Source organism: Kogia breviceps, chromosome 12 (assembly GCF_026419965.1).
Source record: "Kogia breviceps isolate mKogBre1 chromosome 12, mKogBre1 haplotype 1, whole genome shotgun sequence".
Taxonomy (NCBI): Eukaryota; Metazoa; Chordata; class Mammalia; order Artiodactyla; family Physeteridae; genus Kogia; species Kogia breviceps.
Window position 1 is genome coordinate 82,805,266 of NC_081321.1, and position 144,179 is coordinate 82,949,444.

At 38.9% G+C, this 144,179-nt stretch overlaps 2 protein-coding genes across 4 annotated transcripts; both read left to right on the forward strand.

Annotated features, from left to right (window-relative positions):
* The first annotated feature begins 31,695 nt into the window (after positions 1-31,695).
* NR1H4 (nuclear receptor subfamily 1 group H member 4) lies at positions 31,696-107,185 on the forward strand. 2 transcript variants are annotated; one of them, XM_059081969.2, is made up of 11 exons: positions 31,696-32,265; positions 48,106-48,246; positions 48,904-49,038; positions 64,110-64,475; positions 85,250-85,390; positions 87,544-87,677; positions 89,177-89,275; positions 89,601-89,700; positions 94,671-94,817; positions 102,636-102,749; positions 104,497-107,178. In XM_059081969.2, exons 3-11 carry the CDS (start codon positions 48,960-48,962, stop codon positions 104,733-104,735), a joined length of 1,419 nt encoding a protein of 472 aa, XP_058937952.1. In that variant the 5' UTR covers positions 31,696-32,265; positions 48,106-48,246; positions 48,904-48,959; the 3' UTR covers positions 104,736-107,178. The 2 variants fall into 2 exon arrangements, with proteins under 2 accessions (XP_058937952.1, XP_066864423.1); XM_067008322.1 differs by having other exon boundaries at positions 31,861-32,265; positions 85,250-85,402; positions 104,497-107,185.
* Positions 107,186-110,612: 3,427 nt separating this feature from the next.
* GAS2L3 (growth arrest specific 2 like 3) lies at positions 110,613-142,118 on the forward strand. 2 transcript variants are annotated; one of them, XM_059081944.2, is made up of 9 exons: positions 110,613-111,099; positions 122,102-122,149; positions 127,318-127,486; positions 128,641-128,756; positions 131,047-131,188; positions 135,317-135,380; positions 136,082-136,220; positions 138,329-138,436; positions 139,966-142,118. In XM_059081944.2, exons 2-9 carry the CDS (start codon positions 122,126-122,128, stop codon positions 141,295-141,297), a joined length of 2,094 nt encoding a protein of 697 aa, XP_058937927.1. In that variant the 5' UTR covers positions 110,613-111,099; positions 122,102-122,125; the 3' UTR covers positions 141,298-142,118. The 2 variants fall into 2 exon arrangements, with proteins under 2 accessions (XP_058937927.1, XP_058937928.1); XM_059081945.2 differs by lacking the exon at positions 110,613-111,099 and adding an exon at positions 121,172-121,246 and having other exon boundaries at positions 139,966-141,518.
* The last annotated feature ends 2,061 nt before the right edge of the window (positions 142,119-144,179 follow it).

Here is a 144,179-nt window from a genome sequence, read left to right on the forward strand (position 1 = left end):
GGATTTTAGAGAAAAAAGGTCAAGATGGATCTAGGATCATAGGCTTGAACAATAGGAAACTTAGAGTTAGTAAAAGTAACTCATGTTTAATGCAGGATATCTGGGAAATATCTAAAATATAAATAAGAAAATAATTATCCACAGTTTCTATTACCTAAAGATAATCATTTTTATCTTTAATATTTCCCTGTATTTCCATCTAGTCATTTTTTTCTTCCTTGTTCTAGGCTTTTTTTCTATGAGTGTATATATGTACATACATACAAATAATATAAATACACATATAGAGCAATGTATATGTATACACACACACATATATTGCTTTAACTGTACAGGATACATATTCTGCTTTTTAAAAAAGCCTAACGTAATGACAATACCTCTGAGTTATTGATACCCAGCATTTCTCTGTTAGCAAGCAGCATAATACCACCAAACTTCCTTGTAGCATTATTTTTCTAATATTCTGAGTATTTCCCCATGTCATTAAATGGTTTGGGAAGGCATTTTTAATAGATGCATAATGTACCACAGTATAGCTGCAGCATAATGTCTTTAGTTATTGCTCTATTGTGTATATCATTTCTATTTTCATGCTATGAAAAATAATGCTGCAGTCTTTGTACGTAAATATTTGTGTGTGACTGATGATTTCCTCAAGAGAAATCACTAAACATGAAATCAGCAGGTCAGTATTTTTCAAAGGTTAAAAAAAAAGACTTCTTGATTATTGATCATTTCTCAGCATTATACCTAACACATTATGATGATAAGCTGAGAGTTCAAGGTCCCCAACGGTGAGTCGCTTAAACACTCACTTATTCAGTTTCTCACCAGGCTTTTAAATCCTGTGCCTGCTTCTCTTCTAACTTTGATTAAACTGAAAAGGCTAACTATAATTAATCTGTGTTAATGAGCATGAAGAGCATTTGAAAGTCATGTAGAAACTGATGATTATGAAATCTTTTCATCCACCTCCGTGCCCTTTATTTCGTAGGAGAAGAATTGCCTTTTCCACCAGCCCTATGTCCGTCTCTTTCCTTCTCTGCCCCCAGTTTGGCAGGGCATGGTCCTGCACCCAATAGTAGGTGTTTCTAAAACTAAGAGCCAAATCTAAAAATAATGAACGTTTCCTTAAACTTACAGTTTCTCCAGATGCTAACTAAGGATGTCACTTAGGATGATTACAAATAACTGAAGCCCAGCAAAGCTGTTGGAGGGCTCCAGGCATTCAGGCACAGAAAGGCATGAGGACAAAGTTAGGCCTCTGGCTAAAAGGCAGCCTTAGGCTTGAACAGTAAATCCTTGCTGTATGGTTTGGATTCTGATTTGGCTTCACACGGGTGCAGCAAGTGTGGCTATATTATTCACCTGTAATACAGATTCACTTGTTACTATTGTATTCCATTTTGGGTCCCCCCCCCACCAGACCACTGCCCCCCTGCTCTCATTCATACACTCATCTTATGATGAGTTGATGTTAACTGATTATTTTTGTCATATGAAACATTACCATGATTCTAAGAGTCAAGGCTGTCCAAAAGGGATGTCTTAAGATTCAAGGCTGTCCAAAGGAAGTATTACTACCTACCTCATCCCTACTTCCCCAAACCCCTTCCCCCATTCTTTCCACCTTATCCCATCCACTCCCCACAGGTAACAATCTCATTAGTTCCTGGTTTATCTTTCCTGTATTTCTTTTGCAGAGAGGCATGTATGTTTTTTCATACACTTCTTTCTTACAGGAAAGGTAACACACTATATACAATCTTTTGTACTTGGCTTCTTTGTCATTTAGCAGTATATCCCGGAGACTACTCATAGTAGTATCAACTCATAGAAACCTTCCCCTTCTTTTTTATAGCAGCATAGCCTTTCGTTGTGTGAATGTGTCATAGTTCATCCAACTAGTTACCTATATTTGAGCATTTAGGTTGTTCAGTATTTTGCGATTGTAAACAACGATGCAATGGATAACCAAGTGAGTATATGTATATATATATTTTTTATTGTTGAAGGTGTATCTTCAAGGCAGATTTCTAGAATTGGGATTGTTGGTTCAAAAGATAAGCATAGGGCTTCCCTGGTGGCGCAGTGGTTGAGAGTCCGCCTGCCGATGCAGGAGACACGGGTTCGTGCCCTGGTCCGGGAGGATCCCACATGCCGCGGAGCAACTAAGCCCGTGAGCCATGGCCGCTAGGCCTGCGCGTCCGGAGCCTGTGCTCCGCAACGGGAGAGGCCACAACAGTGAGAGGCCCGCGTACCGCAAAAAAAAAAAAAAAAAAGATAAGCACATATGCAGTTACTGTAATGTGTTGCCATGTTTTCTTCGTGAAGAATTTTACCATTTGTATTCCCACCAGCGGGTATGAGAGTGCCTGTTTTTCAACAGTCTTCTTAACAGAAAATGTGGTCATAATTTTTAATTTTTATCAATCTGATAGCTGAGGAATAGTACCTCCCCAAACTCTGACTTCTGTCTCCCCAACTGAGCCAGATTGCCAAGTGAGCTCTGTTTGGCTATATCCTCCCTGCACTGTGGCCTGGAAACTGCCTCCCTGAAGAAGTTTGGCCAATCCTAAGGCTCACCTCATTTCTTTCACTTTTCTCAGGGATGATAGTCCTGAATTCTATTATCCGTGTCTAAAAAAAAAAAAAACCTTTGTTTCATATATTTTGTCTAGTTTTCTAGTTGTTTAGGGCAAGAGCATATATTCAGTCTCTGTTACTCCATCCGTGGTGGTAGCGGAAGTTGATCCAATATTCATATGATAAGATTTCCAGACACAGAGGGGAAATTACCAAAGATTATCAAAGCAATTGGAAAAAAACCTCTAGAACTGAATAAACACTTTGTCTTACACTGAAAGGGCCCGGAGAATTACAAGCAGAATGAATGCAACCAAATCCACTCTGAAAATTCTTAACTCTAAAAGAATAAAGAAGAAAATGGAAAACTTCTACAAAGGGAGAAAAGAGAAAGGGAAGCTCTCTCTACAAAAGAAAAAGAAGCTGAGTAGTAACAGACTTCTCATTGGCAGAATGCTGAAAGACAACTGACCAAATTTTCAGAGACCTGAAAGAATTTGATTTTGAATCTAAAATTCTATAACCAGGCAAATTTGAATATGAGTGATAGTAAAATTTTTTTATTTTATTTTATTTTATTTTTTGGTGGTACGCAGGCCTCTCACTGCTGTGGCCTCTCCTGTTGCGGAGCACAGGCTCCGGACGTGCAGGCTCAGCGGCCATGGCTCACGGGCCCAGCCGCTCCGTGGCATGTGGGATCTTCCCGGACCAGGGCACGAACCCGTGTCCCCTGCATCGGCAGGCGGACTCTCAACCACTGCGCCACCAGGGAAGCCCGATAGTAAAATTTTAAGAGAATACTGTGAACAGCTTAATAGGAACAAATTTGAAAATAAAGTTGAAATGGATGATTTTCTTGGAAAATATAGATTAACAGAATTGATTCAAGAAGATATAGAAAAATCAAACAGACCGATATTCATAGAAGAAATTGAAAATTAACTTCAATATATACCTCTTAAAAGGCACCAGGCTCAGAAGTTCCTATAGGAAAGTTTTATTGAACTTCAAACTACAGATGGAAAAACTATGAAAAGCTTTCTAATTCATTCAAAGAGACTACCAGACGCAAAGCCAGACAAGCATAGCGGACCAATGAAGGTCCAGCCAGAGACAGAAACCTTGCCAATTGTTGAAAATGATGGAAGGAATTGGTAAGTAGATGTACAGTTGTTACCCAGGTAACCAAAAGGATAGAAAGAGAAGTCTAAGGTATCAGAATTGCAGCAGCTGCAGAAAGCAGTTTACACACTAGGGTGTGAAGGAATAAAGAAAGGAAGTTGAACGTATTAAAATATAGAAGTATAGAGAAGGGTCCCCATGAACGGAAACTCGGACCTCTGAAGAGAGACTGCTGCCACACCTGTGCTGGTATATCTGAGTGGTGGGGATGGAGGGGCGTGGTGGATACTGAGGCTGGTTCTGCAAGTGTTAGAAAAACAACAAACTGGATTCAGCTGTTGGTATGGGAAGAAACTGCCCTGGCTGGGTGAAGAAGTGTTGCCAGGATACTGCACACAGGAAAAGGAAGCAGACAGGAAATCACAGCCAGCTGTCGGGAAGGAGCAAGTCCCTTCTTCCTCTCCTAGCCTTTGTTAGTCAGAGACTAAGAAGAAACCAGTTGGCAAAGCAGAAATGTGGTTTGTGGGGTTCCAGCCCCAGCATCACAAATCAAAGTATAGAAGAGTGGGCTTGGAGCTGAGGATGCTGAGAGAGCTGAGAGAGCAGACACACAAAAGAAAATTACACCCACCCCATTTATAAATGCACACAAAAAACCCTTAACTAAAACATCAGCATATTAAATCTAGCAATGTAGAAAAAAGTATATATCACAACAAAGTAGGGTTTATCCCAGGAATACAAGGATGCTTCGACATTCAGAAAGCTATTTATTAGCAGATGGAAGTCGATAGAACCTGAAAAAGCATTTGATGAAAGTCAATGCCTGTTCCTGATAAAATCTCTTAGCAAAACTAGAGTTAGAAAAAAATTATTATATGTAATGGTGATACATCAGAAGAATTCTTATCAAAGTCAGAAAAAAGACAAGGAGGCATATTATCACTGCTTCATTTCAACATTAAACTGGAGGGCTTAAAAAATACAATTAAATGAGAAAAAGAAGAAGGTCTAAATATCTGAGTGGAAGAGATGAAATTGTCATTTTTAGTAAAAAGCTGATGTACTATTTTTAAAAATCCAAGAAAAACAATGGAAAAGCTAGTAAGACTGATATAAAAATTCAGAAGGTCACATACATGAACATACAAAAAGCTAGAAGCCATGTCTTTCCTGTGTATCAGTGCTGACCAATTAGAAAATATAAAACTCCTGTTTATCTTACAATAAAACTATAAAATGTGTATCAAAAAAACTAACAAGATTTGTACAGAGCAATAAAAACTATAAAATATATATGAATGAACTTAACAAGAAATGTACAGAAAGCTCTATTAGAGGACACAAAAGAAGGTCTGAAAAAATAGATCTGGGTGGGAAGGCTGAATTTCATAATAATATTAATTTAACTAAATCCCAATAACAATTACAGCTGGATGTTTTTAAAAGGAAAACTGATTTTAAAGTTCATCTGATTGAAAAAATTGGGCCAGAATAAAAAAGTTTTTAAGAAAGAAGAGTAACGAGGTTCTCACTTCACCACACATCTAAACATACTATAAGGCAATTTAATTAAAATAATGTGACACTTATGTGGAAATAGATTATTTGATCAATGAAACAGAAGACAACATTTGGAAAGAGAGGAATACATTTATGGAATTTAATCTATCTAATGAAATCTATCATTTCAATAGTGTTAGAAAAGAAAGATTATTGAATATTGATTTGGATAAAAATAAGAAGTTTAGATCATAATTTAACACCAGTCTCAGATTAATGGGATATGTTTAACGAAGAAATTATTAGGAAAAAATACATGACAACATATTTAAATCTTGAAAATTAGAACAGCTTTCCTAAGCAAAACATAAACACAGGAGCCATAAGGAGAAAGAATGGGTAGACTTGACTGCAGAAAAATGGAAATTATTCTACCCAAAAAAGACACTATATTTAAGTTAAGAAATGTATGACTGCTTAGGAGAATGTTTTTGCAACGTAGTTAACAGATATTTAGCCTCAATAACCTTTTCTAGTATTAAAAGCAATCTATAAATGTACTGATTTAGAACTTTTAGTTATTTTTCAAAAATGTACTTATAAGCCAGGCACTGTGCTAGCTCTTTGCAGACGTGATTTAGTCCTCAGGACAAGAGGACTAATTGGAGTTGGTATTATTGTCCGCATCTGGCAGAGAGAAAACTGAGATTCGGAAAGTATAAGCAACTTGCTTAATTTCTCACAGTTTCTAAACGGTGGAGCCAAAATTTCCTACCAATTCTGTTTGACTTCAGAGCTCTTTCCCATGACCTTTTCTTTTCCTAGTGCTAACTTAGTTTACCTTTAACATTTCTAAAATTGCACTATTATCTCATATGAAGTATTCTCTGACCTCATCTTTTATGCTAGGGTCCTGCAGAGTATTAGCCCCTTAAATCGCCCATAGCACAATGAAAGAATAAATGGATTAGATGGATAGTGGAAAGTCAGAGAGTCTACAAATATTTATTCTAAGAGAAGGGAGAGGGATAACCTTATCATCTCCATTCACAATTAAAAACTTGGCAAAAACAAGAGCTAGTAGGGAAATTTGAATTTGGCCCGTTCTCTGATTTGTTGTGTGGTGTTGTCAAAATTATTCATTAGCCTAGCTTCACGCTGACAGGCGATAATTTCTGCAGGGCCAAGTGAATTTCATGACCCAAATGCATAGGAAACTCTCAAGCATGGAATCTGAAGAAGCTCACTTTATCTTTCAGTGAATGACTCCAAACAAATTCTTGATTGGGATAATGTGGTAAAAGAAAGAATGAAGTTCCCAGAATTTGAAAAAAAAAAAACTTTATTTAGATAAAAACCCACAGCTCCCATTTTCTACCTTATCTTTGGCCAACTATTTGAACAGAGTTGCAATAAAGGAGCTACACTGACAGTTTTCAGTTACATTTCTTTTCATCTCTTTCCTTGTGGTGCTGCTAGATTATGACTACTGTTACCTTTGTTATATGGGACTATTAACATTTCCTGGACTAATCTTTCTCACACCCCTTGGCAGTTTCCCTTCTTCTCTGTCTGTCCTTTTAACATTGGTGTTTTTTAGACCTTTACCCAAGGCCTTTTCTGCTGGTCTCATCCACCCTATAGCTCCAGTTACCAGGATGTGCAGGTGATATCTGTATTATTTAGGGAGATTTTGGTGGCAAATATCAGAGGACCCAATAATGACCTAATGATGATATTAAGTACCTCACAGAAGTGAAATCCGGAGATAGTGTGTTCCACGGTTGGTTCAGGGGTTCAGAGATGTCATCAGGTACCAAGGTTCTTTACACCTTTCAGCTCTGGCATTCACAGAGCCATGTCACCAGTTTCTAGATGGCAGCTGAAGCTCCAAACCTCAGGTTCTCATATAACACATTTAAAGTGGAAGGAAGGGGGTTTTGAAGGCAGAAGAGAGCTTTCTTCTCATGTTGCTCTCTGCTTTATCAGGGAGGAAAATTTTTCCTCGGAGTTCCTCAGTGGATTTCACTTGCTTTAGAAATGAGTCACATATCATACCAGTGACAAAGAGAAATGGAGTTACCAGGGTTGACTTAACAAATTTTTGTTCATTCTTTTGTGAACAGGGTGCATCACTGCCTGAATAAAATTGGAGTTCTGTTAGCAAGGAGGAGGCGAGGGTATGGTTGGTGGACGGTTAAGAAATAATGTCAAGCATAGCACCCCAAAATCAATGTCTTCAACCCAGATGTTCTATATGAAGTTTAGCCCCATTTATGCAAATGCATGCAAAACATCTCAGACTTCTCAGATTCCATAAACTTATCATTTTCCCTGACAGTCCTCTGCCTAAACCCTGATATCCTGTCCTATTGCATGCACAGACCTCCTCCTGCTTTAATGAAATGAATGGCATTGCCGTTCATTCAATTGTCCAGAACAGAAACTTAGGTGTAATCCTTAACATCTCTTATCCCTTAACCTTCATATTTGAGTCAATCACAGATTCCTATGCAATGTATCTTCTAAATATGGCTCAGATCTTGTATTTCTCTTTATCTTCCTTTCCATGGAAGCAAGCAAAACCACCAAATGATTGATCTGCCAACAAACCAACTCATTATACAATAGTTACAAAATTTACAAATTGTGTTTTTAGCATTTTAATAGACCTGTTTACCAGTTTTAATAAAAATTTTGAATTTTAGTTACTGACGGATAGCACATTTAAAAAAAATTTTTAAGTAAACTCTGTTAGTGTAGGATCCCTAGAAAAGAGAGTATGAAGCAAAATTTAGATACCAATGCTTATTGGAGAAGAGGATGCAATCCTGAGGACACAGGAGGGAGGGAAAAGAAGGAATAAGGTAGAAGGAATAAGGAATAAGGTAGAGAAGGAGGGAAAACAATATAAGTTGGTATATTGGCAAGCTTAGGCACACCTTCTAAAGAAAACACTGCTAGCTAAGGTGGGACATCTCCTGAGTGGTCACGTGGCTTCACTACGTTTTAGAACTGTCCACTCTGGAAGAAGAATAAGGACATGATATTTATCTGCAGTCTCGTTTCCATCGTCTGGCTCATTGGTGAAAACCCGCCTACAAGGCATTGAGTCTCCCTCACTTGCCTCTTTATTACCCAGTCCTTTTAGGCAACCACTGCCTGGGAAAACCAGAGTCTCCATGGAGGTCAGTCGGGTTTGGCCTTACACCAGACTTGCTGCCGCTCCTGTGCAGCTGGCGCAGAGGAGTCCATGCCTCAGCCCGGCCCTCGTCCCTGGGGAGGCTGAGAAAATTGGAGATGTTAGGATATGAGGTGATGGTGGCAACAGCCGAGAAGCGAGCCATCTCTGAGAACAGCCTGGGAAGAAGGGCGAGTGGCCAGGGCTGAAGAGTACATGAGGATGAGCAGATCTGGCATGGCGCATGAGCTAGACATCACATGCTGCATGAGAAATGGCTGAACGGATCCTAAAACTATTTAAAAAGTGACAAAAAGGGAAATAAGTACATATGACGGAATTCTTTCAGCTACGCTTGATATTTTTCTGGATGCTTTTAGATGTCATTTCCACCTTTTCAAAGTATGATCATGTTTTTGTCACTTACCCATTAAATGTCAGAAGTCCATAATTTGGTATTCTCAGATTACCAAATTTAAGTTTATATTTATTTTTCCATGGATTAAAGACCCGTATTTGAAAAGCAAAACTTCAAAGTTATTGGAATAAGATATTAAAGAATATTTTTATGATTTCAGACAGGAAAGGATTTCTTAATCAGAAGACAAAAGCACAATTCATAGAGAAAAAGAACTGACATTAAGATGTTTAAATTCTGTGTATCAAAATTAAAAGGTAGCCCATAAACTGGGAGAAGATATTTCCAATGCATATAACCAGAAAGGGTTAAGATCCCAAATATGTAAAGAATAGTTACAAATCAGCAAAAAATCGAGACAACCAATGCTAAAATGGACAAAGAATATAAAGAGACAAGTTACAGAACTGGAAAACTGAATGGCAAATAAACCTAACCAGCAATCAGAGAAATGCAAAAAAGTGAGTTACCATCGCACACTCATCATATTGGCAAAAAGTTAAAAAAATCTGACTATATCATATACTAGTGAAGATACAGGGAAATAAGTAAAAATTGATAGAACAAGTTTGTAGAGCAATTCAGCAGTCTATTAAAGTTGAAACAATGCAACACTACAATTTTATTTCTAGGTACCTATCCTAGAAAACATTTGAACCTGTGTGCCTGGAGTTAGATATAAGAATGCTCATTGCAGCGCTGATTGAAATAGTGAAAAATTTAAAACAACCTTCATGTCCGTCTATGGGAGAATGAAGACATTGTAGAATAATTATAAGATAGAATTAAAACAGATGAATTAGAGCCTAGTGTTGAATGAAAAAGCAAGTTGCAGAATGATGTGCATAAAATTTATTTCAAGTCTGAAAGCACACGGAAGAGTACAGTGTACCATTTGCGATTTGGTATATTATAAAAATGTAAGAATACGCGTAGGAATGATACCACACAAAGCTCATTATAGTGGCAAACTTCAGAGAAGAAGGAAGGAGAATGGGATTGGGGGTTGACAGGGCCTTCAACTACATGTAAGGTTTTATTTCTTTCAAATAAAAAAATGAACCAAATGTGACAAAATCTAAAGATCTCTTGACTTTGATTCATTAGTGATTTCTAGGGGTTTTAAAAAAGATATTCTGTTTTTCTGTATGGTTGAAGACTTCATGATAAAAACATTTATAAAAGATAAAAATCTAAAAGATTAAAATTGTAGGCTTATGAAATTTAAACAGAAAATTTTAATTTAAGTGTAAACTAAATTTATATTCAGAAGCATTCATTGGAAATGGTTGGAAAAAATCTTACCCCATATAAAATGCTAACATTTTTATTTATAACCCCAAACAATAGAGATCCATCAACTTGATAAGAGTCTGCAGAATGATTCTACATGAAAAAGGAAAACAAAAAAGCAATAGAAAGGAAATGAGCAGGGCTTACTCTAATGGATAATCTGATTAGAATGCCTGTCACAGTGTTTATTGATGCTGCTGATGTTTGCCAATATCTGTGTAAAGACGAGTATTAGGCAGGATACAGTTTTAGTGGTTGACACAAAGAACCAACATAAAAGTAGCTTAAACAAGGGAAGAGTCTGTTTCTCTCTCATAAATAGTCTGGGTGTAAGTAGTTCAGGACTGAAACAGTAGCACGACAGTGTCAGGGATTTGGACCCCTTCTATCTTTTTTTTTTTTTTTTTTTTTTTCAGTACGCGGGCCTCTCACTGCTGTGGCCTCTCCCGTTGCGGAGCACAGGCTCCGGACGCTCAGGCTCAGCGGCCATGGCTCACGGGCCCAGCCGCTCCGCGGCATGTGGGATCTTCCCGGACTGGGGCATGAACCCGCATCCCCTGCATCGGCAGGCGGACTCTCAACCACTGCGCCACCAGGGAAGCCCCCTTCTATCTTTTTTTAAAATTTTATTTTATTTTTTAATAAATCACAAATACAGAGTCAAAGGGACATTCCATTATATTATTTATTTATTTATTTATTTTTTGGCTGCGTTGGGTCTTCATTGGTGTGCGGGCTTTCTCTAGTTGCGGCGAGAGGGGGCTATTCTTCTTTGCGGTGTGTGGGCCTCTCATTGTGGTGGCTTCTCTTATTTCGGAGCACGGACTCTAGGCACGCAGGCTTCAGTAGTTGTGGTTCACGAGCTCTAGATCACAGGCTCAGTAGTTGTGGCGCACAGGCCTAGTTGCTCCACGACATGTGGGATATTCCTAGGCCAGGGCTCGAACCTGTGTTCCCTGCACTGGCAGGCGGATTCCTAACCACTGCACCACCAGGGAAGCCCATACCCCTTCTATCTTGTTGCTCTGTCATTCTCAACACAGAGCCTCCTCTTATGGTCCAAGATGGCTGCTCCAACTTTCACCATCAGGCCCACATTTCTCCAATAGGAAGAAGGTACAAAGAAAGTGGAGGGCATGCTCCTTCCTTGTAAGGACATGACTAATAAGTTACTCCATCAGTTCTGCTCTTATTCCATGGCTACACCTGGCAGCAAGGGAGGCTGAGAAAGATAGTCTTTTTCTGGGTGTCGTGTACACAGCTAAAATCAGGCGTTCCCATTCGTAGCACATAAAGGGAGAATGGATAGTAGGAAATAATCAGGAATCTCAGATGAAGTGGCAAAAATCATTCCTTAACAGCTGGTACAAAATTCTTCTTAGGGTGGGAAATGCCTTGTTTAGGGAAATATCTTTGAGTTGTTTGGGTGTGAAAATATATGCAGGGCAGAGACTAGAAAGAGAAGATAGAATAAAAGGAGCTTGGCTGTTTCTCTGCATAGGTAAATTTGGATTTTTTTTCCTACAAAGAGAAGAGAGGGTGGGGTACCAAGTTACTTGACAGAAGTCTGGACTTCCCAGACTTTCATCAAGTCTGCCACTTAAAGAAAGGCTCTGTGAAGTTGGGTTTTATATATGGGTATGTGTGGAAATCCAGGAAGGAGCTGAGTTTCTGTATGAGCAAGTATCATGCATGACAGGGGGACCACTTGAGAAAGTAAACAGCTCACGAATAGAAGTATTTGGAATCACCCCTCAGCTTTCCATTGGCTTGTTGTCCTTGAACCCAGTTTTGGAAGAGTTATTTCCCAAGAGCCTTCTAGGTTTTCATAGTGAATGAAGCCCTGGCAGTTCTCTTTCATGTCTCCAGATATGCCCGAGTTCTAGGAAGAGCACAGCATAGGCTCCAACTGCAGGCTTTGCTAATCTCAGTCTAATCTTGGCGGAGTCCATTCACCCCCTGCCCAAACTTCTCCTATCACTGAGAGACAACGTGCAACATCAAGACTCCACATCAGAACTCTGTATGAACTCATTAAGATTTTTTTTTTTAATTTCAACATATCCCCATTATTATTATTTTTTAACATCTTTATTGCAGTATAATTGCTTTACAATGGTGTGTTAGTTTCTGCTTTATAACAAAGTGAATCAGCTATACATATACATATATCCCCATATCTCCTCCCTCTTGTGTCTCCCTCCCACCCTCCCTATCCCACCCCTCTAGGTGGTCACAAAGCACCGAGCTGATCTCCCTGCGCTATGCGACTGCTTCCCACTAGCTATCTATTTTACATTTTGAACTCATTGTTTGCGAATTTTGGTGAACATAGTCACAAAGAAGTCCAAGCTCTTAAGTGCTGGCCATGACTTTGAAAGTTCTCTAAAAATTGACTCTGCTATTTTAAAAAGTCAATATTTTGTGGTATAAAGTTAAAACTTGTATTTAAATTGTTATTATTTAAAAAGTTATTTGTATTCTAAGACTCAGCTAAATGATATTCATTCATTCATTCATTCATTCACCATGACAGGTGTTGTGGAAGATAACACAATGTATTAAATATGGTCCGTGTCCTCATGTAGCCTTTCATGAATTGATTGATTCATCAAATATTTATGGAGCATCTGCTATATGCCTGCCACTGGGTAAAAAGTCCAGTGGGGAATGAGATATTCGGCCAGCCCTCAAAGAGTTTCCTATGAGTGAGGCAGACAAGGAAATAAATAATTACATGATGGTGGGATGTATGCTATCAAAGAGGAAAGCTTAAGGTGCTGTGCTTGTCAATAGCAAATATACAACTTTTAAAGCCAGTCATTTGTGGGATCTTTAAGACGAAAAAAACCTGCAGATTGGGAGAGCCTTCCCAGTTTTCAAAGCATCTGTGATTTCTCTGATATTGTTTACAGAACAGAGCCTGAGAAAATGTTTCCTGCTAACAAGCCAGAATTTAGTTTATAATTAGACAAGAGGGCTCAACAACCAGGGGTGATGGAACATTGCCGAGAAACTTGGAGAGGACCAAGGGAAACAGCTTAAAATTATTTTAAATTTTGAGGTTTTAAAAATGTCCATTTATTTTCCATGGAAATCAAGGTCAACCCACCTCAGAGTGGAATTATTAAGGGTGGAATTATTTGTTGTATCCATCTACCTGCTTTAATCACAAGTAGTGATTATTAAACACTTACTATGTGCCAGGCAGTGCTGGATGCTTTATATACATGATCTAATTTTTTTTCTAAGGAGGATAGAGGGAAAGACGATGCAAGTGTGAGCTTCAAGATTTTGCCTGAATCAGTCTCTGAGTAACCATCTCATCAAAAGGATTTGTGGTAACTTAAACGTATTGATTCGTAGCCCCCCTGAAAAATAGCACTAACTGGCATCATTTCCATTATGTAATTAAGAATGCATTTGAACCAAACCTTCTTGCTGACCATCTATCTATGCAGAATGGAAACAACAGATATCTGTGGGAGAGAAATTGGCTGTATAAGTATTTTTAAATCTAATCTGGGCTTTGTGAACTGTGGTCAAACAATTTATTAAAGAAACTGTTTTACCTTGCTGTTCTTTCTTGTCAACCAAAAAATGGGAAAAATGGTAGAAGAAATAGAAAGTAGCTTCTGGACTTAGAAGGGGATGAGAAAAAATATTTGTAGCTTTATTAAGGCTATTGGAGCTATTTCCTCTGCCACATTGTGTATTTTTTTGTAAATTCCCTCATCTTGCTCTCTTAGCTCATGAAACACAGTTATACTGCTGTCCTTGAGTCAACCTTTCTTGAGAAATCCTTCTGTTATTTATTTTAAATTTATTTCAACTAAAACCAAAAAAAAAAAAAAAAAACCAAACCACAATTCACCCATTTCTCCTACTCCCCACCCTCTGCCTCTGGCAAATACCAACATGTTCTATGTGTCTATGAACTTGTGCCCTCCCCAAGGTGTGTGTGTGTGTGTGTGTGTGTGTGTGTGTGTGTGTGTAATTTTTATTGAGTTATGTTTGATTTACAATATTTACAATATTATATTGGTTTCACAACATAGTGATTCAAAAATTTTATAGATTATACTCCTCTGAATGTTACTATAAAATATTTGCTATATCCTCTGTACTATACAATATATCTTTGTATTTTATTTATTTTACAGACAGTAGTTTGTACCTCCTAATGCCCTACTCCTATCTTGTCCCTCCCCACTTCCCTCTCCCCATTGGTAGCCACTAGTATGTACTCTATCTCTGTTTCATTTTTGTTACAGTCACTAGTTTGTTTTATTTTTAGATTCCACATATAAGTGAGAACATATACTTTCTCTTTCTGACTTACTACCCTCAGCCTAATACCCTCCATCCATGTTGTCACAAATGGCAAAATTTCATTCTTTTTTATGGCAGAGTAATATTCCATTGTATATGTATACTACATATTCTTAATCCATTCATCCATTGATAAACATTTAGGTTGCCTCCATATCTTGGCTGTTGTAAAAAAATGCTGCTATGAACATTGGGGTGCATATATCTTTTTGAATTAGTATCTTCATTTTCTTCAGACATATACCTATGAGTGGAAGTGCTAGATCATATAATATTTTATTTTTAGTTTTTTTGAAGAACCTCCATACTATTTTCCACAGTGGTTAAACCCATTTACATTCCCACCAACAGTGTGTGTGTTCCCTTTTCTCCACATCCTTGCCAACACTTGTTATTTCCAGTCTTTTTGATAATAGCTATTCTAACATGTGTAAGGTAATATCTCATTGTGGTTTTCATTTGCCTTTTCCTGATGATTAATGATGTAGAGCATCTTTTTTATGTACCTGTTGGTCATCTGTATGTCTTCTTTGGAAAAATGTCTATTCAGATCTCCTATTTATTTTTTAATCAAATTATAGTTGATATAGTTGCACTTATTTATTTTTGCTTTTATTGCTTTTGCGTTTCATGTCAGATTCAAAAAATCATAGCCAAGACCTATGTCAAGGAGCTTACCACCTATGTTTTCTTCTAGGACTTTTATAGTTTCAGGTTTTACACTCAAGTCTTTAATCCATTTTGAGTTAATTTTTGTGTGTGCTTTAAGAAAGTAGTCCAGTTTTGTTCTTTTGCATGTGGCTGTCCAATTTTCCCAACACCATTTATTGAAGAGACTGTCCTTTCCCCATTGTGTATTCTTGGCTCCTTTGTCAATATATTATTTGACCATATATGCATGGGTTTATTTCTGGGCTCTTTTTTCTGTTATATTGATGTATGTGTCTGTTTTAATGCTGACATCACACTGTTTTAATTATTATAGCTTTGTAATATGGTTTGAAGTCAGGGAGTGTAATGCCTCCAGTTTTGTTCTTCTTTCTCAAGATTGCTTTGGCTATTCAGGATGTTTTGGTTTCATACAAATTTTAGGACTGTTTGTTCTATTTCTGTGAAAAATTCCATTGGAATTTTGATATGGATTTCATTGAATTTGTATGTTGCTTTGGGTAAATGTACATTTTAACAATATTAATCTTCTAATCCATTAGTAAAGAGTATCCTTCCATTTATTTGTGTCTTCTTCAATTTCTTTCATTAACATCTTGTAGTTTTCAATATACAGGTCTTTTACCTCCTTGGTTAAATCTATTACTAGGTATTTTATTCTTTTTGATGCAATTATAAATGAGATTGTTTTCTTAGCTTCTCTTTCTGATAGTTCATTATTAGTGTATAGAAACATAACAGATTTTTGTATATCGATTTCGTATCCTGCGACTTTACTGAATTCATTTATTAGTTCTAACAATTTCCTGATGGATTTTTGGGGTTTTCTATATATAATATCATGTCATCTGCAAATAATGACAGTTTTACCTCTTCCTTTCCTATTTTGATGCCTTTTATTTATTTTTTTTCTTGCCTAATTGCTCTGGTTAGGACTTCCAATACTATGTTAAATAAAAGTGGCAAGAGTGGGCATCCTTGACTTGTTTCTGATCAAGCTTTCAGCTTTCCATTGATGAGTATTATGTTAGCTTTATGTTTGTCATATATGGCCTTTACTATGTTGGATATGTTCCCTCTATGTTCACTCTGTTGAGAGTTTTCTTAGATTATAAATGAATATTGAGTTTTGTCAAATGCTTTTTCTGCATGTATTGAGATGATCATATGATTTTTATTCTTCATTTTGTTAATGTGGTGTATCTTATTTAATATTTATGAACATATTGTGTGGGAATTCTTAGGTCCCATTTTACAAATGGATAAACTGAGGCTCAAAGTATAAATTGTCTCCATTTACACTGTGAGTGGGTAAAGCTGAGATTTAAACCCAGAATCTGTGAGATTCCAAGCCCTGTTATCTTAGTCCCTAAGATGCAGTGTCTCCCAGATGCTATCAGTTTTTACAATAAAACATTTTTGTTGTCTCCCATTTATATTTTATACTCTCCTACTTTTGAAAAACATATAATAAAAAATATAGCAATAAACATATAATAGAAAAGCAGTTATAATAAACATAAAAATGAAATCAAAAGCCCTTTGAGTCAGGGACAATATCACACTCAAATAATCACACTAAAGTAATCATTTTCCATAAATGTTTGTTGAATAAGCAAATAAATGAATTAAATAAAATCAGAGATTTTAAGCTTAGAAATTCCTAGAAGCTAGAGCACAGCACAAGGAGAAACATGATGAGTTATATGTCTAATATAAGAAAGCATATGACCTTAGTGAAACAAGTTATTGTGTGGATATTAATAACAGGGTGACATAAATGATGATATTGTTTACTGCAGTATTTCAGAGGAAACAGAAATGATCTATCTATTAAAGTTATTTTTCTAATGGTCATTAAAAAAATTGGTACAGCCACTATGGAGAACAGTATGGAGATTCCTTAAAAAACTACAAATAGAACTGCCATATGACCCCGCAATCCCACTACTGGGCATATACCCTAAGAAAACCATAATTCAAAAAGAGTCATGTACCACAATGTTCATTGCAGCTCTATTTACGATAGCCAGGACATGGAAGCAACCTAAGTGTCCATCAACAGATGAATGGATAAAGAAGATGTGGCACATATATACAATGGAATATTACTCAGCCATAAAAAGAAACGAAATTGAACTATTTGTAGTGAGGTGGATGGACCTAGAGTCTGTCATACAGAGTGAAATTAGTTAGAGAGAGTAAAAGAAATACTGTATGCTAATACATATATATGGAAACTTAAAAAAAAAGGGTTCTGATGAACCTAGGGGCAGGACTGAATAAAGACACAGGCGTAGAGAATGGGCTTGAGGATACGGGAAGGGGGAAGGGTAAGCTGGGATGAAGTGAGAGTAGCATTGACATACATACACTACTAAATGTAAAATAGATAGCTAGTGGGAAGCAGCTGCATGGCGCGGGGAGATCAGCTCAGTGCTTTGTGACCACCTAGAGGGGTGGGTTAAGGAGGGTGAGAAGGAGACGCAAGGAGGAGATATGGGGATATATGTAGGCATATAGCTTATTCACTTTGTTATATAGCAGAAAGTAACACAACACTGTAAAGCAATTGTACTCCAATAAAGATGTTAAAAAAAACAAACCTAGTGAGTAACGATCTAGCTTTCTCTTTAAAATAATACTGGACCTTGTTCTGATGATAATCTGATCTCTTTGCTAAGCATAGGAGCAGAAAGGGATAATGCTTTGAAAATGGGCTTTGTTGAACAACAAAGCATTCACTGTTTTCAGCTTCATCTGTGATACCTGATCCCCAAATCTGATACGGACACACTCCCTTTGCCTGGAGACAGGAAAGAGGGGGCTGGGCTGACAACATCTTAAGTCTAAAGTAATTCATCATTCTGCAGTGAGATGTGTCTCCTCAAAGTGTCACCTTGTCTTACATCGTCCCAATATAATAGATGATAATGAATCATTGTAGTAGGAGTATGAGTTTATTTGTGAAACGTCAGCTCCAGAGATCAGTATAGCGCGTCTGCTCATCTTGTGCATGTTGCCCCAGTCCTGCTTTTAAGACACCAACCTGGGGCTTCCCTGGTGGCGCAGTGGTTGAGAATCCGCCTGCAGATGTAGGGGACACGGGTTCATGCCCCGGTCCGGGAAGATCCCACATGCCGCGGAGCGGCTGGGCCCGTGAGCCATGGCCGCTGAGCCTGCGCGTCCGGAGCCTGTGCTCCGCAAAGGGAGAGGCCACAACAGTGAGAGGCCCGCGTACCGCAAAAAAAAAAAAAAAAAAGACACCAACCTGAGGGCTTATATCCAAGTGGTAGAGTCTGATTAGTTGGGCTGGACCAGGGGAGAAATTTGCCAGACATGTTAAAAGCAACGGTCTCAAAAGCTATAGGCTGCATGGTCCAGGAAGAAAGATTTCAGCCACACCTGTAGACGTACCACAGAGGTTTCATATCCCGAAATGAGTAGGTTTAAATCTCAGGCCAGAAACTCAAGTGTGTGAAAAATAGGTCTGTTTTCCATTCTTCCCAATTGCCAAGAAGTTAAATTTTGGTCATTATTGGGACTCTACCCCAGTGTTGTGTCAAGATCTCACACGTAGTCAAAGCTTCACCAACCATGGAACATCACCCGCAGTGTTCACCGTTGCGCTGCCCTTGTTCCAGCCTGCGGGGGAGCCTACAGCTCAGTTGCTTCTGTGCCATATTCAGGGTACCTGAATCTTTGGCAAGGTTTGCACTGCTGGGCCCAGAGCCCAAACTTTCTAGAAACCCCTTGAAGCTATACCTCAGAAGTCCTCCCCACTACCCAAGACCAAGTGGGGCATGAGTTCTCACTGAACTTCTCCCACTTTCCAGTCTTGGGAATAGCTTTCCTCGCAAGCACTAAGCACTAGAAGAACCCATAGGCAGAATAGCAGCCAATCAGGGCACTAGCAGTGCAGGGGTGCACCTCCACACACACACACACACACACACACACACACACACAGAGACACACAGAAACCTTGAAAAGAATTGATATTATTAAAAATCATTAATCATGCAGGAGACACGGGTTCGTGCCCTGGTCCGGGAAGATCCCACATGCCGCGGAGCAACTAAGCCCGTGAGCCATGGCCGCTGAGCCTGTGCGTCCGGAGCCTGTGCTCCGCAACGGGAGAGGCCACAACAGTGAGAGGCCCGCGTACCGCAAAAAAAAAAAAAAAAAAAAAAAAAAAAAAAAAAAAAAAAAAATCATTAATCAAAAGGAAAAATCCAAATTTAATTGGATTTCTTTGTTTTTGATGTTATAGAACAGTATTATTTCTATTTTGTATTATTTTCAGAGGATGGTGGTATTGGCACCATGTTCCTCTCAGTGCACGTCTCTAAAAGTCTTAATCTTATCTAGAAGGCGCTTCTCTTCTTTCTCCATTCTCAGATTACCTTTAAAATCCCCTTGAAGAGGGCTATCCTCCAGCAGCTTCTGCTTTCTTCTCAGTTGGATGACGTGTGTGCAGCAAAGAAAGGAAACACACAAGATCTACCTGATGCTTAGAGCGGTGGCCTTTTCGGAGGGAAACTGGAAAGCAGGTGGACAACACATGCAAATCATCATTCCATTAATATCCTGTTGCCCTGGTCATGGTTAGAAGTGATAAACATGACAGGAGTCAAATTTGAAAACCATTTGTATTTAGTTCATTCGGGACCAAGGGAAGGAATTATAACTGCCAGGTTAAAGGGGGCCTGTGGGATACATGTTTATGGGCAAAATGCCCAACTATTTTTTCTGCCAGTTTATTTCAAACAACAGTGATATTTCTTTCATTTGCCTTAATTATATAAAGAGCTCTGTCACATTAACTTTTCAACAGCTAAGATGTATTCCTTTAAGAAACAAAATATTTAGTTAATTTTTGTCTTTTTGCCACTTGGACCAGGTTTTTTTTTTTTCCTATAGATATATTCTGTTCTACCCTGCCTTTTTTTTTTTTTTTTTTTTTTTTTTTTGTGGTACGCGGGCCTCTCACTGTTGTGGCCTCTCCCATTGCGGAGCGCAGGCTCCGGATGCGCAGGCTCAGCGGCCATGGCTCACGGGCCCAGCCGCTCCGCGGCATGTGGGATCTTCCCGGACCAGGGCACGAACCCGTGTCTCCTGCATCGGCAGGCGGATTCTCAACCACTGCGCCACCAGGGAAGCCCGACCCTGCCTTCTAAATGGAGAATGCAAGACATAATTTACCTCTCTTTGCAGCTCTTGAACACAATTTCTTACCTGGGCTGTAATACTAATGTACTTTTCTCGTATTTTAAGGAGTGCTTTGCCTCTTGCATTGCTTCTGCCTTTTACTTTGCTCTTACGTTCTTTACTGGTTTGCTGGTGAGCAGATGCTCTTAGTGGGAAAGCCAAGTGACCACGACTGGTGAGGATACCTACCTAATAATAGCGAATAAAGTGAGGATACCTACCTAATAATAGCAAATAAAGCTCTGGCCTGGGATCTGTGCCCAGCTTTAGTGCAGGGGCTTTGTGGCAGCCATTTAAATGACATAATCCACTTTTCCTGAGGACAAGCTATTAAATGAATCGTAGGCACAATGTACTTGCTGTCCTAACTAAAACTTCTTGAGACTCTAGGAGTCAGATACTCTAATTCCCTTTTTATTGATGAGCAAGTAGACCCCGGAGTAGTTAAGAAAGTTGCCCAGTGGTACCCAGTGTAGTCAGGATTCACAGATCTAAGACTTTACACCAGCTTTGCAAACTATGGGTCACAATCCACTGGTGGGTCATGAAATCAATCTAGTGGGTCAGAACCGGTATTTTTAAAAATTAGAGCAAAATAAGATAGAAGATATCAAAATAGATGACACATAGAAAGCCTAAGAATTTTCCCACAAACTTCATTTCACTTATACATCGATGAGTGTGTGTGTGTGTGAGTACTGTGTTGTGATATGAAATTTATTTACTCCTGTGGGTCACAGGACAACAGATCTGAAAAACTCTCTTCTGTACAGCCGCCCTCTAGAGGAGAGGCTGTTAGAAATGTGATTCTTGGGAACATGGCTGACAGCAGAACTCTTTACAATCGAAGCAGATAGGATGAATAGTCTAATATTTATTCCAGAAAAGTTAGCATTTCATTATAAAACTACTGATGAAGCATCTGAGATGTTTGCTTGAATCAAAGAGACCTTCAGGGACCATCCCAAGTAACCATCTAAATCACTTAAGACCTTCATGTTTAATAAACACCGTTTTACCGTAAAGGACAAGAGCTGCAATTTATTCAGAACTTACTATATGTTAGGCCCTGTTCTGACTTTTTTTGTACACAGGATCTCTTTTAATCTTTATAACAACCTTGTGAGGTTGGTATTATTACCCATGGCTTAAGATAAAGACACTGGGTTGCAGAAAACATGACTGATTCGAACCCAAGTTGATTTCTGCAGCATCAAGTCTAATTTAGAGGGAGGGCTAGCAATACCCTATCTTCCCTCAGAAGCTTTTAACAACTTAATTTTTTCCTGATGGAAAGTTTTTCTCTGAATCTAATTTAAATTACTCATGCTGCAGTTGAAGCCCTTTTTCTCTTTGTCTCCTTTGTGGCTGCAGAGAACAGCTGGTCACCATCCCACTGACAACGATGAGTGGTCAAGGAGGGGACAGTAATTGTCCTCCTTCAGAGCTGACAGTCTCAGCTCCTTGAACTGTTTTCCCTTGGCCCTATTTCCCCCCAACCCTTCAATTACATCTTTGTTTCTTGCCCATCCTTTGCGGATGGCTCCACAGCTTAACGCCTTACCCGCACTAGATGTGTGACAGGGTGAGGTTCAAGCACTTTGAGTTTATGTTCTTCTGAATTTCCTTAAAATGAGCACCACTGGGCTGACTTCTAATCTGCAGTCAGCCTCAGGGGCCCCTTACAGCCCCTCCCAGGTCCCTCCACACCCAAATCTTAGCTTCCTGTGTGTCTGCTCCCAACTGCAGAGGGCACACAGACCTCCAGTGAAACTTCCCTTCATTTTGTGTTGTCAAAGTCTCAGTCACAGTCTCCATATCTCTGCCTCTCCCCTTGGAATGCCCTTCCCCCACTCTCCAAATATCCTCACAACTTCTCCATCTTCAAAGGCTCTGCTCAGAGGCTCAGCACTCCCTGATGACCAGGAAGATGGATTCTCTCCCACCTCCAGCCAGCTGCATATCTTTTCTATTTCTCTCTAAGCTCATTTGGCTTTCTGCCTCAGAATCTTTGTGTACATATCATTCATTTAAAAAATTAATTTGCAGTTTAATTTTTAAAATAGGCAGTATGTACACATTGTATTCAGTCCAGAAGGTACAAAAAGCACACACAGCAAACATTTTTCCTAATACCTTGTCCCCCTAGAGACTGGCAACCAATGTTATCAGTCTCGTATGTATAATTCCAGACATAGCCTGTGTATCCAATTTGTGATTTTATATACATATATATATATATATATATATATATATATATATATATATAAACAACTACACACATTTTCCTGTACTTTCTTTTGAATTAATAATATAGCTTGGATACTATTCCATTGTGAGCTCATAAAGAGCTTCCTCATCTTCATGGCTGTATAATATTCCATTTCATGGCTATACCGTAATTGATTTCACCAATCCCTACTAAAGGACATTTTGTTTTAAGAGGAGAGGGCTTCGAATCAGATTACCTTGATAGAATTCCTCTCATCACTTATTAGCTATATGACCTTGGGAAAATTACTTAACTTCTCTGTGCCTCTGTTTTTGCAACTGTAAAATGGGAATTACAATAGTACCTCCTTCCTAGGGTTGTTGTGAGGATTAAATATGTTAATCAATGTAAAGTACTTAGAGTAATGTATGGCACATAGTAAGCTCTTAATAAATGTTAGTTTTTGCTCAGGTTTTTCCCCAAGTTTTCCTATTGCATTCTATGCTACAGTGCATAACTTTGAACCCAGGAGTGATATCCAAATATTTAACAACACTAACAGTACAAGAACCCACCAATCAGAACGAGGCTGGCCATAGTGCTGAGCATGATCCTGGGGCCCCTGCAATATCAAGCATTACCTCTTGAGTTGCCGGGTTGCAGCAAGGTCTGGGGATTTGGGGGTAGGGGCTGGATGACAGGGCACCAGTAGGATGCCAGGTAGACTCAGGTCAGCAGTATTTACCAATGAGCAGCTAACAATTTCAATATTTTAACAATTGGTACAGCAGTTCTGGAACATACAGGTGAATTTAGCTGTGTTCACACATCTGTGCACATATCTTTTCAATGTGCTTTTAATTTGCATTTCTTTTATTATGATTTAGTTTGAACATCTTTTTTATATGTTTATTGGTCATTTGTATTTCCTTTTTTGTGTTTCATCTTTTTGTGTGCTTTACCCATTTTTCTTTTGTGTTGTTGATCCTTTTCTTATTGGTTTGTAGGAGCTCTTCATATATCATATGACATTCATTTTTACTTGACTGTAGAGATTCATTGGTCACCTACATCAGGCTTGGTGCTGTGCTAGGACTAGGGATACAGAGATTAAAAACAATCACAGAACTTGCCTTCAAAGATCTTACAGACTAGTGAAGGAAACAGATAAGGAAATAAACCATTGCAATAAAGAATAAAAAGTGCTTTGAGAGGGGTGAGCCTCAGATGCTTTGAGAGCACAGAGGAGAGAGAATATTTATGTTGACCATGTCTGATTAGGGATTGCAAAGCCTCTGAGTAACAAATGCTTAAATACTGTCCTATGTGTAAAGACTGATGTTTTAAATACCTGGTCGACTCCTCTGTTTCAGACCTATTTCTAAGAAAACCAGCATTATGATTTCATCATATCTGATTCTACTTCATGGTCATGACCTATATCCAGCCCCTGAAACACAGAAGGAATAGTGTAGATACATCCCCACTGTAGAGCTCTAAAAACATACTTTCCTGATGGTAAGTAGCTTTGTCTCCATTGAAGACAGATAGCTTACCATTGAACTATCATCTAAATTTCCTAAACAGGTAGAGGCATTTCCAAATATAAAATGGGCCTTGTCCCCAAATGTGGTTCTTTGTTCTATCTATTAATAATCTTTTTAGCAACCTTTGGGTTTTAAATGCAGTTTGGACATAATATAGCACTCAGGCCCAGCACTGACCTTCATCTTTCTATTACATCTTTTATTTCCTTTATTGTGAACCTGCTGGGAATGTTTCACATCTAATTAACCCGTATAGCAGCACATGGCATTAAATGGGTCATCCTATTTTAAGACCATTTTTTTTTTTTTTTTAATGAGTTGAATGCAGTTTGGGCAATCTACTCCAGCTGGGGCTGGAACAATGGAACACAAGCCTTGGGCAGAACAAAAGTTCTAAACAGCTTCTCTTATGTGTTGTTCTAGCGCACAGCAGAATTTTGAGATGCTGTGTGTCATAAACCCTCTAAGCAGCTTGTCCCTCATCCACTGAGGTGGAGAGTCATTGCTTCAGCTCTCAGCAGTGCCAAAGAAAAGAATTCCACTTTCTTATCAGGAAGACTTCACGTTGTCTGAATTAATACACTGGACCAACTATATACTGTGTAGGACTCAGTGGAAAATGAAAATATGGGGACCTTTGTTGAAAAAATTAAGAATTTCAAAAGAAAGACAGCAGAGTGTTAAATCAAACATAGGGTCTTCTAAGTGAGGGACCCTGTGTGACTGAACAGGTCACTTGCTCATGAAGCAGCCCTGTGCATGGGATGCAGGAAACTCCAATGGGTCAGCCCAGCACAGCTGATCCCTCCATCAGACCCTTGGCACCACAGACGGAAGGAGCCTTGGCTATCATCTGGTTGAACGTCCTCGTCTTCCAGGTAGGGAAACTGAGGCTTAGAGAGATTGGGCTGAGAAGTTCCAAACACAGCTGGGCAGAGGCAGAGTCTGAGCTATAACCATAGACATAATGTGACTAAAATATATGGAGAAGAGAGCTCCAGACTACCTGTCACACCCTGAAATTGATCATTTCTCCTATTATATAACCATGACTTAGGTTATGTGTACCTTTGAGAGTTTTATCACATTTCTATCAACATTTTTCTACTGGAGAAAGTAAATGGGATGTGTGCCCTTTCTCTTTGCCCTTGGCTTCCTTCTCCACCTAATTATGTCCAGAATCCAAGTCCATGGGCACTGATTCAATGATCTTTTGACTGATCCCATGCTTTTCAAACTTTCTAAACTCTGACCCTACAACTGTGTTATACTGAAATCTAGGTCGCATCAACACACACATATATAAGCGAAACACTTCCATTAAGCAGTACTTACCTTTCTACTTGCAAAGGAAATATTTGCTATGCTATTTAAAAATACTATTTCCTTGAAAACAAACAAATGCTGGTCATGACCCCCTAAATTGATTTTGGGAAACACAATGGGTTATATCACACAGTTCAAAAACCCTGCTTGAATGTCCATGTTGATTCTCTACTGGGAGGGGTAGGTGAGGACTGGAGGCATCTCACAAGAAAGCTCTTCTGGAAAAAAGAATCACCAAGGCCCCCACATGCTGGCAAAGGGGCAAGAAATAGACACATTTGGATCCTATGGGGGGGATACAAATTGGCACCACCTTTCTAAAGGCAGTTTACTATAGCATCTTAGAAACGTGTTCACTCTGACCAAGTAATTCTACCTCTAGAAAACAAGGCCAGGGTCATAATCACCGATGTAGCCAAAGATTTAGCTACAAAGGATGACCAATGCAATATCATTTATAATAGAGGGAAATTAGAAACAATTCAAAGGTTCAACAGTAGGGAATTGGTCAAATGAGGGCATATCCCTGTGAATTCAATAGTATACCTCCATTAAATTATTTTGTATATGTAGTGAAATATTTAGTAATATCAAAATATTTATGATACATTAAATGAGAAAAGCAGATTCAGAGCCATATATACCACATGATCCCATTTTCTTTTGCAAAGAGAAGACTTGGGTGTATCTATTTTTCATTAAAAGTCTGGAAGAAAATATATCACAGTTTTGATAGTGTATTCCATGAATATGTGGGTTGTAGGAATGTAGGTGAATTTTATTTTCTTTAAGATTATCTATATTTTCTAATTTTTCTACATGACCATAACCACTTGTGTAATTAATAACACAACAACAACAAAAGACTCCTCAAAAAAATAGAGGGGCAGGGAACGTACAGAAAGCAAAGTGCATTTGATCTAGGATGAGTGGAGAAACCCATTTGAATCTTCCTAAGTAAAATATAGTAATGTTTTCTCTTATGGGTTACATATTCCACAAAACAGGTTGTAAGTATGTTCTTTTTAAAAAATTTAAGCATTAGGACTGGCCATCCAGGTTCAGATGAAGGTTCAGCTGCCTTCTCCAACATTTACAGGAGGGTTCTCTCTCCAGTGTAGACCCAGTGATTTCAATGAGTCACTTAGAAGCTTTTTTTTTTTTTTCTGGCGTGCCATGTGACATGTGGGATCTTAGTTCCCCAACCAGGGATCAAACCCATTCCCCCTGCAGTGGAAGCACAGAGTCCTAACCACTGGACCGCGGGGGAATCCCCCAGTGAGTCACTTAGAATAGCTGAATACAGCAGTGGGTGGAGTCCTATAGGGCTTCTCGTTTCTGGAAAATTTCACATCTAATGGGGCCTGCCAGATGCTTCCCTTTGATTTTTGTACCACACATTTTCATGTGACATTTCATGTTGATCTTCACAAGAACCCTATGAGATAGGCATTCTTTTCTTGTTATTATTAGGGGTGGGGGAGAAAATTAATACCCAGAGACTGGCTCGCTCAAGGTCATATGGCAAGACCAGTCAAAGTCATATGGCAGGACCAGTCAGGACTCAAACCCAGGCCCCTGACACTAACACCCATGCTTTTGGCACTGCCCCTACCTCGTTGCCCTATGTCTTGAAAACGTTTTCTGTTTCCGAAAGCACAGCTTCTTGAAGGTTGTGGTGCTTTACTAGGGAAAAGCCGTCACTCAAAGCTATAGTGTAAGGACCACTACAGACATACTGATAGATTCAAAGTTGGGGCAGAGATTTATGCTCACAGCCAGGTCTGAGCCAGTAGGAAAAGAGGCCAGCTTGATTATCCAAGCTCTCCTTCCTTTCCTTCCTCTGTGCATTTCAGTGTCCCCTTGTGGTCACCACCCTGTGAAGTTGAGTGCCCTGGCTCTGTTCTCTGTCTCTGGTGATACTCAGACTTCCTAGGTGGGGTTGCACCCTCATTACACCAATATCCAAAGTTCACCCATTCTACTTCCCTTTCGCTTCAGATTTTTTACAGTCCCTGATCTGGGGTAAACTCATTCATTAAGGTTGGGGGGAGAAATTTTCAAAAACAGGAGGGGTCCTGGAGAAGATAAGCAAGCCAACATATTAACCAAGAAATAACATCTATGAACGGAGATCTTTTTTTTTTTGGCAGAATGACTTTTCTACTATATACTCAATACCATTCCAGAGTTGGTCACTCACAATATGTTAATGACTTCCTTCATCTGTATTCTATTCAGCAATTCATTAAAATAAGCCAGTATTGAGAAGCATTTCACAGAATAAATATTTTGATCTCACTTTGCCTAGGTTGATAGTGGAACAAAATATAGAAGAAAATATAGCAGCTTTGGAGAGAACAAACTTAAATTTAAAGCCCAACTTCTTGCTTTGATGAGTCGTTGAATGTCTGAGTCTTACTTTCCTCATTTGAAAAATGGAGATAATACTTCGCAGCTCCTAACTTGTAAGGACAACACATAAGAAGCCCTCATTCCCCCAATGGTGTGCTGAGTCAGCTTGCCCTGGATCAGAGAGCCAAGGGTTAATTTAAATTTTCAGGTTTTTCTGAACTGGTTGTTAAACATAGTCACCATTAAAAGTTAAATTACATAAACTTATAATTAACTACATTTTATTTATTTATTTTTTAATTTTTATTTAAAAAAAAATTTTTTTTTTTGCGGTACGCGGGCCTCTCACTGTTGTGGCCTCTCCTGCTGTGGAGCACAGGCTCCGGACGCGCAGGCTCAGCGGCCATGGCCATGGCTCACGGGCCCAGTCGCTCCGCGGCATGTGGGATCTTCCCGGACCGGGACACGAACCCGTGTTCCCTGCATCGGAAGGCGGACTCTCAACCACTGCGCCACCAGGGAAGCCCTACATTTTAAATCAAAGGTAATAAATACTTTAAACTCATCACATTCTAATTATTTTGCTATATTTCACAACTGTCTATGCTCTCATAGCTATTCACATCTGTTGTATCTGAACAGTGGAAATCCTAAGTAACAGTGTGCCTCTGTACATCTCTTCCCAAGTCTGTTCAGTGACATCACACTAATAGTTTGAAATTGGCCACAATTAGAATATTTACACCATGGATATGAGCAAAATCCACAAGTCAGTACTCCACTTACTGCTTTGGTGATTGTCTAACACAGTGTTTCTCAACCTCAACACTATCGACATTTGGGGCACAATAATTCCTTGTTCTAGAGCAACGTGCTGTACTTTGTAGGATGTTTAGCAGCATCTCTGGTCTCTACCTACGAGTTGCCACTAGCATTCCCTCCAAGTTGTGACAATCACAACTGTCTGCAGATATTGCCAAATATCCCGTGGCGGGCAAGATTGCCCCCTCTTTTCCCCATTGAGAGCCACTGGTCTAAAGAGTTGGCAACCTAAGGCTGGTGGACGAAATTTGGCCTGTGGATGTTTTTGTACAGTCTGTAGGCTAAGAAGAGGTTTTCAATTTTTAAAAGGTTGAAAAATATGACAGAGACCAGATGAGGCCACAAAGCCTATATTTACTTTTGGCCCTTTAGAGAAACAGTTTGCTGACCTCTGGTCTAAGTTGTGGAGATGTTAATAATACAGAATATTTACATTGTGAAGAGCACACACAAAAAAACTGAAGAAATGTTCTTCCAGTATTTGAAAACTGTTATTTAATTCAGCAAAGAAGCTGTTTATGTTTCTGATAAATGAGTGAATTTCCAACCTATGTAGTATTGGAGCCGAAAGAGGGTCCAGTTTAATGAATGCAATTTGTGTAAGACTAAGAGTTTAACAGTACATCACATGTGTGATTTCAGGAAAATAAGTGTATTGGGAAGGAATTAGTGGAATGGAATGCAGTTCCATTTGTCAAATCATGCCAAAAATTGGCTACCGATACAAGAGTTCAGCAAAACTCAATGAAAGCATTTTGTGAGAATCAGTTGGCCACCTGGAATTTATACTTCACAAATGGTATATTTTATTATTATTTGTAAAACGTGTGTTATACATCTGTTATATCAGAAAATTTTTAAATAAGTGAGTGTAGGGCTTCCCTGGTGGCACAGTGGTTGAGAACCTGCCTGCCAGCGCAGGGGACACGGGTTTGAGCCCTGGTCCGGGAAGATCCCACATGTCGTGGAGTAACCAACCCCGCAAGCCACAACTACTGAAGCCCACGTGCCTACAGCCCGTGCTCCACAACAAGAGAAGCCACCGCAATGAGAAGCCCGCACACCACAACAAAGAACAAAAGCAGCCAAAATAAATAGATTAAATAAATTTAAAAAAAAAAAAAAAAATGAGTGTATATGTATATATGAGTGTGTGTGTGTGTGTGTGTGTGTGTGTGTGTGTGTGTGTGTGTATCCCCAACTCTGAGAGCTCATTGTTAAACACTTCCCAACACATCACTGCCCCTACCTATCCTACCCCTATTTCTTCAAGGCTCCACCATACTCTTAGTTGAGAAACTTTGGCCTTCTCTTTGCTTCATGGGATCCTCTAAGCTACCTCCTGCCTCAGAGCCTTTCCTTAGCCTGAAATGCTCCCTTTTCTCCTCCTCAATACCTTTCACTCTAGATCTTTCAGATCGAGTCCAATCATGCAAATATGATTGTGTGAAATGCTCAGAGAAAACAATAACAGCTAATGCTTATATAGCACTTCTGTGTATCAGATACTCTATACGTACCAGCACTTTGCATATATTCATTCATTTAATCCTTACGGTAACACCACGAAATGGGTAGTATTTATATTACCATTTCACAGATGAGACAATTGAGAGATGGAAATGTTAAGTAAAAGGTCTAAGGTCACAGAGCTCATAAGTGACAGAGTTGGGATTTGAACCCAGGTGGCAGGTTCCAGAGTCCGTGTCCTCAACCCATACCTTCCACTGCTGATGAAGAGAATGAGATCATAACACAGGCTCTCACCATCCAAGAAGAATTTGTCTGGGAGTCTTGCAGGAGCCTCTCGGGCAGCCCAGAGCTGCAGAGACCAGTGAATGTCATGGCAAAGACTCTTCAAATGGGCAAGGGAGAGTTTACAAGGGCTGGGCTCCCCCTCTTCCTTGTGAGAAAGGGTGTGGGTGGTGTGCTCAGTATAGAGGGAGCCCACGGAGGTAGGGAGTCTGAGCCTGCAGGACCTATACACGCTCTTTCATAAGAGAAGTAAAAAACAGCTTTCCTAACAAATTTGACTGTAGGCCTTCCACTAACTTTACAATGGGTAACATTGGCGCACCCCCCCCACCCCCATGTGTATGCACAGGCTCACGACTTTGGAAAGTTATCATTTTCTCAGCCCACTCATTGATTCAATTAAAAAAATAGTTATACAATACTTTGTCCATGAGGAGCTCTGTGCTAAGACCAGGGGTTGATACAGAGGCAAGTCTGCTACTGTGCTTGTCCTCCAGAAATGTTGTTCTTGTCAAAGAGCTAAGTAGGTAACTATAACGTACAAAGCCAGAGGAATTAAGGGACCGTATGAGAGAATTATAAATAAAGGATGAGGGGCGTTTGGTGGGCACCGTAGGGGCAGATGAGAAACAGGGTTGGCTTCAGGGGGGACTCAGCATTTGAGATGGGTCTGTGGGTATGAAAGGAAGGCTATTCAGGTAAAGGGGAGAGCATATGCAAAGGCATGGAGGGAGGAGAGCTTGGCATAGGTGGGCAAGAGGTTGGGGTCTCTGAAGAGACAGGATGTGAGAAAATGCTAGATAGATAGACTAGGGCTATCGGGGTGGAGGGGGCTCTATACGTCAGGCCATAGCATTTAGAGTATATTTTTTAGACCACGGGAATCCACTGGAGATTTTTGATTAGGAGACCGTCTACCAAGGTGCTGGGTACCTAGTGTGTAGATAACCAGTATTTGTTCAACTGATAAACAATAGTGCCTAAAATTTATTGGGTGCCCACTGTATGGCACTTTTCTAAACATGTTATGTATTTTAAACTATGCATGTAATTTTCACCACAGCACGTAAGATAGTTACACTATTCCCATCTTATAGACAAAGAAACCAAGACTCAGAGAGGCTGAGTGTCTTTCCCAAGGTTGCAACAAATGGGTAGGTATCTGATCAGAGCCTTAAGCTTTACACTGCTGTGCAGTTTGGAAAACAGAAAACGAAAAGGAGAGATGAGCTATAGGGCCAACCAACAGTGTTCTTTAGAAGGGAAGCTGCAGTAGGCCCAAATTAGCAGAGGAACACAGTGGATTGGAAATAAGAGACAGTCCAAAGATAGAATCCACACGAATCTGTTATTACTTGTTATAGAAAGCCCGGGAGAGGGAAGGGTCAAGAAGGCTCAGAGTTGCTAACTGCAGTCCCTGAGAGGTGGTGGAGCTATTAAAAGCAATTGGAGAGAGGGAGGGAAGATGACGCTTCAGTTTTAGATGATGTGTGCAGAAATCGGGGTACTCAGGACCCTAAAAAGCAGCCTACGGAGAAGTGTTTTAAAAGGCAAGCTTCAGGGCTCCCCTGCTTTGTCACAGTCCCTACCCAGGGGCTCTGGGAGATCGTCCTGGGAATCTCGAGGCTGTCCCAAGGTTCCTTTCTATGTTTATATCATTTAGCAGGGGAAAGATTGTTAATGACTAATCTCTGTCCATGAGGAACAGAGCCAAGGCAGAGATGCGGCGGCTGGGTGGGAAGGCCGCCTGTGATCGGCCACAGCTCCTGCTGGAACTCCCTCCTCCTCACCCCACTGTCTCCTGGACTCGCCCCAATGCAAAATCAGATTCTGAGCATTTGTAGCAAAATCACTGGGTTTGGGAGAGGAAGACTGGACTCAGAATCCTCCCAGGGCTTTGAAAGTTCATCGCCAACGTAAGACAATCCGAGTGAGTATCTAATTCCTCTGGGAGTGCGGTATCCATCTCAAGGCAGCAGAGGAGCAGTTGTCATTGGAAGTTTCTCTTTAGCATCAGGAAGTTTGGTCGATGAATGAATTCTAAGTTGGTAGACTTTGATGTAAATCCTGAAAATTCTTTTAAAAGTAAGAGAAACTCTTGAAAACAAAGAAGCAGAAGTTAATGGGTCAAAATTAACTGAAAAATAAGTTGGTTTCCTTATTGAAAAATTACTTAGGAATGTCTTTTTAACACTGTGGTTTCCCAGGAGAATCACTGGAGACCATAAATTTCGGAAATGTCTCTGTTCTGATTCCATAGGCAATTTCACCTGTTTAGCGTGTTGTGCTTTATCAAATCCTGATGTGAGTTGGGAAATATTACTGACGGCAGATGACTTCAGATCTAGGACTAGGATGACATTTGAGCTATGCTTGATTGAAATGAAATTTTTTTCCTAGGAGAAGAGTAGGTTTAAAAAGCTTTCTCTTTTGACTTCTACTGTAAATGTTTCTCTTGTTTTCCATTTCTTATATTAGTATCAGATGGAAATATTAAAATAAGATGGAAAACGTTAGGAAGAACTTTATTGTTAAAATTGTCCAAGGTCTGAATGTCAGACTCAGATAAGGCATCTCTTTGCTTACTGCCAAGGAAGTAGACAACTATTAGGGAAGCCTGGGTCATTTCTCTTAACTGAGTTTTATTTAGAAGGGAGGGGCTGGGGAAGGGGATGCAAATGACTCATGCTGGATTTTTTGTCTGAGAAACTCACCTGAGCTTTAAAGAAATCTGATGATGCCACCGATGCTGCCTTAGAACCACTCAGTGGTATCGACAAGAGAGATAGAGAAAGCCAACGCTGGGTTTTTAGCTGTGATTTTATAAAATGATAGATGTCTTTATCTCCCCCACCCTCCGAATGGTGGACCTGTGCCATTTGCACCGTGAACTTATCTGTTTTGCTGAGAATGTTGCAATGTGGCTGATGCAACTCCGAGTTAGCTGATAAAGTACTGGCCAGACTCTCCTGCCCTGAGACCCTTCGTCACGATTTGCGGCATTGTTTTCCACCACACACCTCTGCCCTCTCCCCTGAGCTGGAGAAGGAAAGTAATGTAATCCCTGTCCTTCCTCTTATTTCCACACCACCAAAATCTGGCCACATGTTCATGGAATACTCAGTAGTTGTGCTTGGAAGGAAAAGAAAAGAACTGTGTATGTGCAAGAGTGTGTACCAACATGTCACAGGCTTTGCCTAAATTGCCTGTTTCCTTCTCACAATAACCCTGAATGAAAGTTCTTATACTCATTTTACAGATGAGGAAACTGAGGCTCAAAGAGAACAAGTAACCTGTCTGCGGTCACACAGTTAGGAAGTAGCAGGACCTGAATATGAGGGCAGGTCTTTCTGACTGCAAAGTCTTCTCCTTGCTACCCCAATATGGTTGGAGGCTAGGAGAACTTGAAATCTAGAATGATGGGAGAGCAGGTGAACCAGTTCACAGCTGTCTCAGCTTGACAGGGGCGATTTGTTAAGACCCAGCACAATTGTGAAGATTCCTGAAAGCTCTTAGGGTATTGTCTAATAACTATACCGGGAGCAAAGGGAGTGGAGAGTTTTCAGCACTAACCCAAAGGTCAGTCTAGGAGAGCTGATTGGAGACTTCAGTTATCAGCATCTTCTAGACTTGGTGAACCCTCCCTGGTTGTTGTGATCGGCTGCTTGTATTTCCCTTTTGGTGAATTTCCTCTTTATAGCCTTTGCTAGTTTCTCCCTTGGATTGTTTATCTTTTCTGCTTTTATTTATAGGAGTTATTTATATATTGTTTGTACTAATTTTTGGCTGTTATTTATGTTGTAAACATTTTCTCCCAGTTTGTTTCATATATTTAGTTTTGTTTATGACGTCTTGATTTCTGTGTAGTCAAATTGATCCTTTTCCTATTTGTTTCTTGTTTAATGAGTCTTTCTCAATCTCTAAATTCATAGAGATCATAAAGGTGGTTTCCTATATTTTCTCCCAATAATTTTTATCATTTTAAAAATCTTTGATCCACTTGAGACTTATTTTTCAAGAATGATACAAGATAGGACCCTTTAATGTTTTTCCCCCAAAGGAATAGTCATGTTTCTTGACATTGTTTCTTGAATAGGCCACCCTTCCTCCACTGATTTGAGCTGAATCCACTCACTACAGCCCAGAGGACAATGTATGGTCGCTCAGAACACAGCACGTTATTTTCCTCCTATAACCATCCCCACTGCATGCCCTTTGCTTAGTGTAATGCCTACTCCTTTGAGATTAAATTCAAGAACCAGCCCTCCACCCTCAGGAAGACTTCCCTTATTCTCCTAGTCACATCCATGCTTAACACCCACCAGTGATTCCCATTGAGAACACACCAGAACTCCTTGCCATAGTTGACAGGCCCTAGAGGGCCGCTTACTCTCATATCTCATCTCCTGTGCTGCCTCTTTGCTTGCTCAGCTCTAGCCTCATTGGGCTTTGGCTGTTTCTCCCGTGCCCCAAGCCCAGGCCCTTAGCACTTGCTGACCACTCTGCCTGGACCTATTTTCCCCTTGTATGCCTCGCTCCTCCTTCTCCTCCACATCTCCGGTCAAACGTCCACTCTTTAGAGAGCTCTTCTAGGATCACCCTCTCTGGAAGAGTGTCCAGCCACATCACTTTATCCCTTATCTCCTTTATTTTCTTATTAGCACCACTGGAAGTCATATTACGTGTTTACTTGCAAATTATCCATCTCTCTCATTAGAACGTAATCCCCATGAAGACAGGTTCTTTTTTTTTTCTGTCTCATCCATCACTCCATTTCCAAGACCTAGATCAAAGCCTGATACATAGTGAAGAATTAATGCATGTTCAATGAATGAATGCCCTGGTTCATGCTCCTGAAGGGACTTGTGCTTACCTCTATCGTAGCAATCCCCATACCATGTTTTGTTTTTTTTTTTGTTGTTGTTGTTGCGGTACACGGGCCTCTCACTGTTGTGGCCTCTCCCGTTGCGGAGCTCAGGCTCCGGACGCACAGACCCAGTGGCCATGGCTCACAGGCCCAGCTGCTCCGCGGCATGTGGGATCCTCCCGGACCGGGGCACGAACCCGTGTCCCCTGCATCAGCAGGCGGATTCTCGACCACTGCATCACCAGGGAAGCCCCCCATACCATTTGTTTTAAACATCTTTTCTGGAGTATAATTGCTTTACATTATTGTGTTAGTTTCTGCCAAAGTGAATCAGCTATACGTATACTTATATCCCCATATCCCCTCCCTCTTGCATCTCCCTCCCTGCCACCCTCCCTATCCCACCCCCTCTAGGTGGTCACAAAGCACCGAGCTGATCTCCCTGTGCTTTGCAGCTGCTTCCCACTAACTCTCTATTTTACATTTGGTAGTGTATATATGTTAATGCCACTCTCTCACTTCCCATACCATTTTAATCGGGTTGCCCTTACCTGACTTTTCTACTAAGCTTCTTGAAGGATCATGATTTTTTTTTTTTTGCCTTTATCTGTCCAGTACCTGACAGAGTCAATAAATGTATATTGACTGAATAAATAGGTGAGTGAATGAATTTACTTGGCATTGATATTCGAAATTGACATTGAAATGCCATTTTTTAAAGAGTAAATATAGTATTTTTAAGCAAGTGCTCTCTTTTTGAGACCCAATAGGACAAAAGACCACATGCCATACTGTTCATTTTGGGAGATGGTATCAGTTATCTAGTAAGATGTAACAAGCCACCCCAAAACTTAATGGCTTAAAATATAATGATTTATTATTTCTTATAATTCTGTGGGTTGGCTAGGTGGCTCTTTACTGGTTTTTCCTGGACTCAGTCACATAACTGATACCAAATAGAGGGTCAAGTAGGTCTCACTCTCATGACTGGGGCCTTGATGCTGGCTGTCAATGGCGCTAATGGGAACGGCCCAGTCTCTTTCTCCAAGAGTACTTCATTCCTGGCTTCTTCCTGGCATGATGGTCTCAAGACATCATTCCAAGAGGGTGAAAGCAGAAGTCACAAGGTTCTCTTGAGGTTTACCTTCAGAAGTAGAACAATTCTATTGGTCAAGGCAAGACATCATAACAGCTCGTTCAAGGGTGGGAAAATAGACTTTCCTTACTTATGAGAGGGATTGCAACGTCAGCTTTTAGTTTGAGGTGGCATTGCTCTCACTAAAGCAATTTGCTGAAATACTTGTGGATTTCTTAGGAGTCCTTCTGGGACTCACTCCATGCCTGGAAACTTATATCCATAATTTTTGTTTGTTTGTTTGAGACAGACTTTCTACTTTGGACGTGTTAAACTACTGCGAAATAATGCTGTGAGATAATGCCCCGACATTCTTAGAAGTTCTTTTACCTGGATGAGAGGGTCTCCTAGGTACCTCCTTACTTTTTGTGAGCTCTTAGCAAAGGATCTTACAGCCGCACCCATGATTTGATATTTACCATGGAGTCACTTCTTACTTCAAGACTCTTATGCCAGATGGTGACACCAAAAATGCAAAACAGTCTTATTTTTTGACCCAGCACATCCTGGACCTTTCATATTTACTCCAAATTCTGCTTTCAAAATGAACAGCTCCTTCCAAAATCCATCTTTCTCTTCTTTAGAGTATCATGAACAGCTAAAAATACCACCTGACACATTCACCATACTACTTGGAAATCTCCTTAATCTCAAACTGAGCCACAGAGTTACCAGGAGTTCAGTCGGAAAGAGGCTCTGCCATTCCGGAAACCAAACCAAACCAGAGAGAAACAAACAAACGAACAAAAACCCACAGGTTCATTAGGAAATTTTGTATCTTCCAAGTTACCACATGTTGGACAGTTTTGCCAATTGTTTTGTGACTGCAAAATATGACCCATTCCTTTTCCAGCTTCCTAGAGTGATTTCCTCACTACTCTTCCAATTTTCACTATCAGTGTCCTCACTGCCCTTCCAGGCTCTGCCCACCTCCCAACCCCCAAGCCAAAGCCATATGTTTTAGCCTCCTTTAAAAAAATTTTTTTAAACAGCATCCCCCTTCTAAGTGCCAATTTCTGTAGCAATTATTTATTTCTTTGTAACAGCTACCGCAAAGCTTAGTGAGTTAAAAGAGTAATGATTCATTAATTCTCATATTTCTGTGAGTCAGCAGATCAATTCCTCTGCTGGTTTTGCCTGGGCTCACTCATGGGACTCTTTCTGATGGACGATCAAATAGAACAGAAGGTCCAAGGTGGACTCACTCATGTCTGGAGTCTTGGTGTGGCTGTCAACTGGGACAGTTTGGGTAGCTGACTTCTCTCTTCATTAGGTTTTATATCTGGGACATCTAGTTGTATTGATTTTTTTTTCCCTAACTGTGTTATTTTAATAAATATCTCATGGATGAGTTTGAAGTTTAAAAAAAAAAAAAATGCTGCCCTGAGACTGTCATTGTAGTGTGACAGTCTCAGGGCAGCATTCCTAGACTGAGAGAACAGAAGCTGCAAGGCCTCTTAAGGCTTAGCTCAGAAGTCTCACAACATCACTTCCACCATTCTTCCTTGACCAGTGGTCAAGGAAGTCACCAGACCAGTTCAAGGGCTGGGGAAATAGCCTTCACCTATCTATGGGTAGTGGCAAACTCTCATTGCAAAAGGGCACGTGGAATGGAAGAAGTTGTGGTGGCTGCTTTTGCAAATAACAAATAATTTATGTAAATAACAGTCATAAAATTTCAGAAGATCTAATGAATTATTTGAAAAAAGATGACAGGTCAGTCATGGAGAAAGTATAACTTCTTCCAAATTCTTGACCATTTTGACTACAGCAGATAATGGGGAAAAACTTTCCTGACTGTGAAGAGTGAATGTTAAGAAGATAAAAAAAACTATTCCTGGTAGTTCTCAAGGAAGAGAAATTAACAAAAGGAGATTTGGGAGGATTGTTAAAACTATTTCCTGGGTGGTCAATTCACTTATAAAATGTACGGGGCTCACTGCTTAAGAGATTTCCAACAAGAATAAATTCAGTTCACTAATTAGGGCTACACTGTGGGGAAGCAGCCTTAGTTGTCAGGTTTTTTGTGTGATTAAGAAAAATAATAGGGCTTCCCTGGTGGCGCAGTGGTTGAGAGTCCACCTGCCGATGCTGGGGACACGGGTTCGTGCCCCGGTCCGGGAAGATCCCACATGCCGCGGAGCGGCTGGACCCATGAGCCATGGCTGCTGAGCCTGCGCGTCCGGAGCCTGTGCTCCGCAATGGGAGAGGCCACAACAGTGAGAGGCCCGTGTACCACAAAAAAAAAAAAAAAAAAAAAAGTCCTTCTTCAGCTCTTATGTGTGCTGTCCTTCTACATCTCTATTTACTATTGATCCTATGGCTAAACAAGACTGATTCTAAAAATGGGTATCTAGTAAAGTATATTATCCATTCATTCATTCATTCATTTATGTATTTAGTTATTCATTCATCCATTTATTCATTCGATCAATAAGTATTAACTCTGTATCTAATATGACTTGGCAGTGGGCTAGGAAATGGAGATCCAGAGTGAGCTCTCCTGGAGCTGATGGTCCAACGCGGAGACAGACAGCCAAATCACCAAAAAGACAAAGGGAGAATTACAACCGGACACACACTCAAAGAGGTGCCCAGTGCTATGAAAGTCTTGCTGGAGTCTTGACTGCTAGTGCTAGTCAGGAAGGCTGAGAAGCAAAGGGGACTTGAGTGAGACAAATGAGTTGCCTAGGGTACAACATGTAAGGAGCCCTTACTTTCAGGTTCATGGCCCTGGGGGCCTCTACTGCAAGTGCTTCTTTTACATCTAGTTAAAACTAAAGGTCAGCCACTCTTTGTGCCCCATTGTGTAACCTCCAGAGCACAGAAGCACAAAAAGCTGCAGAGGTCTGTTGGGTTAAAAGCATTTTTATTGTACGTCACCTGAAGGAAGTATACCTTTAAATGGAGACTTCAGAAACAGCAAAAGAAGTTTGAAAAGAAACAAAATAATATAACAGGCAAACCCAGGAGAGTCTTACTTAATTGTGCATGTGATCAGCTAATGTTGAAATGCTTTAGGCAGACATGACCTTGCAGAAATGCCAATTCACCCTCACTAGGCATTGGTGAGCAGTTAGTGACAGTCTCAGTGGGAGCGTTGTGTGTGAGAAAGCATGAATTTAGAGTTAGATGGTGGGTTTACATCCCTACTCTGCTTCTTACTAGTGGCGTGACCTTGGAAAAGTTGCTTAATCTCTTTGAGCCTCAGTTTTCTCATTTATAATGTGTGTATATTAATACCTGCTTAGTTTATTATAGATTAGATGAGATAACATAGCATGAAAGCTGCCACATAGTAAGCACTCATAAAATGGTAGATATTATTTTCATCTATCTCCACAAAAAATGTAAAGTTTACTATAATAGCAGTAAAGGCCATCTAGTTTCTATAGGGCGCCACCCTCAGAATAATGTGATCACAATGACCATATTGTTTGGAGGACATCATGTCTGACATGGTCACTACTGGCCACACGTTGTCCTTTAAATCTCTCTGCACTTCGGAAAGGATCTATTTTCTTAAATCTGTATTTTTGCCCTGTAAAGAATTATTGGGTTGGCCAAAAATTTCACGACATCGTACAGAAAATCCAAATGAACTCTTTGGCCAACCCGATACTTCAGTTTGATTGCTTCTGGGAAGACCAAATCCCTGGAAAGATAAAACCTTTTGTTCTAGAGCTCCTTTCTCTTTTCCCTTAGAAACACTTTTCCAGCCTTGGGCTGAATCCGGGGCTTCCCCTGGGCATGAAATTATGATGGCTAGAAAAAGTTTACTTTTTTCCTGCCCTTTATGTATGGACTACATAGATATCCACCAAACGTATGCTTTGCCACCAACAACTGGGTTCATCTGAGAAAAATGTCGCCAAGAATGGTGACTTTGGGTGTGGAGAGTTCATAGGGTACCAGCACAAGTAACTGGTTTTTATCTTCATCTTCTGAGAGCTGAGATTCTTCAAAATCAGAGTCAAGGCTATTTAATTGGAGCAAGGTCTTTCCAAGGTCTCTCGCAAATGGTTTGTGCTAAATCAGAGGAACTCCATACACCATGAACTCCCTGTGACACACAGTATCTAAACAAGTACAAATTGATAACCAGAGAGTAGGAGTCCAAGCTACCAGTCACTCTGTGTCTTATCACATTAAAAACAAACAGTGCTTACCACTTCTGAAATTAATCCTAGGTCTTAAGTTAAGGCTTACATTACACCATAGACAAATAAACATAAAGTAAAATAAACATTTTGTCCCTGCTTCCACCCATACTCAAGGCTTAAACTTCATATCATCAGCCTGCTTTCTCTCCTGCCTCCTCCTCTCTGTGTACTGTATTCAGGTCTCTTCCTTTCCATCTCTACAGAAACCACCCTGCTATGCACCTAATCGTCTCACTTCCTGAATGAGAATTTCCTGAATCTTCCTCCTCTTTCACTGCTTGCCCTCCTCATCCTGCCTTCTCGTAAGAGCAATCTTCTTGAACATAGATTTTATTGTGCCACTCAAAATTTCCAACGGCACCTCACTGACCACAGTATGAGTCCCCAGACATTTTATGGAAAGGAATTACTTCCTCTCCAAAGCCTCAAGAGTGTGTGTATGTGTGTGTGTGTGTGTGTGTGTGTGTGTAAGAGTATGGAAGAAACAGAATCCCTGTAGGAGTTTGCCTATCTTTATAGATGAGGAACATTTTCACATATAGAATTTCATTCAATCTTTTTTATTATGAAATACTTCCAACACGCAAAACTGAGTAATATCATCAGCTTCATTGTAATTACCCCCTAGTTTAAGGAGAACATTACAGATGCTATGGAAATTCCCTGTGTACCCGCCCAGTCATTCTGGACCACTGTTCTGAATGTGGGTTCAACACTTCCATGCATGTCTCTATAGGTTAGACAGGGATCACCAGCTTTTTAAAAAAAAAAAAAAAAAATATTTATTTATTTAATTTATTTTAGGCTGTGTCGGGATTTAGTTGCTGCACGCGGGATCTAGGTTGAGGCATGCGGGATCTTTCGTTGCGGTGCGCGGGCTTCTCTCTAGTTGTGGTGCGTAGGTTTTCTCTAGTTGTAGCACACAGACTCCAGGGCGCGTGGGCTCTGTAGCTGTGGTGCGCGGGCTTAGTTGCCAAGCGGCATGTGGGATCTTAGTTCCCTGGCCAGGGACCGAACCCCCGTCCCCTGCATTGGAAGGCAGATTCTTTACCACTGGACCACCAGGGAAGTCCCACAAGCTTTTTCTATAAAGGCCACAGAGTGAACATTTTAGGCTTTGCAGACCACGTGGACTGTGTTGCAACTACCTAACTCTGCCTTTGCTGTGTGAAAACAGCCATAGACAATATGTAAACAAAAGGGCAAATTTGGTCCTGGGTGGGCTGGATTTGGCCTGTGGATCATAGTTTGCTGACCGTTGCACTAGGGTATCAGTAGTGATATGTAGCATTGTTTTGCATATCTTTAAATTTATATACATTTTATCAAACTCTCTGTATTATTCTGCAACCTGATTCTTTTGCTCAATATGAAGTTTCTCAGTTTATCCATATGAATACTTAGTTCATTCATTTTAAGTGCTGTATAGCACTTAACGAAAATAATATACTTACAGCGTAATGCATATATTGTTTCTTTATTGTACCCAACCTCTTGTTGATTGACGTTTATGATGTTTCCAGCTTTTTACTATTGGAAACAATGCAGTAAAAATTTAGTACATGTCACCCTATATATACGAACGCTTATGAAGTGTTACCTTTTAATCTTTATAGCAGTCCTATTATTTAGATTTTTAAACATGCAGCTGAGGCTCAGGGTATAATATGGGGGCAGGGTGTTAAGTGAATAGTTGCAGGTCATACGTGAAGCTATGAAAGGTCAGCACTGGTTCTCCATTCTAATGTTCCTTTTTTAAAAAAAATTTTATTGAAGTATAGTTGATTTACAATGTTGTGTTAATTTCTTCTGTACAGCAAAGTGACTCAGTTACACACACACACACACACACACACACACACATATTCTTTTTCATATTCTTTTCCATTATGGTTTGTCACAGGATATTGAATATAGTTCCCTGTGCTGTACAGTAGGACCTTGTTGTTAATTGATTCTATATAGATAGTTTGCCTCTGCTAATCCCCAATTCCCATTACTTCCCTCTCCTTTCTAATCTTCTCATGCTTCATTGCCCCCCGGCCCCAAATTTTTCTTTGGCCGCACCATGTGACACGTGGGATCTTAATTCCGCGATCAGGGATTGAACCTGCACCTCCTGCATTGGAAATGTGGAGTCTTAACCACTGGACCACCAGGGAAGTCCCATGCTTCATCCCCCTTGAAATCCGTACTAGATCACAGCTATTATTTCTGTGTATGCATAACACTGCTAACTGTGATAGGGGGTAAAAAAGTAATGTAAGCTATGATTCCTGCCTTCGAGGAGTTTACAATATAGTGGAGAAGACAACAGATGAAGTTAAATCATTAATGACCACATGAGGAGGGGGAAGATAAATGACAGGGGATGCATCCATGGAGAAGTTGGGAAATAAATGGAAAAAAAATCTACAAAATTGAGAGTTATAAAAATACATTTGAATAAATGGAGACATACCTTGCCCCTGAAAGGCAAAACTGAATGTTATAAAGATATAAATCTTCCTGCCTAAATATATAGGGGTTTGGTACCATATCAAACTCCCCAAGAAACTTTTTTTTTAAAAATGTGATACAAGATGCGATAGTTTATCACAGAGAGTGAGAAGGTGAGAATACCTTAGAAAATGTTGGTAAAGAATGAACAATAACAGGAAAACATGGTGTTGGAACAGATGTAACTGTATGATCAATGGAAAACTAAATTCAGTCTCAATAAAAGAAAAATTATAAATCAATGGGAAAGGGGTAAAGTACTCAACAAGCAATTCTGACAAAATTCACCCTGTACTAAAAACTAAAAATAAAAAGCAATAAAAATAAGCTTAAAAAAATCTAATATATTTAACTACATACAATGCAAATCTTTTCAAGTAAAGATAATTAAAAGACAAATGAAAATGTTTGTAGTAAATATACCAGAATGCTAATACATTCAATATACAAAGAACTCCTCTAAGTCAATTTAAAAAAAAAGAACACTTCCATAGAAAAATGGCAAAGGACATAAAAAATGGAAAGAAACTATCACATATAGACAATATAAATTTTTTTTTCAATTTCACTCATATTCAAGGAAATGCAATTTAATACAGTGAGATAGGATTTATCACTGGCAAATTAGAAAAGATTGTTGAAAGTGGGAGTAGGTAACGCCAATGAAGTTGTGGTGAGACAGGCATTCTTATCCACTGCTGGTGGGAGTGTAAATTGGAGCAAAATTACAGAATGCCACCTGGCATTTTGTAAATGCTTTTCTGTATTGTCTGAATTTTCTGCAATGACCCTTTTATTTTAAAAATACTTTCATTTGGAAAAGAAATTTTAATAAATTTTCAGGAAAACAGCGCAGGAAGTTAGAGAAGGTATTTTTCTTTATCTGCTCTGATTCCAAACTTAATACTTTGTGTGTTAACACATACATGAATTCACCTGAATAGAAATGATGACTTCCTGCTAGCTGGGCTTTTATTACTAACTCCAGAGAATTCTTAGGCTCTCTGTCTGCAGTTGCTCAAAGTTCATTATTTAATCAGAACCTTTATTTGTATTTCTAAAAAGCTGTTCTTCCCCTAGTGCGTGTGCTCTGCCAGCGCTGGCTAGGGCTGTTGCCCAACAATCCTGTCTTCTGTCTGAACGCTCTTTCCTCCATACCAAACTGCTTTCTCCACTCGTGCTGTGGCATGGGAGAGAGTGAACCACCCTATTTGTAGAGAAAGTCTAATAAGCATTAATAATAATAGCAAATAATAAACTTAATCCAGAAAAATTTTTATCTAAACACTTAAAATCTTAAAGTCATTAGAAATTTTTAAAATCCAAATTTATATACAAAATTTAGTCATAGAAAAGTATGATAGAATGATCAATAATAGACATTCAACCATTAAAATGTGCTATATTAGGGTAAAATTCTGCAGTGAAGTAGAATGAAATGGGAACTCAAAAAAGGACAGGAATGGTTAAAAATTTTTCCAAATTTGAAAGAACATTTTCTTGTATTTCTTAGAAGGATGAAGAAGGATATTAAGTTGCTGTGGTATTTAGATTTAATTAAATAGATCTGAGTAATGTAATGCTATGTAAAAATACCAATTTTTGCAATATGTCAGAAATTATGTTTTTTGCAACTATTTTATTTTTCAGTGAAAAACTTTAGATGTCAACCCAAAAATGTGTTGAGGGAGCATAGTGTTTTTTAAAACTTCGTTTAGGGGGAAAATGAAAAAAATTCAAAGGCCACTAGAGTAGAGAATACCCATTGCTTATTCTGAACCTATAAAATGACTCCTTATATGAAAGGGAGAATTCAAATGGGGAAAAAAGACTCCAAAGCTAAGACCTTCCTTAGAACTTTCAGGGAGTTATTCTTCTACTGCATTTCTTCCCCTAAAAAGAGGGTGAAGAGTATTAGAGAAAGGACACAGAAGTAACCCTCATGAAAGAAATAACATAAGTGGAAACACTTGCCAAAAGCTTGGGTCATAGTAGGTGCTCATTTAAATCACTGAAGGCAATTAAGGCTAAAGCTGCCAAACCCACGAAGGAGCTGTTAAGAGGTAAAGAAGACCCTACTGTCATGAGATGTATATAATTAAGTTGATTTACATCTCCAAGGTACTCATTACAGTTATTCATAGTTTACCTATGATGTTACTTTGATTATTTTTTAAAAATTTCTTCTGTTATTTGTTTAAGGCAGGAATTAAACTTTTTCTGCAAAGGGCTAGATGGTAAATCTCAGCTTTGTGGGTCATACAGTGCGTGTTTCAACTACTCAACTCTGCCACTGAGAAAGAAGCCATAGATAGTCCAGAAACAAATGGATGTGGCTGTGGGCCAATAAAATTTTATTTATAAACACTTAAATGTGAGTTTCATGTAACTTTCACATGTCATGAAATGTTTTTCTTCTGATTTTTTTCCCAACTATTTGAAAATGTAAAACCATTCTTAGCTCACAGACTTTACAAAACCAGGTGGTGGGCCAGCTTTGGCCTGCGGGCAATAGTGTGCCAGACTCCAGTTTAAGGTATGGGGCCCTCTATGCTAAGAGAGAGCGTAGTAGCAGAAGGAAACACAAGAAACCAGCTATGGCGGTTGGTAAGGGAAGTGCATGACAGAGCTAAAAGGAAGACTTATTTTTCAGTGTACTGTTTGAATTGCTTACCATGTGCTTGTGTTACCATTTCAAAAATGAAAGAGTTTCCTTTTTATTAAATCCCTTCAGGAATCATAAACCAACAGACCTGATTTGAGCAGACTTGGTCAACTGTCTGGGTTCTGGAGGTCTTTGTGTTATTGGCTAAGCAGGGGCACCCATGTAGTGGATCTCCAACCAGGGGTAGTAACCCAAATGACGCAGAATTAGGAGAACTGGACTTTCATTCAGGTGATAAACTGGCAAATTTTGTCCCTTTTGCTAATAGGAGAATTAAATCCTAGTCTTGTGCCGTTTCTCCAGGAAGAGCATGCCAACCATCAGAGAGTTTGGCAGAACTAAGCAGTAGAAACAATTAATACAGATCATTTGATTGAGCCAATATTTCTTAGGGGCCTATTGTGTGCCAGGTACTTGAATTAAAGATGCCAAGTTTATATGAATATATAGAGGAAAATATAAGAATCCAGAATGAAAATGAGCATACATGGAAAATATTAGAGAGTTGTAATGTGCTGTGGAAGTATGGGGGAGCTTGGTGACTAGGATGGAAAGTTAAAAAAGACAAATGTGAGAAAAAGCACAGCGGGAAACCCAAAGTAAGAGTCACAGAGCTGAAATCTCCTATTGTTTTTTAAAGACCAGAGCAAATGGGTCTTAAATGACAGAGGGTAACTTCGGATTGAATATTATAACTTTGGATTGAATTGAAGAATTCCTGACTTTGCTCATTTGTGGATTCCTGGAAATTATTATTATGGGAAACTGTTGAATTTTCTACTCCAAAGATAAGGGTAACTATTTAAAACAATAATTGCCTGAATCTGGGGGAGCTTTTCAACCTACTTATTATATGATATGCAGACACATATACACAATTGTTGTACATAATTCATATATGTATTAAAATATACACATTGAATAGATACCTATACAATTCATATGCACATCGTGAAAGTTGAATTTCCCTAATTCTCAGCTAGCTTATGAGTATGAATGAGGTCCCATCAATAGTGACACCTGAACTTTTACTGGCTTATTCCTCAGGACCTCCAGTTCCCTATCAGAGGCCTCCTCCCCCTGCAGGTATTTCAGGAATGCCCTGGGGTCTCTTTATGTTTTTTCATAATCAGGTCTACTCTGGCCACTTCTTCCACTACTTTTTTGGGTCCATGGCGGGAGAGCAGTTCCCAACCAGTGGTCACGGTTTCTCTGCTGGGCACATCTCCACAGGTTATGGTGATACCTGGCGTGGTACTGCTGTCTCACAATTGCTGCAGAAAGGCCTGGAGTCCTCTTGGAGTCAAAGCTTCACTGTGATACATGGCAGAGTTGTTTGAGGGTGAGGGTGGAGTTGAAATGAGCTCTCTCCTACTTGTTGCATTCTTTTGGAAGATCTATCTTACACTTCAGTACTTCCAGACTCGTATTTATTTATAGCCCTTTCCCTTCTCACCTCAGGGTGGCAAGAAGGCCTCTTGAATCTAGTTTGGCTTGGTCAAACACTGTACTACATTGAGAATTACACATTCCTCTAAGGACTGAGGCTTTACTTTGAGGTGAAGATCATGGTTCCTGGTTCCTTCTGACTTGAGGATGGGTTTTCTCCTAACAAGCCCCTTGGCTTACTGGACAGTAGACTTTGGTAGGGCCAGGCCATTGGTTCCCAGATGGACCCAGATATGTCTGCATTCCCACAGTGGACACAGCTTGTATCGTTTCACAGGAGCTGCTCTCTCTCTCTCATTTCTTCAACTTCTCTGGTGTATTCTAGATGTGACCTAGTATTGCCTACCTTTAAAAATTGCCCTCAAAACCACACTTTCCTCCAGCTACTTCTCTACCTCAACTCCTTTTCACACACAGCCTCTCCGCATTAGAGCATCCTCATCTTTGCCTTCATCGACAGCTTTCAAGTTAATACGTAATCATCTATGTATTCCTGTGATTGTTTTTTAATGTCTTTATTCCTCATTAAGCTTGATGTCATAGATTTTGGATGATTTTTTTTCCTTTAACCATTTTATTTCCAAAGATCCAACACAGAGGTTAGTTCAGAATAAGTCCTCAATAAATATTTGTTGATTGAAAACATGAATAAATGAATGAACACAGCAAATGTAGTCTGGTGGACTACTTTACCATCAGCCAGATGTCTGCTTGAGCTGTCACTTCTGCTTGAGCTGGAATATTTTGCTGAGTGAGGGAGAAAGAAATAGAGACATGAATAGTAGGGAAGTACTAATGAAATAAATATTTGTCCAACAAAAACCCTGTATTCTCTTTCTGAGTAGCAAGTATAAGTAGGTATTTGTAAACGAAATGATTTCTTGGTGGAGATAGGATGAAAGGTTTAAAAAATCATCCTCAGAAAACAGCCTTGGAAAAAAGTTCTGATAGCATACATTTTCATTATTCAAATTTTCTCATTACTTTTTCAGGGAGGTAGGAGACATTGGAAGGAAGGAAGGAAGAAAGAAAGAAAACAAGACCTAGAGATACAGCTAGAAGTGAACACTGCATCTCTTGGATTTTTGGATGCATTCTGGACATATCCTCAGGATGAAACTTCAGACATTTTGGTGAGATTTACCACTTTTTTTTTTTACCATAACTTCTTTTACCCTAGATAAATATATGATCAACGTAGACCATGAGAGTGAAAATGCAAGCCCCTGAAATTTTCTCTAAAAGGTGAAATTAAAGATGATCTTGGGTGAACACTTTTTGAATTTTTTATCTGCTAATATGATGCCTACTCGACTAAAGAAAGAAGGAAGGAAGGAAGTTGTCTTGAACCACTTTTGTGTCTTTGCAAAGACCTGTTCAACTTTAGAATAAAATTTAAGATAATAAATCATCAATTCATCCCATTTTAATCAAGGCTTTTATATCTGTTTCTGGTTTTTCTACATGTAAAAGAAATAAAGACATAACTAAAACATCATCATATCTTGCCCAAATCTCCCAAGTGCTGAAACAAATGAAAACATATGGTGTTTTCCCAGATAAATTAGAGAGTATCTATTCTGAAAGCATATATCTTAGATATTTGTAAGTCCAAATGAGGTGTAAAAATGGTAAATGTTGAGGAAAGATATGTACAGAAAAGCTATGATAAAATGTCTACAAAGGGAGCCATATGTGCTTTTTAAAATTAGCTTGCTTTCTCTCTCCCTCTCTTTCATAATCACCTCCTTACCCTCCCCAAACACTCTATGTATTTATTTACCTTTCAGGGGATTTTTTTGAAGACCACCATAACGAAGAGACATTCTCAAACAGAAAAGTTTGGATGGGATCGAAAATGAATCTCATTGAACACTCCCACTTACCTGCCACAGATGAATTTTCTCTTTCTGACAATTTATTTGGTAAGTTGTCAAGTTCATTTGAATATTAGTAAAAACAAACTGCAGTTTGGACATACATAAGAAAAAAAACCTGACTAAGTCCAACAGAGAGTGCAGAAAATTTTTTTGTTCCAAGTACTCAATAGATGTTAGCTACTATGCAAAGTTAGAGGTAAATCGGACCTTGGATTCATTGAACCTAATGGTCTTCTTTTTTATAGATGAGGACTGCAAGACTCAGGGAGCTTTGTGACTTGTCCAAGGCCATGAGGCTAGATAATTAACAGAGCTGGGAGTAGAAATGCATTCCTGTTCTAGGGCTAATTCTAATATTATTATAGCCTGTACTAAATTCTGAAATCATGATTCTTATGGTTTAATATTATACCTATTAAAGTCTGAGGTTACTTAGGTTATAGCTCTGCAATAGATTTCATTTCCACCATTCTTCTGGTGCTGGGGGAAATATGGCACAGTGTCAGGATTAGTCATTTAAGCTGTACTGAGGACAAATTGTACTAAGTTGTTTTCAGTAGATCTGTAACTAGATGATACCATAAAATGATCTATTGCTCCACTTCATGCATTTATAAAATAACACCTCATTATAAAGAGTCTGAGGGGCTTCCCTGGTGGCGCAGTGGTTGAGAGTCCGCCTGCCGATGCAGGAGACACGGGTTCGTGCCCCGGTCCGGGAGGATCCCACATGCCGTGGAGCGGCTGGGCCCGTGAGCCATGGCCGCTGAGCCTGCGCGTCAGGAGCCTGTGCTCCACAACGGGAGAGGCCACAACAGTGAGAGGCCCAAGTAACTCCAAAAAAAAAAAAAAAGAGTCTGAATTGAGAATATCAGCAAAATGCCGGCAGGGGCAATATTTTGGGTGGGGCAGGGCAGCTTTCTGCCACTCTTAAAATAATTCCCTTTTGCATTATAACTCTGCTGGGAGGCTTGGGTGCTCCCAGTTTTTCACTCTATATTAATATATCAACCATGATTGATGATGATAGTGAAAATGCAAACACTTGAAATTCACAAAATTCAATGTGTTAAGGCACGATCCCCTATTTGGTTGCAGAAATCCCTGGGAGACATTAATCAATAGCTTATACGGGGGCTTCCCTGGTGGCACAGTGGTTGAGAGTCCGCCTGCCGATGCGGGGGACATGGGTTCGTGCCCCGGTCCGGGAAGATCCCACGTGCTGCAGAGCGGCTGGGCCCGTGAGCCATGGCCGCTGAGCCTGTGCGTCCGGAGCCTGTGCTCCGCAGCGGGAGAGGCCACAACAGTGAGAGGCCCATGTACTACACACATACAAAAAAAAAAAAAAAAAAAAAAAAAATAGCTTATATGATTACCTACCAGTCATTAGCTTTAGTGTGCAATGGTTTATCAGGTCATTTCCAAGGAGGGGTCATTATTTTATTATCTATTTACATGTCTACCAGCCACCATTCAGTATAAGAGTATCTAAGGACAGACAGTGACTGTATTTTATTAATCCTAGTATGTACTTGATAAATAAGAATCAAATAATAAATAATAGAGAGAAGGAGAAAAGAGGGTTAGGGGAAAAAGAGATGTTTATCAGTAACTCTCAGAGACATCAAAGGCAGCAGTTATTATTTATGCAATGATAGTTTTCAGACATACTTGCTACATCTTATTGCTTCCAGTTGGCTTCTCTTCATCCTGTGGATACAGTCAGTGGCAGTGAGACACCTACCTCCATGTCTGGACACTTGACCATTTGTTTCTGACCTACCCTTCTATGGGTCCTTAAAAAAATCAACGTATGGACATCTTTATAATTTGTGATCTACCCATCAGAACTCATAGGATGATTAGGACTGTAGGTGCATATCACAGACTAAAGAAAATTACACTTGAGATGATTTTTTTCAAATATAAACTCCATTTCCTGCTCTGAAATTTTACGACTGCATGTTAAGATCTCCAAATCTAAACTCTGGTGTCATCATTATTAAACAAATCCATTCAGCTCTAATTTGTATATACATCAGGAGGAAAGGGTAAGATCTTTCTTACAAACTAGCCCACTTTAAGCAAGCCCATCAGGTTGAAAGTTGACCTCAGTTGTCATGAGGTGAAGAAGATGTGAGTAGATAGAGAAAAAATCGTGAAGGAGCTGTCAAGTTAGAAGCATCTGAAAATGATTGCTAAGGAAGCACCGTGGTTCATGCTTTCTTTCAGTGGTGCTCTTGCCTCATCCCTCCTTTGCTGGACCACAATCTTATACAGTTTCCTAACACTTCTTTTAAGGTTTCTTAGAATATATAGCACAAGATGCATAAACTGCAATGCACAGCTGTTATTCCCAGCTGGAGCAGTTTCCTCAAATCTTCATCTGGTCCACCTCTCTTGGGAAACTAATCAGAGCCATGTGACCACTGGGACTCGTTTTCCTCTTCCCCATTAAGTTCTAGAGCCAGGTCTAAGCATTTGTTTCTCCACGCCTCTTTCCCCCAGGGGAAAACATATCTGCGCTAAAGGTCCACCAAAGGGGAGGACAAAGAGCATATTGACCCCTTTATCCTCCTACCCATCTTCTTTTATGTCCTGATGACACTGATGGATTCGATGGACCTCCCACCCTGAGCTTAGGGTACGGAGCACCAGGGAAAGGACTGTGGCTCATGGATGAGTAGCCCACGGTGCCTAACTCACCACTCCTAGATCTTGAGATGTGCCCGAGCTTCAGAAGTGTTAACTCATGGGCTCAATTAGACAGAGAGCTGCACTCTTTTCCAGTGGTCTAACTGTAATCAAAAACAGCCATCATGTTGTTATAACAAGGGCAAGTGAGGTTTACTGTATTGTATATGGCTGGCTATAATTTCTTCCAACCAAACATTGAACACTGACCATATGCTGGATATTGGAATAAAGTAGGGAAGAAGACAGGAAAAGAAACAGGCAAAGGAATGAGTAAATGAAATAATATCAGGTAGTGGTAAACGCTATGGAAACAACAAAACAGGGTGATGTCACAGTGACTGGAAGAATGAGGCTGCTCTAACTGGTGTGGTCAGGGGAGGCCTCTGGGGAGTTGACAACTGAGCTGAGAAAGACAGAGCCAAAGAGAACATTCTAGGTGGAAGACATAGCAAATGCAAAGGCCCAAAGCCTAGAATGACTTGGAAGGGCCTTGTCTTCTCGTTTTTATTTAGGCAAGTTGAAAGAGTCTAGAGAACTGGCTCTGGACCCCATATTTCCATTAATCAGTGCTGGTAAATGGAGATTATTAGGCTGGAAATTCTAGGACAACCTAGAATTCGCATTTGAGGCCACAAATTGCTACAGTTTTCGTGTCAGGAAGGGGTGACTTGGACCCAGTGGTACTCACCTGACATGACATGACTTTCAAGGTGGTCCTGGCCAGGGTCCCCCTTCCTGCAGGTGACTCTAACGGCCATAATTAAATCCCAAGACACTGGGATTTAATTTATAAGACATTGAGAAGGTGACATAAAGATTACTCAACGAATACTGATGGCACTCACTAATGGGCAGTGGAGACACTAATGACCTCTTGAGTGAGACCTTTCAGCTGCTTCTAGAGAGGGCTGTGGACCCCTCACTCTCTAAAGGCTTTGCTCAAGAAGGGGAAGCATCTCCACCCGTATAAATGGTTACCCTGTAAAGCAGAGTCGGAGGCAACGACTTGTGTGCAGGCAGTTTACGTGAGAGGTCATCCCAGGCAGCAGAAGCAAAGGACTGGGGTGATGAGACAGGGAAGGAGGGAAAACCAAGACGAGATGAATTATGGAGATCGCCGCTGTGGGGAAAGGGAGCTTGATTCCACTGGGAGAAGCAGAGAGAATTGTCCACTGCGGCACTGGGCATGGGGGCGGTTATTAACCGACCTCAGGCTCCCATTGGTTGAGGGTCGCCCTTGGGGGCATTAACTTTCCCGCACTTCTGGGCTGTGCTTCTGCTGCCCCCGATGGGATCAAGCCAAGTGGTCTCCTGGGGCACTGGAGAAGCTCTGGGAAGAAAGCAAAGGGAGGTGCAGCAGAGTTGCCAACGTGAAGTGAGTCGGAGCTTGCACGTGATTTATCTGCTACAGCTGCAGCTGAAATGAGAGGTGGGTCCAAGGATGGCCATCATCACCAGAGGGGCTGCCACACAGAATTAATGTGATTTCCCCCCAAAATCAATTGGAATGTTTAAAGGAAAGCTAAGCTGGGTGGGGTGGTAGGTGAGGGGAAAAGGTGGAGATTTGCTCTACAGCTCTGTTTTCTTAGGCTGGCCCTTGTAGAAAAGAAGGAAAGAAACTTAGAATAGAATTACAGAGATGGGGCTGGAGTCACCTGGTGAGGTCCTTTAACTTATTCTGCGGCCACACACCCCTAACAAATCCAGATGGGAATCTAGCTCATTGGTAACTCAATCCACATGCAGAACGCAGGATGGAAGGACGTGGTGACCTAAGAGAGACAAGCCTGCTTTCCTTTGGGAGATCCTGAAAGCCAGGAAACCTGGTCAAAGATTAATTTAGTGGGTTAATAAAGACTTCTCTGATGAATGAAGAAGGCAGGGTCTTATGCAATTAGTGCATAATAAAAGGTAATAATGACAAAGTCCACAGCTTCCCATGGTTTAACATAGCAAATAGGTAGAATGTGGCATGTTCATTAAAATCTATGTATCCTTTTAGCAAATTGCGGTTTAAGAACTAAAGGAAAAAAATCACAGAATTTTAAAGACTCAGTAAATAGAAAAGCATTCTAATAATAGCACAGAATAAGCAAGAAAAGGTACAATCTTATGTTCCCATACCAAATGTTTCCAGTACGACGGGTCCAGTTCCTTTAGCTTGGTGATTCTGGGAAACGTACAATGAATGTGAATGGAAATAAGCAATGAGATTGAAAGAAATAAAGTCTCAGAGGCAACTGAGACTCTCTGAACTTCAGTTTTCTCTCCTGTAAAATGGGAATAATAATGACATTCACTTCACAGTTTGTTGGAGGATTGAATGGCTGTGTGGAAAGTGTTCTGTAAATCTCAAGGCATCATACAGCAGTATCGCTACTCCAGGGTTTGAAATGTAGTTGTTATTATTTAAATTGTTAGAATGATAAACACCACTCTACTTATTAAAGGGAGGAAGTTCTGTTAATCTTATCATTGTTGAGTGCTAAGAATTTTCAAGGAGCCAGCAAAAGCCAACAATATGGAACTAAATTTCTGGGTGCTCTAAGAAAACAACACATGTTCTATCTCACCTTGGCATTACAGCATTACTAACAACAGCTAAGGAATCCACGTTTTTGTATAATTTTTATTATCGTTTCTAGTAGTCTTTCCAAAGCCCCATTCTGAATGAGGCCTAGCAAGGGGCAGGAGGGCAGATTCTATAGAACCCTATTCACCCACACTTCATTCCCTTTAGCTGCTTCTCACCACGTTACGCTCTTCTCAGCTGTTGATGCTCATTTTCTCTGAGTAGCTTTATTTTTATTGGAATCTGGTTCTTGCCTATGTCTTTTGCTTAAATTAAAAGAATCTTTCAGATGTTACAGAATCAGCTGGATGTTTTAAAATACAATTAAAGGTCTTGAGATGCAGTGTTGTGTAATATTTCTGACATTTGATTTCAAGTCTTTTTCCATCTCACTGAGTTTAACACAAGTGAATGTAGTCAAAAGTTTCCAGAAGATGGAAAGATACCACTGTCTCAGACAAAATGGAACGTTGCTTTAGCATAATTTAAATATTTTGTCACTACCATTTCTTATCCATATCTCTTCCACAGATTGAAGGAGTCTCTAGGATTTTTTACTAATTCCCCGTGGCTTTGGTTTTTGCTCTCCCAGGATTCTCAGATCTGGTGCTCTTGTTAGTGAGGTTAAGAAATGGGAGAAGGAAAAGAAATATCAGAAGAGCCTTTCCTTATTACAACATAAATTACTGCTTCTTTTAGATAGGGCATGTATAGTTTGGAAAATGCATGCAATGAGGTACATGTTGGCCAGCTAGTGGGCAAATCCATTGCCATCCAAAGCCTGGCTCTCAACCTTGCAGGCTAAGAAACAGGTCTCAGGGGCTCTCAGAATAACCAAACTGAGAAAGGTTGACTTTGAAAACAGACTGCAAATTTATACATTTACAGTGATTAGAAAAATTGTGATCATAACAGCTACCACTTCTTGAGTGCTTTCTATATGTCAGGCATCACGCTAAGCACATTTTACATTTGTTAGTGGACTCTCATTCAATCCCATCTCTGCCATTTACCGGCATGTGGTCTTAGGCAAATTCTTTAACTTCGTGCAAGTTACTTGTCTTATTTAATAGAATTCTCAGAAGAATGCATGGCACATTGTAAGTACTCTGTAACTATTTGCCATTAATATGAATTCTCATAACACTCCTATAAGGTAGATACCATTACTATTCCCCTTTTACTGCTGAGAAAATGGAGATTTAAAGATGTTAAAGAATCTGCTGAATTTCCATAGTTAGTAAATAGACAATCAAAGTATAGTCAGGGCAAGGAATCGGAATTGGATGATTACGGATTCAGGTTAAGAGAACACTCCTGTTCACCTTCTCAGTGGAGAAGGTCTTTCCAGTGAGATTATTTCACTCAAAGTCTGTTAGCCAAGTCTATTCTCAGGGATAGTTCTCAGAAAAGCATCGCCAGCATTTGCTCTGGGATTTCCTTATTTTTTATAGCATCATATCTAATGCCCCTCCTTGCCGTGACTGGCATTTTTTTTTTTTTTTTTTTTTTGCGGGCCTCTCACTGTTGTGGCCTCTCCCATTGTGGAGCACAGGCTCCGGACGCCCAGGCTCAGCGGCCATGGCTCACGGGCCCAGCCGCTCCGCAGCATGTGGGATCTTCCCGGACCGGGGCACGAACCCGTGTCCCCTGCATCGGCAGGCAGAGTCTCAACCACTGCACCACCAGGGAAGCCCTGTGACTGGCATTTTATTCACATTGCCCCAAGTACTGTCTACAACAGTGCTGTCCAATAGAACTTTCTGTGGTGATAAAAATATTCTAGATTTACTTTGTCTAATGCAGTAACCACTAACTACACGTGGCTACTGATCACTTAAAATGGGACTAGTGTAACCGAGGAACTGATTCTAATTTTACATAATTTAAATTAACTTAAATTTAAGTAGCCATATATGGTTAGCGGCTACTGTTTCAAACAGCACAGACCTGTAGGGGAAAAATGTACCTTGGGAAAAAAAAAATAGCATGAAGCAGTTGGTCCTCACTGCAAAAGACACGAAGGGATTCAATCAGTGTTATTATGAGGACTTCCTGTGTGAATTTCACTCAGCAACAAGGGTTTCCTGGATCAGCTAAATTATCCTGCTCATTTCTTTTTTAGTATTGAAGTTCCTGAGGGCAACAGACAGGCTCATCTGTTTGACCAGTGAAAAACTCAGTGGAGAATTCTTGAAATATAAAATTCAGAGATAGTTTGTCCTGGTTCTTAGCCTTTGGGTAGCTTTTCCAGCTTGGAGTCCCTCGAGGCAAGTATAGCTCTTGGGTTGTGAGGAGGGGAGAATGAGGTCAGAAGTAAACTGAGGATTGAGAAGAGCTTTGCAAATGGTGATTCTTGGCTGAGCAATCCAAGCTGAAATACACCTAGGAACCATCACTCTTTCCTTTTTCTTGGCAATTAGGGCAAGTGTGCTTTAGTTTTTCCACCGCGAGGTTTTGAGTGAGAAGACCTTGGTTAAAGCCTTCGCTACATCCCTTAATAGCTGGGTGACTTTAGACAAATCATTTAACTTCACTGAGTTGACCTTCCATGTCTGTAAAATAGGGTAAAAGATAGTGGGCATCATAAATTATACCTTCCTCAAAGGGTGCAAGTGAGGATCACATGAGATAATGCATGTAGAACCACCTTGTAAACCCGTAAAGGCTGTAGAAATGGCTTAGCAGTGATTATCACGTTTATATAGATCACATTTGCCTTTTAAAACTGCTTTCACACTTATTACGTTATTTTATCTTCACAACAGGTCCATGAGGGAAGTAGAGCAGGAATTATTATCTCTGTTTTACCATCTGTTGATGTAGACAGATGAGGTCTGCAGAAGCTGAGAGACTGTCCTAAGGTGATACAGTGTGTCTGATTGCGTTATCCCTAAGCTCAACCCTGGACCTACTGAGTCCTATTCTGAAGCCCTCCCTTCCAAAAAATACCCGACAGTCACAAGCTTGGTATCCACAAGTTATGCTGCAGAAATTATTCCTGCTTAGGAAGCAAGCCACCCTACAACAAGAGTCCAAGGCTAAATAATTATGATATCAGTAGAATAATGGTGGGTAGCCACACACTCTGCTGAACATTTAATAAATATTCTTTTATTTAATCCTCATAATAACTCTATGAGGTTGCATGATTATCAGTCCCATTTTACAGATGAGGAAATTGAGGCAGAAAATGGTTCAGCTAGGGGCAGGACAGGAATAGAGACACAGACATAGAGAATGGACTTGAGGACACGGGGAGGAGGAAGGGTAAGCTGAGACGAAGTGAGAGAGTGGCACGGACGTATATACACTACCAAATGTAAAATAGACAGCTTGTGGGAAGCAGCCGCATAGCACAGGGAGATCAGCTTGTGCTTTGTGACCACCTAGAGGGTTGGGATAGGGAGGGTGGGAAGGAGATGCAAGAGGGAGGGGTTATGCGGATATATGTATATGTATAGCTGATTCACTTTGTTATATAGCAGCAACTAACACATTCAGGAATTTGTCCATGGTCCACAGAGCTAGTGAGTGCCAAGGGAGTGCCTACATGTATTAGTTTGCTAAGGCTGCTGTAATAAAATACCACAGACTGAGTGGCTTAAATGACAGAAATGTATTGTTTTACCATTCTGGAGGCTAGAAGTCCAAAATCAAGGTGTTAGCTGGGTGGGTTCTTTCTGAAGGCTGAGAGGAAAGGATCTGTTCCTGGCCTCTCTTCCTGGCTTGTAGTTGACTTTTTCCTTGTGTGTATCTTCACATTGTCTTTTCTCTATGAGTTTCTGTCTCTGAAATACAAATTTCCCATTTGTATAAGGACACCAGTCCTATGGGATTAGGAGGGGACACACTTTTACCCATAACAGTGGATATAAACCCAGATTAGTTTACCTCATGCTGTTAAGTATTATGCTTTAATGCTTCCTGACATTACAAAATTATACCAATCTGCATCCTTTCGAGAGGAACAAATGTCAAGACATAGAACATGGCATTTGACCCCCAAATCCACTTTTAGAGCCACTGAACAAAAATCTGTCCTCTAAAAATTCCTAAATTGGAACACGCTCCCCCAAAATGTTTATCTAAGAGACTGGTTTCCAGCTTACTAGGTAATTTGGCATCGAGGACTTTTCTCATAAACATTTACAAATATTCTGCTCGGTAATGAAGTTAATCAGTAAACCCCACAACCTCTGGCCTCTGTCACTCCTTACCTAGTCTCATTTTCAGTTGCTGTGAGTAAGCTAAGAATGGTAATGCAGCTTCCGGAGTTAGAAAATCCAGGTCAAATTAGTCCTTGTCACAGCTGCACGTCGTTGGGATTTGCCATGGAAATTATGAGCATGAAGCCTGCTAAAGGTAGGCGGAGGTTTGCAGATGCTGGTGGTGGGGCTTCTGCCACTGGACCGAGGAAACATGGGGCACTTTTGCTTGAGATTCCAGTAACAGATCTGTCAAAGATGGCTCAGTCAGAACCAGAAGACTGAAGTGAGAAGCTGGGGTGGTGTGATTTCTATAGGGTTCCAGGCAGGTGTGTATCTCACTGAGACTAAATCTAAGTGTGTTTTTCCTATAATTCTTCACTGGATAGTGTGTAAAATTAGCACCATTCTTCCAAGTTAAACACTAAGCAGTTCTAGCATTAATGCCTTGGACACTTGAAAAAACCTTTGAAAGTACATGATTTCATGCAGTGTTTTTAAAATGGCAAGTCTCAGATCCCAGTGGGTCATGATATCTATTTTGTGACTTGTGACCAGCATTAAAAATTTAGAATAGAATAGAAGTACAATAGAAATGTCAGAGTGCTCATCAAGACGTAAGGATAAGTGTTATTTCACGGAAATTTTGTTTCAACTATTTATACATATGTATAACTGTGTATGGAGTAATGATATAAGATTTATTTCAAACTATGCGTTGTGATGAGAAAAATAAAAAGAGATCAAAAAACATTAATTTACTGAACTAGTTGCACAGTAGATTTCTACCAATAGTCAATGGAAAATCAGATAAGTAGAGTTTACCTTTAAGCCCGCTTTGTCTTCTCTGAAGTAAAATATAGATTATAATTAAAACATAAACAGTATAATAGGATGTTGTCTATTTTAATATTTTTTCAGAATAGAATCATATCTTTTGAATTTCCAGCTAAAAGAGAAACTTGAATCATTTTTATAATAATTACAATTTTGAACATATTTCTGGTTTTAGACTTGGCAGCACGTTATTTTGTTTAACTGTGTTGTTTAAAAATGACTGACACTGTATTTTTTTTAAAAATAAATTTATTTATTTTGGCTGCATTGGGTCTTCGTTGCTGCGTGCAGGCTTTCTCTAGTTGCGGCGAGCGGGGGGGGCTACTCTTCCTTACGGTGTGTGGGCTTCTCCTTGCGGTGGCTTCTCTTGTTGCGGAGCACGGGCTCTAGGTGAGCAGGCTTCAGTAGCTGTGGCATGCAGGCTCAGTAGTTGTGGCTCGCGGGCTCTAGAGAGCCGGCTCTGTAGTTGTGGTGCGCGGGCTTATTTGCTCCGCGGCATGTGGGATCTTCCCGGACCGGGGTTCAAACCTGTGTCCCTTGCATTGGCAGGTGGATTCTTAACCACTGCACCACCAGGGAAGCCCCTGACACTGTATTTAGAGATGGAAATTAGTTGGAAGGCTGTGGAAGTAAATTTTCCATCATTTCAATTTAATGAACATTTATTAAAGATTTACACCGTGTCAGGCTTTTTGTAAGGTGCCAGGAATGAAGGAGAAAAGGGAATGTAATATATAGTAATCTAATGTATTCCCCAGGAGTTCACAGACTAACCACCACAACAAAAATGTATTGAGTGTTTATGCTTAGGCACTATGCAGTTTACATTCTTTGTCTTAGTTTATCTTTATTGCAACCTTTCATCTAGATACTATATTTTGTTTCAATTACTATATTATCCCAGCTTTTTATAACAAATTTTTATTGAAGTATAGCTGCTTTACAATGTTGTGTTAGTTTCTGCTGTACAGCAGTGAATCAGCTATATGTATGCATATAGCCCCTCCTTTTTTGGATTTCCTTCCCATTTAGGTCACCACAGAGCATTGAGTAGAGTTCCCTGTGCTATACAGTAGGTTCTCATTAGTTATCTATTTTATACATAATTAGTGTATTATATTATCCCGGCTTTATAGAGGAAGGAACAGAAGCTTAAAGAAGTTCAATGTCTTTCCCAAGTTCATACATCTGGCAACTTGCAGGCGAACTGAATCCAGATTTGTCTACACAGAAGCGCTTGTAACGAGTATGTCCTACCACCTCAAATGATATAGCATGAAGGATAAGCCTGTAAACCAACAAAAATGATGGTACATGCTCCTGAGTGCTGCAGTAGAAGTGTGTACAGAGGGTAGGAGAGGTTAATTCTACCTAGGAAAACTGGGACTAGGCCTCACAGAGGAGGTGATGGGTTGACACACCAGGTGGGGAGAGGCACCAACATCACGAAGGCCTGGCACCAGGAACGGCAAGAATACACAACTTCATAAACCAATTCATATCATCTGTTAAGAAACCATGGATTGGGAAATAAAGGAAGGCCGAGAAGGCAATTTTTCCATTCATGAAACATTTCAACAAACATTCATGAAACATTTACTAGAATCAGCATTGTGCCAGGGCTGAAAAACTGGATATAATCTGAACCCTTTATCGGGCTCATCAGAAACTAACTGTGGGTTTATGAAGAAGTGCCATCCTTTGTACATGAACCTGATTCTCCCATTTGGGTACAGAGTGGTTCTGGTCACAAACTCCTTAGAGCTGCGCTGTTGGATATGGCTGTCATTAGCCACATGTAGCCATTTACTTTTCGATTTTAATTCTTTAAAGTTACATAAAATGAAAAATTCATTTCCTCATTATTACTAGCCGTGTTTCAAATGTTCAATATTCCATATGGTTAGAGGCTACCGTGTTGAAAGGTATAGAATGTTTGCATCTCAGAAATTTCCCTTTGATGGTACTCCTTTAGAGAAACTATTAAATGCTGCCAAACTCTACCCTGAAAACTGTTGCTTCCCTTTACAGGGGGTCTCAGCCTCTCCTGGAGTCTGTTCAAGTGTTCGCATTTAAGAACTCTTCCCTAAACTCCCATGGAGAATTTCTGTTATAAAGAAATCCAAATTTTCCTATTTCTTGATAAACTGATTCTTTTAAAAATCACTCATAAATTGTATTAAAATAGAAATGAATTTACCTTTTCCGAAAGTACCCTCTAAAGTTGACCTACCTTTGCCCTCTCCACATCTTATGCTCTGTCAGAAAATTCTGTATTTGTTTACTTGGTTTTATCCCAGCCCTTGACATACTCCCACCCCTCCCCACCCCAAACACACAAACAAGAGAAAGTCTGGGGCCTCTTCTATCTGTTTTCTCTCTGTCTTGTTCACTGTTGTGTCCTCAGAACCTAGGACAGTGTCAAGCAAATTGTAAGTGTTCAATATATTTATAAGTGAAAGAAGTATCCTATAACTTATAGCATCAAAACAGACTGATGTGTATTCATATTTACTAATTAACTATCATTACAATCAAGATTTTGCTAGGTTCTTTAGGAAACAAACATGTCTTTTTATGGCACTCCACTTATCAAAACTTTTTCTCAGAAACTGTGTCTTATACTCAGAATTACCCTATGAGATAGCAAGGCTGGGTGTTAGTAGCCCCATTTTACAGCAGAAACAGAAAAATGTTAGGCAGTTGTTCAAGGTCTCACAGTCAGTTCATGGAAGTTATTCTTGTCTCACCATTTTGGAGAATGTTGTCCATGCTGGGGTTTTTTATTGTAAGTTGCCTGTATATTTATTGTCTCTACTCTGTGGAAATGTGGTGGGAACACTGTGAAATACTAGAAGTGGATGTGCTTTGGGAATAGAGGCATTATTTAATAATATTGTGTACTGATCTCATATTCTTACCCCGTTTTGTGTTGTTTTCATACGGTAGAATTGATGTCTTTGTGAAAGCATTCCATTTTAATTGAGATGATTCCAGATACTGATAACATGATTTGACTTGAGTTGGGACTCCATTGTGTCTCTTGATTATTAAAAGATTTGAAATAATGTTCAGAGATCTTGGAATTGTCTTGTGAGGAGAAAACAACTACACATTTCCTTAGATTTTATGGAATCCAGATTCTGTCGTTAATTGATTATGTGACTTCAGGAAAGTTGCTTTACTTTACTAGACCTGTAGATGGAGAGAAACTGGGGCTGGGAGTGGGGATGGGAAGTTGAGTGAGGGTAAGATGGGTTGGAGGATAAAATCTAGGTGAAACTAATGATTTTAATGCTTTTAGCTCTTTTCAATTGTATTCACTCCAGAAATTTTAACCATATTTAGTTATTAAATAGATCAAGATTTTGCTCATATTTTAGCTTCTCTTTTTTCTGTAATAATTCCATATTTTTATATTTTTCCATTTTGCAGTCATAAGACAAAGCCCCATTGCCAAAATTTTTTGACTGTCAGATATACTGACTCAATGCTGGTTTTATATGGATAAGTTGGGCATAAAAGAAACAAAATTGATTTTGCACGAATATTGTATCCTTTGTGTTCCATCAGTGATTTCCTGTATCAATGCAGAAAGCATTTTTTTCAACAAACATTTAGCATACTTATTTTCCACTTTGCGTTATAGAAAGGCCCTGAATTCTAATGCCCATAAACTGTTGGTCATACACTTACAGAGGTTTTAGACATAAAGAAGAACTATAACATCGTGCAGCATGGAGTCTTCTCTTTACAGATAGGTAAAGGGAGGCCCATGAAGGGTAGATAAGTACTATACAACTGGGTTCAGACACCCAGGGACCTAGGTTTAGGGAAGACTTCCCAAGAGAAGCTATACTTAAAGGGAAATTTAGAGATAAGTGGAGAATAGTGAGATAATGTTCTTGGAGGGGCTGGTTGTTGAGGAAAGTTCCAGGCTCAGGAAGCAGCATGTGGGAAAGGTCCTGAGTCTGGAAGCAGCAAGGCATATTTAAGGAATATGGAAGTCGGAACATGGGAAATGGCTGGAAAAGAAAGAAAGGGTAAGATCATGCAGAGTCTTGCAGGCCTAGCTATAGGTTACCTGAAAGCGGAGGCATTGAAGGGACTAACAAACTCAAGTACAGAGGGAGGAAGAGAAAAGCTTTAAAGCATCACACATTTGAAATTATCCCAGAGAGGAGCAATTCAGCACATGGGCTTTGAAGTCAGACTCAAAGTCCAAATCTCAGCTACTTAGGTGTGTAGGAATAAAGTTACCTAATTACTCTGTGCCTCTGATTACTCAATTTTTAGCGGGGATAATACTGTTACCCACTTTATAGGATTTTGTAAGACAGAAATGACAAGAGATAGGATTTGTATATATGCCTGTTCTTTATCTTTGTTTTCTGTGGATTGTTGAATGTTTTCCATGTTGAATAGTTTTTTTAACTTTCCTTTTTTTCTTTGCCTTTTAAACATTCCTTGTTTTCTTTTTCTTTTAAACATTCTTGTTTGTTTTCCTTTTCTCCATGTTGAATGTTTTCTTATTGGTTTGTAAATGCTCTTTACATATGAATGATATGAGTGTTTTGTCTGTCCTCTATGTTGCAAATATCTTTCTGAGCTTTTAATTTTGTCATTTAATCTGTCAACAGTTCTTTTACTATAAAAATTTAATTTTATATTAAAATTTTAACATAAATATTCAAATATTTAAATCTTTCCTTAGAGCTTGTACTCCTAACCATATGCTAAACTGCCTCTCTTATTTATAGAATGATGACATTAATTCCAGTTTTGTTATCACTTTTGTTCAGGTGTACTAACAGAACAAGCAGCAGGTCCTCTGGGACAGAATCTAGAAGTGGAACCATACTCACAATACAACAACATTCAGTTTCCCCAAGTTCAACCACAGATTTCCTCATCTTCCTATTATTCCAACCTGGGTTTCTATCCCCAGCAGCCTGAAGAGTGGTACTCTCCTGGGATATATGAACTCAGGCGAATGCCTGCTGAGACTCTCTACCAGGAAGAGACTGAGGTAGTGGAGATTCCTGTGACAAAGAAGGCCCGACTGGGTGCATCAGCAGGGAGAATAAAAGGGGATGAGCTATGTGTTGTTTGTGGAGACAGAGCATCTGGTTACCACTATAATGCACTGACCTGTGAGGGGTGCAAAGGTAAGCCTCTTTTGGTTGGCAATTTTTTCCTTATTAAAGTTTTTCTCTACTGGTTGTTGAAATCCCTCAAACTGGATTCTTCCCTTTTCCCAAATAACTTCCCATTTTCTCCTCCTCTGCTCCTACTTCTTTCTACATCTTCTCCTTCATTGGGATGTCATAGGTTTCTAGGGAAAGCTTATTAGAGTATTTATCTTAGATATAAGTAAACTTTTTCCTATTCACAACCTCACACATAGTTAGAAGGAATTTATGATTGTGGGTTTTGTTTTGTTTTGTTTTTGTGTGTGTTATACGGGCCTCTCACTGTTGTGGCCTCTCCCGTTGCGGAGCACAGGCTCCGGACGCGCAGGCTCAGCGGCCATGGCTCACGGGCCCAGCCGCTCCGCGGCATGTGGGATCCTCCCAGACTGGGGCACAAACCCGCGTCCCTCACTTTGGCAGGCGGACTCTCAACCACTGCGCCACCAGGGAAGCCCATGATTGTGGGTTTTGTTTGTTTGTGTTGTTTTTTAAAAGAAAGAGAAATTGCTGAACTCATCTCTTTTAAAATTAAGGTCAAGGAGAATAAGATTTTATTCAATAAATATTTTAACATACATTTTCATGTACTCTAGTTAATTGAGAAAGAGACAGAGGAAGAAAAACAAACAAAAGAAAACAAAAAGGAGGTAATGATAGCCTATATTCAAGAAATATTTCACTTAGCAGGAAAATAGATCTGTGAGCAATGCTGTAGGGGAAATCCATGAAATTGCAATCCATTTAGGATGGATAAAGTATAACACATGAAACATGAAAATGACTCAGTATAAAGCCCTATGTGATCATTCTCCCGATAAGGACACAGATGATAAGTTTGTAAAATTTCAGAGGAAAGAACATAGTGGACTAGTAGGTTCATCTATTTATTTTTGCATTTGTTCTTTCAACAAATATTTATGGGATGCCTACTATGTATTAGGCCCTCTGTTAGCTTCCAGGACTTTGAAAGCTGATAAAGAACTGTCCCCGGAGCAGAATCTGTTGAATGGTGAGCCAGTTTGGTGTTCCCAGATGCCAGTGATTGCCATAAAAATAAACAGAGGACCCAGCCACATAAGAATGGCTCTAGGGGCTTCCCTGGTGGTGCAGTGGTTGAGAATCTGCCTGCCAATGCAGGGGACACGGGTTTGAGCCCTGGTCTAGGAAGATCCCACATGCCGCGGAGCCACTAGGCCTGTGAGCCACAACTACTGAGCCTGCGCGTCTGGAGCCTGTGCTCCGCAACGGGAGAGGCAGCAACAGTGAGAGGCCCGCGCACCGCGATGAAGAGTGGCTCCCACTCGTTGCAGCTAGAGAGAAGCCCTAGCACAGAAATGAAGACCCAACACAGTGAAAATTAAATTAATTAATTAATTTAAAAAAAAAAAAAAAGAATGGCTCTAGGACATTTCAAACCTTTGAAAGTTCAAGTGATCAGATTGTCTAAAATTATATTAGTCAGCTCTTTAAAACTTGGTGTGATTTCATTAGATTTTTAAGAAAACAAAGTAGCGTTTATGCCCCAAATTTAAAAATTAAAACAGATCTATAAAGAAAATGTCAAAGATCTCGTTTATGGCCTTTAAAATACTCTTATCCTTTTTGTGGAGAGCCAAGTCTATGTGGGTAAAAGTTACGTATAAATTCTTTGAAGACATAGATTGTGTCTTCTTCAGCTCTGTTACTCCTCATAGCATCTAACACAGTGTCTGGTACATAGTAAGTGTGTAAATAAATAAAAGCATAGTAAATTTGGCATGCCATAATGAAAAATCCACGCTCATCGCTTCCTAGCTAAGAGGGGGTGTTGCTTCAAATCTCCTGCTTCTGAATCTAACCCCAGAGACTCTATTATTAACCACCTAGTGATCATTCTGCTCTCTGAGCTATTTGTTCAAGGCTAATATTGACTAACTTGGTGGCCAAAGGAAGAGAATCAAGCGCTCCATCTAGGTGTCAAGGTATCGGTATTATCTAAGCCAAGGGGATAAAACCCTAAAGTGAGTAACCTGGGCCCGCTCACCTCCTTACAGGTGAACGCTGGAGTGAAACCTGGTCCTCCTGAGAATTCTGGGGCGTCCAGGGTGAGTAGAGGGAGACCAGAGTGCCATGGACAACCGTAAGAAACAGAGACTCAAAGACAGGCAGAGGATGAGAAGCCCATAAAGGAGAGAAAATAGAAGTCAAAGCTAGGAGGCTACTAGGCAAGTACAGGGTCAGGAGACCAGGGGACAGAAAACTGGTCTAGGGAGAACCGGTCCTCTGCGGAGCTCAGGGAGGAAAAGCTGGATCTGAACGTAGGTATATTTTTAAGAGCAGAGAAAGGCAGAGCTTTTTCTCTGATTTTGATTTGAGACTTTGCCCCCATGATGACAGCAGAAGGACAAGAGTGCAAGAGCAGATGAGACAGAGCCAGGCAGGGCCCATGTTCTACGTCAGGGTTTGGCAATTATTTTCTGTAAAGAGACGGATAGTAAATATTGTAGGCTTTGCACCATAGCGGCCTTGTTGCGATTACGCAACTCTGCAAACTCAGCCACGTAAGAGTGGCTTTACTTAGCCTACAGAAATAGGCAGGACGATAAAAAACAGGCCGTGGGCCGAATTTGGCCCAGGGCCTAGCTGTAATTTGCTGACCCCTGTTCTAGACCAATAACTCTCGATGGTCAGTGTCAGAATTAACTGGAAACTATGCAGTGAGAGAGCACAGCACTCAGGGTATATGGGCAAGAAAAATAACCTTTTTTGTATAATTGGATTTAATCCAATTTCAAGCCCTGGTGGAAACTTTATTTCATCATTTCAGGATGAATCTACTGAGTTTTTTGGGCCCTGGAGGTGGGGCTCTGGTTCTTGGTGCTGTTAACGTAGTCCAGCCTCTTTTGAGGGCTGTTCTCTCTGGTCTTCACTCACCGGTGGGAAAGGTCTCTGAGGTGCCATCCTGGCATCCTGAGCACACTCCTGCTTCCCTGCTGCTCAGACGGGTGGGCTCCTGATGCTGCTGCACTGTCACCTGGAATGCCTGGCTGCCCAGGGAAACCACATGGCCACGTCATCCGTTCCTGTGCCTCGTGGGGTGCAGGGAACCCCAAGGACCTCCCCTGACTCTCCCCAGGAAAGAGCACAAGAATCCCTCTGTTCTAGGATTCCCCCATGATGTGGAGTTCCCATAAGCTTTCTGCAAACCCAATCCCAGGACTCAGACAGAGTTCAGGACCTTCTCATGTACTTAACATGTCTTAACTCTTTGGTTGTCTGCCTCTCCCTATTTGGGGAAATTCTGTTAGTGTCTGGGATCTTGGGGCTTAGGCTTTGGTGACTGAAAAGCCAATAATTGGCTCCTTTGTGCTTTTTAGATGTTCTCTCGAGAAAACAAATGAAAATCATTCTAGCTTAGTAAATGGGGAGGAAGTGCACAGAATAGGGTAGAGTTCAAGCCAAAGAACCAGTGCCTCTGGGCCAGGCAGGCCTAACAGCTTGGCCAACTTCATGCCCCTGCTCCACACCCCTTGGACATCTGCGCTTACCAGATACAAAATGAATTTCACGTCATAATTTCCATCAGAGGCAGTATGAGCTCTGGGATTTGACAGGCATGAATTGAATCTAGGCTCTATACCTCTTGGCTGACTAAGCAAGTTCCTTAATATAGTGATTAGTCAGAGTTCAACAAAGTAAAGCAGAAACCAAATTTCAAGCCGAGAAGCATCAGTACAGGAGAACTTGGAACAGGTTCTATGCTGAGTCTCCAAGAGGATGCTCCAAGCCACGTTGCAGAACTGGTTTGCCGGGGCAGTTGTTATTCAAGAAGGTGGGGGGTCAGGAAGCTAACATAAGAATTATTGACTCCGGGAAGACGGCACCTTAGTCGACCTTTAGGGATCAGGAAGTTGCCTTCACTGCAATTACTGGCTCCAGAGCCATGGTGTACCTGCTAAATCTGTACGTACAGAAGATGAATACCCTCTGTCTAGTCTCTCGATGCCCTGGAAGCAACTGGAAAACAAGATGCTGCCACAGCAAAACCATGATCCTGCTTGCCAGCAGAAACAACAGAAGCACAGCTCTTTCTTCACTTCCACTTTTCAAATATCTTATAAGGGCATCTGTTTGGCAGAGCTTAAATTGTATCCACATTTAGCGGCAAGGGAGTCTGGGAAAGATTGTGTTCAACTGTCCTGCCTTCACAGTAGAGGACGCACGAATCCAACTAGCCAACCTCAGTTGACAGAATATGTAACTTCTCTAAGCCTCCAATCTGTGAATTAGGAATAATATCTATTTTTTACAGGGTTCTTGTGAGGATTAAATTAGATTTTCTTGTGTAAAGATCCTGGTAGCTCTCTTGCCTTAGGACTTCACTGCAGATCTTTCATGAATGTAATACTTTAAACACACACAGACACACTCATACATACCTACGAGAAAATTTTTTTTTCTTTTGGTTGCTCTGTGTCTTAATTGCAGCAGGCAGGCTCCTTAGTTGCGGGTGGCAGGTTCCTTAGTTGTGGCATGCGAACTCTTACTTGAGGCATGCATGTGGTATCTAGTTCCCGGACCAGGGATTGAACCCTCCTCCCCTGCTTTGGGAGGCTGATTCTTAACCACTGCGCCACCAGGGAAGTCCCAATTTTTCAAAACTTAAAAATAAAACAAAGATCACGGTTAAACTTCCTGATTTCACTGCTCTCTGTTTCTGTTAGAAATACTTTAATTTTTCTTAAGGTTTTATTTGTTATAGGTATTTATGGCATCAATGAGATAAATTTTGATTTAAAAAAAAAATAACAACTGCAGAACACAAACATAATGCCAAGTGACAATGATAGCCATTTGCTCAGCACTAGATTAAATCGAGAGCTGTCCCTCCCGCTCGGTTATCAGTGTGGAGCATACGGAAATATGCTAAGGTCTGGATGAATTTTGATTCAAACCTCAAACCTCAACTGACAAAACTGATCTACATCTGATTGGATATTTCAAATGGCTGCACTCCCAAATAGGTCAATGTCAATGCCACTCACAACCGTCTCCATGCCAGGAAAGAATGGTAGAACGCTTAAAAGGCATTTTATGAGTAAATGGGGGGACTTTTCATCCTTTGGAACATATTTTTATACAAGATAGTGAACCAGCATTAGACTTAGTTCTGAAGTTTTAGAAAAGATTCTAGAATTATTGAAACAATTGTGACATGTACGATAGATGTAGAGAGTTTCCAATTGGCCTTTGGTTTATGGGTTAGAGCTGAGGTTCCCTGACTTACTTATAAACTTACTGAAATCCTATTTGATTTTGAGGTCTGATTTTATAAAATTTAATAATGATCCCAATGAACTCTATAGGTCAAATTATCTTACAGTGTGATTCAAGGGGTGGGGATTAAACGATTTCACTGCATTGGAAGACTTTTGTTATAAAAGTCTTGGGAAGAGTAGGACTCTGAAGGCAGATAACCTAGATTCCAACCCCAGCTGATTCTCTTCCAAGTTACTTAATGTCTCTGGGCTTCAGACTTCTTACCTGTAAAATGAGGATAATAATAAAGATGAGGAAGAGGAGGGTGAGATGATGGCAATGTGATGATGATAGATAAATAGCATACATCAAGGGATTATTTTGTGCAGGCTTTATCAGGAGACTTTACATGTACTACTCATTTCATCTTCAAGAAAACCCTTTGAAGTAGATTTAAATAAGGTAATGTGTGTAAAGCGATTAACATAGTCTTTGCCAATAGGAAACCCTCAGTAAATATCTGCTGTTATTACTATTATGACTGGGTTGTCATGAAGAAAAAATGAGACATTGGTTTTTTTTGTTGTTCTTTTATTTTTTTTAGTTTCCTTTTTTTTCACAATTCACACACACACACACACACACACACACACACACTGTATTTTATTTTTACAAAAGATAAATAAACTGACGCCAAGCATTGTAAATGGATGACCACAACAAAAGCAACAGTGACTGCAATTACCAAACACGAAACACACTCATACTATGTCATAATATTGACATTCAGTCCAGTAATCCTCCACTGTAACAGCTCCTTTACTTTGCAGTGAAAATTGATTTGTATATTTTTTGCCTCTGAGTCCTTGTGGGATTTTTTTTTTAATTAAAACAGAGAGTCACAAAAATTATAATCATCCTCATCAGTTCACTCAGTCCCATGTAATTAATTTTTTTTTCATCTTGATCATTTGTTAACACTTTTATGAATTCATCAGTTTTCCATTAGAGTTCTAAAAATGCTTATTCATTCATTTCAGCAGTATAGTCATTTACCAGAAACCTGTACTTGTCAGAGTCTTTTCCATGAATTCCTTGAAGATGAAACCCTTTTATAGGAACATTTTTGCAAATGCATCAGAGTACACCCAGAACTGTCTCTAAATGATAAAACTTAAAAATGACCACAGTTAAAGATTTGATGAAAGTTCATAATAATGCAGTTGACAAGGAAATTTAGTTATTTCTGAGATATACATTTTAAAGTAATAACTAGAATTATGACTTAAAACATTATACCAGAACATATAAGATTTTTAGAAATTTCATGTAATGTCTGAAACATTTATATTAACATATTTCCATACAAATAACCCAAAGAAAGTTTAGTATTAGTTGTTTTTTGTTTGTTTATTTTTTTATACAGCAGGTTCTTATTAGTCATCAGTTTTATACACATCAGTGTATACAAGTCAATCCCAATCGCCCAATTCAGCACACCACCATCCCCACCCCACCGCTGTATTTCCCCCTTGGTGTCCCTACGTTTGTTCTCTACATCTGTGTCTCTACTTCAGCCCTGCAAACCGGTTCACATGTACCATTTTTCTAGGTTCCACATACATGCGTTAATATACAATATTTGTTTTTCTCTTTCTGACTTACTTCACTCTGTATGACAGTCTCTAGATCCATCCATGTCTCAACAAATGACTCAATTTCGTTCCTTTTTATGGCTGAGTAATATTCCATTGTATATATGTACCACCTCTTCTTTATCCATTTGTCTGTCAGTGAGCATTTAGGTTGCTACCATGACCTGGCTAGTATAAATAGTGCTGCAATGAACATTGGGGTGCATGTGTCTTTTTGAATTATGGTTTTCTCTGGGTATATGCCCAGTAGTGGGATTGCCGGATCATATGGTAATTCTATTTTTAGCTTTTTAAGGAACCTCCCTACTGTCCTCCATAGTGGCTGTATCAATTTACATTCCCACCAACAGTGCAAGAGTGTTCCCTTTTCTCCACACTCTCTCCAGCATTTGTTGTTTGTAGATTTTCTGATGATGCTCATTCTAACTGGTGTGAGGTGATACCTCATAGTAGTTTTGATTTGCATTTCTCTAATAATTAGTGATGTTGAGCAGCTTTTCATGTGCTTCTCGGCCATCTGTATGTCTTCTTTGGAGAAATGTCTATTTAGGTCTTCTGCCCATTTTTGGATTGGGTTGTTTGTTTCTTTAATATTGAGCTGCATGAGCTATTTATATATTTTGGAGATTAATCCTTTGTCCATTGATTCATCTGCGAATAGCGACATTGTTTTTAAAACTTCCAGCTCTGTACCTGGCACACCTTGAGTGCTCATAAAACATTCGCTATTGTTGTTTTGTTGATGAATTCCTATTATTTTATCATTGTTATTCTTCTCTTCATCCAACCCCCTTAATTTGGATCATACACTATTTTCAAAACTATCTCTCTTCCTATTAGTTAACTAATTAAGCCTCTAGCTGCTGGGAGTTTGAATTAATTAATTCAATTTTTTTCAGTAAATATTATTAAGTACCAACTATATGCCAGGTGCTATTCTAAGCCTACGTGATACAGTGGTGAACAAAACAAAATTCCTGCTCTCACTTTCACCATTTTAAAGCAAAGTAGGAAAACAGTTTACATAATTGAACTAAAATAGACAAAAAGAGAAACCAGTAAAACAAACAAAGAAGATTAAAAATACAAAAGCAATAAAATGGTATCTAAAAGAACATACAGAAAAAGGAAACGATAGGGTGATTTCCACTGAATAAAAGTTGATATTTCAAATAAATATAGAGCAATGATATAAGACAAACTGAAGACAATAGAAATTAGATTTAAATAAGAAAAAATGTTTAAACTAAATATATAAGCAATATATAGATAGGAAAGTAGTGACTAGAGGCCACTAGTCAGTATAAGCCTCCAGCTCCTGGGAGTTTGCCTACCTGGGAGTTTAAACAGCTGTTAAAGAGCTGAAAAGCCCAACCCCTGCAGATGTTACCCTTGCCCTCAATCTCCCAAGGATACCCAGTAAGGGTGAGGGTGTCCACGGATTTTTGCTTTCAACTCCTTTAGACAACTTCGTCACTTGAACATTTTGTCAAAGCAATGAGTACATGTCATTCAAAGGTCAAACGGTAGAAAAGCCCCTACCCAACCATTTCCGCCCCAAGTCCTGTTCCTCAGAGGCAACCACTGATAACCACTAGTGGTTTTGTATTTTGCATTTTGTTTTTTGATCATTTGGATAGGCTTTATTTCCACAGAACCATCTCTCCTTACAAACACAGAATTAAAGATATAGAGAAGGCATACAATTTTTAAAATAATATTCCTTCATTATGCTTTTCATAGCCATGGAATTAGTAGTAATGGCTCTCTTTTATTTCTGATACAAGTAATTTGTGTCTTCTCTCTTTTTCTTGGTTAGCCTTGCTAGATGTTTTTCAATTTTATTGATCTTTTCGGAGAACCAGCTTTGGTTTCATTGATTTTCTCTGTTGTAGTCCTATTTTCAATTTCACTGATCCTGCTCTAACTTTTATTATTTCTCCTCTTCAGCTTACTTTGGATTTCATTTGCTCTCTTTTCTAGTTTCCTAAGGTGGAAGTTCAGATTATTGGATTTTATGTATTTCTTTTCTAATGTATTCAGTTAATGCTATGAATTTTTCCGCTGAGCACTGCTTTTGCTATATCCCACACATTTTGATGAGTTGTATTTTCATTTTCATTTAGTTCATTTCTACGTTTTTCCTTTGATAGCCACCTCCGTATTTTAGATGTACTTTATGTGTAACATTTCAGAAACACTTTGTTACTGAAACAGGTAGGACTAAGTGTAAGACATATCATATTTCTATATTTCTGTAATCAAATTTAATCTTTCGCAGGCTCATAATCCCCCTGGCTGATGAGAAATTCCACTGGGGATATATTTGGCGAATGCTCTTTTCCCCAGGAACATGCACAAATCTCAGGGGTCTAACACAGGGTGGAATATTTTGGTATTAGTTGATATGCTCCTTGTTCACCTTTGAATTGATCTCTTGAGAGTGGAAAACTCAGCCACCTGTGACATGGGTATTTTATCTCAGGGTTTCCAAGGTCATGGTTATTAATATCTTCCCGTCCTCATCTCAGAGCTATCCCATTAGAGATTTGTCACCTCTCTAGAAGCTCTTTATGGGTGCTGGTCCAATACTAAGAGAACCTGTGAGACTCATCCCATTCTCAGGCTCTGGTGAAGTTCCCCAAACCTCTTTCCAGCTAAGCTGCCTCTGTTCCCCCAACTCTAAAAGCATTGACCTCCACCTCCATCATCTTTGAGATGATGCAGTATAACCCTTTCAATGAGGGGTTGAACACAAAAGCCCTATCCAAGAGTTATCTTTATCTAGAGGTAAACAACTTCAGCTTTTGTCTCAGCAAGTGAGCGTGAAAAGATGGCTACCCTCTTGGGATGGGATAGAAAAGCAAACGACAATGAAACAACACCCCCAAACCCCAAAACAATAGGACCAAGTATAAATTACACATGAATCACTTGATAAATCATCCTTCACATTAAAATTCCTAAAATTGTTGAAAAAATACACATTTATGGACTCAGACAAACTGGGAAAAAATAAAGATTCTCGGTTATGGGCTGGACAGTTTCCACTGGAGACTCTTTATTTCATTTATCCTTAAAGTGGCTCCTTGAGATAGTATTATCATCTCCTTTTTCCAAATAAAAATACTAACACTCAGAAATTCGCCCAGATCTCACAGCTATGAAAGAATGCAGTAGAACTGGTACTCAAATCTGCAGGACTCTTGAACTACACTTTTTCCTCTGTACCATCCTGCCTTTCATCCTGCTGTCAGTGGCTTTCCAAAGACAGTCAGCACTAAAGTACATACAAGGCAAGTCAGTGTTTTAAAAGTCAGTTCTGTTGGGGAAAACACTAACACAGAAAAAGCAAACAAAGCCTAGATGATGGCAAATCCAAACGCATTGGTTGTTTGGCAGAATGGTCTCCTGGTGTTTTCCACCAACATACTTTCCAAAAGCAGTCATAACTGTAAATTAGTGGACAACATTCACCGTGTACAAAATAAAACATCGTCTAATAGCTACGGTTATTAGTCCCTTCCACACATAGAAATGAGAAGCATCTGTCATATTTTTAAAAATAAAGAACAGCATCAAATATAGAAATTTATACATTTACAGACAAGATCTTGTTTGTTCATTATCACACATTTTAACAAAATATGAGTAAATATGGAAAAAATTTTAAACCACAAACATGAAATAAAGTCAGTCTATTACACTGGCTTTTAATTTTGCTCAGGCTTAGATGAGCTGTATCTATAACCATTCTGGGAAATATAGGATACACATTGTCAACTAATATAATATTTTTTTTATTATAAAATGTCAGGTAAGTGTAAAGGAGAATGTAGTTTCGGTATTTTTATTTGCAAAATACAAACCATTAAAAATTGGATACCTCGGGCTTCCCTGGTGGCGCAGTGGTTGAGAATCCGCCTGCTGATGCAGGGGACGCGGGTTCGTGCCCCGGTCCGGGAAGATCCCACATGCCGCAGAGCGGCTGGGCCCGTGAGCCATGGCCGCTGAGCCTGCGCGTCCGGAGCCTGCGCTCCGCAATGGGAGAGGCCACAACAGTGAGAGGCCCGCGTACCACAAAAAAAAAAAAAAAAAAAAAATTGGATACCTCAAATCATATAGTTAATCAGAGAGAAAAACAAGGCATCTAGATATCTTCATTTCTAATTGTGGTACATATGAGATTTAAAAGATATACTTTGAGAACCTCATTTGAAAGATGCAGGGAGAGGCTAAGAAGCAGAGTTATGTTTTGTTTGTTTGTTTGTTTTTAACATCTTTATTGGAGTATAATTGCTTTATAATGCTGTGTTCATTTCTGCTTTATAACAAAGTGAATCAGCTATACATATACATATATCCCCATATCCCCTCCCTCTTGCATCTCCCTCCCTCCCTCCCTATCCCACCCCTCTAGGTGGTCACAAAGCACCGAGCTGATCTCCCTGTGCTATGCGGCCGCTTCCCACTAGCTATCTGTTTTACATTTGGTAGTGTATATATGTCCATGCCACTCTCTCACTTGGTCCCAGCCAAAGGTATGTTTTGATTGGTGATCTATTTGAAGTTTAGAAAACTGTTCACCTCAGAGGTACACCATACAGTCATGTGTTATTATTGAACATTTAATTTTTAACCTACTTAAGCTAATGAGATAACTATTAATAGTGTGTAGAGTCTCTCCCTTCATTCATTCAACAACTATTCACTGGGTGCCTGGTAGGTACAGACACCACTCTTGACCTAAGGGTATAACAGTAAATAAAACAAAGTTTGACAGAAGAAAATAAAATGTGACTTGCTGATGGTTTGGATGTGGAATGGGAGAGAAAGAGAAGAGTCAAAAATGACTCCAAGAACTTTGGTCCTAGCAACAGGGAGACGGGTGTGAGATCTACTGATCTCACAGGATCAGGAGCAGGATTGGGGATGTAAAAGCAGAAGATCCGTTCTGGACAGGTTAAGGTTAAGGTGCCTGTGAGATATCCAAGCAGAGAAGATGAGTAGGTGTTTAGGTTTGTGCATCTAGGGTTCATTAAAGAGACCTGGGCTAGAGATATAAATTTGAGAGGTCTCAGTATATCAGTGTGTTTAAGCTGCATTTAAAGCTAAAGGGGTGGATGAGATCACATAAGGATTCAAATTAGTTAGAGGACTGAGGACTTAGCCCTGGAGTGCTGGAATATTTAGAGGTGGGGAAGATCAAGATGACCTAAAAACGAGAATGAGAAAGAGGGACCAGTGAGGAAGAAGGAGAACCAAGAGAGTGGACTCGTGGCGGCCAGTGAAAGAGATTGACTCAAGAGGGAAGAAGCACATAAGCGTGTCAAACACTGATGGTGGTTTAATGAAGGGGAGCACTGAGAACTGAAGCAAAGTGGAGGATCCTTTTCAGTGGCATGGTGGGGGTAAAGCCTGATCAGCACGGGTTTAAGAGAAAAGGGAGGAGATCCAGTAGAGACAGCCAATATGGACTACTCTTTCAAGAATCGTAAAGAGGAGCAGAGAAGCAGGGCAATGGATGGAAGGGTGGGGGTCAAGGGAGAGTTTTATTTTAAGGTGGGGTTTGTTTAGAAGGGGACCAGTCCATCTTTAGTAAAAGGAAGGAAGGCAGATTATGTGGTGCGGATACAGATAGACTGATGGATTTCATGGTGGTGCACGTGGGAATTCTCTCCTGATATGTTCGATTTTCTCAGTCAAATAAAAAGCTCAGTTGCTAGCTGAGAGTCAGAGGTGGAGAAGTGGTGTTGAGAGGTTGAAACGGAAAAGTTGTAACAAAGTCTAGGACAGGAGAGGGTGCTGACTAGGGACATGACAGGACCCCACCCCAGATTGCTGTCAGGAACACATAAAACTATTAATATGGTTGTGTGTTTCTTCCTGGCACATTGAGGCTACTCAGGTGTAGGCGTGGAGTAGGTGAAGAGTTGGGTTTAATCAAATTCAACAGAATCAAAAGAATTAAAGGAGATATGTGGTACATATATACAATGTGGTATATATTGTGGTACAATATATACAATGGACTATTAGTCATTAAAAGGGAAAAAATTGTGCCATTTGCAGAGATGTCGATGGACCTAGAGACTGTCACACAGAGTGAAGTAAGTCAGAAAGAGAAAAACAAATGTTGTATAATATCGCTTATATGTGCAATCTAGAAAAATGATCCAGATGAACTTATTTTCAAAGCAGAAATAGAGACACAGATGTAGAGAACAAACATATGGATACCAAGGGGGGAAGTGGGGGTGGGAGGAACTGGGAGATGGGGATTGACATATATACACTACTATGTATAAAATAGATAACTAATGAGAACTTACTGTATAGCACAGGGAACTCTACTCAATGCCCTGTGGTGACCTAAATGAGAAGGAACTCCAAAAAAGAGGGGATATATGTATAGGTATAGCTGATTCACTTTGCTGTACAGCAGAAACTAACACAACATTGTAAAGCAGCTATACTCCAATAAAAAGTAACAACAACAAAAAAAAGAATTAAAGGAGATAATTTTAAAATTAAAAAGCAAATGAGATTGGTTGTCAGTGGGAAGGATGACTGGGTGTCCTGAGGACAAATGTGGGAAGGAGATATTTTACTCTGTATTCTTTTGTATCTATTGAGTTTTGATCCATAGAAAAGAATGAACTCTTCAATAAGTTATAAGATAATTTTAGATACAGATAAGTGATGTGAAGAATGTAAAACAGAATGGAAAAAACATGGCTAGAGCACATGAAGGGTATGCTATAGATAAAGTGGTGATACTTGAGCTGCCATAGAGGATGAGAGGGGTTCTGCCTTCTTTATTATTATCATCATCATCATCATGATTAATTACAGCTAAGTACAATGCCTTTAATTCTGAGCTTGAGTGGGAGGTGATTTATTTTTTGGTTTTTCAAAATCATGAGGCCAAATAATCAAACTGACCTTTTAAAAATTGTTAAAAGTGATTATGTTTATTTATGTTGCTAAAATGAGGTAGATTTGTTTTCTTTCCCAGTTCAGTTATGTGGTTGAGCTGATAAATAATTTTTTAACTTTGTAAGAAAGATTTTAAAAACCATTGACCTGTAGCTTGTGCCAATCAACTTATCCACATGGTACCTGGCAATGTCTTACACCTTGATCCTGTACTTTCTGTTAATAGGTTAAGGCAAAAGGAGAAACAGACTCAGAGCTGCCTCCAGGGCACATGCCCACAAAGGCAATTCCCAAATGAGTCTAGAAAGAGTAATCTCATTGAGTAGACAAGGAGATTCCTTGCCCACCTCTCTAAGGACGCTCTTTGTGTTCCTGCAGCCTGCTTTTACCCATCAGGAGGGAGAACAAGATGTGTTGTTAGACAGAATGTTCTGGTCCATGTCTTCTGGGCTTGGGGACTCCCTATTCCTCCTGGGCATTTCCCTCCCTCGCTGGCTCATACTCATTGCTTGAGACTGCATGCAAATACTACTGCTATCCCTGGCTTAGCCAAAGGGGTTGGCAAACTTTTCCTGTAAAGGACCAGAGAGTCAATATTTCAGGCTTTGCAAGTATTAATGTCTCTGTCTCAGCTCTTTGACTCTGCCACTGTAGTGCAAAAGCAGATATGTAAATGAAGATCTTGGTTTTGTTCCAATAAAACTTTATTTATGGCTGCTGACATTTAAATGTCATGTGATTTTTACATATCACAAATATTCTTCTTTTGATTTTTTGAAAACATTAAAATATGTAAAACCCATTCTCAGGTTGTGGGCCGTACAGAAATATGCAGGGAGCCCAATTTGTCCTTAGGCTGTAGTTATACCCAACTCCCAGCTTAACAGGATGATCCCTATCAGCGCTTCAGGGCCACCTGCATCTCCTTGTATCTGAACTTGGAACTTCCCCATTGTTCCTACTCCTGCATTCTTCCGCACCTGTCTTGGGCCATGTTTCTTCATAAATTTACTCTGGTTTCTGTCTCTCTGAGATTCATCAACATTTTTGATACACTGACAGAGTAGTATTCAAACATTTGTATAGACTATGTTATTTGAATGAACTTTTATTTCACAGTATATATATATATATATATATATATATATATATATTATTTTTTTTTTTTTTTTTTTTTCCAGAGGGAGTATAGAAGTTTGATGAATGCCCTTTGACTACTAAGTTGTTTGTTGATTTGCCTACTTTGGAGTGACATTAGGCAACTTCCCCAAATAAAAGTCAGTTCTTTTTAAACTTATTTAAGAAAAAAAAATTAGAAATTATAGCGATAAAAGTAAGTGTTGGAAAAGCAGGTAGACATTTTTTTTTTTTTTTTTTAAATTTTTTTGCGGTACGCGGGCCTCTCACTGTCGCGGCCTCTCCCGTTGTGGAGCACAGGCTCCAGCCGCGCAGGCTCAGCGCCATGGCTCACGGGCCCAGCCGCTCGGCGGCATGTGGGATCCTCCCGGAGTGGGGCACAAACCTGTGTCCCCTGCATTGGCAGGCGGATTCTCAACCACTGCGCCACCAGAGAAGCCTAGGTAGACATTTTTTGTGGCTCTCTAACAGATAAAGGGGGAAAAAACCTTAAAAGCAACGTTAACAAGAACTAAACAGTCAAGAATAATTTTTATCAACTGCATCTCAAAAGTTTGAGAGTTTGCTTTTTCCAAAAAAAAAAAAAGTGATCTAAAACAGCTCCTTCCAGGTGATCAGGAGTCTATTATTGAGTTCTAAAAATTTCAGCAAGCAACTCAAAGAGAGGAATTGAGATCCTAAAGTCTAAGAAATTGTGTGATGGAGATCAAAGCTCACATGGTTTAGTGTTGGCAGCTGTTCTCTCTAGTTTGTGCTACTTTGCAGTTTTCTACCAGTGAGACAGAGGTGGAGAAGACATCTGGAGTGTGGAGGGAGAATAGGATGTTTCCGAAGAAGTTTTGGAGATAGGGATGAAACTGTGGAGCACTTCATGTGCAAAATGGGATTTGGGGAGATTAATGTCAAAAGACAATTTTTAGGAATGTAATCTCCTTACTAGAAGGACAGCATAATATAGTGGTTAAGAGCATAGAGTATGGAACTGAGACTATCAGCATTCAAATCTGAGCTCTACCATTTACTATCTGTAAGACCTTGAGCAAATTACTTAACTTCTCAGTCTCCTTACCTATAAGAGAGAGAGAAGAATAGGTCTACCTCGGCTTCCCTGGTGGCGCAGTGGTTGAGAGTCCGCCTGCCGATGCAGGGAGCACGGGTTCCTGCCCCGGTCCGGGAAGATCCCACATGCCGCAAAGCGGCTGGGCGCGTGAGCCACGGCCGCTGAGCCTGCACGTCCGGAGCCTGTGCTCCGCAACAGGAGAGGCCCGAGTACCGCAAAAAAAAAAGAATAGGTCTACCTCATAGGATTGTTATTAGTGTTAAGTGAAACACGTATGCAAAGTGTTTAAAAGTGCCTGCTACAAAATAAGTCCTGTAAAAGTGGGTGGTGGGTCCTTTTTATTCTATGGTCTGCTGAGGCAGAACTAAAAGCTGACTTTCTTTAGGCCATATCGGATGTTAAGATAACTAATTCTTCAGTCCTATGTGTTTGTTGCCGTTTAAAAAGTCAGGAGACCCTTAGAGGTTTAAACATCAACCAACATTTTATTGATTTCAAAGTAATGTGTAGCCTACTGTCAGTCCCTGGAGTCCAGTATGTGCATGTGTGTCTGTGTGGGCACGTATGTATGTATGAGTTGGAAGCAGGGTATGGTATGAGTTCTATCTGTATAAAGAAGCAGAAAAGCAGGATGGCCAATATTCTGCATAACTGAGGGATCCATTTTACCATCCTATAGTTTATTCGCCTTCCACCCCAGGCCCCCTAGGGCTACACACTCCCCTGAGGGCAATTCCAGTCCTGTCTATTCATCTTTGATTACCAGGGAGCCTCTGTTCCTCAGTGAATTTCCTTTCCATTCATTTTCAAATGACTTTTCTGATATGGGCATTGTTGAATATGCACAAGATCGAGGCAGAGGTATGTGTATGGATTGATTTGCATAAGTATAAATACAGAATATGTAGCCTTATTTAAATGATAAAATGATAATATTGTGTTGCCACCTCAGAGTGAAAGCTAATTAATTCAGCTATTGAGATGATAACGATTCCTTTCTCAGTTAATACCAGAGCAAAAAAACCTGCAGAATTGTCCTAGCCCTGTTCCTAGAATAAGGAATTTTATTTCAGTTCATTATTGAGCTATCAATATCTATCATGGTTTTAGAGGAAATTGTTCCTGGGAGGGGCTGAAAATTAGTGGGAAGATTGACTCAAGTAAGCTAAAGTGGTCATTAAGATCAATCATTTGGTATCAGGAAAAAAGTTCTTTTTTCTTTTTTTCTTTTCTTTCTTTCTTTGTCTGTAGTTTCTTTTGAATTGCATGATGTGGTGTTTGTACTCCCAATATCAACACTGATCTGAAGCACAGTCTTTTTTTAGACTTTATGTGGTTGGATTTGACATTTAGGAAAATGGTAATACCTTTCCTACTGAGTTATACCAGCTCACAAATTCAAAAGCAAGTCTATGACTTGCGGTACGCGGGCCTCTCACTGTTGTGGCCTCCCCCGTTGCGGAGCACAGGCTCCGGACGCGCAGGCTCAGCGGCCATGGCTCTCGGGCCCAGCCGCTCCACGGCATGTGGGATCTTCCCGGACCGGGGCACGAACCCGCGTCTGCTGCATCCGCAGGCGGACTCTCAACCATTGCGCCACCAGGGAAGCCCATCTATGACTTTTTTAACCTTGACATCTCTAACTTTTTCTTCAGCCTGTTTTCATATTGAGTTAGTTATCAAGTCCTGAATGTTCCTCTGTTTCCTGCCCCCACCCCCACATAGGTCAGGCATCATAACAGCCTCTTGCTGTTATGGCCATAACAGCCTCTTGCCTCCAGTCTCTGGTCTCCCTGTCCCACCTTTCTTGACCTTGCCCCAAGGAGTCTTCCCAACGTGCAGGTTAGGTTAGACCCTCCCCTGCCAAAACCCTCTAAAGGCTTCTCTCTCTCTCTACTTGATATAAAGATTCAACCTCTTTGCCTAGAGTTCAAGGGCATTTAACCATATTCTGTCCCACTACATGCCCTCATCCAGCTCCCATTAATTCTCCCCACACTCTACCCTCCCATCAAGATGGATTATCTACCCTTCCTTGGAATTTCCATAACTCCGTGCATTTGCTCATTTCCCAGACTGTCCTTCCTCCCTCAAAGTCCATGTTTCAAAATCCTATTTATTGGGCTTCCCTGGTGGCGCAGTGGTTGAGAGTCCACCTGCCGATGCAGGGGACACGGGTTCGTGCCCTGGTCCGGGAAGATCCCACATGCCGCGGAGCAGCTGGGCCCGTGAGCCATGGCCACTGAGCCTGCGCGTCCGGAGCCTGTGCTCCGCAACGGGAGAGGCCACAACAGTGAGAGGCCCGCGTTACCGCAAAAAAAAAAAAAAAAAAAAAAAAATCCTATTTATTCTCTGAGGTCCAGCTCAAATTCTACTTTCTTCATGAGTTCTTCTGTGATTTCCCCTGCTTGGAATTAATCAGAGCCATTCCCAGCCCATATAATGCCTTTTCCTCGAGACCCTAGACTTTTAGCTGATGGGAAATTGTCATATTATACTTATTTTACTAGGACAATTTTTATTGCCTTCTGCTTGGAAAATTGTCATAACAAATGTGCAGATCTCCAAGTCTATGATGGAATTGCTGTCTCCCTTTAAATGTGGCACATGCTTCACAAGCATTTAGTGTGGCCATGAAATGATCACTTTTTCATCTACATGCCAATAATTTATTACTTAATTATCTATCCTATCACTCTACATTTTTATTGTGCTGTGATTTTACTTCTTTGTCTTCCCCCTAAGTTGGAAGCTCTGAGGGACAAGGAATGATTTCTTCATCTTGGTATCTCCCTTGCATTCTCTGATGCAGCTTTCAGATAGTAGGTATTTAATATTAAGTTATTCTACTCTCTTGTGATGCAAGGGGGGCAATTATAGCATAGTGGTTAAGGGTGTGGGCTTTGGTGCATGACCTCCTGGATTTGAATCTTTTTAGTCCAATTATTAACCATGTTATCATGGACAAAATACTTAACCTCTCTGTACCTTTTTTCTTCCTCTGTAACATGGGGACACATAATATTATCTTCATCATGAAGTTGATATAGAGATTAGATAACTAAATGCAGGTGAAGTGGTTAGAACAACAGAGAGTGGGTGCTTAGTAAATGTCAGCTATTATTTCAACAGGCTGTTAAAATAGGAAGGACACTGCTGTCTCAATTTTGGCAAAGACATGAAGACAATAGATGCTACATTCCAAAGTGAGTCCATCTTGCAGTGGATAGTTAAGAACTAGTTAAATACCTCGCTGACTTTGAGGGTATGAAGTGAGCAGGAGTTGGAAATTAGAGAGTGATCTTTAAAGATTTTGGAACATGTGATTAGTGTGCTAGGAATCCCACATTCCCATTGCAAAGGGGTGGGGGGTGTGTGTGTGTGGCTGTCTGCCCCTTGGGGCCACAACTGGAAGGTATGGGACTTTTGTGAGAATTAGAAAAAGGTGTCCCCCTTCCCCAGATAAAATCTGTACACTAAGGAGGCCCTGCTGCCCCAGGCCCAATGGAAGGGTCTTCAACAGGATCACTCAAGGAGATTGACATATATTCCCTGCAGCTGAGGGACACTGAAGATTGGTGTCTGACTTTCACCTGAGAAGTTGAAAGGGCAAGAGGGTGGGTGGCTGACTGCTCATAGGTAGGTGGGAGCAATTTTCTCTGAGTTTGTTGGAGCAGAGAAAACTGGCATGGGGTTGAGTCCATGGAGTGGAGGGACATCAGAAGAAAGAGGACACAGGTGAATTGCCAAATTCCTAGATGCTGAAGAAGGAGATGCAAGCCATGGGCTAGAAGAGAGACATATTTCCCCTCAACAAGGAACTGCAGAGGAAAGTATCCCAGTGATGGGAGGAGTTCTCAAAAGAACCCAAACCAAGGGAGAAAGAGTCAGTTTCCGAAACTTGCTAGATACAAACCAGCTTCTAACAACACCAGGCAAGTAAGCTCTTTCCTGTCACTTCTTCCCCTGCCTCCCCCAGCCCTCTCCTTATTCACCACTTCACCTCGACTCCGGAAGTGTCAGGAACCACGGTCATCCAGGTTTATGGGTGGAGGAGGAAGAGGAGAAGCAGAAAGGAGGCCAGTCAGTCCCCTCCCCACCTCCAGGCAGCTGAACTGTAGCAGCTGTAGCTGTGGCTGCATCCTCTCCAGGGAGGTGTTTATTTTAAAGCAAGGTTGGCATGCTTATTATTATACCAAGCTGCGTATATTAAGTACTGACTTGAAACCTCAATACTCACTTCCGAGTCTGACCTCTGCATCCAGAACTGATCATTCAGTCAGCCTCTCTGCCTCAGCACAGCCCAGGAACACAGAATTTCACTAGTTTGGTTGTTTGCCTCTCTTTGTTCTCAAGCAACCTGTAAACTGTAAGAAGGCAGTGATAACTTATTCACCCCATACCACCAGCACCTAGAGCTCATTAGTACATAATGGTCTCCCAGTAAAGATACATTAATGAAAGTAATCTATCTTTTAAAACAAACCAAGATTTTTCCAAAGAGAGGCTATAATTCAAATGTGTCTTTATTTTTTGAGAAATAAATTATTAACAACAGCAGCCATCTGGACCGTGCAGTGCAGCCAAAAGTGCATTTGTCACCGATATGGTCAAGGATGGCCTGGGTGCCCCACAGGGGTTCATGAGAAAAATGCTCTGGCATCTCTCAATCCAAGTGTGTTGTTAGGAGCCTCTTACTTCTTGCTTTGTTTCTTCCCCAGGTTTCTTCAGGAGAAGCATTACCAAAAATGCCGTGTACAAGTGTAAAAACGGGGGCAACTGTGTGATGGACATGTACATGCGAAGGAAGTGCCAAGAGTGTCGACTAAGGAAATGCAAAGAGATGGGAATGTTGGCTGAATGTATGTATACAGGTATTCGCAACAAGCAATTAAATTCCACTAAAAATCTCTTAAGGAGGCAAATGTCAGGTAACTCACATGATTAGAATTGTACGTCACATATTAAAGAAGAGACTTACTAAGCCGTCTAAGTTCTTGAAAAGGGTAATGAACCACTGAAATTGTCGAAACTGTCAGCTAAAGAGCATCTTATGCACCTGAAAGAAACAGCTGTGTTTTGGTGTCCATTGTTGCAATGAATTATACGTGAAGTGAAATGGCATTAACATACAGTCAAAATAACATGTTTTAATAAGCTACAAAGAATGACAGTCTAAATGTTTCCTCCAAATATGATTTAATATCCTTCTTATTTATTGTTTAATCAGCATAAAACTTCACAGTTGTGGGAAAAATTAAGAATGTTCTGTAAGGTGTAACTGCCTCTGGATTGTCTAAATAGAGTTTTAAACCTAGTCATTGTATTAAGACTCCTTTTTCTCTTAGTGCGGCTCTGAACCAATTTGTATAGGTTTACACAGGAAATTAACTACTCCGAGTTTTAATATAATTCGGTCCTTCAATCAGATAAAGAGACACTGTATTAACCGCTGGCTTTGTGAGAAACCATAATCTTCATCAAAATTTGGAATGCATGCTCGTACATAACATATTAATTTTTCATTCTGCAAATTCTACAGACCACTCAGATTCTGAGATATGTCCTATTCCTGCTCAAAACACAAATAGACAAACAAACGTCACCAAGGGGATGAGAACATTCAGAGAGGGAACGCCACATGAAATAAAACCCTTTGGAAGGTGACTCCAGTTCTATTGTTCCCCAACTGCAGGCAACTGGGATGGACCCAAAGAAATAACGCGTGCAGGAGGGGGGTAAAAATAGGTCAGTGTAAATAATCCAGCTCTGGATGGATGAAAATTTTATAGTGCCCGATCACAATCTCTTCTTAGCGTATATGAAACAAGAGACTGCGGTAGGGGCTGTGGCTGGAATCCAATCTTGCAGTGGAAACACTTACTTCGATCCTGGGTGGTTCATGTTCCTCATCACTTAAATATGAACCTATTCCAGCAAAGTCCTGAGGACATTTTTCATGACTCCACCTACAAGAGTCTATAATGTTATTTATGAAAACACAAACTTATCTAGTAACAGATATAAGAGCTTTTGTATGATACTATAAAATAAATGCCCTGGACAAAGAAACTCTTGGAACTTCGTTTCATTAACATTGAGAGAATAAGGAAGTTAAATAGGAACATGGGAGATTGTTCTTCATTATTTTCATAGTGCTGTTTAAGTGTAAATTTATGATGATATTGTATGATTATTCAAAAGGAAATTTCAGTCCCCTGGAGTTATTTTCATCTGTAACTATATTCTTAATAATTTATACAGTTCTGAAAATTAACAGGACTTAAAAATTTTTCCCTGAAAGATGTTGACATCATTTTACTCAACATGTTTACTTTTGTGTTTATTGTGAAATTGGATCTACTTCTTACAGTACAGTTATGTAAACATTGATGGAAAACAATATTAATCCTATGTTTTGAAACACTAGCTTTCAAGGCCCCCTAGGCCAGGAAAAGGGTGAGTGTCATTCACCTTTTTTATTGAATACCTTACATTTGTACAATGCTCTGGTGTTACAAATTCTTTGCAGAAAGCTCATTTTAAAAAATGGGGCTTCCCTGGTGGCGCAGTGGTTGAGAATCCGCCTGCCGATGCAGGGGACACGGGTTCGTGCCCCGGTCCGGGAAGATCCCACATGCCGCGGAGAGGCTGGGCCCGTGAGCCATGGCCGCTGAGCCTGCGCGTCCGGAGCTTGTGCTCTGCAATGGGAGAGGCCACAACAGTGAGAGGCCCGCGTACCACAAAAAAAAAAAAAAAAAAATGACCCAATGATATTTAATCTATAGAAAACTCTGTGGGGTAAATATTATTCTCATTTTACCAAGGAAGAAACTGAGGCTCACAGGAGATACATTTCTTGTTCAAGACCAAGTCTTAAAGTGTAGGGCTAGAATTAGCTCTGTGCTAAATGGCAAAGGAGACCTTTTGAGCCGACCACACCTCAGCCGCCTTGGGACCACACACCCAACAGGACTTTCCTTGGATGGCGAAGACTCTCTGTTTATGTTTTCAGGCTTGTTAACTGACATTCAGTGTAAATCTAAAAGACTGAGGAAAAACGTGAAGCAGCACGCAGATCAGACCATTAATGAAGACAGCGAGGGACGTGACTTGCGACAAGTGACCTCGACAACTAAGTCATGCAGGGTAATGACGGGCCAGTGTGTCCACCATAGCCGGCGGCCACTGAGCTTCTAGGATGTTGTGACTTGGGCGGGGGGCTTTCACACCAGGGCCACAGCCACAGCAGAATTTCTTTTCAACTGTGCATCAAGTGCTTTTTAGTCAAGAGAGTAATACATGCTTCCATGTAAAAATTCAAAGGATAGCAGTTATGTAAACATGGATGAAGTAAAATAAGTGAAAGTTCTCCATCCCCCTGATCCCATTCTCCTCCTGCTTCCCAGAGGTAGCCAGGGGGAATGGTTTGGGGTTTAAAACGAGTGTCGATGACATTTTTTTCCCTGTCGATGAGAAGGGAGGCTCAGACTGGAAAGGATGTGGACTCAATAGGAGTTTGTGGATTAGTCCTTATCAAGGGGTAAAAACAGGGTGAATACACATCTGTAGGTCAATAGAGAAAGGCCCTTCTCCCTGAGGTCACAGATTACTCAAGAAATCCTTTGAGTGACTCAGGACAAAATAGAGGAACAGCATCTTGGATGCTTAGCCAAACATGTTGTGATAATTCTCAGAACCTTTGGAGGAATTTTAATTTGCCATTAGTTGAAAAACCAATAATCCATGATTGATTAAGTCACACCCTTCTCAATATTTATTATACTACTGACAAAGAAAATTTCATCCATGTTTAGTTTTGCAAATATGTTATTTTGTGTTCATTTCAGAAAAAATAATTTTATGTAAAAAGTACAGTTGACCTTTGAACAACTTGGGGGGTAGTTAGGGATGTCCACCCTCGGGCAGTCGAAAATCCACATATAATTTCACAGTCTGGCCCTCCCGTAACCTCAGTTCTGCCCCTGTGAATTCAACCAACCACAGATTCTGGAGTGCAGTAGAACATGTTTAGTAAAAGACATCTGTGTATAAGTGGACCCATGCCGTTCAAACCTTGTGTTGTTCAAGGGTCAGCTGTATTACTTTGTCATAGTGCCTCATCAATAACACTTTGGTAAAGGAAGCAACGAGTTGACACTATTATTCACACTCATCAAAAGATGCTCATCAGGGTGAAAGAGGAGTCTGTGGTCTGAATTGTCCAGATTGATGACTCACTACTTCGGGGGTTGGCAACATTTCTGTAAAGGGCCAGATATTTTAGGCCTTGGCCACATGGTCTCCATGAGAACTACTCAACTCTGCTATGATAGTAGGCCTGATAGGCTTCATATCCTGATTATTATTTATTCACAAGAAATACATGAAAGGAATGTTTTGTTATCCCTGTTTTATAGATAGGAAAATTACCCACTTGGGACAAATTTAGTGAAATGTGATGTGGCTTGCCCAAGTAACTAGAGAAAGCAATTATACATTGTAACAGAGTGCATGCACAGTTTCTGCCATATTTAGGGCTTTTTTTCAGCAATTTCTGCTAGTGGTTTACTCCAGATGAGAGTACACATGGGAAACATGCCTTATAACCAGCTTCCCTGACACCTTTCATTTTTTTGCCAGTGTAGGAGAAAACTGAACTCACCCCAGATCAACAGAATCTTCTTCATTATATTATGGATTCATACAGCAAGCAGAGGATGCCTCAGGAAATAACAAATAAAATTGTATGTATAATATCTGAAAATACATGGGTTTAAAGTTAATATTTTCTGGAGCTTTTACTACCTTGGGGGTCAAATTTATATATGAATATGTTATTTAAAATGATTAGGGCTTAGAATTTAAGTTGTACATTTAAACTTTTTGCAGCATTAAACGAAGAGCAAGAAGTCTCATACCTAGCTTGGTAATAGTAATTGTTCTCTAAGGATCTGAAAAATTTGAGCTGGGTCTTAAAATTTATTATCTAAATATGGTTCTATAGTCTAACAATATTATATTGATTTCTCCTTCTATCTACTTATCGTTTGCTTTTTTCTTAAAATTTAGTTAAAAGAAGAATTCAGTGCAGAAGAAAATTTTCTCATTTTAACTGAAATGGCTACCAGTCATGTACAGATTCTCGTAGAATTCACAAAAAAACTTCCAGGTATTTTTACATGTAGTTACTTTTCTACTACACTGTACAATATTCTTGTGACATTGAGAGGCAGGTCTGTTCATTGTAAAAAGGGAATAATGCCACATCTGCTTTATAGCTTTTTATTTATTTACTTATTTTTTAAATGTTATTTACTTTTTTATTTTTGGCTGCGTTGGGTCTTCGTTACCGTGCGCGGGCTTTCTCTAGCTGTGGCGGTCCTGGGTTACTCTTCCGTGTGGTGCACAGGCTTCTCATTGTGGTGGCTTCTCTTGTTGAGGAGCATAGGCTCTAGGCGCATGGGCTTCAGTAGTTGTGGCACGCGGGCTCAGTAGTTGTGGCGCACAGGTTTAGTTGCTCCATGGCATGTGGGATCTTCCTGGACCAGGGCTTGAACCCGTGTCGCCTGCATTGGCAGGTGGCTTCTTAACCACTGCGCCACCAGGGAATTCCCCCACATCTGCTTTAAATTAATGTGTCTAATTACTATAGACACGAAATATTAAAGCCAGATAGGATATTTTAAATTATTTATAATAATTCTCCAAATTGATAGATTAAAAAATTGAGTCTTATTATTCATTTAATAAACATTTTTGAAATGTACTCTATGCTAAGTACCTAGTAATTACCATCAAGGAGAGTGATTAAATGCTAAAATTAAAAAAAAACCCCAAAAACCATGTATACAAAGCGCTGTTGAACAGAGAGAAAATGATTTCTAATTGTATCTGAGAAAGACAGGGAGGCTTCAGAAAGAATCATATTTGAGTGTAAAAGAAAAAATGATTTTTCCCAGTGGTATGAAAGAGAAGGGGCATTCCCAGTCGAGAGATCTGCTTGTGAGAAGGTAATGAGGCATGAACAAGAATAGGATTATTAGAAATGGAAGAGAAGATTCAGTGTGGCTATAGAATAATGTCTGTGGTGGGCTCCTTGGTTAGACATAAGGCAAGTTGGTACCAGACTGATAAGGATGCCCTGGATGGTGAGAGGTTTTTGGTAGCTTTTTTTTTTTTCTTTCTTTTTGAGAGGAACATAATGAGATTTATGTTATAGATATATGGCTTTATTGGGTTTGTATAAGATGGATTTGAATGGGGAGGGACTGCAGGCAGGGAGGATCAGTTAGTATGCTACTGCACTAGTCCAGGTAGAGGGCTTGAAATAAAGCAATAGCAGTGGGAGAGAGAAGAGGAAACAAAATGAAGAGAGACTCAAAGATTGGTAGGGCTTGCTGAACAAGGATATGTATGGGATGAGGGAGAGGGACTTATCCATAGCCATTTAGATGGTGTCAGTACAGAAAGTGGAATTCAGTGTTCTTGTCGCCCCAGGACCACTCCTCCTCTCCCATTCTTTCAGCCACATTGTCAATGCTCTGTAAGTGAATAGGTTTGTTTCAGTGTTTTTACAATATTTTAGTACATTAGAATCCATGGTCTAGTAGAGTGTAATAAATATCTTGTATAACAGCATAACACTGTAATATTAAATTACAGAAGGTGGCGTCTGATGTAGGATTTTAATTAGGCAGTTTAATTTGCTTTCTTTTGTCAGCATTATGCTATTATTTTATTAAATGTGTCATGGATAGACATAAGCTTATATAAAAGTCATAAGATGTGGGGAGAAAGTTCTTGTTATCATTGAAACATTAATATTCTCTCATTTATTTATTAACAATGAAAGAGAAACTTAATTTGTTATATGCTAATTTGGCTGAAGGCAATCATGATGAGAAAAAAGATTGCACAAGAGTGATTACTGTGGGGAGAGAACTGGGAAAGGGAGAATATGATGTTCTTGGTTGTTTATGGGAAAAGTTTTTTCAGTTCAAATGGTCAGTTGGTATTGAATCAGGAAATAATTGAAGGCGAAAAAGTATCTTACTCATAAGAAGGTGACTTATCTGAAAGCAATTGCAATATCTTACACATTTCTTCGTTTCCAGTGCCTAACCTATTTCCTGAGGGAGAGAAAGAGTACAATGAATACATCTTTAACGAGTAAAGTAGAAGGAAAAATATTTAAATGCAGCAGGAAATAAAAGGCAAGAAAACCTTGAGAAAGAAAAACGTGTCTTTTAACAATCATTATAGAAATGACAACATTATTATATATAGTAATAATAGTGATATATAATACCAATATGAAAGGGTGTTTTGTGAAAGACCCAGCTGAGTCACTCCTTTCAGTAGATCATTGAGCGTAACCTGTGCCAGGCACTGTCCTGGGTGCTGGAGACTCAGCATGGCTCCTGCCCTCAAAGGAGCTCTTAGGTTCTCTAAGGTAGTGACTTTTTGAAGAGTCATAAAAAAAGACTCAAGTTCTCAGAACAGGGGAAGGTTATTCATTATCAACAGGAAAAGAGGTGGTCAATGCAGACCTGCTACTTAGAGAAGATGTTCTGCTGCTCTCATCGATCAAGACTTTGTGACACTGAGGTGAAAATGAGACTTAGGACTGATTTAAGTTTCTAGGTTATATTTTACGAAGAGAAACAAAGGGGCATACCTTCTAAGAGAGTGATTCAGAATCTTGGGTAGTGGGAGACAGGGAGTAGAAATTGAAAAAGCCTGTTCTTTACTCTCATGATCTGATTTTATACTTGGGGGAAAATGCAAATTGTAGAAAGGGACTTAAATATTTGCTTATCAACATAGGGATTGAATTTAGAAGATCAATGGACTTTGGTAAAAAGTCCTACCAGATACTGCTGAACTGAATGAATACGCATTTTCAGAGCTCTAATGGAAAACTGATGAATTCATAAAAGTGCTAACAGAAGATCAAGATGAAAAAAAATTAATTACATGGGACTGAGTGAACTGATGAGGATGATTATAATTTTTGTGGCTTTCTGTTTGAATAAAAAAAAAATAGTCCTACTAGAGACCTTTCCAAACTTCCTTAAAATCATGCCCCAGAGAGCTGGACCATCTCGGAAGGCGGGCTCCGCAGGCAGGAAAAGAAGGAAAATTTCACCCCATTTTTAAAGTTTTGTATACAAAAACCCCAAATAAATTGGTACCCAATGTAAGTAATTCAATCATGCAATTCAAACAATGCAGACATTTATGGACCAGAAAGTTAAAGTCCCCTTCACAGCCATCTGTATCATCTTTATTCTAGGCAACTATTGACAGAAGTCTGGTTTGATTTCTTTCATATATTTTAATCTATACACACATACACATACATAGATTTTTTTTTAAACATGTAAGTGAGATTATATAGTACATATTTGTTTCGGGGTATCTTTTTTTCTTTAACATCTTCCCATATATGTAAATCAGCCTCATGCTTTTAACAGTTACATAGTATTCCATTGTAAAAATGGTAGTTAACATTATTTAAGTATTTGCTGTATGTCAAGAACTGTACTAAGCATTTAATATGATTGCCTCATTAATACTTCTGCCAATCCTAAGGGGTGGGTGCTTTTATAATCCCTATTTTGGAGATGAGGAAACTGAGACACTAAGAGATCGAGTACGTTTCCCAAAACCGCAAAGATAGTAAGCGTCAGAGACAGAATTTTATTCTAGGCAGTCTGATTTTACAGACCTTATTTTATACTGCTCTCCTATGGATCTACCATAATTTATTTAAGTAATCACCATTAATGGACTCTTGCTCTGTTTTCAGTTATTTAATTCATTCATTTATTCATTGAGCAAGTATTTTTGAATGCCTACCATCAAGGTAGTGACTTTTAATCCTTAGCATTACTCTCTTCTCTGAACTCCATTGTTATTTAATGTTTTTCTAGGGCATTTAGACCCTGGTGGCATTAGTTTATCTCTATTTGTGTTTTGTGTGTCTATGTGTCTGTGTGTACATATATATATGCATGTAAATTTGTGTTTGTTTCCCATTCATTCATTTAGTCATTATTAACTTGCTGAAGAGTCATTATTCAACTAACAATTCTTGGATACCTACTATATGCCAGGCACTTGGGATACAAAAGTGAATAAACCAGGCAAAGTCTCTGTCCCCAAGAAGTTTATACTCCAGGAGGGGTGGCAGATAATTAACTAATAAGCAACTAAACTTATAATATCATGTCAGGCAGTAGTAAGTTTTATGAATGAAAATAAAGCAGGTAGGGACTAGTGAGTGCTATTTTAGGTAGGGTCACCTTGAAGCAGAGGCCTGCATGCACGGAGGGAGTGGGGCATGGGGATAGCTGGGGAAGAGCATAAACCCTGAGGCAAAATCAGACTTGTGTGTGTCTGTGTGGCTGGAACACAATAACTGAGGAGGAGGTGATGAAGGAGAAAGTGAGGTCAGAGAGGCCGCTGGGGTCTATAGCATATATGCCTGCATAAGGACTTTGGATTTTCTGGGCAGTGTTATATTTCTTCAGCTCATCAGTTTTTTCCCATATGTCTCTGATTTTCCCTACCCCACATGCGCGGCGCTGAGCTCAGAGCAGATACCTCAGCATGGCCCTGATTGGTTTTTTGGTGGGCAGGCTGGAATGCTACTCATTCTTCACGTTGATTAAAGACTCACGAGTTGGCCAAATATTCATTTAAACCTCTGAATACATGTAAAATGTTTTCTGGCTTGTGGATGCTTCCATTCTGCAGAGTTGATCTTCTCTGACCCTCTCTGATGTGACGAGATATGACTAAAATAATGGCTCAAAGAGAATCTACTTTATCTCCAATATTTCAGCTGAATCAGCCTGTCTTCCATAGTATATAAGTATACATATTCAGTATGGACTTGATATCCTCTTTAGTCTGGACTTGTTAAATAAATCCTGCTCAATGAAGATAAAAGTCAGCTTCTGTTGGGGGGAGTATAATAGATACTTATTGACTCAATTTAACTGCTCAATCTTAAAACAATTACAAAATCACTTTATGGAAAGGTTTTATCCATGGGGATGATGGTGATGATGAAATATTGTTATACAACATTCACAATTTTTGATACTGATTTGATTATCAATCTTCACTCAGGGTTTCAGACATTGGACCATGAAGATCAGATTGCTTTGCTGAAAGGGTCGGCAGTTGAAGCTATGTTTCTCCGTTCCGCTGAGATTTTCAGTAAGAAACTTCCAGCTGGACATGCTGACCTATTGGAAGAGAGAATTCGAAAGAGCGGTAAGTAATTTGGCTAATGGTAAAAAGTTTGTTCCTGCAAGTAAGAATTTGTACATCCCACGAAGGCAGGCCTCTAGCCTACCTTATGCAGTTATATGCCCATTGTGACTAGCATAGAGAATGACACTAAAAAGAATAGATGAGAATTTAGTGACTTGGTTCAAAAATTCTTGTTGTAATAGCAAAATACCAAAAATACTCTTTTCACTGCATTAAGATGAAGGACCAAAGGAGAAATTTTTTAAAGATTGGAATATTAGTCTGATTTTTAAAATAGCATAAAGGAGCTGGGATTATTAAGTCTAGAAAAAGATTCATTTATTCAAAATCCTTAGGTATGAATGACTATGTATCAAACTATTATCCATCTCGATGCAAACCAAAATAAGAAATAATACTAATAGCAACATTTATACATCATTTATTAGGTTTCAGACACTGTTCTGAATACTTAATATGTATTAGTTCATCAAATCCTCACAAAAATCCTATAAGGTCTGGTATTATTCCCATTTTATAGATGAGAAAACTGAGACAGAGAGTGGTTAAATAACTTTTCCAGAGACAGACATGAAGCCTGACTTCAGAAGCCATATATATTAACCACTATACTCTACTGCCTCTCAAGAGATAAAAATGAAATAATGAATGAATAACACAATTTAACTTACTATGGAGGAATACTGTGACAGAGAGGGTATGGAGATGACAATGGATGGTCTTTGTCCTCCAGGAACTCACAGACTAGTGGGGAAGGTGTACAAGCAAGTGATTCTAAATCAATGTGCAGTGTAATAGGGACTATAAGGAATGTGTATGTAAAATGAAATTGAAGCGTAAAGACGTGCCTGCCTTCCTGTGAATCTACTTGGTGAGTCACAAAAGGCATACAAAGTTGACAATTGAACCATGGAGGATGATTAAGAACTTGTCAAGCCACAAAAGTCTGAGAAAGGCATTCCAAGAGATATAGCCATTTTAACATAATAATATAGAAATCGCAGGTGCAAAGATGTGGAGAAATGAGAGAGCATCTGTGTATAGGACTCACAAATACCTTGATACTGCTGGAAAATAATATTTGTGGAGCTGAAAATGTAGTGAGTACTAGATTATTAAGGACGGCAAATGCCACAAAAGTAGCTTTAGTTCTTATCTAATGGGGATTCTTGGTAATATTCTGAGCAAATATGATATGACCATAGCAGTACTGTGGAAGATCTTTCTAGCAGTAATGTGAAGGAAGGTTTGGAGGAATTGAGACAAGAGGCACGTCTGTATTAAGAGACCAGTGCAATAACTAGGTGAGAAAACATGAGGGTCTTGCAGGTTAAAAATATGTAGTGATCAAAAAGAAAAAACCTTGCTTGAGAACATAAGTTTCAGAACTTGTGAAACTGCAAGTTTCAAAAGAGTTCAAGAATGAAGTTTTCCAGAACACAATCTGTATGAATAAAATGCATGCCTCCAGGTCATAATAAGATACTTTACCCAAACTTCAACCACATATTGTGACAATAAAAACCATCCAAATTCACATGCTGCTTCATATTTTATTATGTATAATGATGCTTCCATTTATTAATATTTATGAATTTGCTTCTCCCAGTGGATTTTCAGAACATTGCCTCTTCCCCACACCACAGAAAAACCTGATCTTGCAAGATGACCTTTCAGAATAACTTTTTACTTTTATATAAATATAACACATTCTTATTTCTACTGTACATTTAATTCCAGAATAACATAACATTTCAAAGTTACCCTGTTTAAGCCTACAGAACTCTTTAAAGAACATCATGTGAAATTTCTTTTCTTGTTCTTCAAATTCATACTCTTCTGTTTGCTTTTATCAAATCCCATCATATATACAAAGATACTGTCTCCTGAGACACATTTACTTAGTGAGGGTTACAGGGTTTATTTATATTAATTGAGGCTTCAGAACACATATCTGATACAACCTGTGGCTGAGTTGTCTCTATATAATTCTAGTGCATCAATTTTTTTATTCCTAATGTGGTATTATGCAAAATTCATTTATAAGCTGGAATTTATAATAAATGTAGGAATAATCATATGATACCATAAAACATGATAGAACTGAAAAGGGTTTGCTAACACTGAATGAGTTTACATTGTAGCATTAAGGAAATTAGCAATAACTTCTCACAGACTTAACAGAACAACTTGTTCTATGTTCACTTCAAATACAAATAACCTCTGAAATTTATAGTATTTTTCGGCCTTTTTTGATTCCCCACAACAGACATGAGTGAAATATTCAATTCAGTAGTGTTTATCAGGGTGAAAGTATACCTTGTGATTTTACAATGGTTTGCATCATCTCCTTAGTATTTCCAATGGCCCCTAAATGTGAGTGCTAGGCTCCTATTTTATAGATGGGGAAACAGGCTTCGATAGGCTAGGTGACCTGCCCAAGGTCATACATCAGTAGACTGCCAGGAAGTGAACACAGGTGTTCTACTCAAAGCCTAGTACTATTTCTACACATTGCACCTGTCACTTGCTAAGATATAATATTTGCCCAACTGTCAGCTGGTAGGGAATATTCAGACCCAGTAAGATATGGTTCCTGCCTTTTGGCTGAGTGAGAAAGCATAAGCAGCAGCTAGCAATTTGAAATCGCTTTTGATAAAATGAATAAAGACAATGAGGTCAGAGGAAGGAGAGATGCTTATTAGAGTGATGAAGTTGTAGTAGATAGTAAAATATACTGTACATAGTATATTGTGCTTATTTTTTCTGCTCTTTAAATATATATGATTTTGCTGCTTTAACCTTGGCAACTTGTGCAAAATGAAAACAATAAGAACTAAATTCTCTAATGAAGCCCATATAAGCTGATTATCCGTTCATAGAAAGTCTTTGAAAGAAAGGTTGGAAATGTACAGAAACAAATGACAATATTTATGAGAAAGTTTAATTTAAGAATTAGAATTCTTAGCAACTCTCATGTTGCTTTTTAAAGTTGTCACACAGTGGGCTTCCCTGGTGGCGCAGTGGTTGAGAGTCCGCCTGCCGATGCAGGGGACGCGGGTTCGTGCCCCGGTCCGGGAAGATCCCACGTGCCGCGGACCGGCTGGGCCCGTGAGCCATGGCCGCTGCGCCTGCGCGTCCGGAGCCTGTGCTCCGCAACAGGAGAGGCCACAACAGTGAGAGGCCCGCGTACCGCAAAAAAAAAAAAAAAAAAAAAAAAGTTGTCACACAGTAATTTTGGCATGGACAAATTTGGGAGTCAAATTATAGGAAGAAACCTCTTCAAAGTAAAAGAGATTATTAAAGTAATAAAAGCGTCAGTATTTCCATTGCCCCTCAGCAGTATTTCCCAAGCTTTCTGTACTTGTCCAGTTTAGGACATTATGTATTTATTTATGTATCTGCCTTCTCCATTAATCTGTAAACTGTTTGAGGACTATTCCCAGCCCCATCACAGTTCCTGGCACAGATGAGGCACACAAAAATTGGTGAATTTGGCTGAGATGAATCTGGAACTTGACAGTCCAAATCCTGGCAACTCTTAAGCATCATTATCCTAAGATAAATTTTTGCCAGTAGGACTACTGGAAAGTATGTTATTTATTGAATATCTTAAATATTTTACACTGAAAGCAGTTATTTTTTGAGTTGCTAATGTGATGGCAGCTTTTTACTCAAGGCCAACAGTATGGTACAAATGACTCACTGAGTGGAGGTTAGCAATTGAAACAGAGGCCAAGGTCCAATCTCTTAGCGCCAAGAGAATGTTTCCATTGTCTGAATGGCACCCTTTCCCCTAGCACATCTCACAGCTATGTAACCTTCATCGCGAGGAACAAACAAAACATAACATTGCCTAATTTAACAAGCATTTATTAATCTCCTACTCTGTCTCCAGCAGGATGCTAGTTACTAAGGATACAGAGAGGAGTAAGAAACATCTTTATTGGTCAGGCAGTCTGCCAGGCATTGGGAATACCGCAGTTGACTCCTGCTCTCATAAACTGTATGTGACATTTCACACTCTAATGAGAGGGAGAGATAAGAATTGTGAGAGGTGCAATAGAATTGAACATAGAGAAGGGAGCAACTAATTCTGCTTCACCGTGACAGGTAAAGCTCCACAGAGAAAGCAAAATTTGAACTTGGCCCTGAAACATGGGTAGGGTGTCCTAGCCGAACAAGGATGCCTTGTATATGTGCACGTGTGTATAATACACACACATACACACCTTGGCTTTATTTTTGTCCCCAATTAAAATAACTTAAAAGAGCATAGTGTTAATTCTATCACATGGTTATTCTCTCAGACAATATTTCTTATCACTGGACAATTAATTTATCAATCACAGACCTCTTTTTTTTTTTTAAGGCAAACAAGAAACAGAGGAGCAGAAACAATGGTTTTTTGCAGCTGAACATTTCCATGGTAGTCTTTGTGATTAAGTTAGAAAATAGCCCCCTCTTGTGACCAAAAATCAACTAATTGGACTTAAGAGTCAGTTTCAGAAAGGAGGAGTAAACAGGAAAGCAGGAAAAGACTGCCCCTTCAGGATGATGCTATTGTTACATTTCTTATGTTAGAAATTGCTGGCTCATAAACTCTTAAAACACCCCTTTGTTTATGTTGGTGTGATTAATTCTGATTATTGACTCTAATTCCAAAAGCAGGTTTATATTTTATCTATCCTGTAGGAAAATACTTTTTTTTTAACTCTTCTATTATTTATTTTCTACATTTTCTCTATATTCACTGTTGTTCTTTACAACATGCACAAGACAAACAGTTGTAATAAACATTTTAACCTGTTGTTTTTTTCCAAAAATTATAAATTGCAATTAAATAGCTAATGGAGGTATCATCTTTGGCGGGTGAGAGAGGATTTAGAAAATCAAATAAAATAGAAAATTAGGTAGTCAAAGATGATTTCATAAATATTTTCAAATCTGTTGCCTTTAATCTTATTTCCAAACCCTTATATACTATTTAAAATAATGACACAGTCGTGAATTATTATTTTAGGTAACCACAATTAACGGGTGTAATACCCAACTATTGAAAACTGCCGTTTTTTGAAGATGAAAAACAATAGCTTTCTTAACAAATACAGATCTTAGCTTAGCTTTAATTTATTTTTTTTTTTGCGGTATGCGGGCCTCTCACTGTTGTGGCCTCTCCCGTTGCGGAGCACAGGCTCCGGACGCGCAGGCTCAGCGGCCATGGCTCACGGGCCCAGCCGCTCCGCGGCATGTGGGATCTTCCCGGACCGGGGCACGAACCTGTGTCCCCTGCATCGGCAGGCAGACTCTCAACCACTGCGGCACCAGGGAAGCCCTTAGCTTAGCTTTAATACTTAGAAAAATACTGAGGCAAATCACTGATCAGCAAATTTGTATTCATCCCTAGCAAACTGCAGAATGCAAAAACAAAACAAAAACAAAAATGTAGCTTTGTAAACACAAAAGTACATGAGCTTAATCGAAGGTTAAGATGGAACTAATGTGTTGACCCAATTCTCCTGAATAACAACATTAATAGTTCTTTTTATGATTATTTGCTCTAACATTTATTGAGGGTTTACTACGAGCCAGGCATGGTGCTAAGAAGTCTACATTTATTATCTCATATAATACTACTGATATAACTCACATTTCACAGATGAGGAAACTGAGGCTTAAAGAGTTTAAGTAATGTGCCCGAGATCAAGTCATAGGTCAGCTTTTAAACTCAGGCTTACTACCTCCTAACCACTGTGTTTGTTGGAAACCGGGACTAGTAGTCCCAGCCTCACATACTCCAACCCTCTGCATTTTAAGTTGTATCTAGTTTGGTCATGGGTATTCAGTTCAGTCTGTAACAGCTGGATAGAGGGCAATCTTCCACATGGTGTCATCCCCAAGTTGCTCAACAAAGACACCGTCGTTAAGAGAGCCACCTGGGGTCGATTAAACGTCAAAGGAGAAGAAAGTGTGCTACTTTGACTAAAGAGAGAAAGGCCAAGGATTCTGTTTGAGAAGATTCTTTAGATTCATCTAAAGGTGAGGATTCAGGCTTTCTGATCCTGTGAAGTTTAATATTAGATGATAATTATACTCTTTAACATCTGGAATCCAACTTTATTCTGGTGTGTTTCAACTGAAGCTCTAAGGCTTTTAGGTCGGGTTTGGGATGGAATAGAGTAGTCTGTTCTAGTGTGGAGCAATTCTGGGAAACTCATTCTCATCTTAATTCATCCATAAGTCACAACACATCTTTTTTTTTTTCTTTTTTTTTTCTGTCTGCACAATTCCCCAGTCAAAGCTTTTCTGGAGTGGAGCCATGCAGAGAACAGGCACCAAACTAATAGCTGTTGAATGATTGGAGGAAGTGGCACAAAGGAATCTTAAATTATGAAGAGGAGTAAGTTATAAAGGAGAAGGAAGATATTCCAAGTAGAGAGAACATGTACAAAACTGGGCAATAAGAATTGTTTAGGGAACTCCAAGTGCCTGAACATGGCTGGAGTATAGGCTGTGTGATAGAAAGATAGCACCCCTTAGTCACAACTAAGAGCCAGGACTCTGGAGCCTACTAGCTTTGGTTTGAATCCTGGTTCTACTTCTCACCAGCTGTGTGTCTTTGGTCAAGTTACATAACCTCTCTGTACCTATCTCATGGGGTGTTAGAAAGCTTAAATGAGTTCTAGCATAAGAAGTGCTTAGAACAGTGCCTAGTACATAATGAGTACTCAGTACATGTGAACTCCTATTGCTATCATGTGGGTGAGTATTGGGTGGTGGGAGAGGCAGGGGATGGGTCCAGGAGTTTCCTATGTAAAAAGGAAGAACATTTATGCCAAAAGCCATGGAGAGTTTTTGAAGGTTTGTAAGAATTGGGGAAACAGGGTGTGGTTTGAATTTTAGAAAGGTGATTCTAGAATGGTTTAAAGAGGACCACACTGAAGACAGGAAGACCAGTAAGGAGGCAATTGGAGTAATCCAGATGAAAAGAAAAAAAGACTTAAACTAGGTCAACCAGATGCAGTGAAGAGGGGAGGGAGCACCAAGTGAGAGTTAGCTGTTCAAATACGCAGGACTTGACTCAATCCAGGCACTGGACTGAGTTAGAGGAAGGCTGAATCTTGGTTGTCAGGTGGTGACAATTGGATGGGTGAGGATACCAATCACTGAAAATGGGAACATCAGGAAAGGAGTGGATTTGGAGGAAGATGGGGAATTTAGTTCTATACATGGTGTCTTTGATTTTGGACACACTGAGTTTGAAGAGAAGGGCCAAGTACCATTGTCTAATAGGCAATGGATTAACAGGTTTGGTACTTCAGAGAGAGATCAGAACTCTGATAAGAATTCTAGCCAATGTATTAAGTAGAGTTTATATTTCTGGACTGAAGAACAATAATTTTTTGTTGGTTAAGATGCTGTCTAAGTCTTGATTATAGATAGTAATGTTAAAAAGATGAACTAAAGCCCATCTAGAACATGGTGAAGTTCAGAGATTGTTTTGGCAATTCGAGAACATTATCATTTATTTTTACACAGTAGTGACTAAAACAAAGGCACTGCCAAAATCAAAGACATACAATCGCTGATTAGGTTATATTTTCAGGATTTTAACTGATCTTCTTTGCAATGCCTCACCTCTGGCTGGGACATTTAATATATAGTCATTATTTAAATGTGGCTGGGACATTTATCAAATGTCTGCATATGGGTATAAATATTAACATGTATGTATATATATAATGTTTATAATTTTACACTTTTCAGTCATTCGAAAATTTTACTATGCCTCTGAAATTTTTCAACTTTCTCCCATAGGTATCTCTGATGAATATATAACACCTATGTTTAGTTTTTATAAAAGTGTTGCAGAATTGAAAATGACTCAAGAAGAGTATGCTCTGCTTACAGCAATTGTTATTCTCTCTCCAGGTAATTTCAATGTTACAGTTTTATTTTTATGCCATTTGTTGGTTTTCCCCTCAAGTATAGTAGTAATATTAAAGAAAATCTTGGATAAAAAACATAAAGAGAAAGTAAAATGGCATATAATTCCACCAGTCAAATTGAACCATCGTTAACATTTCATTGTAGTTGTTCTCAGCCTTTTTCTAAACATCATACTCATTCATTCAGTAATTTCATTTTGAACACCTTATATGCACTAAATATGTTTCTAGACATTGTGGGATATAGCAGCGAAGAAACAGGCAGGATACAGCCACATGGAGCTTACATTCTAGTAGGGTGAGAAAGACAGTAAATAAAGAAATGAAAACAAATAATTTTCAGGAGGTGGTAATACTACAAAAAATATAAAGATGTGGGTATAAGGAAAGAAAGTGGCAGCAAAATACTGTTATAATCAGTGGTCAGGGAAGGCTTTTTTAAGGGGTTGAAGTTTGAGCAAGGACATAAATTATATACTTTTAACATAATAAAGAACATACTGTCTTTAAGTGTACTTTTCCTATGTCATTAAATAATTATATTGGTAAAAGTTTCTTGGAATATGTACATCACATTCTATTGTATGATGTACAGTCATTTACTCAGTTGTTACCATGCTTTGATATTCAGGATGTTTCCAGATTTGTTGTTGCTGTTGTTTTAAACAACGTTGAAATGAATACCTTTGTACATAAAATTTGTCTATATTTTTGATTAATTATTTGGGAGTAAGTGATGCCATGTTCATTATTTGTAAAGCTTAATTACAGTGATAGCCTTAAACCACTTTTATACATGATACTGAGGCAGAAGCTCATTGTTAGTGTTTTACCATAAGAAATTATAATTTAAAAAAGAAAAACTTTTCAGTGGTACATACTAAAGTTACACACATTTATACCCTATAACCCAGCAATTCCAGAATATACCCACCAGAAATGATACTTACGTCCATCAGAGTTTATCTTGAATGCGTTTATTACCTAGTCCAACCTGGTACTGCTCCCTGCATGATGGGCCAATAAATCAAGAGATGAGGTGTTGGAACCAGGAACAGCAACTTTATTTGGAAAGCCAGCAGACTGAGAAGATGGTGGACTAGTGTCCCAAAGAACCATCTTACCCGAGTTAGAATTCAGGGTTCTTTTCTACTAAAAGGGGAGACGGAAGGTATGGCTGGTTGCTGCAAACTTCTTGATGCTGGAATCCTTTGTTCTTGCAGCTGTTCAAGTATGTGTGGTCACAATGTTCCTATAAACCTCCAACAAGATAAATGTTATTCTCTGTTCTGCAACTTTTTATCTCTATATGAATGGAAAAGTGTTATACCTTTAAAGGTCAGAACCTTGAGAATGGGATATCTTGTATGTTTCAGGCTCTAGGCAACATTCTTTCACAAAAGGCACAGAGCCAGCATGACTAAGCACAGCAACAGAGCACAAGGGTTAGAGCTAAAGGAATAGATTCAGTATGGAGTCTTTCTGGTACACATTGATTGGAAGGAGAATTTAGGGAGGTCTCTGAGGGGCAGTAAAGGTCTTATAGCTTGATCTAGTTGTGATTACATGAGTCTAAGTATGTGTGTAAAAATTCATCAATTTGAACACTTAATTTGTACATTTTAAGTGTACAGTTATAACTTACACTTCAAAAACATTAACATTACTGTAATTATGCCAAATTATTACTTTTCCACTTTGTTGTCATTTTATTTTAAACTTCTAAACAGACAGACAATACATAAAGGACAGAGAGGCAGTAGAGAAGCTTCAGGAACCACTGCTTGATGTGCTACAAAAGTTGTGTAAGATTCATCAGCCTGAAAATCCTCAACATTTTGCTTGTCTTCTGGGTCGCCTGACTGAGCTGCGGACATTCAACCATCACCACGCAGAGATGCTTATGTCATGGAGAGTGAATGACCACAAGTTTACCCCGCTTCTCTGTGAAATCTGGGATGTGCAGTGATGGGCATTGCAGGGGCAGGGTCTAGCTCTTCATTTTCCTCATAATATAAATCCTATATATAACTTTCCTTTATTTCATTTGTACCTGGCTTTATGCAAGAATTCTCATCAATATTTATGTGGTGGTTATATAACCTCCACAATTGTAAATGTGGGGCTAGGTTGAAATACTTTCTCTACATTGTATTCTACAAGGCTTCAGGGAATCTTTTATTCAAATTTGTATGCCCTGTTTGCCTAATTAAATTAATCATTACTTCAAGTCTATCTGTTGAAATAGGGAAAATCTCATTGTGCTCTTCATCCTACCTTACTGCATATATTTTATTAAAAGGTTTTGTTCCATTTGGGCAATAAACTGAACATAATGGCAACAGGCTTTTCTTTGGGAACAAAATTTGAAAAATATACAACTTATTTCTTTAAGTGATGAATAGCATCCTATTGAATCTGAGGGGGTAATTTCCAAAAAGGTAAACTCTTGGGACATAAATTGTGCTTTTCTCATCCCTAGAAGCCCTGGTGAATATTCATTCATTTGCCATAGCCCCCTGATCATTTCATATTCTTTGAAGTTCAAAGAGAATAGCATACAGAAAAGTTAATTATTCTCACATAAAACATTCTCTCAAGCAATCTCTTTCCTTAGTTAGGGTCTTGAGGCAGCATTTACAAATTCAGAGTCCGCAGATAACTCCAGTGATGGGACATTCCAGTTAGTCTCTTTAAAGTGTTCACTATTGGCTTTAGTGCATATAATTAATAATTTTTTGTTTGTTTTGTTTTTGGAAAACACTCCTTCAGCTGGGTGCACAGCTGTTGTATACTTCCCCCAACGCAGGAATTAGTTCATTTCCTTCCTTCATTGTTATACTGTTGCATTCTTCTCCCCATTTTCCTTTGGTGAATACAATAAAACACCTGTAAGTAATGGGCTTTTATGTCCCTTTCTCCTGAAATCAGCCAAAATGGAGCTTGCTTAGCAAGCAAAGAGGTTTTCTATTAAAATATTAGGGCAAGCCTGAAGTCCTAAAAATGGCTAGTCAGTAGAAAAGGGAGTGAGCTGGGGCTAACATTAGTTGGATTCCATTTGCTACAACAAAAAAGACTTGAGTCCCCACTAAGTAAGATATTGTTGCAAATTTCCATAGGAGATACAAAGATGATTAAAACACAGTAACTGCCTGGAGGGGCTTACAAAGAAGAGCAAAGTGCCGCGGGCTCACCTGGGAAAATCTCAAGGAGGAGGTGGCATTTCCCCTGGGCTTGGAAGGATAGTCAGGACTCCATGGGTCAGGGTAAGAGGGGAGGGGATTCAAGGTGAAAGGGGTGGCAGGAGCAAAAGAAGGGAGAAAAGGGAGTTGTGCAGATGTTAAAAGACCACAAGTAACCTGGGCAAGAGAGGGAGGGTGCACAGTACCTTTGTAAGCCACAGTTTCACCACTGCAAAATGAAGATCTCAGTACCCACCAACTAAAGGGATTTAGCTGATGAATGAAGAGCAAATGGGAAATTGCAGACTCACCAGGGAAGAGGGTGGTAAGGAAAGGACATTTAAGACAGAGAAGTAAATTTCTGAATGCCTGAGGGAGTAGGTCCAGTTTGGGGAACTGAGTGTAGTTTGGGGTTTCCAGATCATAAGGCATCTGTGGGGAAGGTGGTGGGAAATGAGCGGGAACTAAGGGGGCACTGTAGACAGAGCTAGGAGTTAATCCTCTAGGTCTGGATTTATGCAAGTAGTTAAGACCTTATAATTAGCAAGTAATAATGCTTCTTATGTGGAAAATGAATTGTGATATAATGAGAAATATATATTTGGTCTTTGTCCCCAGTTTCTGACAGAGAGCTTCTAAAACGCTTGGCATTTCCTGAGCAATAGGAGCATCTTTCATTATTCATAACAAGACCCTTTCAACCATACCTGAGTTTATGCTAATAAGGTGACTCTTGGGAACTCCCTGGTGGTCCAGTGGTTAGGGCTCTGCGTTTCCACTGCAGGGGGCATGGGTTTGATCCCTGGTTGGGGAACTAAGATACCACATGCCACTTAGCGTGGCCAAAAAAAAAAAAAAGTGACTCTTGGTGGGCCCCTAGATGCTTCAGGATGGGGGACAGCTGCCAGAGGAACCAGCCATGTGATTAGAGGGTTAGAACTCTCAGTCCCATTCCTCAACCTCCAGAGAGGGGAAAGGAACCCAGAGATCGAGGTCAATTAGCAATGTCCGATGATTTAATCATTCATGTCTATGTAATGGAACTTCCAGTTAAAAAAAACAGAAACCCTAAATGATGAGATTTGGAGAGCTTCTGGGTTGGTGAACACATCGAGGTACCAGGAGGGTGATGTGCCAGAGCATGGAAGCTCCATGCCCTCCTCCCTATGCCCTATGTCTCTTCCATTTGACTGTTCCTGAGATGTAACCTTTATAATAAACTGGTAATGGTAAGTGAACTGCTTTCCTGAGTTCTGTGAGCCATACTAGCAAATTAACAAACCTGAAGAGGGAATCATCTGCAAATATCTTATTTCCAAATAAGGGCACATTCTGAGGTTCCAGGTGGACATGAATTATACGGAGGGAACACTATTCAACTCACTATATAGATATTTTAGTATTAATCACAACTGTTATCATATAATTTTATATCATTGAATTACAGATATTTGTTAATGTAAATCAATAACATTCCTTTATAATAGAACTTAGTCTTGTTTTTAATGTAGTTGGCTCTCAGATCATCTGCTGAATGAGTAGTTTAATTGTGAATGAATCAAGATTTCCATTGTCCCAAAATTTCATCCAGCAGTTCATACAAGGCACAATCCATAGATTGATAGTCAATAATGTCAAAGTATTAAAAACAACAGCAGAAACTACAAAATGCAGAACAAAACAACTAATAAACCAATCAAAAGAAAAAAATTTCTCCAACAACTATAGTAAACTTCAAGCAATAGAGAATTCTTGAAGAGCTGTGGGGAAAAAAAATCATAATTCAATATTCAAAGGTTATATAAGAGACTCTTCTGTATTTGGTAGAGATGTTTAGTCAGATGAACAAATATCCCTAATGTAATAACTTGAAAAATTTAGATCTCCACGCACGGTGCTTTCTTAAAGTGGGCACCTAATCACAATCTGGGGAAAGTCAGAACTAAAATACTTTTATTATCTGATGGAAGCAAACTTGTGAGTCTTGCTTTGCATGTTACAACCATGCCAATTTCAAGTGAGAACATCTAAAACATTGCTATTAACCTAACCACCAATTAGAAAATGTACACATGAAAGTAGATTGCAGCTCATTAGGTGAAACCCTCAATTACTAATTGCAGTGTTAAAATCAAGGTAGGTAAGATGGTGAGTGTGCTTAGGGGGCAGGGTACTAACTGGGAATTCATGTAAAAGTGAGGCTGAGGGAGCAACAAGGGGATCTTTTCTCTTTTTCACACATAAGGGAAAAGCAACAGGAATCAAAGAATCTAGAAGGGAACTCCTTACCCAATCCCCACATTTAACCAGTGAGGAAGATGGGCTTAGAGAAGAGAAGTGATTTGCACAGATTTCCTGACTTCGGATTCACTTTCCATCACAATGTCCTGTATCTTTATAAGGTAGAGGAGTTACCAAGACAAACTGAACAGACAATGAAAATAAAAAGAAAGCAACCATAAAAATACCCTGCTGCCAAAGTTTTGGCAAATGGCTTAGAGAAATATTAAATGGTGTGTGTATTTGAATGAGAATGTATACATACTTCAAATAGCATAGTTTCCCTTTTTAATAAGTGGTATTCAAATGTTTAGTTACATAGTATGCATGTAAGAAAAAATAAATGTTAACTACTGGCTCATCAAACAAGATCCATGTGACGCAATTTACTTATTCTTAAGGTTTTGTAGAGAAGTGTACATATTTTGATATTAGGGCTCAACAAATCCAATTTAAAACCAGAACTCCACTTGAAATTTGGCTAAATGAAATGGTATGGAAAATTGCCCTTTAGTTTTAGTTTTGTTTTTTTTTTAAATAATTTTTGGCTGCGTTGGGTCTTTGTTGCTGTGTGGGCTTTCCCTAGTTGTGGTGAGCGGCTAGCCCCCCCCTTCATTGCGGTGCATGGGCTTCTCATTGTGGTGGCTTCTCTTGTTGCGCAGCATGGGCTCTAGGCATGCGGGCTCAGTAATTGTGGCATGCGGGCTTAGTGGCTCCGCAGTATGTGGGATCTTCCTGGACCAGGGCTCGAACCTGTGTCCCCTGCAGGTGGATTCTTAACCACTGCGCCACCAGGGAAGTCCTGCCCTTTAGTTTTAAATAGAAACACTATAAAACATAGGTTGATTTGAACAACAGGTCCTGTGAAAATGAATCTATAGCAGTCATGGGCAGCAAAGGGTTCTGGGATAGACGTAAAAAAATGGAGCAACCACTCTTGGGCATCAGGTTCAATGACCACTTAAATGTCAACTTTTGGATGACCATCTTCACCTGCTTAACCCAGAAGGTAAGCTCTGTGAGAGCGGGACTCCAGTGCTTAGGATGGAGTCTGGTGCAGAGAAAGTGCTTGACAGTATTTGTTGAATTGACTTCTCCAATCTGTATCTCTTTCACAAACTAATTTAACCAGCTTCAGACCTAACTTTCCAACCATCTTCTGAACACCTCAACCTGCACGTTCCTCTCACATTTCAAAGTGAACACACCCCCACACCAAAATGCATTATTCTTCCCCCACAGTTGTTTACCCTGTGTTCCTTAGCACGGCATCGCTGTCACATGATACCAAGTCCAGCTAAATCAGCCTCTTGAATATCTCCAGACACCTCTTTCTCACCCTCCCTTCTGAGCTAGTTTATGTAATTATCATCTTTTAATTTTTAGAATTGCTGCCAGTCTTACTCCTTTCTTCAAAAATCCTCAAAAAATGAATTTTTTTCTTTTCCTGAAACACAAATCAATCACAATTGCCTGCAAGAAAGAATCTAAATTCCTTTGTACCTATGAGGGTTTTCACCTGTGCTTACTCCTCCAGCCTGATCTACCTCCGAATCCCCAAACTTTAATCATTCAGAACTACTATTCCCAGAACAACTGCTCTCACATCCCTGGAAGCTTATTGTTCTCTCTGCCTAGAAAGCACTCCTTACTCCAGATTATCCTCTCTCTTGGCAGATTCTTATTCGTCCTTCAAAATTCAAGTCCTTTCAAACCTCTGACCATCACCCTCCAAGACTGTTAGGTGTTCCCTCTTTTCGCAGACTTCCACTGGCTTCCACTGTGTCTTTACCACGCTGCTGGGCACTTGAAGGCAGGGCTGTCGTCTTCACTTTTGTCTCTTCAGTGAGCAACAGTACCTCCTTATTGTTTTTGATAGGTGAATGAAGGAATAAATGCTGGGGAACATCATTCCAGGCAATTCCACTCTTTACAGATGGGAAACTGAGGCCCAGAGAGGCAACATGATGTGACAAAATAAAACTAAGAAGAAGGGAAAGGCCTGGTCTTCCAGACTTTCGGCACCGATTTTGCCCCCATAATAAGCCACAATTAGTGATCACAGACCTACTTCTTGTTACATTCAAGACCAGTCTCTATACTTCAACTCTGGGAGCTAGTACGCAGCTCTCATTGCGTTGAGGTTACTCCTTCTCCTCCCCTCCCCCAGGCCCTGCTCCGGTGTTTGCTCAAGGAAAAGCCAACATCCTCTTTCCGCTTTCAGTTGTGGCCTGCAGCTACAGGATTTCTCTCCATCTCTCTCCCCACACCCCTCACAGGACTCCCATTCCTGCAGGGTGACAGTTTGTATCCGGAAACCGTAGCGCCCTCAGTACAGCCAGATCGCGGGTGGATTTAGAATTGGGAGGGGCTCTTAACAGAACAGGATGAAACTCAGAGCAACTCTGCTGCGCACTATTCCGGGATGCTTGGAGGAGAAGTTGATTCACCTCTCCTACTAATCGGGATAAAAAGGGTTTGTTGCTGTCTCTGAGGGACCGGATGAGAGGACGTACTCTGTGACCAAGCCATTTTCTGTGAGAAGAGGCGCTTAGCCCCCACAGAGTTGCTAGACGCCAGGCGGAGGAAGGCGAGGCGCCCCTCAACCGAGAGGCGCGCGGGTCTCCTGCTCCCTGGCGGCCTGGGGGCGGGGCCTCCAGCCACGCCCCCTCTCCGCCTTCTGATTGGTTCCTTCGAAACAGGCGGCGGCGAACCGCTGCGAAGCTCGAGGCGGAGGCAGCGGCGGAGGCGGAGGCGGCGGCGGCGGCGGTTGGGCAGGGGCGTGCCGGTGAGGCACGGGCGTGCTGGCCAGGCACAGATTGAGGGAAATGTCGCCCCACGGGGAGCAGTGACCCTCCTGCGCCTGGGCGGGTGAGTACTTCCCTGTTTGCCTTCTCTTTCCTCGCGAACTCTTACTTGCCTTCTCGGGGCTGCCGCGCCTCAGCTTGCGCTCGAGGAGCACCCAGCGCTCCGCGGAGGGGAAGCGGTGGTTCAGTTGGGGCCCAGAGCTGCGGGATCCAAGACGCTGTGCGACTGGCCCGCTGAGGGAGTCTCGTGCTCTGATTGGTCCCCGGGGCCGTCAAGGTGAAGTTATGCCTGCCTTCCCATGCTCACCCGGGTGCGGTGCGAGGGGCCACAGGTGTGCTGGGGCGGGGGACGGCAGGTGTGGGTGTGCTAGGTTAGGGGAGAGGTAGCGACCCGCTGCCGCTCTGCTTTAGAATCCAAGGAGGGATCAGAGCCTGAAGCTAGTTTAGTCTCTCCAGGGGCACCTTCATTTCCAAGCACCTAGCACATATAGGGTCACTTGATTCCTTAGTGTCTCCCTCAGGAAGAAGTGATGAAGTCACTGACCTTGGAAGGAGAATGACACATAGTCATTTTGCACTCTGGAGGAGTTTACAGTTTCTTCCCTATTTGTTCCCTCCAGTCGTTGCAAGGCCCATGTCGCCGAATAACTGGAGACTCTGCTCGATGCTTTCCCCATCCGCACGTCTTGGTTTGAAAGGCTGCGTTACGGGGAGGTTTGTAGATTGCCTTGGAAGTCGGAGGAAAGTTTTGGAGGGAGTGCTTGACCATGCAGTCATTCCTGGTTCCTAACTAATCTTTTCGAACCACGGGATTGAGTATTATGGATTTAGAGTGCTTTGTGGTACGTCTGGTGAAGTTGAGTCGTTATTAAGTGAAGAATTTTTTTTTTTTTTTTTTTTTTTGCAGGCTCAGTCTAGGTCAGAGTTTGGGTTTTGCTTCGTTTGTGTGGAGAGTACTCATACCTAACTCTCTCAGAAGATAAGCAGTTTGTGAACTGCTGTCTGATCACCTCACTTGGGGCTTAAATAATTAGGAATTGGAATTCTCACCACCTCAGATTCCCTTTGGGAGGAGACTGGAATGGATTTGAATGAAAAAGTGGAAACTGGTGATAGTCGTCTGGTGTAGAATCCTGATACATGTTGCCTGTCTGACTCATCTCTTTTAAAAACTCATTAAAAACCAACAGATTTGGAATAGTGAGTGTCTCTGCTATTTTGATATTAATGAATTATAAGTAATATTTCTTTTTGTAGCAGAGTTTCTAAATATGGGGGCTCTGAAGTCACACTTTTCTATGTGTGTGACCCTAGGCAAGTTACTTAATCTTTCTAAGCCTAGATTTCATACTGTGCAAACGAAGGTTAATAATAAATAGTTCCTACCTTATTGATGTGAAGGTCGTGTGAAGATCAAGTGAAATAATTCATAGTACAGTGCCTGACACATAGCTTGTATTATTTCTATGCTGTTTAATTTGGATTAAACGTTTCAAGCTATCCCCAAAGGTGAAGGCAGTGCCAGAGGTCGTGGTAGCTATCATTCATTGATTAAGTTAGTCCATGTAAAGCACTTAAAATTATTTCTGGCACATACTAAACACTTACTATTTATCACGCATTATTACCTAGAATGTGTCAGGTACTGTTCTAGGTGCTTTACTTATATTATTGTTAAACCTCTTAATAATCCTGCAGTCTCCTTGTTATTTTCTCCATGTTATAGATTAAACTGAAGCTCAGAGAAAGGAATTAAGCTACTAAGGTCCACCCAGAATTCAGTCTAGACTGTCTCCAGTGTCCAGCCTCTTTTTTTTTTTTTAAATCACACTACTCTTGCATTTATATTCCCAGCTATAAGCAACTTCTCTGCAGAGTTGTTTGTATGGCCCAGGTTCACTTCTGCTGTGGATATCAGTTTATTTTGAATACTTCATTAAAAAATAGTGAGAAGTAACTTGTGATGGTAAATCAAAGTGTGTGATAAGGGAATAATGTCAACAGTATACCTGCTATTATACTAAAAAACTAAATGAATCCAGTGATGTTTGGATGATTGGTCAGTTCAGAAGTAATGTTTCCTAATTTATATTTTCCCATTTAGTTTTTGCTCATTTACTGTACTTTTTACTAAGCAGCACTCTTTTTTTTGTCTTTCCTGTCAATCTCAATTTAAGTTTGGAGATAAGAATGAAAGTTCAGTTATTTCAATAAGTTTTTTCAATCTGGCTGTTGAGGAAAGTAAGGGATTAAGGTTAATGTGTATTGTTATGTTTTGCTTTCTAACAGTAACATGGCTGTGTATGTATGTCTGTGTGTGTGTGTTTTACTTTCTTCCTATTATTTGTTGCTTCCTATACTTTGATATCAGATATACCTTTACATCCTTAATGAACCATGCAGTGTACATAGAATTTGAGAGACCAGGAAACTTCAGTCTGTCAGTCTGTTGTCTCACTTTGAATTTCCCTATTTTAGTTGAAATGTAACTGCCATAGAGAAATGCCTAAGGAGTAATGTTTATAGGATGCAGGCAATAATTATAATTGTATCTCTTTAGTGTTTCTCCTTCTAAAAACTCAAAGTTTTCTCATGTTATTACGTTGTTACAGAGTAGGTGGTTTTAACAGAATGTTGCCATGTATTTCATAAGTGAATTACTAATGTACAAAGACCTAGAATGTATGAAATGTAGCAGAGACATTAAATGCAGTTTTGTTTTTGCTGCTGAAAGTGTCATGGGGATTTACAGTATTAAAACCATCAGTCATATGTTAGATATTGCTGAAGTGATGATAGAGACTTCTGCCTACCTTCACAAAACATAAACTTTTTTGTAACAAAGTATAAGCTATGGTGAAGGACTCACTTTATATGGAATTTTAAACATTATGACTTTTGTTTTCCCTTGATGGATGACTTGTTAATATTTTTGATCCCCAAAATAAAATTTGGCCTTGAAAAAAATTATTTAACTTTGTTCAGGAGTTTTTCTTTTTCACACACACACACACACACACACACACACAGAGTTTGGAAAACACTGTGATCCCAGTAACATACTTAAATACTGTACTGCAGATTGCTTTTGGTTGCATGACATACAATAGACATCTCTTCATATCAGTACATACAGCTCTTATTCTTTTAAGAAGCTGAATGAATCCACTGAATGAATGTCCTGTAAGTTATTTTAGAGGTTTCCTGTTAATAGACACTTAACGTTGTTTTTACATTTCTTTTTTACTGTATATGTATGTTTTACAGAGTCTTTTAGTCTGTCATATATAAAGGCAAATGGATTTTAAGTTTTTTAAAAAATTTTTGCATCCCACAAAATTTTATGACAAACTAATAATTCTGTCTAATACAAAATTAAGTTATTCAGGTTGGATCTCTGCCAAACATTGCAAAAGGAAATTTTCAAATAAAAAAGTAAAGACTCCCAACAAATGAAGAGCCTTTATATTTTGCAGATAGCATGTGATGTTTTATTACGTAGTAAGAATATTATTTCTTTTAAAAATCTTCATCTGCTTTGGAAGCTACCTTTACCTTAAAGGAATATACCACATATTTATTTCATTATTGTTTCATATTTCCTTTAGTAATAAATACAACACTTATTGTTTAGGAGTAATTCCAGGGCTAAATTTAGCACTGAGTTCTACATACAAGTGGAAGAGATGGAGAAGTTTACCCCCTTACGAATCTTATTTTATTTTTAAGTATAGAGTACAGCAAAATAGAAGCCTATATTGCTATACAACCTAAACAGGGAGGAGGTTCACGGAGGCTTTTTAGAGCAGTTGAATCTGAAGGGTAGGTAGGAGTGAGTCTGAAAGAGAGGAGGAAGGGGAGCGTTCCATGTAGACGGATCACAGAGATGAGAAAGCAGCGTGCTCCACGGGCCAAAAGAAGTTTAACATGGCTGGAGTGTAAGGGTCAGAGGTGGCCGAGGGGATCCTATAAGGCTTTGATGGCTTCCTTAAGGAGTTTAGGCTTTATCCTGAAGGCAGTGGAGAGCCATTAAGGGTTTTAAGCGGGGAAGTAGTAACATCCTTAGATGGGAGTTTGTGAAGGCTCACTCTGGCTGCAGTACATGAAGAACAGGTTGGAGGCATGAAAGGGTAGAGAGAGGGCGGCTGGTTGGAGGCTGTTTCAGTAAATCTGGAAAAGGATGGTAGTGGCTTGAACTAAAGGAGTGGCCATAGGTATTGAAGAGAAAATGTAAAGGTAGAAACAAAGAGATGTGGCCATTGATTGTTCTAGCTGAGGTAGGGTAGGAGCCTGGGGCGGAGCTGTGAGAGAGGAAGGAGTCTGCATGACCTGGAACTGGGTGAGTGTGGGTGCTGTTCCCTGAGACAGTAAACGCTAGGAGCCTTTGTAATTATTTAAATTAATGAGTGGATGAATGATCTCAGATGTACAAAGGCAGGGCCATTGTTGATGATGATAGCACACACACAGCACTCACAATGGCTTTTACCTGTAAATTTTGCATATTTTTTTTTTAAGTGTACTACATACAACTGGTGCCCTTTATTCGTTGCTTCAGTGCATTGGCCTTGCTACGTCTTCTAACCATGTTTGGATACATATCGCTTTCTCTAGGTCAAATGTCTTGACCCTTTGGGAATATCTTCCTTTCTTTGCTTAAGATGTGTATTAGTTTCCTATTACTGCTAGAACAAATAACCGCAAACTTAGTCGTTTAAAACAACATAAATGTATTTTACAGTTGGGAGGTCAAAATTCAGAAACGAGCTGAAAAAAAGAAAAAGGCGTTAGTAGGGCTGCATTCATTTTAAGGGTTCGGGGTGGGGGTGGGTAATTCTTTTCTTCCCCTTTTCCAGCCTCTTGCGGGCACCTGCATTTCCTGGCTCCCTCCTCTCAAAGCCAGCAGTGTAACAGCTCCAGCCTCTCTCTTTCTCTGCCTCTTGTATCATGACATCTCTTTCTCTCTCTCTGTTGCTCTTCTCACATCCCCTTCTCTGGCTGTGACCTTTCTGCATCCCTCTTATAAGGACTCTGGTGATTACATTGGGCTCACCAGGATAATCTCCCATCTCCTTAGGCCCTTAGTTTACTCAATTGGCAAGATCCATTTTGCCCACGAAGGCAGTATATTCACAGGTTTTGGGGTTTAGTACATAGACATCTTGGGGACCATTATGTGGTTTACCACAATGGAATTTATTTAAAAGCTGTAATAAAAATGTACCTGTCCAGTAGGGCAACCATATGAATTCCTGAGTAGCACATTGCTCCCAGAGTCCTCGCGCACTTGCACAGCTGTTCTGTCCCGTTCCTTTGGACCCTCTGCCAAATACACCAGTTTTAGTCATTTTTTTCTTAGTGACTCCTCTGGTATATCAGGCAGCTCACTTAACCTGCTGGTACCTTGACTAGTGACCACTCCACATATTTCAACTTGGACATGTTTGGTGAGAGGCAAAATTATTTATCGGGTCACATAATAAATAAAAGTGAAAAATAATAAATAATACCCCAAAAATGTCTCCTGTCAGACATGCGTCTGCTGTATGGCTGTTTCCAAGCTTTGCTGACACATTTCACCTACCTGGTTTTTCCTAGAGATGTTCACATATCTCCCACCAGAAGTGTTTCCTAAACTTTCAGCTTGACTGCTTCTCTCAACACTACTTCCAACAGCAGTCCAGGAACTTATAATATACTTGGTCAAGCAATGTACAGAAACAACGAAAAAATAGTATAAAGCACTGTAAGGACAGGTAGTTGGGAGAAATGCTGTGTGAATTCAAGAGCCACAGATATAGGCAGAATTAATTCAGGCCAATCAGGAAGGGCTCCTGGGAGGAGGTAAATCAGAAGAGTTGTAAACCTGGATTAGTCGAGGTGAGGACTCTATCTCCTTTGCTGACTCTTTCTCTCGTGTCTAAATGTTGGTTTTTTCCAGGACTTGTTCCTAGATCCTTGTCACTGCTTTCTCCATTTCTTTCTCGGATGATCTCATTCTTTCCAGTAGTTTTGTCCCCCAAGGATTGCTGGCAATTTCTATCTCCTCCTGAACTTTCTTCTTAGCTTTAGATTAGTATTTCCAACTGCCAACCTGACATTTCCGCTTGAATGTCTTTAAAGGCTTCTCAAATTAGACATGACCAAAACATAGCGCTTTTGCCCTGTCTCTGCTGGGTTCCCTGCTTCAGTCTGTTCAGACTGCCATCATCTTCATCACAGTAAACGCTGCCACTATCCATTTGCTCAACTGCTTAAGCCAGAAACCCAAGAGTTGTTCCTGACACTTCACTCTGCCCTTACCTCCCTTGCCTTCACCCTCCATCTCTAACCATTATCGAGTCTTGATTCTAACTCCAAAATAGATGTCAAATCCATCCACTTTTCTCCAGTGGATACTTGTCAGCATCCCTGCCCAGTCACCATCATTGGTCACTGAACTGCTACAGTAGATCCCCTCCTCTTCCCCTTCCAGCCTGCTCTCCATCTCATTTCCTTTGTGCTCAGTTTCCTTTGCTCTCACTGTTCCTACCCCTCTATGCTTCTCCTTCTCTCAGTGTTTCTGCTAATTCTGTTTCCCACTTCTCTACCCACCTCTCCTTCTTTTTTCTTCCCCCTTTCTCTGTTAAACCCATCACTATTTCACTCCCATGTTTCTCTCTCCCCCTCAGGGAGCTCTGTTAAACTATGAAATACATTATGTCTCTCCCTTGGTTAAAACTCTTCCATGGCTTCCCACTGCAATTAGACTAAAATCTACTTTCCTCAGTATGGCGTCACGTGGTGGGGCTACTGCCTGACTTTCCAACCCTATCCTAAGCCACACGTGCTCCACGCTTCAGCCATACTGGCTTCTTTCAGTCCTCAGAATGCGCCAAATTCTCTCGCTCTCTGTATAGGGTCTTTGCAAAAATTATTCTCTATGCATAGAACTCTTCCCTATCTCTCTCCCTGGCTAATTCCCACCATTCTTCAAGTTCATGTTTTTCCTCCAGCAAAACCATTTCTAAATCACTCAATCAAAGTCTTAAAGTAGGCCCCTGCTGTCTCTCTCTGTTTTTTCTTTCAAACCAATTACCATGATTTAACCTTGTGTATTCACTACATACACAAATGAATGTAGTAGCTCCATGAGAGCATCACGTCTGTTATGTTCATCACTGCGTCTGTTGCCTGCGGTGCCCAATTTAATAAAGGGTGTGAATAAATGATTGTTTAATAAATGAAGGAGTGGACACCGCTTGGACAAATATATAGATTGAACAGTGATAGAGTCACAGAAATGAGTGAAACCAAGAGTGGATGGTGAGGAGACAGCCTGAATGGAGCAAAGGACCTATGTGTGACACAGTCCTTAAGACTTATTCTAGCAAGAGACTTCTATGTCACAAATTCATATTTGAGTATGGATGTTGGTATTTTAAAGTTTTTATGTTCACTTATAACCGTATTTATTTTAATGTTAGTAAAAGAAGCTTTTCAAATTACATTTAATGATTTCTCAGTATCAGCTTTGTTTTCTTACCTTTTTAATTTGATGAATTATGTTAAATGAACTATAATTATGTCCTATCATAGTATCATCATAACAACTCATTTGTTAAGTGCTAGCTATGTGTCAGGCACTTTATTTGTATCACCTCATTTAATCTTTACAACAAGCAGATAAGGGAGGTGGTGGTATCCCATTTTACAAATGAGAACACAGGAGGCTCAGAGAAGTGAACTATCCCAAGATCATCTGGAACTCAAAAGCAGATGGGTCTGCTACTTTCTGCTATTCCAGTGGTGCCTTTATGGTGATTTATTTTAGTATACATTAAAAAATATGAAATATGTTTGGTATGGATACAGCATTTCTATTTTTTCTTCCAGGCAATTAGGAAATATTTAACTCAAAATTTTAAAGCTGAGAAAGTTGTTTTTTATTCCCCTGAACAAATCAGGATATCTTTAACTATTCTTCTAAATGAAACATTAAAAATGATGAAATGTTTTTTTGACACACAGAAGGGCGTACAGACCAGTATAGTAATACCTGTGTTCTCACCACTTATCTTGAACTAAAATCTTACTGGCACAGTTGAAAGGCCTCTGTGCATTCCATCCCAATCTCATCTCCCTCCCCTCCTCAGCAGTAACCACGGTGCCAACCTGGGCATGTATCATATCCCTGCAGCTTATGTGTCTTGGCAGTAATCTGTCGGCTGGGTGCTGAATGTATATGTGTTGCAGTGGCAGTTAATGTTATTATTTTTCTGAGGAAACTTACTTTATTTCTTTGCTTTTTTGCCATTCTTTTCCAAATCGGCCCCCAATTTGTACCAGGACTGAGACATACCACCTTGTGCTCTCCCCACCGTATTTTATAATGTGAGTGAAGACTTAAAATATACTCAGTTTCATAGCCTACAGCTGTGGAACAACGGAGCAGCTCCATGGGCTGGCATTTTTTTCCCATCATGATCTGAAGTCAAACTGGTATGAAGGGCCTTACCATAAATAATCTTGAGGACCTCATGGCTGAAACTGTTTCTAAGTGGACTAGGGCCAAATTCTGTTTAAATTTCAGGTGGATAAGTGCACTCTGTGCTTCTAACACTTTCTCCAGATTAAAAAAATTAAGTATAGTTATTCACTTGTGATCTCTGCATAAGCTGTTTGTCTTGTTAAAGCAGGGTTAGCGAATAGTTTGGACTTGGTCATTTGAGAGCTCTTTTTTTTGCCCACATCCAAGGGAAAAGACTTCCTCAAGATGGCACAGCAGTCTTCTCCAAAAAGACAGACAAAAACAGAAACCAAAAAAAAGCCAATAAATTGCTAATCAAGATGCAGATCCAGAAATGAAGAGTTGCTGACTCAGTATAATTGGTTTATGTGGAAAAAAAAATGTAGAGACTGAGACTTTTAGGGAAAGATAGATAAGAGGAAAGCAGGTAATAAACTGAGTAAGAAGCAAGAATTGGGATTGTGATGCAGATTGGGGCCTGGGCTAACTGTAGACAAGAAGCTGCTTTGGGGATTCAATGCTTGAGACAAAAATGATTTGGAAAGAGAATAGTGAATGACTAGAAGTATGAATAACTGGCTCTTAGGATCTGGAACACAGTAAATACTCAGGAGTTAGTGATGATTCACTGATACAATCTCATCAGTTTATAAAAGTTTTACAATAAAAGCATATATTTGTATACCTGATAGTTTTTCACATATGAAGATATATTTTAACTTATCTGAGTACCATTTATTAAATAACTTCTTTTTAAAGGTAATCCAGATGGTTATCATTTTGTTATCTTTTTTTTTTTTTTCTTGCGGTACACGGGCCTCACTGTTGTGGCCTCTCCCGTTGCGGAGCACAGGCTCTGGACGCGCAGGCTCAGCGGCCATGGCTCACGGGTCCAGCTGCTCCACGGCATGTGGGATCTTCCCGGACCGGGGCACGAACCCGCGTCCCCTGCATCGGCAGGCGGACTCTCAACCGCTGCGCCACCAGGGAAGCCCCATTTTGTTATCTTTAAAGTAGTTCTTTCTATTACATAAGAATGATGTGGGGGAAGACATATATATATATATATATATATATATATATATATATATATATATATAAAAAATAGATTCTTTGCTAAAGTTCAGTGATTGAAGGTTGGGCACAAATTCTTCATTTCTTTCATAAAACTAATTTTGTTGAATTTTCCATAAAAAGTTCAACTACTAAACATTCTTGTGATAGCTTCTTTGTGACTGTGTCACTGTTCTTGATTTGCACACGCCTTATAATTCAGGCCTCCTTTTGTTTGGGGTTGGCAGTTCCAGCTGTTCAAGCTCTTGTCTGATTATGTGGGACTCCTTATTTTAATGGGAGCAGCTTCTTTGCTGTATTTTTAAAAAATGGTCTCAGAACCTTCTTACTGTGGATCTTTGTTAGGGACAAAGGATTATTTATGCTAAAGGAAAACGTATTCCCCACTGAGTTAGCTCGTGGGAAGCATAACAAACTCATTAGTAATGCTCAATTGTACTTTGGCCTTTTGCTGGGGTAGAGAGAAGGAAAAATGACATCAAGGACATTCTGCTGTCCTTTGCCTTCTTGCAAAGACAATGTGATGTGTAACAGACTTTTCAGTTAGGTTTAGCTCCAGTTCAGCTTTGGTACTGGAAGAAATGTTCCTGAGAGGAAAGTGGGATGTGTAGTTGGCACTGTACCTGAGGTATGTTTGGTATAACTTAGGAGAGAAAGTAACTTTTCCTTGGAAACTGATAGCCTTATAAACCATTTTCTATTTTTTCTTAGAATGTTTTAATGGTGGTTTACAATAAAAAATAGACTAGTATATTATGCTGCTATAAGCAGTCTAAAATCCTAGGTTTTATATAGTCTATTATTCTGAGTGTTTTCAAACTCTTCACTTTCTTTCCTCTGAAAATACATTAAAGAATTGTATTAATCCAACTTAAAGTTGTGTGTTTTTTTCTTGTATGTTTCAAGAATAGTCCTTTAGAGTTCAAATTGCTTTTTTTTTTTTTTTTTTGATCTTTAGCACCTCATGGAGAAAATAACTTATGGAAAATTATTACCTTGTCATCTGGTGGAAGAAGCTTATGGTTAAACTGGAGAATTTATACAAAGTTTGGATGAACTTACCTTTTTGTAAAGATCAGATGAGAGATACTTGACTTTCAATATCAGTTTTTGTGATATTTGTATTTACATTATATTTACAGTGTGTTTACAGGGGAAAATTCTGGAGCACTTTTAATGTAAGCTAAGTTTTATTGTTAGTTTTATTTTACTAGTCAGATGCTTCAAGAATTACTTTGATATTAGTGCCAGAAACTACATATTAAAGTGTGTTTCAGATTTTCCTCTTTCAAATGAGGAGTACTTTTATGAAGTAAGAAACTAGGAGTATGATTGCCTTCTCCTATGGTCAAATTATTCCAAATAGAAAAGTATTAGGTTTTCAGTCAGATAGGAGAATAAAGCAGATTCCTTGAAATTTGAGGGCTTGGGGGAGTAGGAAAGCTACCATTGTCTGCATATTAATGTTTTGTTTTATTTTCAGAGCAGCAATATCATTTCAGCATAGATGACCATGCTGCCTGCAATACAAGTAAGTGGTTTTCTTGGGAAAATATATATTTAAGTTAATGAGATTAATATAATAAAATTACAATCGTTAGAAAAAAACTAAAATTATCACAAAAATTTTCTATTTTACTGGTTTTTTAAGCATCAAATTTAATAACAGGAATACTATATTTTCACTTTCTAGTTCTGACAAGACTTTAATATTAAGCTTTCATTTATACTGCGTATTTGTAAGAATCAAAAATATCTTGGGATTGGTGGGTTCATCGTATTTGTACTACCCTGGGAAAAGAATTGGAATAGTTTGTGATTTTCTTCTCATTACAATTTAGTATATGTTTGTAGTTAAAAGAGCTTTGAATGAAAACAAATATAAATTCTTAATTTTAGATAATTGTACATGTGCCCTGTAATGCCTGTAAATAATGTGGCATTAAAACTTAAAATTTAAAGAGCAGTTTATTTTGTTAGTTTTTTGGTGAGGGGAAGCAAGATGGAGGTAATAAGACAAACCAGAATATTCTTACATTTGAATGATTTCCAGAGTTGGTATTTATTCTTAGATCCTTTAAAAGTTTTCTTTCTTTTGACATAAGTAGCACATGACTGAATTTTAACTTAAAGATAAAAATCACCTTGAAGGTCTACCTAGGAAGATGTAAGCAGCTGATAATAAAATTTGCCTTTGAAAGTGAGAATTTTAGAGTCAGTCAGATTTTGTGTCTGATTTTTGTTCTGCCACTCTGCTTGTGAGATCCTGGCCAGTTATTTTACCTCTCTGAGTCCCTGCCTGCTCCCTCGCCTCTGAGGTGAGGATTATAGCACATATTTTTCAGGGTAGCTGTGAGGAATCAATGACATAACATGAGCCAGGTGCCTCCTGGAATGTGTTGTTACATAGTAGGCACTTCTGAACTTTGGTTGTATCATTGGTACAACAAAATTATCCGGATGTAAAGCTGGAGATTATAACTGTGTCATGAAATTTTCTTTTTTAAATTAAGAAAGAAGGCTTATCAAGATAGCAGTGTGTGATAGCCTAGGGAAGATAACATTTATAAAATTGTTAAGAACAATTTTGAATGGGATGCTGCTTTCTCCCTCCTATGCTGTGCAGCTATATCCTCCTACTCTACTAATAAAGAGTTCTTTTGTACTGATTTCCTTTGGGGACTTGGGAGTTCATGGCAGTCTCCTAAAAGGTCTTATTCTTCCCCTTTGGGTCCTCTCCAATCCACATTGAGTATGCTCAGAACTCCTTATTTCTCAAAACCATTTTTTATCTGATTACTTCTATTCATCTCTTTTTATCCAAGTCTCAGAAATGTCATCAGTTTCGTGTTGATTATATTTTCTCTACTCCTTATAAAGTGCTTTTTATCATTGCCACATTGACCATGTTTTTCTCATTTCTTTCCTAATGGCCATTAATACTTTCTTAAATTGGTGATTTTTTTTCATAGTGTTGTCTTATAGTTCCATGAACCCGTCTCTGACCTAGATTCCACAGATCTGTCCCTATTGATTCTTCTCCAAGAGTACTCTTGACATCCCTCATGGAAGTTTTTGCTTCTCTCCCTGGTGAATGTGAGAACTTCCTCGGATTTTCACCTCTTTGCTAATTAGGCTTCATTTTTCATAAGTGCCTTGCAGAGAGGAGACACCCAGTAGATAGCTGGTTTCTTGTTCATTTAATCCATGAAGGTCTTCCTTGCTCCTTTTTAATGTCCCTGATTCTGATTAGTAAATAAACTTACAGTCTAAAAATCAATGAACTAGATAGTTCCTAACCTCTTTTGGGTGACAGACCCTTTCCAGAATCTAACAGAAACTATGAACGAACTCTCTCTGGGAAAAGGCCCATTTGTACATAGGCCTAAATTTTTGCCTAAATGTAAGTTAAGCTTATATACTGATTCAGGTTCTTCTGTAGACTGCCTATGGTTAGGAATCTCTGCAATATGACAGCTTTCAGCATGATTGAGAACAATCTTTATACTTGCAGGTTTTGTTATTAACATCTAGCTTTTAACAACATTAATATGCTACTGACTAGCCCAGGTTTTTATAGTTTTCTGCTTGCAGTAATAGGAAAATTCTAGTACTCTTCTCCCTAATGTGGCAAGAACTTAGAATGACTTTTGTTAATTTTAGCTTCTCCATTTTCATACATGATACTTTCAAAACCACCTTCCTAGATACTGTACATCTTTCCTTGACAAACATTTGCATCTTCTCTGCTTTATGTCAGCTCAGCCAAATGGTTAAAGGACAAATAACATTCTGTTGACTGTAAAATACCATTTATTTTAAGATGCATCTTGATTTTGATAGTACAAAGAGTCATTTGCTAGTATCTGTTCCTCAAGTATTCAGTTAATACTTTTGACTGCCTGTCATGAGGTAGGTCTTATAGTGAGTCCTGGGATTATAGAAGCAAGACATGCTTATGAAGGGAAGATTTAGATATTGTATCTTTACTATACTCCCTTTGAAGTAATTCTAAGAGAATTTGGGGAAATAACATCTTGTTTTTTTCCAAAAACTTTATGGGATCCTCATGTATTTAGGAGTTCATTCCCCAATCTCTACCCTCAGTTTCTGAAATAATGCCCCTCAAATAACAATGTTTCTCTTAGTCTTTGGGTATTTTTATTAAGTTTTGCTACTCCTGCTTGCCTCTTATGGTATATATTCATTGTCTTTCTTTGCCTGTGAAATTTTTTAAAAACATGTTTATTTCTCATCATAGGAGATTGGAAGCAGCTCTTTTTTTTCCCTCTGTGTTTGTCTGGATTAACAATGGTGTTATGTCTTTTGATTTGGTATGGTAACACTTGCCTCAAATAAACCTCAATAAGTTTAATATATTTCAGGGGGGGAAATTATCTACATTGAAAAATCAAGAAAGAACTAGATTCACTTGGTATTACCTATACTTAAGCTTTTTTTTTTTTTTTTCTTTTTTTTGCGGTACGCGGGCCTCTCACTGTTGTGGCCTCTCCCGTTGCGGAGCACAGGCTCCCGACGCACAGGCTCAGCGGCCATGGCTCACGGGCCCAGCCACTCCGCGGCATGTGGGGTCCTGTCGGACCGGGGCACGAACCTGCGTCCCCTGCATTGGCAGGTGGACTCTCAACCACTGCGCCACCAGGGAAGCCCCTTATGCCTCTTTTTAAAAGAACTTTAAAAAATTTTATTTTAAAGCAATCACAAACTTGCAAAGTGCTTGTTAAGTGTAGAGCAGAGATATTTGTTTGCTGAACTGTTTTGAGAGTAGGTTGCAAATCTAATGTACGGTTACCTCTGGTACTTTAGTGCATTTATCACGTGCAAGGACTGCCTCCTATACAGCCACAATGAAATCATCAGAATCAGGATATTAGCGTTGGTACGGAACTACTATCTAATACTCTGACCACATCCAAGTATTTGTCAGTTGTCCCAATAATGTCCAGTTCAGAATCACCTGCTGCATTTAGTTGTCGTGCCCCTTAGTCTTTATCTGTATTTGCTTTCTTTAATGACCTTGACACTTTTGAGTATTACAGACCAATTATTTTGTAGACTGTCCCTCAATTTAGATTTGCCTGATGTTTTCTCATGGTTAGATTCAGGTTATGCATCACGGCAGGACTATCACAGAGGGCTGTTGTGTTGGCTCCTTGTATCCTGTCAGGTGCAGGTGATTTTGATTCATCCCATTGTTGATCATGTTCACCTGTGTCACTCGGTTAAGTTGCTGCCTGATGAGTTTCTCTACTGGGAAATTACTCTTTTTTTGTCTCTTTGTAGTAGGTATTTCTGGGGAAGTACTTTGAAAGTATATGGAAATCTCATTCCTCATCAAAATTCCAGTTTATTCATTTATTTATACCTATGTGGACTCAGAGTTGTCCATTTTATTCAGTGTGTTATAATCCACTTATATCATTATTTTGATGCTCAAATTCTTCTTGATTTAGCCAGCAGAAGTCCCTTCAAGCTGACTTCTGTGTCCTTTTGCATGTCCCCATCATTCTTTGAGCACTTCTTTGCTTTCTGGTAAAACTTACTCGATTCCAACACCATAGGGTTCATTCTAGTTTCCTCTCAGTCCATAGTTGTACCTCTTTTCTTTGGCAGTGAGAAACCTGGCTCCCATTTGATAAATCCCCGTGTATGTAACCCGTCTCCCTTTGTTGCTGCCACCCCTCCCTGTGTTGATGCCCTTCTCAGCTCAGTTGGGCTCTGACACCCTGCACTGGGATGTTCCCCCGTTGTCCCCAGCAGACACCCTCTTTATCCTGCTCAGGGTCTGATGCTGCACAGGGCTGTTGCCGTGTGTGGATGCCCTGTCACCTCACTCAAGCTCTGACCCTCCATTTCAAGCTGCCCTCCTGTGAGAACCCCTTTATCACTTCACTTGGGCTCTGATACCCCTTCCTGAGTTGAGATTTGACACAGTCTTTTCTCTAACTAATCTTATATTAAAAGTATAATTGCATTTCAAAATTTTGCAAGTGTTGGTTTGATAGCATGTTTATGTCAGTTTTTATTCTAAACCAGGGATTGACCAGGTAGTAAACATTTTTAGCTTAGTGAGTCAGTAGGCAGAATCAAAGCTATTATGTAGGTACTTACATAACTACCATTTTAAAATGTAAAAACCATTCTTAGCTTGTGGGCCATGCAAAATCAAGTGACAGACCAGATTATTTAGAATTTTTTTTTTTAGATAACATTGTTATTATGATTTAAAGCTTACAAAATGCCAACTATGCATTCATTCATTTATCCACTATTCAACAAATATTGTTAGGCCCAATGCTAGATTCTACAAAGATTTATCTTATAAGGCAGGTATTATTAATTCATTTTACCGCCAAGATGCTGATACTCTGGTCAAGTAACTTGTTAAACTTATGCAGCTAACAAGTGAAAGAAAAAAATTATTTGTTGACTTTCATCCCCTCGGTTTGATGGTAGAATCCATTCATTAATTAGGGATTCACTTACATTTATCACAGAATTGAATACGGAAAGTGTCTCAAGTAGTTTGCTTCTAGTTTATTAACTTTCTGTGAGCTGCTGCAGCTCTGTATGTGTGTATATTACATATGGTCTCTAGTTCATTATTTAAATATAAATGTTAGGCATGCTGACTTTTAACAGGGTTGCATCCATTCAGTTGGTTGGTGTTTTCTCTAGGTGTGGTTTGGAGAAGACCTGCCTCTAAGTCCACGGAGTCCTCTGACCCCCAGACATGGGCCAGGTTTGGCTGATGTTTGTCAGTATGATGAGTGGATAGCTGTGAGGCACGAAGCTACCCTGTTGCCCATGCAAGAAGATCTGTCAATCTGGCTATCTGGTTTATTAGGTAAGGCTTGCAGAGATGCTCAAAATTGTAATCTCTTATTCAGTAAATGTTTATTGAGAATCTTACTCTTTGTCAAGGCATGATAGTTCCAGAGGCTGGGGATTCTTTAGTGAAGGAAATATTTGATGTCCTTTTTCTCACCAAGCTTACATTCTAGTTGGGAAGATATTCTGATTCACCCTGACCCTCGGGGCTTGAATAGTAAGCAAGTTTGAGGCTTAATGGAAGAGGTCAGTAATAAGAGCTGTGAATAATCAACATTTTAATTGTTAATGTTAAAAAAATTTTTAAGTGTGTAGGTCTAATTTGGGGGTCTGTATTTTATTGATTTTTTTTTTCTCCTTAAACATGTGTAAGGCATGAGATTCTGGGTGGAATATATGCTGTACTTAAAATGATTGCTGTTTCTGAGGCTTTGAGGGGCAGAGGTATATGAAACCTAGGAGGAAATGTCAGCCTGGAGAATGCATGGCATCATATTTCTTTACTCAGAGGACATGAGTGCTCTGAACTTTCTCCCTAGAAAAAAATTCTCTTTTGAATAACAGAATTTCACGTAGCATTGTAAGGTTTTCGTGAAAAGGAATATATATGTATAAAGCTCATCTATGGTCTTTGAAGAGAATTAAAAATGCACTAAACACTCACTCTTATATCAGTTTGAAGATTTGGATAATTTCTTAAAAGTTTATTATGTAATAATGCTTCCAAATAAGGGATTTTAGAAGTGAAAAGTTGGTATTTTCTGAGTGCTTGTTACATTGTTATCTTTAATTTTTAAAATGCAACAAAGACCATCTTACTTATAGAGAATCTGTCTTGTGCAAGCAGTTGTAATGTACAGTGAATCAAAACTTAACCTTAATAGTGGATCTTGAAATATAAAACACTTTGGTGTTTTTAAGTGAAATAAAGTAGATGTCATTTATTTTTGCTATGCTTCTACACTACAGATATTTTTGTTTCAGTTGACTTTCTCTTAATTTGATATTATCTGCTGTTTTAACTGTACCTTTTAAGAGTGAATGCTCGGAGTCTGATCTAATATTTGTCTAGTGTTTCAGCTATAATCCGAATACATTTAATTAAACTTTAACCATATTGTTTGAATTTACTGTTTCTAGAAGGCTCTTAGCTTTGAAATATGTTTTTAGGTATTGAAGTTAAGGCAGAAAGGTTGTTGGAAGAACTTGATAATGGAGTACTGTTATGCCAACTGATTGATGTTCTTCAAAACACGGTGAAAACATGCAGCTCTGAAGAGCCAGTGGTAAGAAAATGTTTGACAGTAGTGATTTAATACCTTGGTACATATTGATTTGCTTATGTACATTTCTTATCTCTACAAGGTTATAAACTTCCAACGCAACTATATGTAAAATCTTGGATAATTTACTAAATCTTTTTGAGCATCTGAAAAAATATTCTCACTTGTAAAATGGAGATATTAACATTTGCCTTGTAGGATATATTTTCGAGGATTCAGCAACATTAAATGAGATAATATGTAGATAGTGGTTAGCTTATATAGATAATGCCTGGTGCATAGTAAATATCTAAATAGCTAGTTCTTCTTGAGAACAATAATAGTACCTTCCTTATAGGATTCCTGTGAGAGTTAAATGAAAAAAGAGGTTGTGATGGTTCCTGGCACACAGTTAAGAGCTATTATCATCATCTTTTTATTCTTTATATATTGTCTTCATGGTAAATTCATAAATATTGGTTGAATGAATAATACTTTTTTTAGACATTTTTCTACCGTTGACCCTGAAGTTGGGATTTGAAGTAGATAAGGTTTCCTCTCTTTTCATCAAATATGGGTATTTTCACTCATGGGATCTGGTGTCTGTGAGTGTGTATTCTAGACATTAACATAGTGCTGGTGGAAATATAAAGTAGTACCATCTTTCTTGGGGGACAATGGGTAACATATATCACATTGAAAATAAAACACATCCTTTGATATGTAACATAATTCTAATTCCAGGAATTTATTCTAAGGAAATAACCACAAATTCACAAAAACGACTGTGCAAAAAAAAATTAAGAACAACCTAAATGCTCATCAGTAGAGAAGTTGTTTAAAATTAATTATGGTACCTAAACAGAGTAGAATATTATGTATTCATTAGAAATGACTATTTTAATTTTTTTTTTTTTTTTTTTTTTTTTTTTTTTTTACCCCAAAAGATGCCTGCAACCTATCATTAAGTGTGCATGCACACATACACAAATCAGATTGCAGAATAGCCTGTTTATGTAGCATTCTGTAGGTACACATATACTTGTGTATGGAGATGTCTTACTGAAATGTGGATGAGAAGATTTCAGTTGATACTAACCATCTTTGTGTTTGGCGGTGTTGATTTTTTTTCCCTATATACAACTAGAAAAACTCACAAGGCTATTGTAATCCTAGAAAATAATAGCAACAGGAAGGAAACATAAGGAACTGGTAATAGTGTGGTTCTCTCCAGGGAGAGAAAGGAACTGAGGGGTAGTGGTAGGAGAAAGACTTATACTCTACTGTGCCCATTGCATTTTAAAAAATCATATGCATGAATTTCTTATTCAAGTAAAAATTTGAAACAAAACTAAAAACCCCTCAGCCGGGCTTCCCTGGTGGTGCAGTGGTTAAGAATGTGCCTGCTGGTGCAGGGGACGCAGGTTCGAGCCCTGGTCCAGGAAGATCCCACATGCTGCGGAGCAACTAAGCCTGTGTGCCACAACTACTGAACCTGCGCTCTAGAGCCCGCAAGCCACCACTGCTGAGCCCACATGCCACAAGTACTGAAGCCTGCACACCTAGAGCCTATGCTCTGCAACAAGAGAAGCCACTGCAATGCGAAGCCTGTGCGCCACAACAAAGAGTAGCCCCCACTCGCCACAACTAGAGAAAGCCCGCGCACAGCAATGAAGACCCAATGCAGCCAAAAAAAAAAAAAAGATGAATAATTTCTAAAAAAAAAAAGGAAAAACCCTCAGCCTCAGCAGGATTATCTGAATACTCTTGGTGTAGGAAATAAAAAAGAATTAGGATTCTGTAAAACTTAGCTTGTCAGTTTTCAAAGAACTTTAATTAAGAATGGGCTACTACTTCCTTGTTTGAAAGTCTCCTCAAGAACTCAGAACCATATTTATGAATCTGCAAATAAGGAAGTAAGCAAAATTGAGACTGTGTAAACCTTTAACATAGCAATAATTCTGTATTTGTATTGAACTGTGTTTGGAGAGATATACTATAAAGATGTGCTTTGGAATTATTAGACTGTCATTTTTTATCTTAACTAAGACTCTCATGTCATTTTAAAAAGAAAGGTTAGAGATGCGTGATCCTACTGCTAATTTTGACCTGACTGTTTTCCTAGGAATCATTTTCTAGAATATGCTTAATGAAAAGCAAAATAAAATGATTTTTGAAGGTGCCTTTTTCCTCTAGTGCTATGCACTTTTTAGTTACATTCAATGCACTGAACATTTATTTAGTAATATTAAAATGGATATTTAATGAAAATATCCTTGATGCATGTTTGAAATAATTCTTTTGTCTTTTCCAGAATTTTCCAATGAGAAAAGTGCCCTGTAAGAAAGATGCTGCATCAGGTTCGTTCTTTGCTAGAGACAATACTGCGAACTTCCTCCACTGGTGCAGGCACATTGGGGTTGATGAGACTTACCTCTTTGAATCTGAAGGTTTAGGTAAGTGTTGTTGTTGTGTTTAATGTTTATTAGGATATTTTTGTATGCCTCGCTTCTAATTTTTCTTTCCAAATAAGGACTCAAATGCCACATCTCATTTTACAAGATACATTTATACTCTAAATATATGTAAACAATTGGAGAATCAGATTCCAGATCAAATGTATGATAAAAGCTTTTCATTTATGTTTTAGATCCTATATATCTAGAATGGCCTGGACGTATTTTACTTCCTAAATGAGTTGGCTATGGGAAGGCTCTGGACTAATGCTTAACTAATTAATGTTTTTCATCAAGAAACTCTATCAAGTCTAAATTACTAGTAATTTCTCTTTAACTAGATAATTACAGAAACAACAGAAGGCCAAATGATGTATGTTCATGGTGTTTAGATTTACCTTGTAAACAGCAGCTGCCAATTTGGTTATCTAAATGGACTAATGCTTTTAAAAAGTCATGCTCTGAAGAATTATTGATGTATTTTCTCATTTCATTTAAGTCAACAGAAACATCTGTACAGTGACCAAAGTGAAAGCTATCTAAGTTTGAGACTGTCTATATATTTCCTCAAAGTATTTACGTGTGCACGCGTGTGCACGCTCACACACACACACACACACACACACAGAATTTATAATGTTTTGATAAGAGCAGTAGCATACCAAGGGCGGGGATCATGGGAATAGTATTCGGCCCTGGTAGAGAGAAGTATCTTGTCACTGACATTGCTTAGAATTGCCGGTTCATGGTGATAATAAAAAGCAAACCAAGTTTTTAGTTGGTTTCATTATTGTTTTAGGTTATTAATATTGTAAATATTTCTATTGACCTTGCATACCCTGTTGCCTGCAGACAGGTAGCTATTCCCTACTGTTACCTGTTTAGTATGCCTCTGGATATTCTTATCCAGTGTAGAATTAAAACTAATGGATTGCTATTTTACCCCCCAGTTTACACCCTGCTTTAATCCATGTGTGCTGATCATTAAGCATATTAGGTTTCTTTTTATTCATAGCATTAAAAAAAATTGAGGTATGTTCACATAACATAAAATTTATCATTTCAAAATGTAGACGTCAGTGGTTTTTAGTATACTCACGATTTGTGCAGATATCACCACTTATTAATTCAGAACATTTCCATCACTCCAAAAAGAAAACCCATACCTATTAGCAGTTGGACCCAGTTACTCCCTATCTCCATCCTCTGGCAACCACCAGTCTACTTTCTTTCTCTATAGATTTGCATGCTCTGGACTTTTCATATAAATAAAATCATGCAATATGTAGCTTTTGTGTCTGGCTATTTTCAGTTAGCATTATGGGTCATTTATGTTGTAGCATCTAACAGTCCTTCATTCCTTTTTATGGCTGAACGATATTTCGTTGTATGGATATACCACATTTTTTTAATCTACTATCAGCTGATGGACATTTTGATTGTTTCTATTTTGGGGTTATTATTAATAATGCTGCTATGAACATTTGTGTGCAAGTTTTGGAGTGAGCATATGTTTTAAATTCAGGGATATACCTAGGAGTGGAATTATTGGGTCATATGGTAATTCTGTGTTTATCTGTTTGAGGAACTACCAAACTGTTTTCACAGTGGTCACACCATTTTACATTCCCACTAGCAATGCACAAAGGTTCCAATTTCTTCACATAGTTGTCAACACTTGTTATTATTTTTTAAAATTACAGCTGACCCTTGAACAATCCAGGAGCTAGGGGCAGCGGTCCCCTAACCCTGCAGCCAAAAATCTGGATATAACTTTACAGTCAGCCCTTTGTATCCACGGTTCTGAATCCACAGATTCAACCAACCACAGATCTTATAGTACTGTAGTATGTATTTATTGAAAAAAATCCATGTGTAAGTGGACCCACACAGTTCAAAGCATGTTGTTCAAGGGCCAACTATATAACCATCCTAGTGGGTGTGAAGTGGTATCTCATTGTGGTTTTGATTTGCATTTCCCTAATGACTAATGATGTTGAGCATCTTTACATGGGTTTACTGGCCATTTGTATATCTTCTTTACAGAAATGTCCCTTCAAATCTTCTGCTCATTTTTGGGGAAGTTAATTGTCTTTTTTTTTGCAGACTTGTAAGAGTTCTTTCTTTATTTTGGATATTAGGCCCTTATTAGATATATGATTTGCAAATATGTTCTTCTGGTCTTTGGGTTGCCTTTTCACTTTCTTGATAGTGTCCTTTGATGCATAAAAGTTTTTAATTTTGATGAAGTTCAGTTTATCTTTTCTTTGATTGCTTGTGCTTTTGGTGTCAAATCTAAAAAACCATTGCCTAATCCAAGGTCACACAGATTTTCACCTGTATTTCCTTCTAGGATTTTTATAGGTTTAGCTTTTACATTTTGGTCTTTAATGCATTTTGAGTTATTTTTTGTATACGGTGTGAAGAAGGAGTCTAAATTCATTCTTTTGCATGCAGGTATCCAGTTGTCTTAGCACCATTTGTTGAAAAGACTGTTTTTTTCCCCTTTGAGTTGTCTTGGCACCCTTGTTGAAAATCAATTGAACATAAACATATGAGTTTATTTCTGGACACTGTTTCATTCCCCTGGTCTGTATGTCTATCCTTAAGCCAGTAAACCCTGTCCTGATTACTGTAGTTTTGTAGTAAGTTTTGAAATTGGGTAGTATGAGTCTTCCAACTTTGTGCTTTTAAAAAGTTGTTTTGGCTATTCTATATTTCTTACAGTTCTTTATGAATTTTATCATCAGCTTGTCCATTTCTGGAAAAAAAAAAAAGGCTCTTGGAATTTTGATAGGGATTGCACTGAATCTGTAGGTCAGTTTGGAGAGTATTACAATAACAATATATGTCTTCTAATCCATGAACATAGGATGTCTTTCAATTTATTTATATCTTATTTAATTTCTTTCAACAGTATTTTATAGTTTTCAGTGTACAAGTCTTACAATTCTTTGGTTAAATTTATTCCTAAGTACTTTATTCTTCTTGAAGCTATTGTGAATGTAATCATTTCCTTAATTACATTTCAGATTGTTTATTGCTAATGTATAAAGTGCAATGACTTTTGTATATTGATCTCATATCCTGCAACTTTGCTGAACTTGCTTATTAGCTCTGTTAGTTTTTTTGTAGATTCTTTAGGGTTTTCTAAACAAAGGACCATATCACCTGTAAATATAGTTTTCCTACTTCCTTTCCAATCTAGATAGCTTTTATTTATTTTTCTTGCCCCAATGCTCTGGCTAGAACCTCAAGTACAATGTTGAATAGAAGCAGTAAGAGTGGACATCCTTCTTTTCCCTGGTCTTAGCCTCGAGGAAGACATTCAGTCTTTTGCCATTAATAATGATGTTAGCTATGGGTTTTCCAGAGATGTCTATTTTCATATTTATAAAGTTTTCTTCTGTTTCTAGTTTGTTGAGTCTTTTTTTGTCATGAAAGGGTGTTTGATTTTGTCAGAAGCATTTTCTGTGTCTACTGAGATAATTGTATGTTTCTTTTCCTTTATTTTATCAATATGGTGAATTATATTGATTGATTTTCATATGTTGAACCAACCTTGCATTTCTGGGATAAATCTCACTTGCTGCTGGATTCAGTTTGCCAGTATTTCATTGAGAATTTTTTACATCTATGTTCATAAAGGATATTTGTCTTTAGTTTTCTTGTGATGTTTTTTTCTGACTTTGATATCAGGGTAATATAGGCCTCATAGAATGGGTAGAGAAGTGCTGTCTCCTCTTCTGTTTTTGGAAGAGTTGAAGAAGGCTGTTAACACATAGTCCTGTGCTAAAGATAGTTTAGAATAAAATTGAAGTGATATGTTTCTTCACTAATATCTCCTGTTAAGAGATCTGAAATATTAATAATTTAATGTTACTAAGCTCTTATTTTTTAGACTTAAAATACTACACAGGTAAGCATCCATGGTAAATTTTAATCTTCTTGTTAACCATTTTCTTTTTAATTTCAGTAAGATGATAATATGTAGAAAAAATAAAAGTCTTTTCCAAGTCTCCAAATAAGTAACGCTACTGTCTTTTCTTTTACTTTACTTCTTTCATGCCATAAATATATTTGCCTGTTTAATTTGCCCCCTAAAATTTGTGGTCTTATTTTTCACAGTTTTGCACAAAGATCCAAGACAGGTGTATCTTTGTCTTCTTGAAATTGGTCGAATTGTGTCAAGGTATGTATTCCACAATATTTCAGAATTTCAATGTCATAAACATTTTTTAAGCTGCTTTATTTTATCTAGAACACTATTTTCTATGAATGAAAATAATTTTTGATTGGAATAAAGGTAACTTAATTTACTATTTTTTCTTTCTTTTTGTTTTTTTATTAACTTTGTTCTGTTCACGTGAGCCATGTCATGTGTCAACATCTGCTTGCTCATGTAGCTTGCCTTCATTTAGTATTAAACTGTAAACGTGGGTACTTACATTTTTCAGATCAAAAGTAGAGTAAGAGCATGCAATCTTTAAGCAGTTCAAGGCGAGGCAAGTCCTTTGGACACAAAGAGGGTCTGATAAGAAGGTGAGGCCTGGTATCCTCCATACCTAGCTCGACCCTATCTTCACTCACGAGATGACTTGTTTTTTGTTTTTTTTAACAAGCTGATTTTAAAGGTACATTTAGGATCCCTGGTTGAATATTGGGAGCTTCTAGTAACCCAAATATATATATGCTATGATGTAAAGATGATAATCTGAATTTTTGGCAATCTGTGGGACATTATAAAGCATTTCCAGATGTCCCAGTGAAGCAACTGGTAGAGGAGAGTCATACAGACTTTATTTAAAAATAAAATATAACCTATTATGATATACATGGAAGTACTTGGCTCAGACTTCACTTGTTTGATGAGATCTCATGATTGGTTTTCAGCTATGGGGTTGAGCCACCAGTATTAGTAAAATTTGAGAAAGAAATTGAGCTAGAAGAGACCTTACTTAATACTTCTGGGCCTGAAGATTCCATCAGCATTCCAAAATCATGCTGTCAGCATGAAGAGCTGCACGAAGCTGTAAGTAATTGCACACTTTCTTTCAACTATGATGCGTCAGAATTTCATAGTTCACCAAAAGTGTCCCTCTTTCATTTTTATTATACTTGAAGAGGGGAAAAAAAGTAGCATGAATGAAAGTATTTATTGCAGTATTATTTATAAGGCTGAAAAATTGGAAGCAATGTAAATACTCTCAAATTGGGCAATGGCTAGGTAAATTAGGATTTACTATTTTAGCAGAATAATCATTTTCCGTAATCATTATGAAGACTATATAGCAACAAGAAAAATGTTTATTTTGTGAAAAGTATGTATCAGAAAAAGGAGAATGACAATAATTGATATTAGGGTAGTACCTTTACAGATGATTTTAATTTCTTTAGCTATTTCCTTTAATGTTAAAATGTTAATTATACAATAGCTAAAACCAGAAGAGAACATTTTTTATTCACAGCAGTTACTCCTTTTAGGCTCACCAGCTTATTTAGATTGTGGCTTAGTGCTGATTTGTACTGCTGAATATAAGTGGTATTTGGATATTTTAAACAAAGAAAATAAGTGACCTTTCATGCCTGCAAGCTTGTTATGAAAACTAAAAGGAACACATTTCTTTAAATATATATGTGCTATATGAATATATTCAGAGTCCACCTATACATATGTGACCTGCTGAGATCTTATGGTCGTGTTTAAAATTAAGGAACAATTATCTGATTCATTATTTTGAGTGCTGTTAAGAAATATACAACTGCAATTCTGTGTACCTAAGAAACCTTAATGTAAGATAGAAAATAATGACTGAAATAATTACCTCCTTTCAAATTACTTTGTTATCTAACTTGTAAATGGTTCAAATAATTGTAAATTCTTTACCCAAGTTCAGAATATTTTTTAGCCATCTTATGCATGTGGTATGTATGTGTGTGTATGCATATGTGTACATATGTGCTCATATAACCAAACTGTGAACAAGATAAACTTCATTGAATGGCTTATGAAAATCAGTTCTATTTATGATCATGTTATTTTGTTAAATGAATGATGTAGGGAGATAAATCCGGATCCTTCTGATCAGACCCGGGTGAATCCACATGTGTCCATTTTGTGTAGATCATTAAGACACTCATAAATTTCTGTTAGTGCTCAGGTTAGTTGGGTATATCTGAAGAGACTTTTTTAACATCATGCCTAAGTGCAATTAAGTGAATTTGAGTGGCTGATATGTGACTTTTTTTTTCAAAGCAAACATATCTCAGCAAATATTTTCATTTAATCAATTTATATTAATTTCCATGTTTTAAATAAAGAATTCCTGAATTTTAATTTTTATTCCAGTTTTTACCATTTTTAAGATATTTACTGCAGTTAAAAATTCTGTAAGCCCCTTGAGGAGTAGAGGTAGGATTTTCTCATCTCCTTAGCAGACTATTGAAACAAAGTGAGTGCTTTTAGAAAAATGCCTCTTGAGTTGAAGTTTTTAGAATTTACCTAGTCTTGGGTGAATATTGGATTGGCAAAAAAATTCACTTGGGTTTTTCGTAAGATGTTACGGAAAAACCCGAATGAACTTTTTGCCCAGCCCAATAGCTATAAATGCATCTCTGCCTATTTTAACAGTAACTTTGGAACAAATCTGGATATTCCCCCGTACATATGGTATTACTTTCACATGGGGTTAAGGGACAAGTGAAAATTCCTGGTTAAACTTTATCTAACTGTTCCGTCTTTGATTTGACAGATATATTAATCAAAGTCTTAAAACAATTCAAGTTTAGTAACGAACCGTTTCCTATGACTGAATGAATGTGTTTTGAATTGCCTTCACTGAGTACACATTCACAGACCTTCTCCGGTGATCAGTGAGTACACGACGAGCCTGATTGCACTTGGGCAGAGAGAGAGAGAGAAACTCCAGACTTCCTCACTGTTAGGTTTTATTAGATTAGCTAATGTCTAATCTCAATAGTTGTCAACAAGTAAAAGAGAAGAGATAATAAATAGTTGAACTGTCTTTAAATTTTTATCTTTGAGTTTGATTTTCCCAACTATCAAATAACCTTGCATTTTAACATTAAACAAAATAGTTTTTGTCACAAGCACTAAATCTTGTTTATTTTTAATCTTAGGTTAAACACATTGCTGAAGACCCTCCTTGTAGTTGTTCTCATCGATTTTCTATTGAGTACTTATCTGAAGGACGGTATCGACTAGGAGATAAAATACTTTTTATAAGAGTAAGTCCACCGTTTACATCCTGTTTAGATCTTGTTTTGAAATTGAATTTATTGCTTTACCAACCTTCTTTTGTTCCCCTTTTACTTTAAAAAAAATTGGAATAGAGGATGTTATTAATGGAAGAATTTCACTGTATAGGAGGAAGTATATGTAATATTTTCAAGAGTATATATAATGTGTTTAGGTAAACACGCTTAACATAGCAAACAACTAATTAAGCTAAGACTATTTGGACATTGAATATAATTGGGGGGAAAAAAATCTTTGAATACCTCAGGTAATTTATTCCATTTTTTTAGATTTCCTAAAGAGGAATAATTTTCTATCATAAGAAGAAGAAAAAAGCAAAACCAGAACATCTAATAAGATTATATGTCAGTAAGAAGAAAAAGAAATAGAAACATTGCAGTTGATAATAATATAGACTTTGGGTCTTAAGTGTGAAGCCTTTTTTTCACTGACACAGCATCAGCATCTATACTAATATGCTAATATACATGCTTATTTTCTTCCTTTGTCCCATCTGCAATCTGCAATTGATTAATTGTCCCCTTTGCTGATAAGGAGATTGAAGTTTACCTGTTCATCATTCTCTCCACTTATTGATACAAGGGCTGTTTTATTCCTAATTTAGGAATGTAATATAAAAGTATGTAAAAATATAATTTTACCACCTATATTTTCTTTTATTTCATATATTATCATTAGTTCCCCATACCCTGTTCAACTCATACAGAAACAGGTATATGCATTTTGTCTTTTAATTAGCTTTCTTTTTTTAAGCAGTATGACATAGTGATAGTGCACAGAGCATGGGATTTAGAGTTAGAATTTGCAGAGCAGTCTCATACAACTGTGCAGATTTGCCTGCTGAATGAATAGGGGCCTGAGTCCGTCTAGCTTGGGCTGCGCTGGCAGACCCAGGATATATCTTATCAACACAAAAGCACCTTTTGGGTTGGGCAGCCTGGTGCGTTTGAGGCCAGGCCACGCTGTGTGGTTTGGGACAGTTTCCTTAATCTCTCAGAGCCATAATTTTCTCATCTGCAAAGAAGAACTAGTAATAAATTATATCAAAGTTTTTGAAAGATTAAATTGATATGATACATATGAAAGTAATTTATTAAATTCTAACATACAAGTTTTGGTAGTTTTTATCTTTCTTCTGTAATTATGTTTTTCTTTAGTATGAGACTTTTTTCCTCCCCTCCCCTCCTTTACTCTCCCTTTTCCTTTCTTCCTTCAATATTCAGTCCTTGCAGTTTTGCGTATTAGTAATTTGGATATTTAGGATGTGTAAATATCTTCCTTACAAACTGGAGGATTCTCTATTGTTAGTTGCATGATTCAATATGGATTAAATTTGTTACTTTAGTAATACAAGAAAGAGACTGGCAATTTATAGTGAAGCTGTTGGCAAATACACTGAATTTCGCAGTCACAGACATCACAGACTATGACTGCTAATGAACCGTAATCGCACCTTACAGTTTTACAGCTTTATTTTTTACTTTCTTTTGGGGGAAAGATGCTTCATGGAAAACATGTCATGGTCCGTGTCGGTGGAGGCTGGGATACTCTTCAAGGATTTTTGCTTAAATATGACCCCTGTCGAATATTACAGTTTGCTACACTAGAACAGAAAATTCTAGCATTTCAAAAAGGAGTTTCTAATGAAAGTGTGCCTGATTCGTCTGCCAGAACACCTCAGCCTCCTGAAATGAATCCTTTGTCAGCAGTTAGCATGTTTCAGAAACAAAATTCAAAACCTGGCACACCAGTTGGTGTTCCAAGGAGCAAAGAGAAGCAGGTACGTCTGCCAGGTGTGTTGCCACCAGCATCTTCCCTGAAAGGAGGCAATCTGGCCTGTGGGTCAGTCCGTTCTAAATTTCCCAATTCTCCAGCAATGTCCTCTCATCTCAAACTCAGATCTTCAAAGGGCGTAACAAAGAAACCACAGGCTCCTTCAGACGATGCATCATCTTCATCTGCTTCTTTAAATCCAGTAGGTAAAAGCACTTTTTCACCAGCTTTATTAAGAACTGCACCTTGTGTATCTGAGTCGTTGAGAAAATGTATCTCATCACCCAGTACTCCTAAGGCCAAGCTTATTCCAGCCCAGAAGTCAAGAGATGTGCCTGAGTCTACACTGTTGCCAAATAAGTGTTCTGGAAAAGTTGAACCAAAGCATTTGAAACACCATCATGTGTCTTCCAGGGATTATGCAGTCTCTCACTCAGCTGCACATTTAAATTCATCATCAAAGTGTCCAAAGCCACCTAAGGCAAATCTGCATGTAAGGCCTAACCCTTCCCCTTCTTTCCAGTCTCCTGCAAAAGTGACAACATCCAGTTCCAAAACCGTAACCACGGGTCTGAGAACACAGTCTCAGCCACGTGTTGGAGCTCCGCAAGCGGGGGCAATGCCAGCACAGAAACTTAAGTCAGCCTTGAATTTAAACCAGCCACTTTCTGTATCCTCAGTTGCTCCTGCAAAAGCTGCAGAGAAGTCGAAAGATAATATGGTTTCAGTTGCCAAAAAGCAGCCTCAGAATAAAAGCACGTCCCAGAAGACAGGACCCAGCTCCTCTAGGTCCCCGGGCCGTACCCCGCTGTCCATTGTGAGTCTTCCCCAGTCTTCTGCCAAAGCACAACCTGAAGCAAAGTCAGCACAGACTGCCACCAAGAGCCAGTGCTTAGCCAAAGGGCCTCCCCAAAGTGGCAAAGCCCCGGCTGCAACCAGGAAGCCACCCTCATCTGGCAAGGAGGCAGTTAGTGGAGATAAAAAACCTTCTGCAAAGAAGAAGGAAGACGATGATCATTATTTTGTTATGACTGGAAGTAAGAAACCTAGAAAATAAACATAATGTGTCTTTCTAAGAGAACAGAGGAAAGAGAGTGAATGTGTTAGCTGCACACCTTAAAAGTTTCTTCTGTTTGTGTTTATCCAAATATGTTCAGACATTAAGTACAATAAGATGGGGGTAGAGGTTGGGGCGAGGAGGGGACTCATCAGAATTCACACACCTGAATTCACCAGAAGGTACCCTTTTAAGGTGAACAGTGGTAAAATCACCGGGAAATTCTTAGTTATAGACATTTACATGATTTTCAGTCCATGACATCTTTGTTAATGTCTGCCCATTAATGGAAATGTAAAGTCAAATAACACTACTAGGTTTATAACTATAGTTGCTGTATTTTGAATATGTGTTAAATGTGGAGGTTATTACCTGCTAATAGAAACAGAGGTGTTCTTAATATAAGTTATTGCATTTTAGTTTAAAAGCAACGGTTTGGCACTTGTCTTACAAAAGACATCTTATTTTGTTTCCTGATCAGGATTGCCTGATGGAACAATACTAAGTACCAGTGGCTGCTGCTGATGAGCTTACTGTTACTCTGGGTTTGGTAGAATTGCTATTATTTAAAATTTTTTTAAGCTTTCCAAATCAGAAGGAACTGATTTTTTTAACTGACTTCTATTAACCTTGGTAATATTTTGATACCAATATTTTTGGTATAAAAATAAAATTAAGGTATTGAAATATAAATTGAAACTTGGAAAAAATTTTTTCACATATTATTTATAAGAACTTATACCTTATATTTTAGATGGACATTGTGCAATGTGAAAGGGGAAATGATTTAGTAGGTTTTAGCATATTAGAAATATTTTTTAATAGTGTAATTTTCTGTGAGTGCAGATATCAGTTTTTACATTAAAATAATTTTAACATCAGAATTATGTTTTAACAATCTTAAAATTAAGGTGATATTAAAGTGGTGCTACATAAAAGTTCTGTCATGTGATTACTATTTTTCTTTAGCACAATAATACAAGTTTTAATTAGAGTTTTCCAATTATGTTAATTTTCTTCAATAAAGTCATGCTGCCTTCAGTTTTCCAATGGCAAATGGACAGTGTGTATGCAGAATTTTCTGTTCTGTAGGCAGATTCTCTAAGGAACTTAACCAGATCATGTAGTGACTATACAGACTCTATTGATCTGGGATGATATTTGTAAATAATATGTTTTTTAATAGATTGTGACTATTTAAAAAATTGTATGTACTTTCAGAAGTTTTAGGGGTGTGTTTAATAACTTTACAGTATTATCAGCTATCACAGGTTATTATATTCAGTATTGAGGTTTGTGTTTCCCTATTTTAAACTAAAATGTGTTTTCTAAAGAAAAATAATGGTTCACACAAATGTGCAATCGTAGAATAAGCATCTTAAGCTGACTACTGATGTTTGTAGATTATAAAGCAAGAAACTTTTGTATAAAACTAAGCTATCTTTTGTCTGAGAAATACAGTTAAAATCAAAGCTGTATGCAGGCTAGTTTTTGAAATAATTGATGCTTCTCTTCTTAAAAGAGACAGTTACCAAATATTTAGTTGAGTTCCACTGTTGATCTGGGCATTGAGGGAGATAATATTTACATCTTTGGAAAGTGAAGTCAGTGTTCAAGAAGTACTAGAAGCTTTACATTTTTAGTGATGAGAAATATTTAATGTATCTTTCAAAGAGGAAGAATTTTACCTTTAAGAAGGAGTTTTTTCCTTTGTAAGACCAAGCAATTCTGTATCAGTAACTTCAGGAATAAAAGTATCATCTGGCAGTTCCAAGAACTGGTTTTATTTTTTGGAAAAATTGTAAGTTAATTCATAAATAGCCCTATCTTCACCAGGCTACTGATGGTAGGAATTTCCAACTCCTATAGTTCTGTTATAATTTCACACTTTGATACAGTGAGAATATTCTTGAAATACACACTTTATCCAGTATTCATGATCAGGGAATTTCTCCAATTATATTCACATTGGATGAATTTTTATTTATATATAGCTTATTCTTCCAAAATAAATTTTTTTTTTAAGTAAGCAGTGGCTGAAAGATACTTTCTTCAAATATATTTTGAAATGCCCTAAAAGACCTAGTGTTTCTAATTGTTTTCACAATTTTAAAAATACATTGTTGAAGTTAGAAAGAAATTATCATTTCTTCTTAATAGTAGTACAAGATTTTAAAAGTTTCTTTTTGTTTAATATTTAGTAAAATGAATATTAAGCTTAAATTACTGAAGTACCTGGAAGAAGAAATAATGTATACTTTCAAAAAAGAATGAAATATTTTTATTTTTTGTTTCTATAATTTGTTAACGTGACTAACATATCAAATAAATCTTCAGAGGAAAATGAAATGCTGATTATTTTTGCATTGTTTGAGCTTACAGTAGGTGTTTAAGGCTTATATCTTTAAAATGCTTTGATAAATTAGATGATCTCTAACTTTCCTCTCCACACTGAGTTAACAATTCTTAATGGATAAGGGAAATTTTTTGAGAAAAGAAATTACTGTTCCTTCTGCAATATATATCTGATACAAAAATCTGTTACTTCTTTAAAAGGCTTTAGTAACAAGTTGTCATGATACAGTCATATCCAGGTTTACGTACTGACTCCATTTGAATCCAAGTTTGTGTATATTTTCTTGTGCCAGCAGTGTTTGTATCAGATTTTAACTTATATTTTCTCAAGTATTAAAGTTTAAACATATATACCAAGTCCTCAGTTTACATTTTTGTGTGTTCTGAATACATTCTGATCACTTGGTTCATGTCAGAAATTGTATATATGAAGCATTCATAATTTGAGGATAGTTTTAATTTTATTGCTGTTTAAAATGCCCTTCTGATACCTGTGGAATTTATTTCACTGCTCCTAGGAGATTATC

Excerpts from the sequence above, each read along its gene's own strand:
- NR1H4 (XM_067008322.1), top strand. The coding sequence starts at position 48,960 with ATGGGATCGAAAATGAATCTCATTGAACACTCCCACTTACCTGCCACA. Across the intron at positions 85,403-87,543 it reads GGCTGAATGTATGTATACAG|GCTTGTTAACTGACATTCAG; the intron begins GTATTCGCAACA and ends TTATGTTTTCAG. Across the intron at positions 102,750-104,496 it reads AATTGTTATTCTCTCTCCAG|ACAGACAATACATAAAGGAC; the intron begins GTAATTTCAATG and ends ACTTCTAAACAG.
- GAS2L3 (XM_059081944.2), top strand. The coding sequence starts at position 122,126 with ATGACCATGCTGCCTGCAATACAA. Across the intron at positions 127,487-128,640 it reads CTGGCTATCTGGTTTATTAG|GTATTGAAGTTAAGGCAGAA; the intron begins GTAAGGCTTGCA and ends ATATGTTTTTAG. Across the intron at positions 138,437-139,965 it reads ATAAAATACTTTTTATAAGA|ATGCTTCATGGAAAACATGT; the intron begins GTAAGTCCACCG and ends TTTGGGGGAAAG.